Source organism: Lepidochelys olivacea, assembly GCF_965140295.1.
Source record: "Lepidochelys olivacea isolate rLepOli2 genome assembly, chromosome: 9".
NCBI lineage: Eukaryota > Metazoa > Chordata > Testudines > Cheloniidae > Lepidochelys > Lepidochelys olivacea.
The window spans coordinates 28,566,176-28,691,704 of NC_140419.1; the positions used below are offsets into that span (position 1 = coordinate 28,566,176).

At 42.3% G+C, this 125,529-nt stretch overlaps 5 protein-coding genes across 5 annotated transcripts in view; 2 read left to right on the plus strand and 3 right to left on the minus strand.

The window, feature by feature from the left end:
• TM4SF18 (transmembrane 4 L six family member 18) overlaps positions 1-1,175 on the plus strand; it is a 7,280-nt gene extending 6,105 nt beyond the window's left edge. Inside the window, exon 5 of the mRNA XM_084640193.1 lies at positions 792-1,175. Within this exon, the coding sequence (XP_084496319.1) occupies positions 792-806 (15 nt within the window). The 3' untranslated portion in view covers positions 807-1,175. The remainder of the gene's footprint in view (positions 1-791) is intronic.
• Positions 1,176-7,413: 6,238 nt separating this feature from the next.
• CP (ceruloplasmin) lies at positions 7,414-45,795 on the plus strand. The gene is made up of 19 exons (XM_084638463.1): positions 7,414-7,610; positions 14,725-14,969; positions 17,012-17,224; positions 17,803-17,976; positions 18,737-18,991; positions 20,991-21,156; positions 22,528-22,667; positions 23,563-23,703; positions 23,839-24,050; positions 24,708-24,858; positions 27,143-27,355; positions 29,099-29,306; positions 32,262-32,401; positions 38,892-39,020; positions 40,123-40,229; positions 40,999-41,215; positions 41,905-42,044; positions 42,721-42,883; positions 45,500-45,795. Exons 1-19 carry the CDS (start codon positions 7,456-7,458, stop codon positions 45,568-45,570), a joined length of 3,240 nt encoding a protein of 1,079 aa, XP_084494589.1. The 5' UTR covers positions 7,414-7,455; the 3' UTR covers positions 45,571-45,795.
• Positions 45,796-47,364: 1,569 nt separating this feature from the next.
• Positions 47,365-78,514, minus strand: HPS3 (HPS3 biogenesis of lysosomal organelles complex 2 subunit 1). The gene is made up of 17 exons (XM_084638462.1): positions 78,174-78,514; positions 75,540-76,034; positions 74,251-74,437; positions 70,040-70,128; positions 67,948-68,140; positions 67,625-67,706; positions 64,174-64,328; positions 62,710-62,818; positions 62,298-62,479; positions 61,808-61,988; positions 60,904-61,134; positions 58,677-58,862; positions 56,917-57,105; positions 55,798-55,902; positions 54,491-54,697; positions 51,550-51,640; positions 47,365-48,586 (listed from the first exon to the last, which is right to left on the minus strand). Exons 1-17 carry the CDS (start codon positions 78,394-78,396, stop codon positions 48,459-48,461), a joined length of 3,033 nt encoding a protein of 1,010 aa, XP_084494588.1. The 5' UTR covers positions 78,397-78,514; the 3' UTR covers positions 47,365-48,458.
• Positions 78,515-85,903: 7,389 nt separating this feature from the next.
• Positions 85,904-96,258, minus strand: LOC311526732 (tubulin alpha-3 chain). The gene is made up of 5 exons (XM_084640063.1): positions 96,120-96,258; positions 94,063-94,285; positions 90,126-90,274; positions 88,832-89,512; positions 85,904-86,294 (listed from the first exon to the last, which is right to left on the minus strand). Exons 1-5 carry the CDS (start codon positions 96,120-96,122, stop codon positions 85,998-86,000), a joined length of 1,353 nt encoding a protein of 450 aa, XP_084496189.1. The 5' UTR covers positions 96,123-96,258; the 3' UTR covers positions 85,904-85,997.
• An 8,372-nt stretch (positions 96,259-104,630) lies between these two features.
• Positions 104,631-105,524, minus strand: LOC311525782 (G-protein coupled receptor 55-like; the record flags this gene model as incomplete). Its single annotated transcript, XM_084638119.1, has 1 exon — positions 104,631-105,524. One exon carries the CDS (start codon positions 105,522-105,524, stop codon positions 104,631-104,633), a length of 894 nt encoding a protein of 297 aa, XP_084494245.1.
• Positions 105,525-125,529: the final 20,005 nt, after the last annotated feature.

Here is a 125,529-nt window from a genome sequence, read left to right on the forward strand (position 1 = left end):
GGGTAGAGCTGGAAGTGCTAGCTCAAGAATGGCCACATTCATTAGGCTTTCGAAGCCTTTTGTGTTCTTATGCAGACATTGTGGGCAGATCATTCAGCACAGCCTCCAGGTTGTTTTGCTTTTATTAAACAGCAAGTGATTGTCGTATCAAAATGCACTGGCAAGTGTTTCTAGAAGGGAAGGAAAACTCTAGCAAGTTTACATTGGCCTATAAAGCAAAAGCATCTGCTGACATAGACAAAAAACACATTGACTGAGCAGAAGTATAGAGAAACTACAAATCATTAGTTTGTACTTTATGAAATGTTGAAATCAACAGAATTTACATTACTCACTAGAAGTGAAACAAAGGACCATTCAATAAATAGAAGATGTCTGGAGTAAATGGAGATAAAAATCTCCTTTTAACAGCCTTTAATGGGAATGTCACTGTTTCAGGGATTTGAACTCCAACATAACACTCTGCTTGCCAGGGACTCAGGTAATAGACAGATTGATTTGCCTGGAGCCCCAGTACTGCTCCCACTGAAATCAATAGGAGCTTTGCTTCTGTCTTCACTGATGACACAGTTGGGCGCTATAGCTCACGATTTGTTAGTCTCTAAGGTGCCACAAGTACTCCTTTTCTTTTTGCGAATACAGACTAAAACAGCTGCTACTCTGAAACCTGTTTTATCTTGAGAAGCTCTGTTGATTTAATATCATGTGGATGTTTCCATTGTGCAAACTGTAAGTTATACTGAGAGTTAATGCTACAAGTCTCCTTGACTTCTTCCCATTTCCTTTGACAGCCGGGGATTATCTGAATGTAGCAGAGAACGCTTCATTGCCAGCCAGGCTTCGCTCCTCCAGTGTTTACTGTTCTACATAGCAGATCTGTGGGTGCCATTAAAACTAATTTTCCACGGATTTCTTTTTCACACCCACTTCTCTCATGAAATGTACTTTTAGATTCACTTAAATGGTTTTTGATAGCTAAAATATAAGCTCTCCCATGTTTTCTTAAATACGAGATCCATTTCTTAACCACAGCTAATCCTGAATGACAATGATAACGGTGTGTCTTTTGCTTTGCCATCCAGTTTGTGTTGTATGAGTGCTATGAAACTGCCTTCACACAGAAATCTCTAGTTTTCAATAAAGAAAGTGCTGTAAAGCTGCCATGCTTTCATAGATTCCACTGTTTCGTCTCCTTATTTAGGCTTTATAAATATTTCAGATGGTCTCCAAGGGCCTCAGTAAGTCAAGGGGAGTCTTTCCATTGACATCAGTGTATAGTGTAAGGCCTCAATTTCTTGATCAGTAGAAAATTACTTGATTTTAAGGCCAGAAGAGATCTTCTACTAGCCTGACCTCCTGCATAACACAGGCCACAAACCTCACCCAATATTCACCACTCCATCCAAACCTCACCCAATATTTCTGCATTGCATAACTTTTTTTTGAGCTATAGCATATATTTTAGAAAGATATTCAGTCGTGGTTTAAAGACCTGGGTCAACTGCTTGGAAGACAGCTATGCTCAACATAGTATCATCAAAATACCTAATAACAGGTTTTGGTTTCTTTATCTTTAGATACTCAAAGCCAAATAATCCCTTTAGAACATATTTTAGGAGAATTACTAAAAGGGCTTGCCTACGCAGCACAGCAAAGCACACCCGAGGGGTCTGATTTGTAAAGCACACTAGTGTGTTTTACTCTAACTGCCCCATATAGACCCTGCTGAATGCTGCTGCACTTTAAAAAGGAACCTACTTCACATTAACACAGTCCTGTTTGAAAAGCACACCTTTCTAGTCTATATGGAACAGTTAGAGCGAGACACATTAAAGTGCTTTATAAATCACTCCCCTCTCATATGCTTTGCTGGCACCAAGTAGACAAGCCCTTAGGACAACATTAAATCTCGTGAGAAAAAAAAACCTAGTTTACAAATACCTTTTTAAATACAGACCTCATTTGGGAGGAGATTTTTGAGCCTATAAAAGTCAGCAGGAAAGGCAAAAAGAATAAAGCAGTTCAAAGGGGATTTTCTATGACTCCATGGGTAGGCCATTAAAGTACCTGAGTTTACATTTGATAGATCAAATGTAAGTCTAGAACTCACAACCAGTTTGGGGTTTGTGCCTGCTTCTCAACAGTCTGCCCTGAGGTTGGTACTCATGCTCCTGAGACACTCCAGACAGCTTGACAGCTACTAGTTTAATTCCCATTATATTCTACAGGAATTTTCCATAAAAGGGGGAATTACAGCAGAATAAATGTAGGAATGGAGGTTGTTCGTAATTCTGAAATGTTCGTAACTCTGAACAAAACGTTAGGGTTGTTCTTTCAAAAATTTACAGCTGAACATTGACTTAATACAGCTTTGAAACTTTACTATGAAGATAAAAATGCTACTTTCCCTTTTTTTTAAAAAGTAATTTATGTTTAACACAGTACTATGCTTCCTTTGTGTGTGTGTGTGTGTGTGTGAGTGTGTGTCTCTCTGCTGCTGCCTGATTTGGAACTGGAAATACACAATGAGGTATGTGGTTGACTGATCAGTTCACAATGCTGGTGTTCATAGCTGAAGTCCTAGGGTAATTAGGGAGCAGAGGAATGGGGTATACTTGGATAAAAGAGGGCGATTAAAAGAGCACCAGATGGATGGCCATTCTTAATGAGGGAAGAGACTTTGCTTCACACCTGTAAGGGCTTGTCATCTTGTAGGGGTCTCAGTGCCTAATGTCACAAAGGGTTTAGTCCCCAAGATCACATTCCAAGGTGGAATGGGAGGTCAGAGGTGCATGGTGGAAAGGAATGTTGGCAAAATATAAAGCTGCCCACTTGGCATTCCTTAGATCAGAAAATTTTCCCAGACTGGAACATTTCCCCCTCGACTAGAATAACACTGGGACACTGTTTTAGCAATCAAATATGTGAAGTTACAGGTGTTTGATTTGGCCCCCCCCAAATATTTATATCCAATGTGCTGAAAATAAAAACCTTTTCCAACCGAATATGTTGTTTAATCTGGATTTCAACCCTAGATGCAATGGAATTGCTATATTTTGTAGATTTTTTTTAAAAAGTTCTTAATGATTTATCTTTGATTGTGAAATCACATGAGTGGTGTGTCTCAAGAACAGAAACCCCCAGCACTGCAAAGCCTTCATTAGGTAAAAGCCTCCTTTGTATTGGTGAAAGACAATAAACAAGGTATTCTGTTCAGGCTCTGGGTTGATTAATGAGATAAGCAAGCAGTGGCTATTGAGAGAGGTTTTATTGAATTGAATGAGACCAGAAACTTTAAAGGACATTTACAGCAAATGGTTTACTGATATCTTTTGAACACCGCCCTTATTCAAGCACTCCTGCAATTATTCTAAGTATGGAACAAAAAGACATGGGTTTGTCTGGGAAAAGCCATGAGCAAGAGACTAGAAGATCATGGAGCCAGATAGGAGACCCATAAGCCATAGGAAACAATGATGTTATTTGTAGGTATCATTATGGTTTGTTTTAGCACCACTGAGAACGGTTGACTGTTTCTCACAGTGTGCAGTGTTGTTGTAGCCCAGTGGGGCCCAGGATATTAGAGAGGCAAGTTTCAGAGTAGCAGCCGTGTTAGTATGTCTGTATCCGCAAAAAGAAAAGGAGTACTTGTGGCACCTTAGAGACTAACAAATTTATTTGAGCATAAGCTTTCGTGAGCTACAGCTCACGAAAGCTTATGCTCAAATAAATTTGTTAGTCTCTAAGGTGCCACAAGTACTCCTTTTTTTAGAGAGGCAAGGTGGGTGAGATAATATCCTTGATTGGACCCACTTCTGTCGGTGAGAGAGACAAGCTTTCAAGCTTATACAGGAGCCCTTGTCTCTGTTTCTCACTGTGTCCCTCCAGCATGGTAACATCTTGTTGGTCCATATTTACTCTGTCAGAAGTTTCCATTTCACATCTGTGTAGTTTCAGACAAAGACATGTGACTTTATATTGCTCATGAAAAGAGCTGGCTTGACAGCTCTGGAGAATGGAATCTTCTCTTTATCCACCGAATAGGCAGCAGTTATGCAAGCATCTCCATGCTCCGTTGGTAATGACCCTTACTTGTGTCAGGGTCCACTGAGATCTAGGCTAAAACAGGCCATCAGATGATAAACCAAGGCTGGATTTGGATTAATGACCTAGAGGTAGGGTGACCAGATGTCCCATTTTTATAGGGACAGTCCCGTTTTTTGGGACTTTTTCTTATATAGGCACCTGTTACCCCCCACCCCTGTCCTTTTTTTCACAGTTGCTATCTAGTCACCCTACCTAGAGGTGAAAACCTCTCTAACCAATTACCAACCCAAAACTAGATCTTTGTAACTAGCAGCACTGATAGATCTGCCTGGTAGCTAAAACCCAGCCTGCATTCTTCCTACTTTGTGCCTATTCCCCTATTCAATGCTAACAGCAATTCTGTACTCCGGACATAGCTGGCAACTTCATTGATGGTACAGGAGGCAAAGTAAACATCTGTTTCAGACATGCCAAACCCCTGGGGAAAAAACACACAGAAATTGGGCTTGGTTTTGGCTTAATTGGCTTGTGAGTTGCTTGTTGGCTAGTTTTTGGCTTGTTGCTTGTTGTAGCTTATTGCTTCTTTTTTTTTATTGGCTCCCGGCAAGCAGGGGCAAGGGGGGAGAGAGTCGGGGTGCACTGTGGGTCTACCATAGTCCCAGACTGCACGCCCGGGGGAATCTAGTCACATAGTGTTGGGGTTCTTAGAGAATGGCTTGTTTTGGCCTTGTTTTGAAATGGGATTAGCTTGATTGTTGGCTTATTGTGAAAGTCAGGGTGGTTATTTACCACCTGAAAGTTGGCAACAGTGATCTGTTTCCGCAGCTGCAGCATGTTGATTCGGCGGTGCTGACAGCAGAAAAAACTGGGTCTAGGCTGGGAGAATGGACCTTAGAGTCAGCAAACAAAATTGATATGCAAAAGAGGGAGAAGAGATTTGTTCCCTTGTGAAGAAAGACCACTGAACATAAAATGATACATGTGATACAGACGGCCCAAGTGTGTGAACAGACACAACAGGCCAAATTAATCCTGGTTGTAGCTCTAAAAAAGTTGCAAATTGCTCCCATATAAATGGAGCAGTAACTCTGAAACCTAATGGTAAAAAAGCCAGCACAATTATTTGCTACTGAGCCCTTTTGCAGGAATATCTGCCTCAGCTGCATAGGTACCAAAATTTCTCCTTGAAATCAATGGAAGTTGCACCTGAAGGTAGATGGGCTCAAATTGTCCAGTAATATACCTCTATTGCCCCAGAGAGTCACAGTAAAACAAACTGAGTCAATGGAGAATGCCTCACTAAGGACTAGATTGAAGGTGTTCAGCACAGGCCAGGCCTGCATTGGGAGTGAAGCAGAGCTCCACAGTGTCACACAGAGCACCAGAATCACTCTGCTTCCAGAGCAACCCAGTGGGGAAGTCTGCTGGGTCTCAGCAGTGTAGACGTTAGAGTCTAGGCTCCAGCCTGCGCCCAATTTCCAGCCCTACACCGTGTGCCCCATAAGCCCAAGTTAGTTGACTATGCTTTGAAATTCGCTGCTGCTCCTTTGCTGTGTACCATATAGAGAACTAGATAGTGAATCCTACATTTAATAGAGCTGTTATTTAAGGTATTTTGCAAAAAGCAAATTTGAGTATTTTATTTGTGTAAACGTGCTCTGAATTCCTGTATAGGAATGGTGATTAAAATTGCTACTTTGCTCTTTCTATGACCAGTTCACGTAAAGCAATGTTCAGATTGGCATGTAATGAAAAAGGAACCTGCTACCCAATATACTGGAAAATTAATTTTCCATCTGAAAGAGTATAAATCATTTTGGCCTTGCAATGTAGCAAAATAGCTGCTGATAAAATCTCATTTGAACTTTTTTGGCCTCTATGCAATGGGAAGTGCTGTTATTAAAGTGTGTCCTTGTGTCTGTTTCTGAATGTGAACGGAGATTTTCAAAAATGTCCAAGTGACATACAGGGGCGTACTCAGGGATTTAAATTTGACCACGCTTGGAGGGGTATGTTCTCCGCCTCCGCCACAGCCCTGGGGCCCATGCTCTTGCTTGCCTCCCCTTTTGCATACTCCTGGTGTCATAAAAGCACAAGAACCATGGGACTTTCACTTAAGTGCTTTTGGAAACCACACCTGGAGCTGCCACTTTTGTGGGATTTTCATACAACAGGTGTGTACAAATTTTGCAGGGCCAAAGCTTTGAAAATGTAGATTTAGACTAATCCATTAGGTCAGATAATCTTGACCATTCTGTACATACTTTGTATCTTGCAGTTACAAGCTATCCTGCACACGGGCTATGTGTTATGCTTTTTGTCATCGCAGAATTGTTTTTTTTCCTTACTTTTGAAAAGAATAAGAACAAAAGATATAGCCCTCCTCCTCCATGGAAAGCTCACAGGAGAAAGAATGGGCCCAGAAAACCCTGGGAAGTTCAGCCCATGGACTTCACAACTATATTTCTTCTGGGGCACAGTAGTTAAAGGTCCCACATCCCCAATCCCAAATATCCTGGGCAATCATGAGGAAGGGAAACTCTAGTTTTCCCCCACAGTGGAATAGCTTCTGCAGGGGCTGTTCTCCTGCTAGCTAGCTATTCTCAACCCTGCACAAACCCACATCTTTTGGGAATTGCAGTCATGAAATGTAGGTTAATGCTACTGTAGGTATTAGTCCCACATTAATGGAGGGGTAGTGCTGTGCTCAGATATCAGCTGCCACCTGGAGGGGACCAGGTCCTTCCCCCTAGCAATTCTTTCCCCCACTCTTTCCACAAGAGCCTGGGCTATAGAGTCCCAACCTTACAAAGGGGAGGAAGAGGAAGTTCCATTGGTTCAGAAGGGGTAGGGGGCCTACAGCAGAATCATTGCCCCCACATGACCAACCCACAGATTCTGGCTCTCTTCTGATTGCATTACTGAAGAAAAGCACAGGGTTGATGGTATCAAAATGAAAACAGATGCCAGTTTGGAGTTTCCCCCGATATTCTTAAAGTATTAGGAATAAAACTAAGAGGAAAAGCAAAGAGTTTACTTAGATGACATAGGAACTAAATGATTTCAGAGTCACTGTGATCATTGAGGACCCCCTTAAATCAGAAACACTTGAAAATTGATCCACAAAATTTATCATCTGGATTGCACATAAACTAATTTGCATGAATATCAGATTGGTAAAACAAAAAAAAGAAGAAGGAACTGTCTTGCTTGCTTTACATCACCTGAGCCAACTTAGTTACTGGAATCCAAACGTTTGTTTACTCTGACAACATAGGGGCATTGAGCAACCTTTTCTTTTGTTGATCAAAGCATACTGGGGAGTGGGAGGGGGACTGATCTTATAAAGAGACACAGTGTTGGTCTCATGTTTTACTCCATCATTCCAGCAAGGTTTATGACTGCAAAATGAAGCTGTTCTTAGTAAGCTGCTTGCTGGCTTGTTGTGGTTGCCAAGTCTGGGCAGCGAGCAGAGAGTATTACATTGGGATTACAGAGACCATTTGGAACTATGCACCTGGGAATAAAAATATAATATCTGGGCAGCTTTTTTCAGAAGAAGAGTAAGTAACATTCAGTTTGTGCTAACTACATATAAATGCTCTTGACTTTACAATAATGGTTGGTGTAGACACTGCTGGTTTAGAAACTGATCCAAAGCCCATTGAAGTCAATGAAAAGATTCCCATTGTTCTGAATGGCTTGTGAATCAGATCCTTATTCCTAGTCATTTTCTACAGGGCTTGTAAGGGGTCTTCTGTTTTTCCTAACATGTTAAAAATTCATTTGTATTTATGGAAGAAGAGCCTCTCAGACTAGGCGCCCATTCACGTCAGCAAAACTCCCATTGGAATACAGTACGATTACAACAGATGCCTTTGCTGATTAAGGATGGCAGGATCAGGCCCTGAATGTCTCATGATGTGTAATTTCGATCTCTCAATAAATAGATAAGATGCTGCATGTGCATATATTTACTTAAGGTAGGATTTTTTTTTTTAAATGGTGGCTGTGAAAACTCAGAATTTTACAGCACTGAAGCTGTGCTATTCAGCTGTCTCTGAGCTTTGACTATTTTAGTTAATCCCATTTGTACTGAGATATGCATCATTGGTTTAATTTCAGATTATTTTGTTCACAATTCCTTTTACACAGTAGATGTTTTTCTGTTGATTTATTTTTAACATTGAGACTCTCCTTTCTGTCTGCCAGTACAATGGAATCCTGCTCCTGTATGTGACATCAAAATGCTAAGAGACCAGGATCAATCACTGTATAAGTAGGAGAGAAACTAACTGCAGATCCTGAAGTGAGCTCTGTATTGGCAGACCCTTGCATTCCTCCAGAGAGGTGCTTCCTGTGGACACAGGGTTCCACACACACAGGGCTCACTGCAAGAGCAGGGCCTTAGTCTGTGCTAGTGAAAAAGATACAAGAGACAGGGTCTAGTCAAAAATAGATATAATTCATAAGGAGGGGAAACGGAAAAGCATCTCAGAAGGAGAGAAAATGGAAGTAGGACTATTAAGAAGTCTACTGTAAATAGATTTTGCAGACTGTTTGAAGAGTCTGGTATATTTTGTTGGCAATCCCCTGACATTTGCTGTATGTTTCTTCTGGATCACCTTGAATTCCTATGTTTAATGGTTTCACAATTTTGCTGGAGATTTTCTGCTAAGGTCATAAGAGTTTCTGCACTATTCAGTTTTAGAATTACACTGTAGTGTAGAAAAAAACATTTGTTTCTCACATGGCAGAGACACTTTGGTATTCCAACGTTATTCATGAAGTGATGAGTTGGATAAGAGTAGCACAAGACATGCAATAGTTGGTAAGATGATTACACACAGATGTGTAAATCAGCCACAAGTGTGAGAATACATCTCACTCACATAACTACATCTGGAACCTAAACAGAATCTGAAATAAAAGAACCCACCAGCTGCAGGTCAGCAACAAACTGCTTCTTTAGTGTTTTTGCCACAGAGACAAGGACTTAATATGGTTACTACCATCCCATATTTTGTAATGTACATAGACCATTATGATGGATTATTTGACACAGTTATTTAGAATCCTAGTATATAGGATTGTTACTTCAGTTGTAAACTCTATGAGGGAGTGACCATCATTTTGTTCAGAGCCTAACACAACGGGCAGTACTGCCATACAAATAATATTAGTATATAATACACATGCTTTAGATATTCAATCCTGTCTTAATGAGGGGAAGGGATATTGTCAGGGCATGAAAGCTTTCACCTACTTCTGCAGAGTATGGAAACTTTCACTACAGATCCTGAGACCACATCAAATTTGTGTGTTTTTACATTTTGCTGTAAACTTGAAACCTCACACTAAGTTCATGGAGAACTTTATGAATCTTCCAAATGCACCTGGGCATGTTTATGGTTTTAGTCTTAAAACTGAGTGCAACTCATCAGTTTTGGCAGAGTTTTGATTTATGTTTTTTGTTTGAACCCCAACAAATATCAGGGGTTGAGAGTGCCAGCTGAAGAAAAGGCTAGCATAAGTACAGCAATGCAGCACCAGCACTGGCTAGGAGCCCAAGTCCTCATGAGGGACTTAAACTGGCTATATACGATGCAATGAACTGAGCCATACTGACACAAGCATGTGGAATGATTTCATGCTTCTAACTGATAAAGAAAGATAAATCTCAAAAAGTCTGACATCCTAGAACTGTGGGGCTGTGAACTCATGCATATTTGAAGAGTGACATCCGCAATTTCATTGTCAGTCACCCTCTAAGACATTCACCACCTTCATTTGTCAGAAGAACAATAAGTACTGTTTCCTCTATCCCAAATGGGCTGAAGAGTGGGGGTGTTTGTACAGAGTGAAAGGAAGACCAAGGTAATGAGGAGGATGGACAATGGTGAGGTAACATTGGGACAGGTGGAGAAAGGAAAGAGAAAACACTGAATAGCATATAAATAGTCAGTGGGGAAGAATAAGAAATTAAGTGTTTTGAAGAAAGAAAATTTTAGAGAAAAAAATAAAAAGTGAAATATTTTAAAAGGGTGACAAATTAAGACTGAGCAAAAATATGGACAATTAAAAAGAGATGCATCAAATAAGATAGAAAAAAGATGAATCAAAAAAGAAAATAAGGGAAACTTTCTTTTGGGGTTTTTGGTGGAAGAGTTCGAATTTTTTCACTCTAAACAACATTCCTTCTTCAGACATAACCCACATGGGATACTATCGATTAGTCTCATTCTCTTTCCTAGAACTATAGGCATGAAGCATGAAGCCAGTGATCCAACAAACAGCTGGATGGGAAACGGAATGCGAGTAAATGGTCTGAAGTCTGAAGAGCAAAATGCTGAGCAATGCTGTCAGATGACACATTTGCACTCCTCTTATTTGCTTTGTGACAAACTACAGAGGACCAAATCCATCCCTGGTATAAATTTACTCAACTCAGCAGGGTTATATTTGTGATGAATTTGGCCCATCTCATTTTCAACTGCTCCTAAACTCTCACTCTTTTCCTGAACCCTCAGGCTATGAGAGTGTGTTTTTATGAATCCTATTATCTATTAGGGGAGAGAAAGAAAAGAACACAATGCAACTATCAACAGGAAGCCTTACAAGTAAACACTAATTATTTATACAGTCCAAGAAGAGCCATAACATGCTCCCTAATTTTAATTTGTGTCTGGCAAAGCTTCCTGAAATCTGACTTCCAGTAACTCACCCTCTTGCTCTGAGTCTGTGCTCTCCAATTACACAGAGCTCCTTATCAGTCCTTTGAAGCTGTGTGATTGACAGACTGAACAAATTGTGCCTACCCAGGGTTCAGCCCAACGATAAATGCTTTGGATTTTGTACAAACAAATTACACATAGGAGTAGAAATCAGAGGAATTTTGAATTTCAGAATGTCAAACGTTTTCCTAATTAGGGGATTGATTCCTCCCAGAATAATCCTTACTCCAGCAATTAGTCTTTTTGAAACAACTAGGGCAGGGACGGGCAAACTTTCTGGCCTGAGGGCCACATTGGGTTTCCAAAATTGTATGGAGGGCTGGTTAGGGGAGGCGGTGCCTCCCCCAAACAGCCAGGCATGGCCCGGCCCCTGACCCCATCCAACCCCCCCTGCTTCTCACCCTGGGACTCCTACCCCATCCAACCCCCCTGTTCCTTGTCCCCTGATGGCCCCTCCGGGACTCCTGCCCCATCCACCACCCCCTGTTCTCTGTCCCCTGACAGCCCCTGGACCCCCCTGTCCCTGACTGTCCCCTGCCGCCCCATCCAACCCCTCCTCTCATTCCTGACTGCCCCCCCGGGACTCCTGCCCCATCCAACCACCCATTCTCCCTGTCCCCTGACCGCCCCCAGAACCCCTGCCCCTGACTACCCCCTGCCACTCCATCCAATCCCTGCCCTTCCTGACTGCCCCCCCGAGACCCCTGCCCCCATTCAACCCCCCTGTTCCCCACCCTCTGACCGCCCCGACCCCTATCCACACCCCCGCCCCTGACCACCCCCTCAAACTCCCCCGCCCTCTATCCAACCCCCTCTTATTGCGCTGCCTGGAGCACCGGTGGCTGGCGGCACTACATCTGCGCTGCCTGGCTGGAGCCAGCCACGCACCGCGCAGCACAGAGCACCGGGTCAGGCCCAGCTCTGCAGCTGCGCTGCCCTAGGAACTTGCAGCCCCGCCGCCCAGGAGCATTGCGCCCGCGGTGCAGTGAGCTGAGGCTGAGCGGAGGGGGAACAGAAAGGGCTGGGACGGGGGCTGGCCTCCCAGGCCAGGAGCTCAGGGGCTGGGCACAGGGTCCCGCGGGCTGGATGTGGCCCACGGGCCGTAGTTTGCCCATCTCTGAACTAGGGCAATTGATGTGAGCAGTCATTACATGGGCTATAAGCGTTGCAGGATTTGGCCTAAATATCCTAGTTAACAGTATTAGCACCATGTTGACAATCATGTAATCAACCATGAGTCAGTGCTAGCAGTTTCCCTGGCCATTGTAGACAGAGGCTTTTTAAAAATACACTTGCTTGCTTCCCCTTCCACTGATGACATTGAAGTCTATGGCTAAACTCCTGCCAACTTCAGTGATGGTAGGATCAGGGGCTCACAGTTCGCTTTCAATTGTCACACCTTCAGTGTGTGTGCCAGGCTTACTCATTCTCAAGGCCAGTCTACACTGAAACAAGTTTAGGTTTTATACCATCTCTCCAGGCATACTAACTTGGATGATTTTGCAAAACAAAAAACTAGGGGCAGCTTGGATCTGGTTCCTATTTAATATAAGCTATCAAAGCTCAAGGAGAATTACAGAAAAAGTTTTGAATCATCTCTAATAAAATAGTGAACCTGCAAAAGGGCATCTTCCTTTTAAAACTCACAGATTCAAAGGACACAGTCCTGTTGTCCTTATTCAGTGGAGCCAACAGGAGTGAATTTAAGAGTACATAAATGCTAATACTTGCATCACATAAACAACATCCAACTGAGCCAAAATTTCCCCAACTATAGCCTGTAATCTCTTCCATAAATACCTGACCCAGGCCAGTACTTAGGGAGATACATCTATAGTTCTCCCTGACTGGCACAGCCTGTATCAGCCACCTCAATAAAGAATATCCTTAATGTTCTTTCTACACCTAAGTAATATCTCTTTTCCACTTCGAGGGACTCAAAAGCTACCGTAACCTAATAATGGAAGTAACAGTTTTATCATTTGTAATGAGATTTAAAGAAATTAAGGTATAAATGTAATATGTTATTTCAATAACGTGTATGCACTTTCCATGTAATTTGTGAGCAACATACACACTGTATTTATGGAAACATAAGAAGAGATGGAGCCAAACTCCCTTGTATTTATATTCCTGCATGGGACAAGGAGATTCAGGGTTTTTTTCTTAGCCAAGTTTTGCTTTAAGGTAAAATAACCCGTTTCAGTTTAAGATTCAGGATTAATTGAACCCCCAAGGAGATTACCTAGATTCCTGGGGCTCTGTCTGCTGGCAGCTCCTGGTAGGGAGGGGGAGTCAAAGCAAACGCAGAGTCTGCCCGGCAACCAGTAGGGAGCGAGATGCCCCTCCCAGGGATTCAGGAAAGGGGAGAAGCCATTTTTGAGTCAGTCTGGAGCCAGCCAGGGCAAGGGCAGGACTGGCTGTGTGGGGAGCTCGTGAGTCCCAGGCCTGCATACAGGGTTCCACCCTGAAAACTGGCCTCTAGGGACCTGAAAACAAGATCCCTCAGCTGGGCTTTTCCTTCTCTACTGACGATTCCCAGTTTGTAGAGTTTTCCTGGGAAACTTCCCCAGCCAGGCTGAGTTTGCCCTCCAGCTCCCTAGGTGAGACCAGTCACCACATGGTCAGCTCTGCTCTGGCTGCTAGTCCAGGGCTGCTGCCTGCTGTGAGTGTGTCTGGATGCTGGGCTAGGAGACGACAGTTTGGATTTTAGTACAGTTGTGTAACCTGCACCTTGAGCCCTGCACCCCTTTGTGGTGAGGGGAAATCCTGGGACCGAAGCAGCCTGACTCCTGCCTGAAGAGGATCCCTGCCAGCAGAGATCAGCCCCTCTGCAGTGACTGAGGAGTCCAGAGTCATCTCTGAACCTGCGGGTCATTCATGGAGTTTGTGAATGTACCACCTTTTAGTTGGTCAGTCAGGGAATTCATTTTGGGGACCCCCTACTCCCTGAACTGTCTTCTCAAGCCAGGGAGTAAGGGTTTGGGGATTTTATAACCTGCTGCATATTAAACCTGTAGAGGGATTTAACACCTTCTCCCACTTGTGAGTCCTTTGGGCTGTACTGAACCCAGTCAGCCACCCTGCTAAACCACTGCAGAGAAGAATTTTGTGGTCTTAGGTCATCAAGGGCCCCAACAAAGTACACATACCAATGGGATGCTAATCTTACATTTGCTACATCAAGTCACGTGACTGGGGAAAGTCACAGGTATTAGCAGCATGGGCACTGGTGACACTAAAAATAGTGTTTTACCCTGTTAAGTCATATTTGTCTCCTGTTTAATATAATTATTGTGTTGAATATATGGTATGTGTTTGTGTTATTTCTTGGAAGTCTCCAACTATCTGGCAAGTAAGTGGGGATTACCCTGTGGTTACAATTTTCCTCCCAAGCTGTCCTGGTGACCCTGCCAGGAAGGAGCAAAGGGGCGTGGAGGCGCACCGCCAAATAAATTCATGGGGAAAAAATAAAGAAGATACACCCTGCTGAGTGGGTGGCGGGATCCAGAAGAACCCAGACCTGTCCATCAAAACTTGTAAGCAGATTAGCATTAAAGAAGGTAACCGGTAAAGAGGGGGAGCTACAAAGATATATTCAAAAAAGTTGAAAACCGTCCCTCATTTTCTTTGAGCATGTATGAAGAACTCAGAATATACCAAAAGAACTCAGAAAATACTATCATCCCCCTATGAACAGTAGGTAGAAAAATCTGTATCCGTATCAAATGTTTAGTCTCTCCCTTATTTAGATTGCGAGCTCTTTGGTGCAGGAACTGTCTTTTCGGTATGTATTTGTACACTATCTAGCCAATGGAGCCCTGATTCATGATTGGGGCTCGGGGTGCTATCATGATACAAATAATAATATCCCTGGCGTTTTAACAGATTCATTTTCAAGAATCAGTGTATTCTGACAGGGCTGTGTTTGTTTTCTCTGCAGACAAGCCAGAGTTTTTCTCCAAAGAGGCCCGGACAGAATAGGAAGCACTTACAAAAAAGCTGTCTACACACAGTTCACTGATAACTCCTTTAACAAAACAGTTGAGAAGCCTTCCTGGTTGGGGTTCCTAGGCCCAATTATCAAGGCAGAAGTTGGAGATTTCATTATCGTCCACTTGAAAAACTTTGCTTCTAGATCCTATACTCTTCATCCACATGGTGTGAAATACACTAAAGAAAATGAAGGTAAATTCCAGCTGATTCTGTCCAGATTTTAATCAGTACTTCAAAAGTCCCATTGACTTCAGTGGGATTCCTTGTAGCAATGAAGACTGCTCAAGTAAGTAAAGATTATAGAATTAGGATTTAAGAGAGGACTTAATCAAAAGAAGATAAGATTCAATTAGGGACATTTCCGAGATCACAGGGAAGGTTTTACAAGGGCCAAAATATGAAATGAATAGGAACCCACTAAGGTCCTATCGAACTGCAAAGAGGACAATTTTTGATCAACACTTCAGCAAACAAGGTTGATAGGTGAGACACAGGGCCACTAAGGTAATTTGAATAAAATTGATGTTAACATGGAAAAAGAAATTAAGCAATGGACACTAAATGGAAACCCATTTAACTTCAAATAAAAATACAAAGTGAATTTTATCTCTTTAATATGTAATGATAAAGGTATAACTCAAGACATTTCTAGAAGCTACTGTACGTTACTTAGATTTATAGGGCAAAATCCTGGTGGAATACTATAGTGACTTTAATGCGACTAGTGCTTATTTAATAGAGCACCCATCACAAATGCCAGAGATAACTCAAGAGCTGGAACTGAGCCACAGGTGTAAATCCTCAGTTGGTGAAAATTGTCACCGTTCTATTGAAGTCAATGACTGTTGCCCCCATACTAACATTCGGTGTGGGTGTTTTGGTTGGCTAGCTCCCAGTACTAAAAGGGGAAGGGTCGATGGGAAATCAGGACCCTGAGACTGATAGTCCCCAGGAACAATGGGGAGGGGCCAATGCTCCAGATCAGCCTGAATGACAGGGCGGGCAGGCTAATCAGGGAGTCAGGAGGCCAGGGGGGTCCTGTCCTCTGTGTGAACTGGAATTGCCTAGGTCAGACAGAGTGGGGCCGAGCTAAGGAGAAAGCAGGGGCCCAAGCTGAGCTGGGGAGCAGAGCAGTACCAGATCCAGAGGGGCCAGAAAAGAAGGTCAGGAAGCAGGTCAGAGTTGGGAGCAGGGCTGCAGCCACAGAGCCAGAGACACAGTCCAGGGAGAGCAGATCCTGTGCTGGGAGCAGAGCTGCAGCCACAGAGCCAGGTGTGGTGAGCAACTGGAGCCAGCCAAGGTAATACCCTGGGCAAAGGGCCCAGCACAGAAAGACTCCCCCAGCCAAGGGTTCTTGCAGGCCAGACTGGGAGGGGGATCTTAACCTGACGGGGGGCTGATGCTGAGAAGAAGGGTACCACCACCCAAAGCCCTGAGATGTGTGGCCACCCCCAGAGCAAGTGTCCAACCCGCAGCATCCCTGCAGCAGAGCCAGGGCTTGAGAAGGAGGCCTGGGACCTACAAGGAACAGACTGTGAACTGCCCTGACATTCCAGAGACACTGTTTGTAACGTTCCCTACCACAGAGGGGGGTGATGTTTTCCTTTGACCTTTCCCATTTTTCCTTATTCTTTTTTAATTAATTGGTGGATTAAATAACTTTTAATAGCATTTGCTTTAAATTGTATGTAATGATCAGTGGGTCAGGGAAGTGCTCAGTGCAGAGAGAGTACCCCAGAGTGGGGACACCCTAGCCCCTGTGCTAGGTGACCGCAGCAGTGCTGGGGGGTTGAGCCCCCCAGAAATCCGGGGCCCAGCCGGGTTACGAGGACTCTGCCAGACAGGAGAGTGGAAGGGGAGCCCTCAAGGGCAGGGAGGCCTCTGGGTAAAGGAAGTGGGAGAGAGGACTCAGATCCTTTCACTATCCCACCTCACCGGAGTAGTGCAGAAGCCGGGAAAGTTTCCCACAATAGCAGGACCATTCCCCCACTTACATTTGGAAGTCTGGACTATGTTACTGCCACAATTAGTCAATGTCAAAGCATTACAGGTGCAGTGTTACTGACTTCTTTTAGATCATGCACAATCTTCATTTTACAGAGTATAAAATGTCCAAGAGACATCTTCAGTAGCTTTACCTAAAGCACTCACAATCTTGCTTGTAATCTGTCAATCTCATTCCAAACCATGAAGGAGATGTTACCATTGACTGCATTGAATGTTATGTACCCTAGGTGCTTTTTATCCTGACAATACCAAAGATTTGCTAAAGAAAGATGATGCTGTGAAGCCTGGAGAACTGTATACGTACAGATGGGATGTAACAGAAGATCATGGTCCTGCTGAGGGAGATAGTAATTGTATGACCAGGATTTATCACTCACACACAGATGCCCCAAAGGATGTTGCCTCTGGGCTTGTTGGACCTTTGATAACTTGCAGGAAAGGTAAGAGATATAAAATATGTAAACAGCAGGAAGCAGAAAAGTGAAACTTGGTTTCTATTTTCATAAGAGATAGATATTGATGCGTAATGTTGCTATATGCTTTTAAACAGCGTTTGTATTTCATCCCAGAGTCCGCTGCCTTTGAGTAGGAATCCCTGAGTATAGTATGAATTTGTGCATGTTGAATAATTGATATAGCTTGTGAAGTGATTTGGAGTAAGTTGAAATGAAAAGCATAATATGAATATAAGGTATTGATTGTGGGGGTTTGCACATATATAAAATGTAACGTGAAACCTACCAGTTACATGTACATTATTTTGATTTTATTTAAAGCAAAATCTGGTGAAAAGTCTTTCCTCTCATATTTGGCCTTAGAAATGAGCAATAACTTATTATCAAAACACTTTTTGTAGTGTCACTCTACATTATCTTTCTCTTAGAAAGATCTATAGGAGACAGACATACCAACTCTTATTTAAAGGCAACCGGTAAAAATCTACCTTAATGTTACTATAGCTAAGAATTGAGGAAAGGAGCATTTCACCAGCCAGTCAATGAAAATGACTATTTTTCAGGCACACTGGATGGGGGAAGCGATAAACACATTGATGCTGAATTTATCCTTATGTTCTCTGTGATGGATGAAAATTTAAGCTGGTATCTGGATGACAATATTGAGAAATATTGCTCCGAACCTGCCAGAGTTGATAAAGAGAATGAGGACTTCCAGGAGAGCAATAAAATGCACTGTAAGATTTTTTTTTTTTTTAAAGAACTGTTCATCATGTTGTATTCCATTAACATTCCTTTTCTAGTCTCTAAAAGGTAACCGATAGCTAGGTTGTATGTTTAATTAAGCGCTTTATTCTTTTTAGATCTTTTCATATAAAAAGTGAAGGTTTAGGTCCTGCTTCTGCTCCTGTTGAAGTCAATGGGAGTTTTGCCACTGATTTTAGTGTGATCAGGTTTGGGGCAATACTTATTCATACTAGAAACAAAAAGAGCAAGTATCTGGCAGGACCAGAGGTGTGGGAAAACCAAAACCATGTAATTGTGACAAAGGGTATATACAGTGGGTCTGAGTCACCTACCAAGCTGCTCAAATTGCTGTTGAATCTGTACTAGCATAGTTTCCCAGACCACTGTAAGCAGAGCTTTGTTTCCTTCCCCCAAGCATTATACTGTACTCCAAAACACAGTCGGTGCTGCTTAGTGTCACCACAGAAGCTAGCCTTAAATCTGTCCTGAACTAAACATTCATGAAAAGGACTGATGATCACACTGCAAATACTAGCCATGCAGATCAGATATGGATTCAGGTTTTGGAACCCCATGGCCTAATGTGAAAGATGCTCAGAATCAGTTTTGGTTAGAGTTCATCTCTACCTTAATAGTATAGTGGCAGTGATTTTAGTGTTACATAGTTGGCAAGATAACAAGTTTTTGCACAAAGGTCTGTGAGCCCTGTGATGGTGAGTATATAATAAATAGCATTTCTTATTTTTTAAGCAATCAATGGATACATGTATGGATATCTTCCCAATCTCACCATGTGTGAAGAAGACAAAGTGAAATGGCATCTTTTTGGCATGGGTAATGAAGCTGATGTCCACTCAGCCTATTTCCATGGACAGGTTTTTACAGAAAGGAATCACCGCGTTGACTCCATCAGTCTCTTCCCTGCTACGTTTGTTGACGCTCTTATGGTGCCGAAGAACCCTGGGGAATGGCTGCTTAGCTGCCAAGTCAATGATCACATAGAAGGTATGAAATAAATTACTGTCTGTTGTATCTTACAATCTACAAGTGAGCGAAGCATACTTGAGTGCTTTATTTGGCATGCCATAATCATGATACAAAAAACAGAAGAGCCACAGTAAACTTTATATAAGTTGATACAAGACCTGATCCAGAATTGGAATGATCTAACCATTTGAATTAAATGTGCCTGAGCTTACCCTTTACTGAGTCACTTTTGTGTGAACGTTGACATTCGGAAGAACACCATCTGATATATCACAGTCTAGTTAACAAAGCCATCTCACATTCTCAGCAGCTCATCTGGGAATGCATTTACGCTAAGGGCTGAACCAAAGCCCAATGAAGTCAATGAACATGTTGTCACTACTTGGATTCAGTAATATGTGGGCAGGAACTGATTCAGATTCCAAATGTAGATGAGTAAAGCCATGATTTACACTGGATAAGTTTACCTCTGCTTGCAAACGGGGCAAGCTCAGCCAGTGTGAATCGTAGCTTCTTTTATCTACATTGGTTGCTGGCCACCAGTGGCTGAATTGGGGCTCATTCCAAGTTCAGGCAAGGCCATAGTAATTTATTCCTAAAGGGTGGAGGGGAGGCAGGTAAATTCACATTTTAACCTAGATGTTCCTTGGAAAGTTCCTTAGTTTATCAGAGACAGGGTTAATATTTCCATTCTCTCTATATATTCCTATAGCTTCCATTATTTATTAACTATAGCATGACATGCTATTTATTTCAGCCCAGAGCTTTGCACGGCTCTCTCTCCTTCTCTGACTAGGAATTTCCAAAATAAATCCCTGATCAAAAAATCCCTGATTAGAATCTGAGTTAATCGTGTCCCCCACTAATAGTTTAGCCTGATATTGATACGCTATACTCAACTATGCTGAGGAATCAAGTTTCAGTATGGTTCTCCTGACGTGTTTTAATTATGACCAATTTTTTTTAAAAAAATAGGAGCCTAAAAGATAGGCTCCTATATTATTAACATTAGGCACCTAAATAAGTGGCCTGGTTTTCAAGAGTGTGAGCATCCAGCTGGTCAATGGGAGCCATTTGGGTGCTCAGCACTTTTGCAGTATGAACAGGACCTACTTGTAATTTGAAGAACCATTCTGATCTATCAATGCCACTGAACAAGGGGAGAAAAAAAAAAGAAAAAAGAAAAAGACTTCCATTAATGTCAGTGGGCTTTGGATCAGGACTTTATGTATACTCAATGCAAAGTATGGAAAAAATATCAGGTGATAAATATATTATGAAGATTTATACCGTACTTCACGGCCCATTGTGTGGCTTCTTCTCTCCCATCTAAGGCCTGGTCTACACTTAAATGTTTTGCTGACACAGCTATATCAGGCACCCCCAAAAAAACCCCACCCCTCAGACTCCTAACTGATGTAGCTATGCCAGTAAACGCTCTGGTGTAGATGCAGTTATAATGGCAAAAAAGTCCTTTTGTCAGTATAGCTTAGGTTTAAGTTCTTCAGGGAACTGGTTTAAGTTCTTTTGTTGGTATAAACTCCATCTCCCCTAGGAGGGTTTACTGGTACAGTTATACTTGCAAACTGTTTCTAGTTTAGACAAGGCCTAGGAATTTCACAAATGAGTCACTAATTAAGTTCTGAGTGAAAGCAGAGCCAATTTAATATGCTTCAGCCTAGGCAAAATGCTATCTGACAGTCTGTTTTCACTCAATCCTAATCTTATTTGTCACTAATATGAACTGTGCCTTCATAAAACAAAGACATCCTTTACCAGCACATAGCAGCCTGCATTGCATACTATGCACTAATTTGGCTTGGGTGTGGTGTTTCATGTAGCTTGCTTTTGTCTGTGATTTGTATAACTTGCAACAGTGAGTCCTAGGGGAAGGAAACAGACAAATTTTAAATGAGAGAAGAAAAAAAACAAACAAACTAGGGTTCACATAAAATCCCCTCCCACTCCGCTTAAGGTTTGTTGTATTTGTATCTCCCTTTTTTCCTCCCTTCCCCAGGTGGTATGCAGGCCATTTTTGAAGTAAAAGACTGTAAAAAACCTACAACAGATCACAGTGAATATACAAATGTAAGACATTACTATCTTGCAGCTGAGGAAATTATCTGGAACTATGGTCCATCTGCAATAAACCATTTTACAGGACAACAATTAGTTATTGACAGGTAAATACCTCCTATTAAGTAAGAGAGCAGCTATAGACTATTGCTACAAGCAAACAAGCTTTGTTTACAAAAACTGATTTGGTTTGAACATGCTAAATATACACCGTCATAAGGAGCCACTGATTTTTAAGGAAAACCCCATTGTTTTCAGTGCTTCTTAAACATTGATTGCAATATATAGCCCATAACAATTATGCCTGTTACTTCCCTTGAGACCTTGAAGCAAGTTTCATTGTAGCATTAATAACTACACTGGAATGAAGAAATGTTGTATCACCATATATAGACAATCAGGGTCCCTGAAAATTTCAGGACTGGTCATCCATCAGTCTAGGGTGGTAAGAGAATGGGAATCAGTGGCCAGATTCTCAGCTGGTGTAAATTGTCACAGGTCTATTGAAATCAGCAAACAACATATACCAGCTCAGAATCTACCCCTTGTTCTAGATATGATTCTGTTAGCTAAGACTAAGGCCTTCTCTACACTGCCACTTTACTGCGCTGCAACTTTCTTGCTCAGGGGTGTGGAAAAGCAGCCCCCTGAGTGCTGTAAAGTGGCGGTGTAAACAGTGCGGGGGGGGGGGGGCTTTTTACAGCGCTGGGAGAGCACTCTCCCAGAGTTGGTGCTGCGACTACACAGCCGTGTCAAAGTGCCGCCGCAACTAGTGAAGACATACCCTTAGTCAAGTCATTTAACACCTCTATTCTTCATCTGTCAAATGGGTTTAACAACACTTTGTTACCTTCCTGAGCTGAGGCTTAATTAATTAATCTCTGTGAAGTGCTGTGAGATCATTGAATGAACAGGGCAATAACAATTTAAAAAAAAAAATCCCAGAGTAAGCTTTCATGAAATCTGCAAACTGTTTAATTGTTTTTACAGTCTTATTTCTCTGTGTTCTTGTGTAACTCATAATAAAAATACCTTTTTTCCTAAAACCAGAATAAAAATTACAAAGCACTGGCCAGAAACTATTGTTTGTGGATCTTCTAATGCACTGTGTGCATTAGACTAACAAGACAGGATCTCAGAAAAGAAAGACAAGCTGTAGAGAATTTAATGTAGGGGTCTGGTAGGCTTTTTCTGCCTACTCATGATTCCTTTAATTGCTGTATCAAGCTATAATATGATCTAGAGGGTAGAGCTCTAAAGTGGGACTCAGAAGATCTGGGTTCTATTTTCAGCTCTGCTCCTGCTGGGTGACCTTCAGCAAGTCACCTCACCTCCCTGTACCTCATTTTCCCCAAATATAAAACGGGGAGGATACTGCCCTCCTTTGTACTTCGAGCACTTCGAGATCTACTGATGAAAGCACTAGCTAAGAGCACAGTATTATTAAAAGTTGTTTCTATCAAATTTCTTCTGAACAGTGAGTCTCAGACATTTTTTGAACAAAATGAAAAAAGAATTGGTGGCTCTTATAAAAAAGCGGTTTATAAGGAGTACACAGATGGCACCTTCACAAAGTGTAAGAAAAGGCTCCCCGAGGAAGAACATCTTGGACTCTTAGGTGAGACTGTGTAAAACAATTTAAGGCAAAGCTGGAGGAGTTTGTTACCTCTCCGAACCCACAGCATTTGTAAGGCCCTTGAACATGACTCGTTTGACTGGCAGAGCTTACAAATGCTACTAGCTTCATATGGGAGAAAGGGTGGAAATGACAAGTTATACTGGCACTGAGGGTTAAGTCAGCTCCATGAATGAGCAGGGAGGTGGTGCATGGCATCCGCTACAGAGTAAAAGAATGAATGGTAGGAGGGCAGGTGGTGCTTCCATTGACTGGGTTACTTCTGTTGAGGGGTGAGTGAAGAAGTACATGAACTGAATGGGGGGAGGTAGCGGTAGAGCTGGTGTCTGTGATGGGCAGGATACCAGGAGGAGATGGAGGATGTGCTGGGGCAGCAAAAATGATTATAGGGTTGGGGTTACATGTGCTGTTGCCTACGAAGAATTACGCCTGCTGGGAATTAAATGGAAAAGAGAGAGGGTTCAGACAGTACCTCTATCTTTCCCTGTACCCTCTGGGGCGACGGTTAGCTGAAGAGAACACTCACCACAACCCTTCTTGCCACTGTACCTATCTTCCCTTCAGTTTCCTCTGCCTTCCTTTCCTTCCTGTCTAGCCTCTCTCTGCCCCCACAATCATCCAGTCCCCATAGCTTCTCCCTTCATGAAAGCTGGAGCCCAGCTGCCTGTGCTGGACTCCAGTGAGTGCCCCCCTGCAGCTGTACATGCAGCAGTGTATTCTAGCACTTTACAATTGGCTAAGCTCGGGGTATATTTGTTAAAGGATTCAAGGAGGTAAAAGATTCTGCTGTCTTCCACAAGTCCTGTGTCAGTCCTTCAGCTTTATGTCCCACCTGGATCAAAACAGTCTGACCATTGAAATCTGTGCTCTTTACAAGGACCTGTAATCAAGGCAGAAGTGGGGGACATCGTCAGGGTGACCTTCAAGAACAATGGTAGCCACCCCTTCAGCATTCAGCCTCACGGTGTGAGCTACAGCAAGGGCAACGAGGGCACACTGTACCATACCATCTCTGGAGGTGAATATGGAAGCCAGGAGATTCCTGCAGAGAACAAGCAATTGTACATTTTGATGCATTTGTGATAAAAGTAATTGTGTTTATGACCGGGAGGTTAGCTATTAAGCTTGATTTTTAAAGCTGATTTTACAACAGGCACTGAAGCGCCGTCTTCACACGTGAGTCCTGGTGCTACATATACGTACGAGTGGAAGGTGTCAGAAGATGTGGGTCCCACCCAGGAAGATCCAGATTGCTTAACCTGGCTTTACTATTCAGCTGCAGATTCAGTCAAAGACACCAGCTCTGGCCTTGTGGGCCCTCTCTTAGTATGCAGGAAAGGAACTCTGCTTCCCTCTGGGAAACAGGTAACTCAAGGAGAAAGTGAAAGTGTTTACATCACTCCAACCCAATCTGCTTTCCCTTCCTGAACTGTGACTTCAAAAGCCTGCCAGGCTAAACATGCTTTCCTTTGGGGTGTTTTTTGTGGGGGTGAGTGGGAGGATGTTTGTCTTGTTTGTTTGGGGTGGTGGGATTATGCAGAAGAGAACTGGGAATGGGCTATTTCTAGATCATGGTAAGCAGTAACTAAAGATTGTCACTATTTAATGGGTGTATGTTGGACAGTATGAAATGTGGGGTCCAGTCCAGTTCCTGATGGGCTGACGTACACATCACAAAGCCACCACCACTGGCACCAAGTGGCATCCTGGCTGGCAAATCTCAGCAGGGAGTCCAGGGATTTGAATGATATAGATACTGAGGTTCCTCCTCATCTCTAGAGGTGGTCTCTGCAGGTCAGTAATGGGACCGTTTGACAGAAGCGTGTGGGTAGCTACAGACCAGGTAAGATGGCTAGAGAGTTTAGAGTTCCTCAGATGAAAGGTTCTATCCATCCATCCATATTTATGTTGCTCTCCCTTATGGTAAGTTATATTCACAAAGTAACTTACCAATAGAAGCCCTTTGCTGTCCTTTAGTTTACTCATTTGCATTTTTCTGTTTGCGCTGGTTCTTATCCCCAGAAAAATGTAGACAAGGAGTTTTTCCTACTTGCTACAGTGTTTGATGAGAATCTGAGCTGGTATTTGGATGATAACATTTTGATGTTTCTAATAAATCCTAATGACATTGACAAGGAAGATGAGGACTTCCAGGAGTCCAACAAGATGCACTGTAAGGACTTAACTTTATTATAACTAAATAGGCAAATATACCTCTACCCCGATATAACGTGCCCCGATATAACACGGGTTCGCATAGAATGCGGTAAAGCTCTGACATGCTGCTCTGAGCAGCGTATTAAGGGGGCCGGGCCGGGGCTGAGGGGTTCGATAAGGGGCAGAGGGTCTCGGGGGCGGTCAGGGGCTCCCGCCCCAGAGTTTGGAAGGCAGGAGCTGTGGGGGGGGCACTTTTGGGGGCCCCGCAGTCCCAGAGTGGCCCGGGAGATTAGCAGGGGGCCGGGAGAAGCCCGCTCCACTTCCCTCGTCCCAACCCCAGCTGTGTCGCTCGGGGGAGGGGGCTTGGGGGAAGGGATTCCCCCCCCCCCCGCACTCACCAGCAGCGGCGGAAGCGGAGCAGCCTGGCCCCAGCCCTCTCCACTCCGCCAGCTCCCAGCCACTGTGCTCTGCTTCCCGCCACAGGTGAGTACGGGGGGTGTCCTTTCCCCAGCATCCCCGCACTCACCGGCATCGGGAAGCGGAGCGCTGCGGCTGAGAGGTGGTGGAGTGGAGCGGGCTGGGGCCACGTTGCTTCGCTTCCTGCTGGTGAGTGCCTGACGGGGTGAGGAGTGTGGATAGGGGTCGGAGCAGTCAGGGGACAGGGGGGTTGCGTAGGGGGTGGGGTCCTGAGGATGATTAGGGACAGGGGGTCTCTGTAGGGGGCTGTCAGGGAACAAGGAACAGGGGGCGGAGGGGGCAAAGAAAGTTTGATATAACAGTCTCACCTATAATGCGGTGAGATTTATTTTATTTATTTATTTATTTTATTTTTTTGTCTCCTGAGGACCACATTATATCAGGATAGAGGTGTACTTTATACAGCATGTTGTCAGTATGTCTCTCCCACACACACTCATTCCTCCTTATCTCAGTTCAAGCAAATTATAGTGTGTGCAGAATTACACTTCTACATGTTTCTATATAGAAAGTTAGAGGCTTCATTGAGACTATTTTGAAAATGTGGTTCAATTATTTTTAAGGACTTATTTGTAAAAAGCTCTTTTGCAGTACAACAGTGTATAAATACAATTTAAAAATGTCTCACTAGCAGATTGCAGCAAGGGACAAGATCATACTTGGTACAATTTAACCAACTGGTGTAGATATAGGAAGAATATTATTGTATATTAATTAATGCAAACTGAATATTAAGCGTTCATTGAGGATTAACATCTTTATAGTGGATCCATTGTATGGTGGATAAAGGTCACTTAAGTAACAGTTTGAGGATGTGTTTGTACTCTGTTATAGTCTACAACTCCCCTAATGTACAGTAAAGTATCTTCAAACAGCTTATCTATCTGCCACTGCTTCCCAATTCAGCCCCAGCTGACAAACTGAGTCTTTAACAATGGCATGATGGAGTTTCATGCTTATTGTCCCTCAATAGCTTCTAGATCAAATACATTTAGATTTCAAGATGTGTTCCTCTCCCCCTCCCCAAATTACTAGCTCTGCATGCTCTAGGTGCGACTTGGGCATCAAGCATTTGTTTATTTTTTGTGCCTCATCACCAAATTCAGCAAGCCAATTTTGGTCTCATTGACACCTGTGCAACTCCCATTGCATTGAAATTAGGCCCTCCGTGACACTTGTGCAGCTCCATTGCCTTTGCTAGGTTTGCACAGGTGTAGCTAACTGACACATAGGCCTGGTCTATCCTGCCACTTTACAACTCTGAAACTTTCTCACTTATGGGTGTGTGAAAAAACACGCTCCCCCCCCCACCCGAGCGCTGCAAGTTTCAGCGCTGTAAAGTGGGAGTGTGGACAGCAGCGCTTTAACATTGCTAGTGAAGACATACCTTTAATTACATTTAATACCCAAGAAGGAATAGAATCCGTTGCGTTCTCTTAGCTGTATTAGCCCTGAAGTGATAGCTGAAGTATAAAGCAGTGAAACTGTATTTTAGTCAGTAGAGTCTGCAAATGTGTTCCTGAATACACAGCGGAAGCTGATCTGTTGAATAAAAAGGTTCCATTTTCCCAATGGCTTTTCATTATCAGACTCATACTTTCAAAGAAAATAAAGTATGTAATTCAAAGTTACTGAATATTTGATTTATAAGAACTAGAAAGTTTAGAAGTTGCTTTGTTCTGACAATGATAGAAGAGGACAATGATACATTTTGCCAGACTAGGAAATCACATTATCCCACATATGTTACTAAATATGGATGCAACAGAGAATGTGTTACATGCACTAATCAGAATACTTTTGGTTTTCACAACTTTCTGTAGCTATTAATGGATATATGTATGGAAACCAGCCTGGCCTTGAGATGTGTAAAGGAAACACTGTTTCTTGGCATTTGATTGGCTTGGGATCGGAGGTTGATATTCATGGGATCTACTTCTCAGAAAACACTTTCCTAACTAAAGGAACAAGAAGGGATACAACAAACCTGTTTCCACACACCACTCTTACGGCTATTATGGAGCCTGACTCTGAAGGTGAATAAATGACCATCCTTACCATCCTCTGATATAGTCATCTACCATAGCAAAAGTAATATTAGCAGCTTAGACCAGGAAATTCATTGTTTAATCATTTTATGGCAGTAGTTCTCTGACAATGAACCATGGACCACCAGTAGCCAGTGGAGTCCTCCCAGTGCTTTGCAAAATGACACATTTTAGCAGTAGATTGTGCTTGTACATTATGCCCTGTGAAAGGTGTGTGTAGTTTTGCTTCCCAGAAGCAGCACAGGGAAGGAATCATATCTCAGGCAGATACAAGTCTTTCCCTGTTCCCTATTTCCCATTACTAATAATAGATTGCTTCCCCCACTTCTCCCTGCACCAGCTAGGCTGTGCTGGCCAGCACACAGCTGGAATCAAAACTCTACCCATTCCTTGCCTTCTTGCTTGCAGTGGGGTAGTTGGTATGCAGGTCCTTCTGACCCCAAACCCAAGGTGCCTGGAGTTTATGCAGTGGCACAGAAGAGCGGGAAGTGGAATCTCCTTGCATCCTTGCCTGGCTGTGTAGGTCAGGCCAGAATCTAGTCAATTTGAACCAGACAATGAGTTGCTAGGCAAAGAGAAGGTGATTCTGTTCCAAAGTGGTCCCCAGAATGAAAGTGTGAGGACCGCCATTTTGTGGAGCATTGCTTACTACAGAACATGACGACTGAAAGAAGGTATAAAGCTGAGAACAGTTTTAGATGTTGGCCCGAATCCAAAGATACATAGGCACCTAACGCCCAGATTCAAACATTTAAATCTTGGGTTTAGATACCTAAATCCTAGTTTTGGCTCCAGCAGGGTTTTGTGGATCACAATGAACCCTGTAGGCTCTTAAACTCACTCAGTGACTTAAGTTTTCAGGATAGAAGTTCCCTCTACCTATGTTTCTGTCTCTGGGCAGGAACGTCTCCCACCTAAGTTCCAGAACAATCCACAAACCAAGGGAAGACAGGCATTCAGTTGCCTATGTTGTCCATGGGGCCAGATCTGGTAGGCAGCCTCTGACTACTAAGTATTTATTCACAATGGAACACTCAATGGGTCTCAAAGAGAGAGAAAAAATGACTTTATGGTTAGGAAATCCACCTCGGAAGTGGGAGACCCTGGCTCCAGTACCCCTGCTTCAAATCACTCTTTCATTATTTAGCTATAGAGAAAGAGCTTCACCAGGACAAACTGGGAGAGTCCCACATCAGAATGTCCCATAGCTCAGTGATTAGTGCACTTTCCTGAGAGGTCAGAGACCCCTGCTCAAATCCTTTCCCCCACCTCTGGCACAGAGGGAGTAAAAACTAAACTTACATCCTAGACAACCAGCTTAAACCAGTAAGCGGGGGGATCCCCCACCACTTACAACTGTTGTGTATGTAGTGGGAAGCTACTTAGGTGCCCAAATTGCTTGACTCCTCTCCTGGGAATTGCTAAACAGAGAGATTGGGACCTTCCTTCGGTACCTATTTCTGTGAGAGGGCTGGGGGCTAGCACAATCTAAGGCCTCAATTCTGCCAGTATTTACACGTGTTTAACTTTACTACTGAGTAGGACCATTGGACAAGCACCTTGCATGTTGCTAGAGCTTATAGTCTGTGCTTCAAGGAGTTTATAGTCTAAATCAACACAGGTGATACAGCACAGACATAGAGGACACATAGATTGAGGGTTCCTATCTGTGCAGGTTTTCTTTTAATCTCCTTGCTTGTTATGTGTGTGTCTCTGTCTGTCTCTCTCTAGGGGTTTTTGAAGTGGAGTGCTTGACAACAGATCACTACACCGGGGGCATGAAACAGAAATACAAAGTGAAAAAATGCGATTGGTGGAATCTGTTTCCATCGCTATATTTGCATGAAAAGACTTACTATATTGCAGCAGTGGAAGTTGAATGGGACTATTCTCCCAACAGAACATGGGAACATGAGAGGCATGAATTCCATGAGGAAAGGTAATAATGAATATCCAAAAACCCCATCACCAACATATTTGAGACTAAGGGCACGTCTTCACTAGCAACACTAAGGTGCTGTAGCATTGCTGGTGTAGTCACGGCATAGCACTGGGAGAGAGCTCTCCTAGCGCTCTTTTAAAAAACAAACACACACAAAAAAACCTCCACGAGGGGAGTAGCTACCCGTGCTGGGGCACTGTCACCTTACAGCCCTGAAACTTGCTGCGCTCCCCTTTTTTCACACCCCTGAGAGAGAAAGTTGCGGTGCTGTAAAGTGCCAGTGTAGACAAGGCCTAACTTGTTCTGGTTATGGATGGTGGGCGGGAGGAAACTAGCCCTGGAAAGAAACTAGCCCAGGCATGTCCTGGGGGGCCTTGTGTCACAGGGTTGAGCAATCCCAACTGTGTGGTGCTTCTTTTACAGAATTGTAAAAACCCTTGTTTACAACTCCCCTGCTGATTAATGGTCGTGTAACACCTGCCGGGGTGTGGCTTACCACCTTTGTTGTCACTAAAGAACTAGCAATGGAGACTCCCAAACTTACAACATATTTCAACAACCATACAGCAAAATCTGAATTTCATACCCACTAATGATATACATATTTTGACGGAACAGTAGGTTTCAGCAGATCATGACCTTTTCTATAACACCTCACATGACATACTTTGTACAAAACATATATCATAATTACATGACACTGGTGAATATCGGGGTGTTGAGGTACATAATGCCACAAACACTTATATGTAACATCTTACCTACTTGCTTGGAGAACCCCATGCAGGCTTTAGATGGTAAACATTTACCAAGGAGAATGACCCTTCTCTTCTTTACTTCCCACATATGTAAAAATTCCTTTATTTTAAGGAGAACTGTTACCCCATAACCAGACCTGCATCACTATGAAGCCTTAGCCTAGATGGATTACTACTCTGACTATTCTTATTGTCTCAGTCAGCTGGTTGTTTAGTTTGTCCCAGTTATGAGCTCATGTCAGTGAGAGCTAGGGTGTTTTGTGACTGAGTCCCCGCCGTGGTATTCACTGCCTACTAAACATTTGTCCGGCTTCCAATTCCAGGCAAGGCTATTGAAATATACCAAGTAATTGTTTATATTTACACCTGTTAGTTTGTTCATATTTTCATTCAGCTGTCCCCACACCCGCCATTTCATTGTTTTTTCAATTAACTACCCTGTTCTCCAGCAATTCTCAGTCTATGCAGAGCTCTGCAGGCTTCTTCCTATCCTTGGGGACACTTGGGTCTGGGCCCACAAAGGGATTTAGGTTTTGCAACACCTAATTTTTGGGCACCTTGAAAATTACTGTAATCCACAAAGACTGAGTTATAGCTGCCCAGGTTCCCTGTACAATGAACGGGAAGAGATAGATACCTAAATATGGGATCCACAAAAGCCAGTGTGGGGAGCCATCTAAGCTAGCCAATAGGAGATGCCACCAAGGGGGGTCCTAAGCCATGCTCCTCCCACAGGGTCAGTGCTGTGACACAGAGGCCCAGTGGTGCCAACTGCATTACTCTGTCAGCAACTCCTAATTGGCCTGACAAACTCACTACAACTAACACATTGCTTTCATGGCATTCATCCATAAATAGCATCTTTTAAAGTATCAAATGAAAGCTGGTATCACACTGCTACTGCTCACGAAAGCTTATGCTCAAATAAATTTGTTAGTCTCTAAGGTGCCACAAGTACTTCTTTTCATATTACCCTTTCTCACTCTTAAAATCTTAAACTTTTTGTTAACTTATACTTGCTTTCAGTATAAACAGATTACAGTGCTGAGGTGTTATAATGGAGCTGATACTCAGTTGAATCAAAGAAGCAGGTGTGTGTATACTAACAAACCTGATAATTACTGAGAGTGTCTGTGGAGGGGACTGGACACAACAGGGGGATAGACGCTTCTGAGGTGTCCGGGGCCTAGAATACACCAAGTATTAATCTCCAAGGCAAAGCAAGGGCTCGCAGAGCCCTGAGGATTTTGTTTTGGTGGCTAACGGACAGTGTCAGGGAGCTGACCCACGTATGAAGTTTAACATCAGCAAGACTCTCTCACTGAGGCGGGGGGTTGGGAATCACAGAATATCAGAGTTGGCAGGGACCTCAGGAGATCATCTAGTCCAACCCCCTGCTCAAAGCAGGACCAATCCCCAATTTTTGCCCCAGATCCCTCAATGGCCCCCTCAAGGATTGAACTCACAACCCTGGGTTTAGCAGGCCAGTGCTCAAATGGGGGGAACATGGTGACCCACAGTCTGGGGTACCCTGAGAAAGTGTCACAGGCACTGAATTGCAGGCTGCAGCGAGGCACCTCTCTCTGCTTGCAGGGATGCTGGAACAATTTGCATTGTGAGGGTGCTGAGAGCCATTTAACCAAACCGTAAACCCTGTATATAATAGAAACCGCTTCAAACCAGGGGTGTGGCAGCACCCATGTCTGCTTGTGATCCAAAGCTGGGAGCCCCCCTCCAAGAGTGAGGTGGTTTAGGTGCCAAAGCCGCTTCTGGCGAGAACAGCTTCTGTATCAGCCTAACCCCAAACAAAATGACCAGGGTCTCAGCTCAGCTGGGTACGTGGGCAGGGACCCACTGTTTAAATACACAAGTCGTTCAGGTCCATTGAAGTCAATGCTCACCTGCGTAAGTACCCTGCTGAATTTGAATCTTTGTAGTTGTAGGCCTCCTGATCTCTGCTGAGATTCTAGCTTTTTCCCAATGGCTGTTTTCTTTATGATCCAGAGGCACATCACAACAAAAAATATTTGTACAGTAGAAATAGCCAATTCAGTGGTACGTTTACTGTAGTATTTAGCTGTGTTTGCAATTTTATTATGGTTAACTGTACAGGGTCCTGACATACTGTTGTGAAGGATGCTGTAGGAACATAGAAGCTTTTATTGAATTCCTGAGTTTGTCTCCTTTCCTCTAGCCCTGGAAATCCATTTTTAAATAAAGAAGATAAGTTCATTGGTTCGAAGTACAAGAAAGTTGTTTATAGGGAATACACAGACAGCACGTTCAGCACTCCCAAGGAAAGAGCAGAGGAGCAGCAGCATCTGGAAATTTTAGGTATGGTCATAATAAATTTAGACCTGACAGAAATGCAGACTTTATGAATCCAAATACAGTGATTTCTACTCTACAAGACAAACTAGAGAGTAAGCAGAACAACACTGGGCCTGCTTCTACTCACACCAGTATACCTCCATCAGACTTGAATGTAATTAGTCCTGATTTACATAGATGTAAGTGAGACTGGACCTGTGTTTGCAGTAGAAGAGGAAATCCCAATTTATGAACGCATGCATTATATTTAAGGTACATACAGCACTGTTTTCAAATTTGGTCTAAGATTGGACAGCTAAATCCATACCGATTTCAATGAGAGCTATAGATGCTCAGCACCTTTGAAAGTTAGGCTACCTATTTAGGTGAGTCACGTCAGACACAGGTTTGAAAATATTGGTCAGAGTAATACATCAGCTGTGTCCATTAGTTGAAATCATCAATTGTTTTTAAGTTGCTGTCATACACCTTCAACTATCACATTGCATTATAATCTGTGCTTTTGGGTGCAGTTGTGGTGTGGGAGGGGGTACAGGCTCTGGGCTGGAGCCGGAGATGAGGGGTTCAGGATGCAGGAGGTAGATCCAGGCTGGGGCAGGAGTGCAGGGTCTGGCTGGGGGTGTGGGCTCTGGGGTGGGGCCAAGGATGAGGGATTTGGGGTCCAGGAGTGGGTTCTGGGCTGGGGCAGAAGAGTTTGGAGTGTGGGAGGGGGTTCCGACCTGAGGCAGGGGGTTGGGACACAGGAGGAGGTGAGGGGTGCAGGCTCCAGGCAGTGCTCACATCAGGCAGCTCCCCGCAAGTGGCAAAGTGTTCCTTGGCTCCTAAGCAGAGGCATGGCCAGGCGGCTCTGTGCACTACCTCCGCCCAGGTGGCCACCCCTCCACCTAGGAGCCAAGGGACATGTCGCCACTTGCAGGGAGCCGCACGCAGACAGGTAGGGAGCCTGCCAACGGGACTTTTAATGGCCTGGTCAGTACCATGTGTCGAAAACCAGACACCTGGTAACACTAACAGTGGGTCATACTGCAAGGTGAACTGTCAGGAGGGAGGTTACTAGTGGAGTTCCACAGGGGTAGGTTTGCTAAAATCTTTTTAACATTTTTATTAATGACCTTGACACAAAAAGACAGTGTGTGCTAATAAAATCTGCAGATGACAAAAGTTGGGAGGTATTGCCAATATGGAGAAGGACTGGAATATCATACAAGAAGATTTGGATGACCTTGAAAACTGGAGTAATAGGAGTGGGATAAGATTTAAATAGTGCAAGGTCATGCACTTAGGGATGAACAACAAGACTTTTTGCTATAAATTGGGGACTTAGTCAGACGTAACAGAGGAGGAGTGGAAGGACATGGGTATACTGGTCAGTCACAGGATGATAATGAGCTGCCAATGTGATGTGGCCATGAAAGGCTAATTCAATCCTAGTCTGTCTTAGGTGAGGTATTTCCAGTAGAGATAGGTAAGTGTTGTTACCGTTGTACAAGGCATTGGTGACCACCTCACCAGGAATACTGTGTGCAATTCTAGTCTCCCATGTTTAAGAAAGATGAATTCAAACTAGATCAGGTGCAGAGAAGTACTACTAGGATGATCAGAGTAACTGAGAACGTGCCTTACTGGAGGAGACTTAAAGATCTAAGGGTACATCTTCACTACCCGCTGGCTCAGCAGATCTATCGGGGATCGGTTTATCGTGTCTCGTCTAGACACGATAAATCGATCTCCGAATCGACGCCTGTACTCCACCTTGTCAGGAGGAGTAAGCGGAGTCAATGGGGGAGCCGCCGCGATCCACTCACCACCATGAGGACAGCCAGATAACTCAAACTAAGATACTTTGACTTCACCTACGCAAATAGTGTAGCGGAAGTTGCGTATCTTACTTTGAAACCCCCCAGCCATGTAGTCCAGGCCTTAGCTTTTGTTTTGTTAAGCTAAATAAGCCAAGAGGTGATGTGATGTGATTCTTCTCTGTAAACACATAATCATAGAATATCAGGGTTGGAAGGGACCTTAGGAGGTCATCTAGTCCAACCCCCTGCTCAAAGCAGGACCAATCCCCAATTAAATCATCCCAGCCAGGGCTTTGTCAAGCCTGACCTTAAAAACTTCTAAGGAAGGAGATTCTACCACCTCCCTAGGTAACGCATTCCAGTGTTTCACCACCCTCCTAGTGAAAAAGTTTTTCCTAATATCCAACCTAAACCTCCCCCACTGCAACTTGAGACCACTACTCCTTGTTCTGTCATCTTCTACCACTGAGAATAGTCTAGAACCATCCTCTCTGGAACCACCTCTCAGGTAGTTGAAAGCAGCTATCAAATCCCCCCTCATTCTTCTCTTCTGCAGACTAAACAATCCCAGTTCCCTCAGCCTCTCCTCATAAGTCATGTGTTCCAGACCCCTAATCATTTGTGTTGCCCTTCGCTAGACTCTTTCCAATTTATCCACATCCTTCTTATAGTGTGGGGCCCAAAACTGGACACAGTACTCCAGATGAGGCCTCACCAATGTCGAATAGAGGGGGACGATCACATCCCTCGATCTGCTCGCTATGCCCCTACTTATACATCCCAAAATGCCATTGGCCTTCTTGGCAACAAGGGCACACTGCTGACTCATATCCCGCTTCTCGTCCACTGTCACCCCTAGGTCCTTTTCCACAGAACTGCTGCCTAGCCATTCGGTCCCTAGTCTGTAGCTGTGCATTGGGTTCTTCCGTCCTAAGTGCAGGACCCTGCACTTATCCTTATTGAACCTCATCAGATTTCTTTTGGCCCAATCCTCCAATTTGTCTAGGTCCCTCTGTATCCTATTCCTGCCCTCCAGCGTATCTACCACTCCTCCCAGTTTAGTATCATCCGCAAATTTGCTGAGAGTGCAATCCACACCATCCTCCAGATCATTTATGAAGATATTGAACAAAACCGGCCCCAGGACCGACCCCGGGGCACTCCACTTGACACCGGCTGTCAACTAGACATGGAGCCATTGATCACTACCCGTTGAGCCCGACAATCTAGCCAACTTTCTACCCATCTTATAGTGCATTCATCCAGCCCATACTTCTTTAACTTGCTGACAAGAATACTGTGGGAGATCGTGTCAAAAGCTTTGCTAAAGTCAAGAAACAATACATCCACTGCTTTCCCTTCATCCACAGAACCAGTAATCTCATCATAGAAGGCGATTAGATTAGTCAGGCATGACCTTCCCTTGGTGAATCCATGCTGACTGTTCCTGATCACTTTCCTCTCATGTAAGTGCTTCAGGATTGATTCTTTGAGGACCTGCTCCATGATTTTTCCGGGGACTGAGGTGAGGCTGACTGGCCTGTAGTTCCCAGGATCCTCCTTCTTCCCTTTTTTAAAGATTGGCACTACATTAGCCTTTTTCCAGTCATCCGGGACTTCCCCCGTTCGCCACGAGTTTTCAAAGATAATGGCCAATGGCTCTGCAATCACAGCCGCCAATTCCTTTAGCACTCTCGGATGCAACTCGTCCAGCCCCATGGACTTGTGCACGTCCAGCTTTTCTAAATAGTCCCTAACTATCTCTGTCTCCACAGAGGGCTGGCCATCTATTCCCCATGTTGTGATGCCCAGTGCAGCAGTCTGGGAGCTGACCTTGTTAGTGAAGACAGAGGCAAAAAAAGCATTGAGTACATTAGCTTTTTCCACATCCTCTGTCACTAGGTTGCTTTCCTCATTCATTAAGGGGCCCACACTTTCCTTGGCTTTCTTCTTGTTGCCAACATACCTGAAGAAACCCTTCTTGTCACTCTTAACATCTCTCGCTAGCGGCAGCTCCAGGTGCGATTTGGCCCTCCTGATTTCATTCCTACATGCCCGAGCAATATTTTTATACTCTTCCCTGGTCATATGTCCAACCTTCCACTTCTTGAAAGCTTCTTTTTTATGTTTAAGATCCGCTAGGATTTCACCGTTAAGCCAAGCTGGTCGCCTGCCATACTTACTATTCTTTCGACACATCGGGATGTTTTATCCCTGTAACCTCAACAGGGATTCCTTGAAATACAGCCAGCTCTCCTGGACTCTTTTCCCCTTCATGTTAGTCCCCCAGGGGATCCTACCCATCCGTTCCCTGAGGGAGTCAAAGTCTGCTTTCCTGAAGTCCAGGGTCCATATCCTGCTGCTTACCTTTCTTCCCTGTGTCAGGATCCTGAACTCAACCAACTCATGGTCACTGCCTCCCAGATTCCCATCCACTTTTGCTTCCCCTACTAATCCTTCCCGGTTTGTGAGCAGCAGGTCAAGAAAAGCTCCCCCCCCTAGTCGGCTCCTCTAGCACTTGCACCAGGAAATTGTCCCCTACACTTTCCAAAAACTTCCTGGATTGTCCATGCACCGCTGTATTGCTCTCCCAGCAGATATCAGGAAAATTAAAGTCACCCATGAGAACCAGGGTGTGCGATCTAGTAGCTTCTGCGAGCTGCCGGAAGAAAGCCTCATCCACCTCATCCCCCTGGTCCGGTGGTCTATAGCAGACTCCCACCACTACATTACTCTTGTTGCTCACACTTCTAAACTTAATCCAGAGACACTCAGGTTTTTCTGCAGTTTTGTACCGGAGCTCTGAGCAGTCATACTGCTCCCTTACATACAGTGCTACTCCCCCACCTTTTCTGCCCTGCCTGTCCTTCCTGAACAGTTTATAACCATCCATGACAGTACTCCAGTCATGTGAGTTATCCCACCAAGTCTCTGTTATTCCAATCACGTCATAATTCCTTGACATCACCAGGACCTCCAGTTCTCCCTGCTTGTTTCCAAGGCTTTGTGCATTCGTATATAAGCACTTGAGATAAGCTGCTGATTGCCCCTCATTCTCAGTATGAGGCAGGAGCCCTCCCCTCACAGACATTCCTGCCTGTGCTTCCTCCCGGTATCCCGCTTTCCCACTTACCTCAGGGCTTTGGTCTCCTTCCCCCGGTGAACCTAGTTTAAAGCCCTCCTCACTAGGTTAGCCAGCCTGCTCGCAAAGATGCTCTTCCCTCTCTTCGTAAGGTGGAGCCCGTCTCTACCTAGCACTCCTCCTTCATGGAACACCATCCCATGGTCAAAGAATCCAAAGCCTGCTCTCCGACACCACCTGCGTAGCCATTCGTTGACTTCCACGATTCGACGGTCCCTACCCAGGCCTTTTCCTTCCACGGGGAGGATGGACGAGAACACCACTTGCGCCTCAAACTCCTTTATCCTTCTTCCCAGAGCCACGTAGTCCGCAGTGATCTGCTCAAGGTCATTCTTGGCAGTATCATTGGTGCCCACGTGGACATCTGCGGATATGTCTACACTGCCCGCCTGATTGGCGGGCAGCGATCGATCCAGCGGGGGGGGGTGTCAATTAGATGTGATAAATCGATCCCCGAGCACTTTCCCATCAACTCCTGTACTCCCCCGCCGCGAGACGCACAGGCAGAGTTGACGGGGGAGCGGCAGCAGTCGACTCACCATAGTGAGGACACCGCGGCGAGTAGATCTAAGTACGTCGACTTCAGCTATGTTATTCACGTAGCTGAAGTTAAGTAACTTAGATTGATTCCCCACCCCACCTCGCAGTGTAGACCAGGGGTTTGAGAAACACCAGGGAGGGAGAGGAGTTATTTAAATTAAGAGCCAATGTTGGCACAAGAACAAATGGATATAAACTGGCCATCAACAAGTTTAGGCTTGAAATGAGACTCAGGTTTCTAACCATTAGAGAAATGAAGTTCTGGAACAGCCTTCAAGGGGGTCAGTGGGTGCAAAAAGCCTTACGTGTTTCAAGACTGAGCTTGATGGAGGAGATAGTATAAGGTTCCCTACAATGGCATATACCATTTGTGTCTATTAGCAAATATCTCCAGTGGCTGGAGATGGGACACTAAATGGGGAGGGTCCAAGTTACTAGAGAGAATTCTTTTGGGGCTTTGAATGGTGGGTCTTGCCCACATGCTGAGGGTCTAAATGATCTTCATACTTTGGGTCAGGAAGGAATTTCCCCCCAGGTTAGACTGGCAGAGACCCGGGGGTTTTTTGTCTTCCCCTGAAGCATGGTCACTTGCTGGTTATAACTAGTGTAAATGATGGATTATCTGTAACTTGAAGGCTTTAAAATCAAGTTTTGAGGACTTCAGTGACTCAGCCAGAGATTATGGGCCTATTGCAGGAGTGGATGGGACAGGTTCTGTGGCCTGTGATGTGCAGGAGGTCAAACTAGATAATCAGGATTGTTCCTTCTGGCCTTAATCTGAGTCTAATAAACAATTTACAATTATTACACACTATTTGTGCTTACTGAATCTACTCTTTCCATAATGAATAATTCACCAGGTTTGGACTCAGTTTTCCTGGGCTAGGTATTAAAGTAGAGACCTCATGCCTACTTCTGCTGCATGTTCACACATAACACAAGAAGCGGCCTTTTTACTAGTGTGACCATCTTTCGAGCTGGGAAAGATTTGTCTCTCTTTTCAACCCAACAGGTCCATTGCTTCTCGCAAACGTTGGCGATAAAGTCACAATTGTTTTTAAGAATTTGGCCACGAGACCTTATTCTATACATGCCCACGGAGTGAAAACGGACAGTTCCATTGTTGCTGTAACTCAGCCAGGTAAACCATATCACTTACTCCACTGTGCTCACAGCAAACTTCAAGCTATTTAATAAAGGCTTGGGGGGGGACCCAAAAAACCCCTTCTTCCACTCAGCCACTGCAATTTTACTAAGGTGGTATTGCTTTCATGAAAATACAATCAGTTATAATATTTTCATAGAACTATTAGTTAATTAGCATTTAACGCTCCTCATTTACAATTACTGCGCTGTATCTTAAGCTATGCTACACTTACAATGCAACAGTGGGACAACTGCAGCTGTGCTGGTAAAGCACTTCAGTGCTGACACTCACTACAGTGATGGAAGGGGTTCTTCTGTTGCCATAATTAATCCACCTCCCAAGAAGCACTAGCTAAGTCAACAGAAGGCTTTGTCCATCAAACTAGCGCTATCTATACCGGGGGTTAGGACCGCTTAACTAAGGAGTTTGGATTTTTCACAACCTGAGCATCGCAGCTGGGTCAATGTAAATTTTTAGTGTAGACTTGGCCTTAGAAATACAGCGCCAGATCCTGCCGTCACATTTCACAGTCCTTAAACAGGCAAGTCTCCCATTGAAGAAAATAGATTTGGCAATTTAAGAACAGCATGATTTGGCCTATGCAATCTTTGTTATTTCAAAAGTTATTCTGGGTTCTCTGTCTTCATAGAATGCAGGGTTCCTTTGCTAAGAAGTGGCAGAACTGAATAGTGCCATCACACAAAGGGATTTGAGCAAGAGTTCAAGTATCTGCAGAAGGGAAATAACAACAAATGAGTCAGCCACAGCTGCACTCAAGAAGAGGAAGTTCATGGCAAAAATAAACTGTAAATTAAAATACCATCTGTTTCAGGACAACTTCTTAGATAACTTTTCCTGAAGGGCAATGAATTGTATCATGCACTGGGTTGTTTGTTAAAATATCCTGCAAAGCATGATTTCATTGTCAAGTGAGGATGGGGGAGAACCCCATCAACTTGGTCAATTTTTTAGACCTAAAATCCTTGACAACATCCTTTGAGTCAGTTGCCATCAGCTTCTTTGAATAAATAAAGTTGTGGACTGGATGAACAAAGTGAATACACCTTTAAAATACACTAATATGTACTTAATTCAGGTGAAACAAGAACCTACATCTGGAAAATCCCTGACCGATCTGGTTCTGGGAAAGGTGATCCCTCCTGTATTCCTTGGGCTTATTACTCAGTTGTGGATAAAGTTAAGGTACGTTTCTAATGACAGTTAAACAAAAATTCCTTTACAGTGAAAAGGAAAAGGAAAGGAGTTTGAACTCTTCCATTTGCTGTTTTCTCTGATGAAAGCAAAGCCCCTGCTACCGCTGCTATTTAGACAGACTTATTACTTTAAAGGGCATAATAATTCCATACTGAGTTACTGGTTTGTAATTTCACTGCATTCCTGCTATTAAGTACTGGTTAGCCTAAACTAATATTTAAAGCAACCATCCTAAAAATCCTTGAAAGTGAAAGAGCTGATTACATTAATGGAGCAAATATGTAATTGGTCATTTGCATGGAAAACTGTCACATGCAAATTGAGCACAATAGTGCAAAAAAAAATAAATCTGAAAACAGAGGGTTATTGCATGTGTGTTTAGTTGAAGTCACCCTTGAATGGAGACCAAGTACAAAAATATCTCTAATGAATTTTGGAAAGAGAGACAAGCAAGTTAAAACAGGATTAAAATTGAAGCTGTTTTGTAACATTAACTCTAGCACCAACTACAATAGATGGAGAGAAGAAACAGTTGCTGTTTATGCTGTATTGCACCTTGTGCTGCCCCAGGATTAAATGAATAACCCTCCTCTTTATCTGTGAGATTTCCTTGTTCAATTGTCAATTACCAAATGCCATCAGAAATGCATTCTCAGTCTCGGTAGTGATGTTGTTACTCATGAGTATTCCACTCCGCTATTAAAGCCCATTCTACTTAGATAAGACACCCATGAGAATTTTGTTTTTGTGTTTTCAGGATACGTACAGTGGATTAATAGGGACGCTTGTTGTCTGTCCCAAGCGGTATTTTCCCACATTTCTGTTGAAAAAGAGAGTTGAATTTGCTCTTCTTTTTATGGTTTTTGATGAAAACGAGTCTTGGTACTTAGATGAAAATATCAAAACTTATTCTGCCAATCCAGACAAAGTAAACAAAGAAGATGAGGAATTTATTGAAAGCAATAAAATGCATGGTACGTTTCCCAGTTTCATTTCACTGTATCTTTGAAATCTGTGGCTGTCAAATTTGTTTCTGAAATCTGTGATCTTTTGGTTCTGGGTGTATATGTGACTTTCCAAGCTTTAACGGATGTCCAGTTATCAGGCCCAAGCCTTACTCAGACAGGCAAGAACCCTTATTCGTCAGGACAGCACTTAAGCCTATGCTTAAGTTCCATTTAAATAAAAATACTGAAATACAAAATATGGTTTTGTCATATTCTATTTTTACCCATAAAGTTATCCACATTGAAATTCTAATCCCTAAAATCAGTTGTTAAATTTCAACATGTTGGGTTGAACAACAAGTGCTAATATAAGGCCTAATCCTGAAAGGTACTGAGCATCTCCTGAGAGCTTCGATTCTGCGTTCTACAGGAGCTGAAGATTCACAAGACCTCACAGTATCATCCTATGCTAGGGTAGAGCACTCTCTAGCCTCTTTTCCCACTGAGCAAATGTGGGATGTATCATATCATCAGATCCTATCCTCATAGGTTTTCTTATTTGATAGGGACAGTACATTCAGTCAGTGCCTTTATTTTTTTTAAGGGACATTCAAAGTAGTTCTGATTGCCTACCACTAGCATTAAACTCTCAAATTCCTCTGCCATTAAAACCTAGATAACAATACAAAATGTGTTTTGTATCCCCCTTTCCCCAGCCATTAATGGAAAACTGTTTGGAAACTTACATGGTCTTACAATGCATGTTGGAGATAAAGTAAGCTGGTACCTGATGGGAATGGGGAATGAAGTAGACATGCATACAGCACATTTCCATGGCCATAGCTTTGATTATAAGGTAAAATTCCTTTTATGTTCATTTCTTACTGTGTTCACTCTTTTCATGAGGATTATGAGGGAATGAGATGTTACAATCTTAAGCCACAGTCCTGTAACTTGAATTTACAGTATTTATATATAAAAAATATTTGCTCAGACCAAGATACTTTTATATAAGAGAAGACAAGATAACGTTTGATGATGGGATTTAGTATAGGTACGTGTCTCATGCTACCTCCACAATTTATCTCCAAGTTGCCACACTCATGATATGAAAATTGTGCTTCTCCCACCCCCTCACACGGTTGTCCTAGTTAAATTTTTTTAGTTAAAAATTCTGAAAGGAAGATCTATGAACGTATGAATTAATGGCTCTGTGAAGTGAGACTGCTTTGGAGTTGACATACTTGGAGAAAGAGCTCTGTGTAAGCTCAAAAGTTGTGTCTCACCAACAGAAGTTGGTCCAAGAAAAAAATATCACCTCACCCACCTTGTCTCTCTAACATACTGGGCCAAAACTTTATCTTAATCCCATTAGAAGTCCTGTTAAGAACACTGAATGACTTCTGTGAGAGTGTGAGCACCTGTGTAAGTTTGAGGAGAATGTAGCCCATTGTACAGCCATCTATCGATACAGCACTGTGTATTTATCCATTACATAGGTGTAATTGCTATTGTTGTTTTTCCCCTTGAAGCGCACTGGAATTTACCGGGCTGATGTCTTTGACCTTTTCCCTGGCACATTTCAAACTGTGGAAATGCTTCCAGAGTACCCTGGCACCTGGTTACTGCACTGTCATGTGACTGACCATATCCATGGTGGCATGGAAACTACCTACACAGTGCTCCCGAAAGAAGGTAAGACTGGCTAACCTAGATCAATCAGAGGGACATGTTTAAGGATGTATTACTGAATATAGGCCATATGCCAAGAGGTGCTCAGCAGCAGATTATCAGGCCCATGGGGAAGAAGAGAGATGAGAAGGCCTGAGTGTATTACAAAGGACCAAATTTAGCCCTGGGTGAAATTCTGTGCTCTTGTAGGTGCAGCACAGAATTCACAGCCAGAGAGATGGGCATGTTAAGGTAACTTTAAGCAACCCCTGCACTCCTGATTCTGGAGTGCTCCAGAAACCTGGGCCAGGGCAGCCCCCAGTGTAATTTAGACAGCCTAGGGGAGAAGGGGTCAGTTATCTAAGTAAGCTTTTTGGGATAATGATTGTCAGTTTTATTTTGTGTTTGTACAGTGTGTAGTTCAATAGGGACTCCTAGGCACTATCATACCACCAATAAGTTACAGCAGCCCCCTTTGGCTGCCCTGTGGGTAACACTGCCCAGAATCTCCACAGTGCTACATGCCAAGGCCCTGCCCCAACACAACCCCTACATTAAGGCTTACACAGGCAGCCTTGGAACACAGCCTGCAGATGTCATTCTCAGTTCCTGCATCCAGGGAGGAATTCCCTGATGCATGACAGGATTTTAAATCCTTTTTTTGCCTTTCTGACAGTCTTCTCAGGCATTAAAAGGCCCAGAGTAGGGGTGAGAATCTCATTCCATGTGTAAGCAGGGGCAACTAAAGCGGATAAAAGACTTGATCCCACAAGCAGCTGAATACATACAATTCCATTGGCAACAAACGTCTATTTCTGGCCCTGTACCAGAAACCTTTAATCAATCTGTAGCTTATATATTCCCAAGTGAGAGAGATATTACTATAGTTCTAAGCCAAAGGAAAAGAAAAAAAGTTATTGTAAACAGGAATGTCAAATATTTGGGTGGAGCATATAGAATTCATGAATTGTCTTATAAAATATGCCATTTTAAATGTATTTTCTAAGCACTGCTGGATTAGTTTTAGGGGACTTGGGCACCTAAATCCTCTTGACTTTCAATGAGATTTAGGCCCTTTTGAAAACATTACCCTGGTTTCTAATGATCTCTAACAAAAATCCAAACTCTTAAATGAAGTTTTTACAATTAAGGTTTAGCAAAAGCTTCCTGCTAACTCTTACGTATATCAAATACAAACAAACAAGGCACCCGTTATGATCTAAAGTGTAAAAATACACTTTAGATCGTCATTTCATTTACACTTGTGAATCTGGGCTAAGGCCACAAGGTTGCAATTACCAAGGCACATGCCCTTTCCATAAATGCATGCATAATTCCATTGAAGTCAATGGAACTGCTCACATGGAGAAGTGTTTAGAGAATTAGGCCCACAGGCAGTCAAATTACACCAGACTCACACCAGTGAAAGTATAATAAAAATATTATCCCTTCAGTGTTCACTCTTACTTAGTAGACAGAATGCTGCCACAGCTAAGTAATGCCATTTCTATAGTATTACAGGCCTTCTCATGCATTTTATATAAATATTTTCCCCATAGCTGTTATGTAAAATTGAAAAGCCCCTATAAAACTAATTTTTTTAAAATTAGTATGTTTTCATAAGGGAGTGTTAATCATATAGAAAAGGTTAGCTTGGGCCTGGAAGGTAAAGAATATAGAACTTTTAAAATAATTGTTTTACAAAAAGCCTGATTCCCCTTTCCACCCCACCCCCAAAACTAGAGAAAATGAATGTCTGGGAGGGGTCTGTAGGTACAGGATATGACAATGGGCAGAAGAACAGATCAAAGAAACAGGAAAAATCTCTTATGCTTGGAAGGGTATTTTAGTTAAGGAGAAGGCTGGCCATCAACATAATAAAAGGAAGATAGTAGTGAAGTTTTTTCCTATCCACCCTCCCCTCCCCAGATATGAGAGTTGAGATCTGATCCTTCAGACAAAAATCTGTCTCACATGCGATTGCTCACAAAAGACAAAGGGGTTTGCAGAATGGGCCCTTATTAAAAACAAGTTTTCCTATTTAAAACAAACACCATGAGCAGATATTTGAGGAATGATTAAATCTTATTTTGAATTCAAATGAGCACCATTTTTAAAACAACACTCCTAAAAACTTTCCTGTGCTAGAAAGGGGTAAAAGATGTTAAGTTTATAGTAAACACCACAATTAAAAATACCAGAAACTAGGTAATAAAGCATCTTTAACCCTTGATCTATATTTAAAAGTGTACATGATTTAGCATGAATACCAGAAAATGTATCTAACTTTTGTAAATAAATCTTGTTTAGAAAACAGAGTACAAGTATAGCTTATACCAGACTCGTACAGAAAGTAAAAGTCGATTTACACAATATACTGTGAAATATGTAAAACAGATTTTACCCTACACACCTACCTCTTAAAATGGATCCCTCATAATGATACAGAGATTGACTCAAGTCACAACATACAACCCAGTCTGAACTCCCAGCATTTTAAGGTGGGTTTTTGGATTTGGATCCTAAATTCTCCCGAAAATGGGTGCACTGACAAATCTTTGTGTGTTACTTCTCTTGCACGCGAAAAATAGCTTGTTGCATTGATATGAGGTTTTACAGAAACACTTTTCCCCTTTGCAGAGCAACAGTCTTTGTTCCCAAGGATGTTTGAGCAGTTCACACATAAAATCAAAACAGCCAGAACAGAATGAAGGAATTGGCTTATCACAAGGATTCTCTAAAGTCTTTACTTGATGAAACACTTCTTAAGAAAGGACATCTGGACCACTTGCCTTTTGTGAACCAAGTTGAGAAAGGATCATCTGTCCCACAAGAACAACCCTGGTAACACATGGATCATAGTTTGGAACAGCTCTGTGAATACATAGCCTATAAATTACTCTTTGCATAAATAAAAAACCCTCCTGTATAATTGACCACTGCTTCCTAAAATGCCTTTCGCAGACTCCTTCTTCAGGTATGCCCTTCCCTTGGAGCCAAACTCCCCTCTCTCCCTAGCCTCAGAGACTGCAGCCATCCTCCTTGCAGTCCTGTTTTCTTTCGGCTACCTGGCTTTATACAAGCCCTGGCTGTTCCTGTCCAGGTGGGCTTCACCTGGCTCCTCCTCCAGGTGTAGGTTAGACAATTAATTGGCCACACTAGCCACCTTAACCCCTTCAGGGCCTGGTGTGGGGTGAACACCCACCACACTATGTGACTACAAATTAAAACATAAAATCTGTTTCACAGAGTTCTGTCCCAGCTGCTTTCACCAGAGTTCAAGAGTCACAGGTGTCTCAGACATAACTGGAAATGAACCGATGAAGCAGGTGAGGTGGGATCCACAGAAGTACTTAACTCTCAGTTTTGGCTCCACTGTGACCCACAAAATGCCCATCCAGCACTGAAGGTGCCTAAACTCACTCAGCACCTAAGTTTTTCAAGGTAAAAGGCCTAACTTCCTGCCTCTGGGCATGAGCAAATGCTGCCTCCCTCTAGGCATCCATGTGCCTATCTCCTACCTAAGCCCCAGAGCTATCCACACATCCAGGGAAGAAAGGCATTCAGCTATCGAAATCATGGGCAGGACCCCATCTGTCAGGCATACTCGGAGGGCACCTACTGGATTGGGTCCCATTCAAAAAAGTTAGGTCGACCCAGCTATGTGACTGGAAAAAATCCACACATCCGACTGATGTAGTTAAATTGACCTAACCCTCTGTGAAGACTGCTAGGTTGATGGAAGAATTCTTCTGTCGACTTAGATACTGCCTCGTGGGGAGGTGGATTAGCTACGCCAGCTGGAGAGCCCCTCCCATTGCTGCAGTGAGTGTCTGCAGTGAAGTGTTTCATGCAGATAAGCCCTAAATTAAGTATTTAGAATCTGGAGGATACTTCCTAACGGTGGTTTGGGAGCGTAAGGGTACATACACCAGCACTTAAAACACTACAGTGGCACAGCTGCAGCTGTACCACCATAGTGCTTCAGTATAAACACTCACTCACTCCACTAACAGGAGAGGTTCGCCCGTTGCTGTAGTTGACCTAGCTACCACATTTTGGGGAGGTGGATTAACAGAAGAATTCTTCCATTGGCCTACCATTGTCTACACCAAGGATTAGGTCGCCATAGCTACATCTCTTAGGGTTGTGAAAAATCCACACTCCTGACAGATACATCTTTCACACCCAGGGCTGTCCCTAGCCATTCCGTCTAGTACACTGGCAAAAACTTTGCCAAGTTCATGTACTGGACAGTGGACTTGTAAGCATCTGCTTTAATATGTGGCCTGACTGGTTCACAGCTTCTGGATTAGGCCTCAAATCTTGCACCAGGCCCAGCACTCCAGGCTCTCTCTACTGCAATATGAAATCCAATTAGTCAGCTAATTAGATTCTCAGATGGTTGATCCCTATTGTGATAGTCTGACTGCAATTAGCTCACAGCTGTTTAGAATAGAGTTGTTAGTAACATTGTATAAAAGAACTCTTCTCTTACCATTGAATATTGGAAAACAGTTTAATACAATGAAAATGAAATACTCAACCTTAATTATCACTGTTCATACAATCATTATGACAGTAGTTTTTTTCCCAATTGTATTGCAGTTGAAATGCCTTCTTGGTCTTTCGACTCAGAACAGAGGGGAAAAAATGACTCTGTAATTGAGAGACCCCTTTTCAAAATACATGGTAAAAACAAAGACATAAGACAGCTAGTTTGGTGGGCCATCTAGAAAATAATGTAGCTGGAAAGAAGTGAACCAGAAGTGAAGATGCTTGTTGTCCATTAGAGACTGAATATAGTGATGGGAGAAGGGGAAATGAACAGCAGAAAACATCTGTGACCTACTTACAGAAAGATAGTTATTTCTCTTGGGAACCACTTTCTACACATTTGATGAATAAGACTTGATCCAGCAAAGTCTTGTCCATGTGCAGAACTCTAAGCATGCAAGCAGTCCCCTTAACTTGTTCTTCCAACCTGAATTCAATTGAACTACTCAAGCACGTGCATATCTATAAATCCATGACAAGTCTCCAGAAATTCCAGTTGGAAGAACAAGTCAATAAGACTACGCACATGCTTAAAGACACCCATGAGCTTACGTATTTTGTGGATTGGGGCCTAACTAGCTGAAGACATGGGATCCAGGAGTGACAGCTTCCATTCCCTGCTTCACCTTTTACATGAACACTATAGTGGGATAGAATTTTGTGCAACTTTAAGTAGTACAATATTCCTTCTGGCTATATTTTTCTCCATTAAGAATATACATTCTCACTCAGGAAATGTCTGAACTTCGTCAACTATTTTGCTGAATAACACAATATTCAGTTCCATAGGATAAACAGGGATTCTTTCCATTTGCCAGTATCAGTGACATTTTATCGCTGGGAACGCTTTTCTTTCATTTACAAAATTGATACTCTACCTCAAGTAGTGATTGTCTTCTTATTATACAATATAAGGCCAGTTTTTACAATATACCCAGGTAGTTTGCAAGTAGATGGACTCCCACAACACTTCATGTACAATTCCACCATTTAGTTTTGCCTATTTATTCCAGTGCTTTCAAGTCCACATTTTTCATTGTGTTTAAGTCACCAATTTCCTTTTGCTGCACTGAAGTAGATGTGGCAGGAAAAATGCTGCAGTCCCATCCTCTGGTAGAACATTAAGGAAATCCCTTAGATCCAGTTCCATGGCAACCACTGATAAAGTTTCTGCACAGGGAAAGAAATATAGATGATTTTAAACATAGTAGAAGTGCAACGCACTATAGAGCTGATCTTTAACATCACTAAATCAGCAAAATATTTAAATACTGTGATTACAGTAGATTTAAGATTTTACCCAAATAGCAGCAGATACATTTGGCAACTGGGGAATAGTTTGAGAAGTGAGGGTAGCAATTCAGGGTTGTTTATGGATGAAGTATTGAGACACACCCCATTATAACGTCTGTCTGACCTAATCACCTCAACGTACAACACCAAATCCTAGGTGGGTCTCATCTAGCACCTTCAGTGCTGTATAAAATTGAAAGGAAGCATTAAAATGGAGCTGACGGTGTAACACAGTAGTTGGTACTTTGGGAGCAGCCCATGAGACAAAGCTATCTGATTGTAGGCTCTCCTGGGCCAATTAATATCCATTACGATGAGAGGATAATGGTCACACAATGAGCATCTGACAACAGAAGTTTACCACTTGTATACCACTTCTAACAGTGATTGCTGCCATGCACTCTATGGCAACCCAGTGGTGACACTCCTCTAGTCACACATTGTGCAGATGTTGTAAAAGGTCTGGTCATAGAAAAAAAATGACTAATTTTATTCATCATTCTGAACTGGCTATGAAAGAGTCAAACCACTAGTCTAATTTTTATTTCCTCCATAACAATGAGTAAGGGGACCATGGCAGCTGCCATGGTTGGTCACTGCCCTTCAGCCAAGTTTCCAGAGGAAAAGGGAAAAAAAGTTCCAGTCTCAGGAAAAGAGGAAAATCAAACATTTAGACAAGTCACTTCCTTTGGCTAAGGATCCAAATCCCCCAGAACAAACACTTGACTGCTTCCTCTTGTGTAATCCCAGTGACCACAAGCAACACCATGGCTTCCCTCAGCCAAGAGTCCAGCTATGACATCCTTACTGTCGTTAGAGTCTCTGCACACCAGTACAGTTCTCAATACAAGCCAGGCAGTTATTTCCCCAAGCATTCCTTTCACCTGGTTTGGCTATGGAAATGAGTAATTACACATTACTTTCAACGGATAATTCTGTGATATCTTTACCTGTATTTATATCTGTAATAATCTTTAATTCCTGTCATGCATAATTAGTAGGACTGTCAAACGATTAAAAAAATTAATCATGATTAATCGCGCTGTTAAACAATAAAATACCATTTATTTAAATATTTTTGGATGTTTTCTACATTTTCCAATATATTGTTTTCAATTACGAAACAGAATACAAATACAGTGCTCACTTTATATTTACTTTTGATTACAAATATTTGCACTGTAAAAAAAAATAGTATTTTTCAATTCACCTAATATAAGTACTGTAGTGCAATCTCTTTATCATGAAAGTTGAACTTACAAATGTAGAATTATGTACAAAAAATAACTGCATAAAAAAAAAAAAGAGTAAAACTTTAGAGCCTACAAGTCCACTCAGTCCTACTTCTTGTTCAGCCAATTGCTCAGGCAAACAAGTTTGTTTACATTTGCAGGAGATAATGCTGCGCGCTTCTTGCTTACAATGTCACCTGAAAGTGAGAACAGGCACTTGCATGGCACCGTTGTAGCCGGCATTGCAAGATATTTACATGCCAGATGTGCTAAAGATTCATATGTCCCTTCACGCTTCAACCACCATTCCAGGGGACATGTGTCCATGCTGATGATGGGTTCTGCTTGATTACAATCCAAAGCAATGCAGACCGATATATGTTCATTTTCATTATCTGAGTCAGATGCCACCAACAGAAGGTTGATTTTCTTTTTTAGTGGTTTGGGTTCTGTAGTTTCCACATTGGAATGTTGCTCTTTTAGGACTTCTGAAAGCATGCTCCACACCCCATCCCTCTCAGATTTTGGAAGGCACTTCAGATTCTTAAACCTTGGGTTGAGTGCTGTGAGATTTCTAAAGATAGCTACATTGGTACCTTCTTTGCGTTTTGTCAAATCTACAGTGAAAAAGTGTTCTTAAAATGAATAACATGTACTGGGGTCATCATCTGAGACTGCTATAACATGAAATATATGGCAGAATGCGGGTAAAACAAAGCAGGGGACATACATTTCAAGGAGTTCAGTCAAAATTTAATTAACATTTTTTTTTAATGAGCGTCATCAGCATGGAAACATGTCCTCTGGAATGGTGGCTGAAGCATGAAGGGGCATATGAATGTTTAGCGCATCTGGCACACAAATACCTTGCAACACCAGCTACAAAAGTGCCATGCAAACGCCTGTTCTCACTTTCTGGTGACATTGTAAACAAGAAGGCAGCAGATTATCTCCTGTAAATGTAAACGTACATGTTTGTTTTAGCCATTGGCTGAACAAGAAGTAGGACTGAGTGGACTTGTAGGCTCTGAAGTTTTACATTGTTTTGTTTTTGAGTACAGCTATGTAACAAAAAACCCCTACATTTGTAAGTTGCACTTTCATGGCAAAGAGATTGCATTACAGTACATGTATGAGGTGAATTGAAAAATACTATTTCTTTTATTTATCATTTTTACAGTGCAAATATTTGTAATCAAAAATATACACCGATTTCAATTACAATACAGAATACAATATATATGAAAATGTAGAAAAACGTCAAAAATATTTAATAAATTGTTTAACAGTGTGATTAAAACCGATTAATCACGATTAATTTTTTTAATCGTAATTAATTTTAGTTAATTACGTGAGCTAACTGCAATTAATTGACAGCCCTAGTTAAAACAATAAGGATGTGTGCAAAAGCTTACTGCACATTTCACAGTACTGCTCTGCTACTCTCTGCTGAGTTACATTATATGTAGAGAAAGATCTTCCTCCCCAAACTGAACGATGGTAAAATACCATGCCGCAGCAGTTTCTGGAGGAAACGGCTTTCAAATACTTTAGATGCAGTTCAAAGGCTTTCGTGTATGGCCTTCAGTTGTAAATCAAGTTCTTTACCTTTCAGCGATGAGATGAGAATGGAGTAGTCATCTCCAACATATCTGGTTCGTTTACAAAGTTCAGGAAGCAGTTTGTTCCACCAGAGAGCCTAATTCGTCCAAAAATAAACCCACAGAAGAAAAATAAGTTAGTGGTGACTATGAATAGTAGGTGGTGAACACAAATTTATTTTTAATAAGTACTTTGAACTAACATCAAAGATGGTACAAAAAACAGTGGTGTAAGTTGAGATGGGCCTAGTAATTAATTCGTTTGCACAGTGCTTTGAAATGCAATGTTTTCAGACTTCAGTGTGATCCTTTTTAACCCAGCAAATTAGAGTGATGATAGCACCCCCTAGCCGCTGAAGATAAGGCTATGCCTGTTTCTGACAGGCTGTGCATGTGGTTCAGACAAACTACAAACATACATAATTAGTGCAGGGGAAAAAAGTTAATGCAGTATTATGGTTATGGATTTAACAAATAAGGTAAGTCTCTCTTTATAGCCCTGTGCAGTGTGGGTAAAAAAGTGTTCTAGGAGAACTTTGTGCTTTTATGTTTCTTGACATACCCCTTCCACCGCCAATAATCTTAATGTTGCATGAATACACAATTTAAATTTTAATAATGCAAAAAGCTATTAATTTTATGTTTACAAAGACTGAGAGGAGGAAAGAAAACACTATCCATCTCTCTTCAAACTTTGTGGTCTCTTTCTCTTCTCCCCTTAGTCTTTGCCTGCAGTATTGCAAGGCTACAATTACCCCAGATATTGGTTTTCTCCGTTTCACTTCTTGATCAAGGGCCAAAAGGGAGCACACATGAGCCCCAGCTGTACTGTAGTGACTGGGGTTCCGGCATTTCCACTTGCTGGAGTGTCTCCGCCTTAAGTTATGTCCACTATTAACTGAACTATTGCCTTAGTGAAGTGAGGCAAATAGACCCCCAAGGATCTGTACTGGGACAAGTGCTGCTCAACATATTCATAAATGATCTAGAAAAGGGGGTAAACAGCAAAGTGGCAAAGTTTGCAGATACAAAATTACTCAAGATAGTGAAGTCGAAAAGCTGACTGTGAAGAGTTACAAAGGCATCTCACAAAACTGGGGGACTGGGCAACAAAATGGCAGACGAAATTCAGTGTTGATAAGTACAAAGTAATGCACATTGGAAAACATAACCCAACTATACATACAAAATGATGGGGTCTCAATTAGCTGTTATCACTCAAGAAAGATCTTGGCGTCATTATGAATAGTTCTCTGAAAACATCTGTTCATGGTGTAGTGGCAGTTAAAGCTAACAGTGTTAGGACACATTAGGAAAGGGACAGATAATAAGACAGAAAATATCATAATGCCACTATATAACTTCATGCTACGCCCACACCTTGAATACTGCATGCAGTTCTGGTTATCCCATCTCAAAAAAAGTACATATTAGAATTGGAAAAAGTAACAAGAGGGGCAACAAAAGTTACTAGAGGTACAGAACAGCTTCCAGATGAGGAGATATTAAAAAGACTGGGATGGTTTAGCTTAGAAAAGACGACTAAGGAGGGATATGATCGATGTCTATAAAATCATGAATGGTGTAGAGAAAGTGAATGAGGAAGTATTATTTATCCTTTCACATAACACAAGAACCACAGGTCACCCAATGAAATTAATAGGCAGCAGATTTAATACAAACACAAGGAAGTACTTCCTCCTACAACACAGTTAACCTGTGGAACTCATAGAAAGGGGATGTTGTGAAGGCCAAAAAATATAACTGTGTTAAAAAAAGAATAGACAAGCTCAAGGAGGATAGGCGCATCAATGGCTGTTAGCCAAGATGGTCAGGGATGCAACCCTATCCTCTGGGTGTCCCCAAACCTCTGTGCTAGAACCTGGGACTGGACAACAAGGGATAGATCACTCGATAATGGCCCTCTTCTGTTCCCTCTGAAGCATCTGGTACCAGACACTGGTAGAAGACTGTATACTGGGCTAGATGGACCATTAGTCTTACCCAGTATGGCTAGTCTTATGTTAGCAGTTAATTGGCAGGGAGTTGGGGAAAACCATGGCAGTACTTCTGGAGCCTTGACCAGAATTGGAGAGATCAAGCTCTTCCTCAAATATTATGGGCCACAGGGGAATATTAGGCAATAAGTATACAGTTCAGATGTTATTAGGGAGCAGGGAACATACTTAATCATGGCATTTTCAGACATTAATAATAATTTTTTTCTTTTTATTGTGGCAAGTTTCACATGAAAAGTTCAGCTACTTCTGAGTTACTTGTAAGCTAAAATATACTCAGCTCTCTCTGTTTACAGCAGATCAGTGTATTATTCCCCTCTCTGCTAGCAAGTAACTCAGCCATCTGAACATTTTTTCCACAACCTTAATATAAAATAAAATATCACAACTTCAGGATGAAACCAGTCTGGAAAACCTCAGCCCAAAGAGTTTTTCAGAAAGAGGGCCTATAATAAAATGTCATATATAATCCATATTTCTAAGTAACTTTGACCAGGAGCATCTGCAGTAAGAACTACCCTCATAAAAACACAAAAGCAAAAATGGGATATTTATATGAATGTGTCTTGAACTCAGTCAATGAAATCTATGAATTTTAAGGGTAAGGATGAAACTCCTATCTTGTCTCATTAAACTTGTGCACTGCAAGTATCTAAGCAACAGGTATTTATGACCTTCGGTGCTGTAACACTTGGGAAAAGACGGTCCAACCCTGCTCCCATTAATGGGAATTTGGCCATAAAATTCAATGCAAGCAGTTTCAGGTTCAGAGTGAGTTGAGGATGGGAGTTTCAACTTTAATAGAAATCTGTGCCATTTGATTATCTCTGCAGTGTAGTTCAAGTTCTCCTATGCACAGCTAACAACTACTGAAAAGAAAGAGAAAGAAAGACTACAATAAATTACTAGATTAGCATTTTAAAAGCTCACCCGATTTTCATCTTTCAGCTCATGCTGGGCATAGGGTATGAGTGCTTCAGGACACTTCTCTAGGAGCTTGTCAATGGATTTCTCATAGTCTCCTACCCCCGTAGTGCAAAGAACATGGACACTGAGACCAGCATTACTGTCTTCTGATAATGGCTCCAAGAACGGCAGAACTGAAGCTATGTCGATTGATGGACCACATAAAAGAGACTGAGGAGAAGAGGAAAACTTGCCATTTGGATGTCAAAACAGACAAAATGCTCACACGCACACAAAATTAATTTAAAAAGAAATAGTTTTAAGTCTTTCTGATATTGCTTGGTTAAACAATTAGGCCAAAAATACTGAGTAGAATGTAAGTATACATGACCATTATTTACATAATTCTTTGATTATTTTCTCTCCCATCATTTGCACCATTCCTCTTTCATAGTTCAGTTTGACTGACAGAGGTATTGTTTTAACAACAGCTTTACATCTATATTCATCAGTAACACGCTGGACTGTTTAGCAAGAGGTTTAAACTGTCTTACTTCATGTAGACTCAATGCGAACTAAATTCTGCCCACCCTAAGAACCAGAATCACCTAAGAACTTATGCTGGATTGTTTGATTATTGTAAACAAGGCCTCCACTAAACCTGGTGTAGTTCCTGTACTCAGTCACCCGAGCTGCCATTGCTCTACAAGAAAGTACACAGCCTTGGTATTGACAGTTCACCCCAATCCCCCTTGATTTAAAACTAGTTTTCTCCCTACAGCGGAGATATTACTCAATTTATTATGTGGTCCTCTGTCACAGATCCTAGCGAGCACCATCCCCAGCAGCTACCCACTAGGACTGCTCTGAGGGGAATACAAACCCTTGCTACTCTGGATCCCCACAATGTTTCAAGCTCCTCAAGCTGGGGCGGGGGAGGCGCGCAAAAATTTTGGCCTGAGGGCCGCATCGGGTTTCGGAAATTGTACCGAGGGCTGGTTAGGGGAGGCTGTGCCTCCCCAAACAGCGAGGCATGGCCGATCCCCTGTCTGCCCCCCACCCCTGCTTCTCGCCCCCTGATGCGCCCCCCCTGGGACTCCTGCCCCATCCAACCCCCCCTGTTCCCTGATGGTCCCCCCGGGACCCCTGCCCCATCCAACCACCCCTTCTCCCTGTCCCCTGACTGCCCCCAGAACCCTTGCCCCTGACTGCCCCATCCAACCCCCCCACTTCCTCACTGCCCCCCCAGAACTCCTGCTCCATCCAACCACCCCTTCTCCCTGTCCCCTGACTGCCCCTGGAACCCCTGCCCCTGACTGCCCCCTTCATACCTGTAGTTTTGAAAGATCTTCAGGATACTTATCACATGCAGGTCCCAATGACATTATGAAGGTCACCCAAGGGAAAATTAACCCATAATGATTACAGGAGTTTATCTAGAAAAAAAATTTCAAATCAATATGGTCACATATGAAACCCATTCCAGTGAAGGAAATCTCTGAATAAAGGGTGCCATTTTAGAAAAGTAGCTAGTTTCTATCTTGGGTAAATATTCAAACTAGAGTAGGTGAATTAAGTATGCCTTGAAGCCTAATGCGGTCCAATGATTTATTTCACATTTGTTAGTTAGAAGCCTCTCCTACCACACATCAAACAATGCAAGGCTTTAACTGTTCACCCAATGCCTCTGTTACTCCATTATTAGCCAGTTAAAATTACTATGTGAGCAGTTCAGCTGGCACCTTCCCCTCTCGTTTTTCAGACAATGCATCTAAAACTATGTTCAATTTTCCACCCAAAAGGGCTGGGAAATCCAAGTTCTCCTGAAGTTAGGTCTCTCATTTAACTCCAGATGATCAAAATCCATGGGATTTTTTCAGAACTCAAAGTTCTAAATCTTCTAAAGTAATTTACATGTATCAATTCTCTGTGTTCTGGGTCAAGTTCATCCTTGAAAGACTGAAGTGTCAAACTACAGGTAATCTAGTTTCATGTCAGTGCCCCTTGATGTCAGGAACTGGAACTGTCTTGTGGAAAATGTATGCATATTTGTCATTTTGAAACCCCCACAACAGCAGCATTAAGGACCTGTTAATCAAAAGCCAGCAGTTCTTTGCAAGAATTAACATTTGGTAAGTTTATCAACATGTAAGTTTATCTGCTTACATTCTCACTACTTTTAAGGACAATTTGTCCAGAAATAAAGCATTGCAAGATGGTTTTGTGACTGAATATTCCCTTACATTCATTTGAGCAAAAGCTTTCGTGAGCTACAGCTCACAGTGAGCTGTAGCTCACGAAAGCTTATGCTCAAACAAATTGGTTAGTCTCTAAGGTTAGTCTCACAAGTACTCCTTTTCTTTTTGCGAATACAGACTAACACGGCTGTTACTCTGAAACCTTACATGCACTGTCTGTCTCGTGCGAATGTATATGCAGTGTATAATTACCAGATCCTCTGTTGTTTTCAGTGGTTTGGTATCAGGAAGCTGCTTCCTCGATAGTCTCCAAATGTACTGTGAAGTAAGCTTGAATAAGACCTCCTGGAGTATTTCTTTCTCAGAGCCTGCTACAAGGAGGGCTTCCCAGAAGTCTACTAAGAGCTGAGGGGTAGTATCTTCATTCTTCCCACAAAGCATCTGAGCACCACAGAAGATTCAAATATTAATGAAAATCAAGATGACTATTACATTGTCTCATTGTTTACCTGTACTCCCTTGTTGGTCATGTCTTATATTGTAAGCTCCTTGGGGCAGGGGGCCATCTTTGTTCTGTGTTTGTACCTACCCCAATGGGGTCCCGGTCCATAACTAGGGCTCCTAGGTGCTAAGGTAAGATAATAGCAACAGCAACAGAAGTCCGAATGAAAAAAAGTTTCAATGGACAAGATTAAGTTTCCCTCTACGTGTCATAGTTGAGTGTGCTCCTGCTTTTGTGTAATCCTGATGTATTTCTAGTACATGTGATCCCAGATACTGTGGCGATGCACAATGCAGAAGTGCATGCAACATATTTAAACTCTTGATTCCGTAATGAATAGGTTTGGTATGCAAGAAACACATTCCTTCATGAGTTTTTATTCTGCTATCAATGGTGGTCACACTGTAAAATGTTTAAAGAGCCAAAATGCTGGAGCCATCTAAAATATATCCACACCTAAGCAAGTCCCTTTTGAAGAGTCATTCTAATCAGAGAGTTGGGGCTAACTTAAAGGAAGCACTCCCCAGTTCACTTGGCAGTGGGAGCTAATCATAGGGCTCTGTGAGGAGTTTGGAGGACTGCACCAAGGGGGACCCCATCACCATTGAACCTTTCCGTGGGCTTTTAAATGCTGGCCGGACAGGTTGGGAACCTTGATTACTGCATTTACACTGAACCCCTAAACTTGAAACCAACTACATTAACCTTAACTACACTAGCTACATCTTTAATTTCATGAGTGACTACATATGATGAATATTTAGAATGATAGAAGTGAGATCATAAAAGGCCTGGAGGTGTGGTTGGGATGGAGGTAATTTGGCTCTAAAATGAGCGAAACCCCTTATAATGAAGAGTAGTCAAGATCTGTGGAGCAATAACTCCTTAATTCTAATTTCTGCTTTGACACAGTCTCTTTTGAGGCCAGGAATAAGCCACTTGTTCTAGTTTTTCCATCTGTAATGTGAGGATAGGCCAGCCTCCCTTAGGTTTACGAGGACTAATACTTCATTTGTAAAGTGGTTTTGAATACGTACATAGAAGATTATGTAGCGTCACATCTGATTTGATATCCTTTAGAAAAGGATTTGTATGCTATGTTATTAATCCTGGCTGCAATTTTCAGAAGGGGCCCAAGGGAGTTATTTACCCAATTCCTATTAAATTTTGATAGGCGCTGGATGCCTACCTCCCTTAGCTGCCTTTGAAAATCCCAGTCTCCAAGATCAATGTGTGCTTCGTTGAACTGATGGTTGCAGAACATAAAGACGAATTTAATGTATTTGTTTGGCTAAATTTAATGGCTGGGCAGTTCACAAAAAACCCAGTTTCTTACTCCAGTTAAAATTTCTGTCAAGCTTGGTCAAGCTGAGCTTTCATAACATTTTTCCTGTTGTAACTCTGAGGACCACTCTGATTGTTTTGGTCATCTCTAGTTGTTAACACCAGGCATGGGCTTTGTAGAAGCTAAAAAAAAAAAAAAAAGCAACAACCCTGCAAACAGACAAACCTCAAAGTAAGAGTCTGCTTCTTCCAATTCAACTTTACTGTTTTCATGTAAAGCCAACATCGAAGCCACCAGCAACCCAGGCCGCGTCTCCTTCAAGTAAACAGCAAGTTCGGTTGGAACAATCCGCCCTTCTCTCTGCTGCCTCAGAAGTCTTGGTTCCCCAATAAAGCCATATGCCAGTCTCATCTACAGACACAGCCATTTACAAGTTAGGCAAAGAATTCAATCCTTCCCAAACTGAGGGCTTACTCAAGCAGTCTGGCTTATGTAGGTGAAGTGCAGGGAGGATATGGGGAGTGGACTACATTCCTTCTCACTGGGCCAAACCATGGGGCTGTAGTGCAGCTCCCAAAAGCTGCTACTTGAAGCTATGCACAGGAGAAATGGCTGCAGATACTCTGCATCACTTGCGTGGACACTTAGGCCACTGGGTCTGTAGAATCTTGGATCTCAGCCATGTGTAGCCCACAGTGCTGCCCTATACATGGCTGACATCCAAGGTGTGCCGGGGTTGCAGGCCCATCATGTGCCTTATATGGCACAAGGACTTTGCACTGGTCCTCCATAATTTACCCTTAATGTTGTAAGACTTTATTCCCTTTGTTCTTGCTCCATCTTAGGGATCTTCCAGTTCCATGAGTCTGAACTTTACTCACCACACACACACACACACACACACACACACACACACACAGAGAGAGAAAACTAGATTTGACTGTAAACCAAAACCAATGCATTAGGCGCTTTTGAAAACCTCACCCAAATGGCCTTCAATGAGACTTGTGCTCCCAAATCAATAAGGTACTTTTGAAAATACTACCCATGAATAATAAAAATTAATTTGCAGCAGTATATATTGTAATACCCCTTGCTTCCAGGGGGCTTAAACGGGCTTGCACTTTCCAATAGAAGGCTTTCAGAGAGTCAAAGAGTAGGCATCTTTGCAACTCAGACAGATTCAGGAAAAGTACTTTTTATTCATCAGCTGCTGCTGTTTATGCAGCAAACATAAATTATCATAGATTAACCTAGGGTCTGAGGCTCTCTTTACTCTCTAGGACCTACCTTGTTCCTCATTTATATTACTTCATCTCTTTCTAACTGGATGCAAAAGTACTGATGATCATGCTTTGCTGCGGAAGAGACAGCAGGTGGTGCTGAACAACACTATAGCTGATGTTTAACATATCCTAACCTCCATACTCTGCAGTTCAGAAATCAAGGCTGAGCATGTACTTAGTGATGGTTCTGGCATCAACCCCAGGCTGTGATGCACCCATGGCCTTATTTTCTCCCCAAAATTAGACACTTTGACTTCCCTTCCAAAGCCATTTTTAAACCGGATTTAAAAAAACAAAAGGGATGAGCTCACTCAAGAGCCTGACACAGTCCAATCTCTCTTGCTCTCTTGCAATACTCGTCTTTAAGTGCCCTGACCAAACCTAACAACTACTAGTTTGTGGCATTTAACCTCACACATGGTGATTTGGACTGAAACATTGACATCAGGGTCAGATTTAGTCAGAGTATAATGACCTCCCTTCAAAGTGTCTGTAAATCCATACCGACGACGACTGATATCAAGCCGTGCTGCACTACATTTTCTTCCGTTAAACAGGATTCCTACTGTAACTGCACCAAAGCACATTCTCCTCCTCTCTTAATAAGGACAAAGTGCCTTGACTACAGTCAAACAGAGGAGAGCAGTGGACTGGATACAGGAAACTCTACAGCCATGACATGGAGATCCTGCCCACAGCTCTTCACACACAAACACCAAGGACTTTTGGTGTGCAAACCAAGGGTCAGGTGGAACTATGCAACCTCTGCTCCACGGAGGGCGGGTGGGTGGGGGGAGCACAGGGGCTGCAGAAGCTACTATGCTCCAACGAATATTTAATTTATTTACTGTACTTTGATTTAGAAACACTTACGTGTTTTGTGATTAAATATTTCAATTTTAATAATATTTAATATTAAAGTAATAGTTTAATTATATGCCCATGTGTATATTAATGGGAATTCTAGCTTCCCTGGAGCACAACCTAAACAAACCCAACACATAACCCCTCAACCCACATCCTCCCAGATGCCCAATAAAGACCATTAAGTGACTGGGGGAAGAGCAAGATTTCCCTCTGCCATGAGAGACCCAACTCAGCTGGTTTCGGTTAACAGAGAATCTGGTACTAAATGGGAAGCGGACTACATGAGCAGCATTCTGTACCTCTGTAAAACAGTCCATCTCATTTTTATATGCCTCTAGGTCTCCCTTTTTCAGAGCCATGGCAGCTTTGGTTAGCGTCAATACCACTGATGGCACAATCAGTTCCACTTTCTGCAAAAGCTCCATTGCCATCAAGGGACATACATTCTTCATGCAGGAACTGCAGAGCACATGGGGCAGCTGGTTTGGTTCAGCGAGATAGAATATTTGGAGCACTTTGGCTGCTGATTCCTATTAAAATAAAAGCCATTTAAAATAATCTTAGCCTCCTGAATATACATTGGAATTAATAAATAAAATCTAACTGCTGATGTGCAGAAATGGTACAGACTTGCTTTCAAACATAGGGGCATACTGTAGTTGGTAAGCCACAGCGGTAGGGGAAAGAAACTCTACCTGACAACATGTCCCCAGAGACATTCTGTCAACTTGACCAAAATTCCTCTGCAGGGCTGGGAGAGCAGGCATAGAGTTTCAGCACCCTTTAAAGGTGTCATTTGGAGATGTGGCTTGGGCTCGGTTCATTACATTGATGGGGTAGCAAAAAAAGTTTGGACCAAGACTTTCCTAGCATGTTAGTATCCCCAGCCTTGGTTGGAACCCTGTCTCGAGCAAATGTTTACGCATCATGACCACAAAAACTACAATACATTCTTCTGAGGAGAGTCCTGAACAGGAAATGTCATTGGTAATCTCTTTGTGTTTACAGAAATTATGTCTTGTTTATATTTGGTCGGCAAAACTAAGATGGATCCCCCTTGTGCCTCTCACACGCAAAGGAGAATAATCATGAACCAACAGATATGGAGATTTCAAAATTTAAGCAATGCTTCCTTTATAAATGTCCCAAGTTCCTCGGAATAGGAAATAAGCAGTAGATTAAAGAGAAAGTTCCTATTCTTACTTTGCTTAACTCTTCATTTAAATCTTCATAAAGAGAATGATTTAAGTAAAAGATAAATCCTTTTTCGTATTTCTGTGTTCCACCCTCTACCACTGAGTCTATTCTCTTCAAAACTTCAGTTATGGATAAGCCAGACATCTTGTAGTAAGGCAGGGCAAGATGGGAATCCTTTATGTCAAACCTGAAAGCAATGGGGGAAAAAAGAATTGGGGATCTTTGCAGCAATAATCTTACAGAAAAAAAAAGGATTTCACCCTGATCTGTAAAGTGTTTCAGGCTGCTACATATTTCTACTCCATACTTAAGCTAAGACTACAAGTCTAATGAATGAGAAACCAAACTGAGATGAAAATCTTTACCGTCAGCCCAGAGATTGTATATGCAGTGCAAGTGTAAAATGGTGAAGAAAACAAGCGATCCCAAAATTCTTAAAATTGACCTAGGAGGCCATCCTGGGAAACCCAAAATTAACACCTTTCAAAATACAAACCTGCTGTAACAGTCTCCTAGGTGAGCACAACTTTCTCTGAATGCTGCCAGGAGCTTCTCTTTCTCTTCTGAGTCTATCAGACTGGGGTCCATTAGAGCTGCTCTGACTAACAAGTGAGCCTCACTTAGAAGATGGATGCAACTCTCTGTTCTTACATTTTCATATGTCTTACTGTAGTCTACCTAAAACAAATTAAATAAATACTTAGGTCTTTAGCCCACAAGGCAGAATGTTTATAAACAGTTTTAAAGTTGGCAGAAGCAATTTTAAATCATGATAGATTACATGCTTCATGAATACATGTATATGCATGAATACATGATAGGATATCTTGAGCAAAGAAGTATTTCAGATATCTAATCCACAACATGATGCTTTTATCACCAATAATCAAACAGGAATTGAGCAATACCATTTCTTTATAAAGCTGAATGGTTGAAATAGTGTTCACAATATATAAATTCCAGCCAGGTTCAGACTCGGGTGGAGTCTTGAGTTTGACACTGTCAGCCTTTCTGGAACTGAAATGAGAGAAGGAAAAGAATGGAGCCATTGCTGTCCAAATAAAAATTATGTGACTGAACATAAAAGCTTTATATCACTGACTCACTAAACTAATATCTGCATGAAGCGAACAGAATCAGAAACAACTCACACACATGCATAGATATCTTTTAGATCTTGTCTACATCTGAAAGTTAATTTGGATAAAGGTAGGGAGTACAATAGCTATCCCTAAATAACTCCATGTGTAGACAAGTCCATAGGCTATAAGGTCTTGTGGGCAGGAACTGCTGGACAGATCCTTAGCTGTACAATTTACATCACTGACTTCAGCGGAGCTAAAGATTTATATAAGCTGAGGATCTGTACCTGTGATTTTACATGCATCTCACACAGCATTCAGCACTCTTCTACCACTTTAGTAACTTTTACAGGGGTCAAAAAAACCCTTGAAAATTAATTTTTTCATCTCAGGTATTGGCAAGGTCCCTAATATTTTGAAGTTCTAGTATTCTGGGAGGTCACAACTTAGTTCGCTATTTTTGGATAGTTGTACTTATGCCATTTTCTTATGTGATATGATGTGAAGTCATTTAGACACCTTTCTTTTCAACTGACTATAGCTGCTGAAATACAGAGTTACATGTCTGAGTCAATTTGATTGATAAATGTGTAGTTCAGATAGCTGTGGCAGAGAACTCTAGTAAGAGCCCCTGCAATATAGAAAGTAGTATATCATATTGCGCTTTCAGTTAGAACCTTGCAACCCTAATGACTTCATATGTGCAACCGAGCATATTTTGGCCCAATGACTTCTGCTATTTTTGCTATACCTCACTACAATGATGCATTAGACTTTGTTCTCTGGGACAGAAATACACGGTCCTCCTCAGAATACATCCCAATCTTTGGCAATATATGCCCCCAAAACCTGTATGAGAACTACACCTTGTTCTGTGCTGTGATACATCTATCTCAGCATTCTAGCATTTGTCATGCAGAAACACAAATATATCTATAATGTGTATTTAAGATAAAGAAAGTAGGGATAAAAAGCATATTTATTTCTCATATCGTAACACACTGCCTCTTTGGAGGGTACTAAATTTTTCAGCATCTTGAGTAATTTATACACTAGGCTACAGACATTTGTAAGCCTTCCTCTACCCTTTCCACAATTTTACAAGACAATCCATTAGAATAAGGACCATTTCATCTGGTGTGTTAAGGCTCAATAAAAATTTATAATCTTGATTACTATTCTCATCCTGAGACTAATTATATTTTCAACCGCCCTTTCATATACACTCCTTACCCTAACAAGCCAAAATTGCCTCTTTCATGAAATGGAACACTGAAATACGGCACTTACAGGACCCTTCTTGGAGGCTTTCTTCTTTCAGTAATATCTTCACTATCTGCCTTAGTCAGAAGAATTACATGGTTGTTGAAGTGACAAATAGCTTTCAGCCCTATAAAAAGCTGCATTCTTAATGCACAGACATCTAGAGACACAGGTGGGCAAGCCTGTAAAGGAAAGAATTACTTCAGGGTTAAAGAACCCAAGGGTCAATAATTAACAAGATAGAAACAAAAATCTGAATTCATAGGTAGGGTTACACTTTAAACAGTTTAACAGTTTATGTATTTAAAATTAGATAAAAAACTAAATTAAAAGAACATTATTGTTACAAAGCCAAGAACTCAAAAGTTAGGAAATGCCAGAATTATGGTTGCTAATAGAGTGAGGGTTGTAAAAACAAACAAACCAACCCTTTTTAAAAACATTGGGAAAACATTTATTTCCCTAACCTTATTCTTAGAATTAGCTGAACAGGTTTAGCTGAAGCGTCCCAAAAAAAGTCAGCCTGAGGCACCCCACATAGAAAATTGCAGCCTGAATGGGGCTTAAATTTGGCAAAGATACAAGGCACTGAAAGCAACAGGGTGTATACAACATTAAAATATGACTTTTAAAGAGGTTTATTATTTCAAAATAAACCTAAATAAAAAATACATTTGAAATTTAGGACAGCCTATGTTAAGGACTAAGCTCACTATAAAACTATTTATCATTCAAATTAAAAAAGTTAATATCAATGAGACTGCCTCAATTTTTTTAATTAGTTAAAGGGTACTGCCTTTTTAATCATATATCGAATCAGGGGAAGACATCTAACTTTTGAAGTCAACTGAAGCTTCATGAATATGTCACAATGGCATGTACTGAAGAAAGTATTTATGTTATGTTCGGTCTTTACAGTGGAGCAAATACTGGTATTACAATTTTCCAAATGTAAATATTTTCAGTTTTTGTTGAGGAAAGATTTTGATTTTAATTATTTTTGGTTTCAGTTTATTTACCAGACAGAATATTTTCTTCATTTAGACTAGCTGAAAAAAAGCAGGAAAACTTGTTTTCCTCTTTCAGTTTGAATAAAATCCGTGAAGAAAAAGGGCAGATCTACTAAATCTTAGAATTTGAAGGACAGGAGGCCAGATTTTCAGAGATATTTAGGCACCTAGTAGTATTTTCAAAAAGGCCTAAGTTACACCGCTTCCAATGACAGTTAGGTGTGTAATCTGCTTAGACATTTTTGAAAAACACTACTATGTGCCCAAAATAGCTTGAAAATCTGGCCCATGGCAACCAGAAACAGTCCATTAACTAATTACAAAGAAAATTATTAACTGTTTACTAAATCAGTTTTTTAAATGCAAAAACATTTTTTGATAAACATACTTTTTCTTGTGTACCCTGCACATTTAAGGTAGCTTGATGTAACTAGCACATTTTAAAATATTGGTTTTGTGAAACTTTAATGCAATTCCAATTCTCATCCAATTGTAGATTAACACAAGTCCTGAAGGGGGAAATCATCATGTAGTAAATAAGTGCATCATTCGCTATTTTCTAACATAATAAAAATGCAAACATTAAGATTTAACATGCATTTATTCAGCTATATAAACTGCTTAAAGAAATATGTATAGATACTGTGCATCTGCCTGATTAGCAAAAAGTACCAAATTTAGTGTAAAGGCTGTATTAGCTTCAAATCAACATGCTTTCATGGTTGTACCCATCAATGAGAACAAATGCAAAACAAGATTAAAACTGATTACATAAATAAGTTTCCTGCTTGCTGATTTAAATTGTGATTAAAATCAGTGATTTAAAAAAAACAAAACAAACAAAAACCCACCACAAATACAACAATCCACCCTGGACAACAGGGTCTTATAACAGAAAGTGTCAGGCAACCTTAACTATAGGAACCCAACATGAGATGCCTATAGTGTATAAACTAACAAAAACACTTACATTACACACAATATTCTGTAATATAAACACTTAATTCCTGATTCGCTAAACTCTTAAACTGGTTTGTACCTATCATTTAAGCACCATTTTATCCTATATATTGGGCCTAAGGCAAAATGACTCTGCCTGAACAGCATTTTGGATGAACAGTTTCAGGAGAATGAGAAGATGGCGTATTCCCAAAGGATTAAATAGGCATAAAGTGAATCCACTTAGTCAAGCAACTATATCTGGTTATATTGACTATCAATCAAGTAGATTATGTGCTTCTTGGAGAAATTGCCAAGATTTTTACTAGGTTATTTTAGTCACACACACACACACACAGTTCAGACTCGCATACACCATTTATATGAAAGACACTCTCATATTGAAAGACACCTTCTATTTCACGGGATAGTGCAGGGATCAGCAACCTTTGGCCCGCAGCCCACCAGGGTAAGCCCCCTGGTGGGCCGGGCCAGTTTGTTTACTTGCCGCATCCGCAGGTTCGGCCAATCGCAGCTCCCACTGGTCGTGGTTCGCCGCTCTGGGCCAATGGGGGCTGCAAGAAACGGCACAGGCTGAGGGATGTGCTGTCCACTACTTCCCGCAGTCCCCATTGGCCTGGAGTGGCGAACTGCGGCCAGCGGAAGCCGCAATTGGCCGAACCTGCTGATGCAGCAAGTAAACAAACTGGCCCAGCCCGCCAGGGGACTTACCCTGGAGGGCCGCGTGCCAAAGGTTGCCGATCCCTAGTATAGTGCCTGTTCAGAGCTCTACAACTTCCCTCTCTCAGCAACCTACATGCCAACCAATATATGTTAACAGCATATAGGAAAGTCCCCAAAAATATGCTTAAAACATGCTTCAACCTTTCTGCCCTAATAATAAACATATAGATATTAATTCAGTCCTGCATAATTCAACAATTTATAACTGAAACAATTTGAAGAATGGGAAGTCTAAGCCTCTAATGGATTGAAAACCTTACTTGCAAAGACTCAAACTCAGAGGCCTATGTTTCTCCTACAACAGCTGAGGACACCTCAAAAAAACAGCTGAGAAGAGAGGGCTTCCGGGTATATTTTCTACATCACTTTAGGCTTCAGAAAAGTAATCAGCTGCCACAAGGTGAACTTTGAACCGGAATTCAGGTCTTGGCAGGAAAGTAGGCACTTACATTCCATTATTATTATTAGTTAAAAGTTACAATAAATAAATACACATTTGTAAAGCCTTCATAAATATTCTGTTAATGATTTAGGATTTTAAGGAGCAATAGTAGATCATGTTTCAGCTACAACTTCCACACCCAGTAGAACAGAGGAATGTACCACTGTGAAATATTAAAGTCAAACCATTAATGCTTTCTTGTGTTACTAGGCTCTATAAGGTGAAGCAATTAAGTAAGATGTAAAGAGAAGGCATACAGCAGTGTGAGGAAGATAAATGCCCTTTTGGTACCCACATTTGCTTTTTAAGTTTTGCATCTGTCATGAGACTATTAGGAGCGCACCTTCATGGTTGTATCAATGTATGGATCCTCCTCACGAGCTGCTGCTGCACTGCATCGTACTGTGAAACACTGCAAGCTGTTACTAAGGCAGAGAAATGACAATATTGATTAAAAAGAAGATTTGGTTGCTTAGTTATTGCCAGAGTACACATGTTTTCAAAAGTTTCCCTTGTGTGGTTTGAGCCATAGAGTGGAAGCAGAAGCACTGTCATATAAGCAAGCCTAGGAAGTTGCATTTAAAGGTGTGAAGACGACTTACTTAGGGAGATGATGAAAAGCAGATAAGATCAGGGAACATAAGAATCAAAGTTATAACATAGTACCTTGTAATAACATGTAGGAATTGTGAGGTAAGAACTGCCTGCTGAGATTTTTCCGAGTACTGATAGGTAGAAAGCAGCTCTACTAAGCTCCCAACGGCATAGAGATACCCAGCATGTGGCAAGGAGAAAAAACAGAAGACACTCAGCAATTCTTTCTTGGCTGCAGTTTTTCCATCGACTGCCATGGAACTTCCTGCACATAACAAAAAACACAACTATTGCTAATGTTTGATTTACCATGTACTTTACATTCATATCTAGCGGTCTTTGGAACGTTTACTCCATTACAACTACATACATGAAGTTTCTACGGTTTGTTATAGGTAGCCTAGCATCTTATCATAACATTAACAGTAATTTAAACAACCTTTGTGAGCATCGCTCTTGTGCCACAAAATGTCAGTTTGCCACACAGAAAGATTAAGTTTAAATCAATGGTTTTATTAATACTCTACAGCAGGGGTCGGCAACCTTTCAGAAGTGGTGTGCCGAGTCTTCCTTTATTCACTTTAATTTAAGGGTTCATGTGCCGGTAATACATTTTAACGTTTTTTAGAAGGTCTCTCTCTCTCTCTCTCTATGAGTCTATATAATATATACCTAAACTATTGTTGTATTGTAAAATAAACAAGGTTTTCAAAATGTTTAAGAAGCTTCATTTAAAATTAAATTAAAATGTTGATCTTACACTGCCAGCCCGCTGCTGATCTGGGGTTCCCTTCACCTAGGCCGGCAGTGGGCTGAGTGGGGCCTGCGGCCGGGACCCTGGTTGGCAAGGGGCCGGCAGCCAGAACCCCAGACTGGCAGCAGGCTGAGCGGCTCAGCCCGCTGCCGCTCAGGGGTTCCGTTCGCCGGCTCCTGCCAGCTGGGATCCCGGCTGCCGGACCCGCGGTCCTGGCCCTGCCCACATAGAGCGGGTACCTACCTTCTCCCTGGTTCTGGCCATTCTCTTCCTCTCTCTCTGCACTGAGCTGAGGGTGGGAGTGCACTGAGCACAGGGCTGGGGGTAAAGGAGCAGGCTGGGGGTTGGGGTGTAGGGTCTGGCCAGAAGCTAGAATGAGGGAGGGGGCTCAGGGTTGGGGCAGGAGGTTTGGGTGTGGAGCGCTTACCTGGGCAGCTCCCATTTGGTGGGAGGGGTGCAGGTGGGAATGTGGCGGGGGTGGAGGTGCAGGAGCTCCCATTTGGTGCTCAGGGTGGGAATGTGAGGGGTGCAAGAGTCAGGATGTGGGAGGTGCATGGAGTGGGGGGGTTCGGTATGTGGGGGGGGGTGCAAGAGTCAGGGCAGAGGGCTGGGGGCATGTGAGGGGGGTGCAGGTGTCAGGGCATGCGGTGTGGGGGGCCTGGGTATGTGTGGGGGTGCCAGAGTCAGGGCTGGGATTGTGGAGGGAGGTGAAGGAGTCAAGCAGAGGGCTGGGTGTGTTTGAGGGGGGTACAGGGCTCAGGGCAGGGGCTTTGGGGGCGTGCGGGGCTGCAGGGCTCAGGGCAGAGGGCTGGGTGTGTGTGAGGGGGGCTCAGGGCAGAGGGCTGGAGGGGATATGCCCCGCTTCCCCAAGGCCCTGCCCCCGCTTTTTCTCTGCCTCTGCTGGGAGCAACGAGCAGGCTGGCAGGGAGGGGCAGGAACCCAGCACACTGCAGGAAGAGGCAGGGGAGCCGGCAGGACCAAGCTTCTGCCCCCTGCCCCCGTGGGAGGGGGCGGGGAGCGGAGAAGAGCAGGCCAGGCCAGGCCAGGCCGGATTATTAATGACATGCTGCTGCCTGCCGGAACCCCGGCAGGAACCCCGGCAGGCAGCAGTGTGCCATTAAAAATGGGCTCGTGTGCCGTCTTTGGCACACGTGCCATAAATTGCCGACCCCTGCTCTACAGATTAAATTTTGCATAAACTTTGGGAGGACAACATTAAAGAGAGTATGGGGCTCCACTTTTGTTATTGGAAGCTCAGCACAAGTCATTGAAAAGGAGGAAGTAATTTTTTCATGAAAGTTTGTAACTGCTAAAATAGAACGTGTATAAGAAGGAGAATACAAAGCACGTTTTCTCCTAGACCTTCTGTGGCAAAAAAATCATGCAGTCTGTGTATATGCAGATACTTACCTGTCTGATACATAGGCAGTAGCTGAAGAGAGTGCAACTTGGACTCTTCAATAGAGAAGACGAAAGATGACAGATCTGGAGTAAAACGTCTAGAGAAAAAACATAGGATATCAATGAGAAACCACTGCAAGACATTTAATTAGGACAAGTAAACATCAATAACTGTAGAAAATATAGTTGTTGTTCTAAGACTTCATTAGTTATTAAAAACACTATGTTCTTAGACGTCCAACTACTAACATTTCTAATATAGCTAAGTGTGATGGAGTGTTTCCCCACACAGGTGGTGAAATGGTTGATGGGGGTCTGTGAGCCCAGTTAACACATCTGATTGTCCTTGGAGGATAGGCAGGTGCAGTCAAAGAGGAGTCACAGCTAGGAGAGGAGCTGGGTGGGTTCCATAAAGGGAAGATGCTCAGAATAGACGGTGACTGCCATGAGAGGGGAAGAATGCTGTAGTCTCTCTCAGAGTACTAGAGAGCAGAGGAGCTGCAGGAGGGAGTTTGCACCCCAGCCCTGATGGGAGAGGGCAGCAAGTGGGCCTGAGAGAAGGCCAACCCATAGGCAGGTGGCCTTGGGGGGGTAGAGTGGAGTGGAGTTTGGGATCCAGCCTCGGGCCAAGACTTCAGGAAGTATTGCTGACTCTCAGGGGCTTTCTGCAAAAGAATGAAGAGCTAGGGATGAGCCAGGATGGATTAAAAGTTCAAGCTTTGGGAAAGGGGCATAAAAGTTTCTATGTCTTTTGGTTTGGGTTTTGAGTTTGTGTGACCCTGGGAGCCACTCAGTGCCAACTCACAGAGGGCTCACCGTACTGAGAGTCATATCAGGCCTGACACTCTGCTACCCACACCACATTGTTATCATAACTTGTATCTAAAAGAAAAGAAGTACTTGTGGCACCTTAGAGACTAACCAAATTTATTTGAGCATAAGCTTTCGTGAGCTACAGCTCACTTCATCGGATGCATACTGTGGAAACTGCAGAAGACATTATTGTTTCATGGTCTCTGTGTATATAATGTCTTCTGCAGTTTCCACAGTATGCATCCGATGAAGTGAGCTGTAGCTCACGAAAGCTTATGCTCAAATAAATTTGGTTAGTCTCTAAGGTGCCACAAGTACTCCTTTTCTTTTTGCGAATACAGACTAACACGGCTGTTACTCTAAAACCTATATCTAAAGGGGATCATGTAAGGTATCATATGTAAACTGGTGACACAGTGGTCCCTAAAAATAAATAATAAGAAGAAAAATCACTGCGTGTTGTGTACAGGTGTGTGTGTGTGTCTGTATACTGGAAACAGATTTTAAAAATGTGTTTGAGAGGCAGTGAATACACCAAACCGGACAAAGGCTAGGCAAACAAGTGTGGATTGCCTGTCCGACTGGCTTTACTATAGGTAGTGGACAATGAAAGTACATTTACATACAGTGACGGGGCAAGGCCAGATGGCTATAATAAAGTAATGGGAGACAGATATATTATCCACAGGCTAAACAAATCCCTGTTACCAGGATAAGCAAATGGCAGCTCCAGGTCAATTAAGACACCTGGGGCCAATTAAGATCTTTCCAGAAGGCAGGGAGGACAGCTAAGCTGATTGGGACACCTGAAGCCAATCAGGGGCTGGATGAAACTAGTTAAAAGTCTCCCAGGTGGGTGCGTGTGTCAGGAGCTGTAGGAGGAAGTTGTACTGTTGGAGAGACTGAGCAGTACAAACCATATCAGGCACAAGGAAGGAGGCCCTGAAGTAAGGGTGAAGTGGATCTTGAGGAAGTGGCCCAGGGAATTGTACGCATCCTGTTTCTAAAAAGTCAGCTACCATAGCTGATATTATTAGGGTCCCTGGGCTAGAGCCCGGAGTAGAGGGCGGGCACACGCTCCCTCCCTTTGCCCCCCCCGATTAATCACTGAGACTGGGAGACAACAGAGACTGTGCAAGGGAGGGTAGCTTCTCCTCACCTCCCTTGCTGGCTTAGGAGAAATGAAAATGGCTCAGTAGGCTGTGACCCTTGCTTCTAGAGAGAGAAGGGCTATGTGGAAGGTCACAGTGAGCCTCGGAGGCTAGCAAAATCTGTCAGGAAACGTGGGACCCAAGGAGACAATGACAGAGCTTTGTCACAATATAAAAGGTAAACAAAGCTAATGAGCAGAGGAGACAACTTAGTGATCTTATCAGGGGACAGAATCTGCACCTCAGGACACCTTTATGGCTCTTAAGGCAGAGACAGTGGACTTTGGGTAATATAAATGGAGCAACATTTACCATGTAATTTTCCTTCACTTAGGAGACAGAGGAATCTGCACACTCTGATCCTGTGAAAGTTGGATCCTCTTGGCCTTAGTCACTGATAACTTGCTGTGAGAAACTGTTGTAGGCAAATATATAACTGCTAGAATTAAGTTTTAGTCACTAGAGAGCATGTTTGTTTTGTTTGTAACCATACCTGTCTTTTTCTCTTGCTTAGTACCACTCAAACCTCTGTTCTTATAAATAAACTTATTCTTGTTTTATTACAAAACCAGCTCAATGCTGTGTATTAAAGTGAAGTGTGACTCTTCAGCTAACCTATCTACCTGATGTGTACATTGTCTCTCTAGAGACAGCAAACTCACTAATTTCTATGTCACAGTGACAGGGACTGTGACACTGCAGAGAGATGCCTCTGGGAGAACACAGAAACTGGGGTTCACTGTATGTTACCTGCCCAGCAGGTAGACTGATCAAGTCTTGAAAGGCAGACAAGCTGGTATGTCAGGGAGCTGACACACAGCTTAGCATCAGCAAAGCTCTCACCTGCTGAGACAGACGGGGTAGAAAAATGGCTTATAGTTCTGGGTGTCTTCAGCAGAACAACTCAGTCTGGTAAAGATTCCCAGGAGAAGCCCTGGAGCCATTACTCTGACAGAAAAGTGGAATGGAAGAGAAACCTGAAGGGGAAGAAGATGTTGTATTGATGACTGGTGTCAAGTTGGATACTGTCCATTTGGGACGTTGATATCCCAGGAGGGAGGACACTTTAAAGTGACCTGGATGGAGGGCTAGTTTGAGGAAAAAAGAGACCACTCCAGAGCCTTAGCAACTGTCAGCAGGGGGGACACAATAATGGAAACTATATGACACACACAGGTTCCACCACTATATGCACAGCAGCCTCAAGAGACCTCTAAACAGGATAATTTCTATCTGCTTGTTTACAACAAAACCTCTGGGTACCAGAGATGGGAAATAAGTAAGCAAGACATAGCAATGGATTTGCACCCCATTTTAACTATACTAGTCCCCTGTTTTCTTTATTCATCTGAACTACAGCCAGTACTTTCCATCTCAGATTCTAGTCTTCTCTTTCTCCTCTCCAGCTTGCCAATCACTTTCTTCAATGTCTTACTTTGGAATTTACTGTTGAGCAGGAACTCTTGTCATAATTCAGCTTGCCCAATAGCTTTGATAGCTAATAAAATGAAATAGCAGCCCTTTTACTTAGGGCTTTTAATCCCATGAGTTCAGAACGTTCTGCAGGGTTAATTGTCTCTTTTTTCTGGTTGGAAACAGAGGGACTGAGCACATACAAATCCAGCTGCAGTTGATGAAAGCTGAACATAGTCCACACCTTTGAAAGTCAGGCCCCAAGTGTCTTGACTGAGGTCACACAGCAAGTCAACAGCAGTGCCCTGTTGATTGGAATATGTAGCCTCAACCAAGAAAGGGCCAAAACTAGAATAAGGTTCCAACACTGTGGACAGAATGCATTTCTAGGATCAGTGAGACAATGCAAAGCCAATGCAGGGAGGGTCTCAGTACCCTTCTCCATAACACAAGAGAAGCTACTGTGGAAGCTCTGTACACTGCCCACAGAGACGGGATGTGAAGTAGGGATATTTGAAACACAACCAGAAGATTTATATACACAGCAATTCCATTGTGGAATGGAACAGCAGGCCACATTCCCTGCAGAAACTGACTATAGGCTAGCTAGGTGGATTTGAAAGCCCTGAGGAATGAGACAGGGATGGGTTTGAGGATACCTTCCCTCAGTGTTTCAGAGCAATTTCCTTAAACCTAAACCCATTTATTCAGGCTTTGCTCTATTTAAAAGGATTCTGCCGTACAGGAAATGAACTATGGCTTATTTCATGCCCCCCAAAGGCAAAATATCAACACGATATAGGCACACACATGCCATATAGTGTCAAGTGCAATTTTTATTACCTGTATAGGAGGTACCGCACTTGGAAATATTCTGTGTCTTCCTTAGCTAACCCTGTTGATTCCAGTGTTACCAGTACTCCACATAGTCTGCTTTCCTCCCCAAGTAGTTCCATGGGCTTCTGACAGATGACAAAGTCATCCGACTCAAGCTGGGAAGAAAAGGCTGAAGGAACTTCATCTTTTACACCTTAAACAATTAAAATATTGTATCAGTTTTCCAAACCGGTATCATGCAAATCTCAGCAACAGAAGAATAAGATGAGAGAGTGTTCAGTTAAATACTTCAAGGGCAGAGACGTAATTCGTATCAGCCTCAAACTGTAGGGATTTTGGTTTGGTAATAAAACTGTTGGTTCTTTTCAATCTTTAAATGTTAGAGAACCTAAAAGTCCAGGGTAATGACAGAGAACAACTATATTTCCCAATATAGAGAAAGAGCAGTGTGATTTTTGGAGAAAGTGGTAGATTTTTATATAAACACTGTGTGAGCATTCAGAAGTGTGTCTGCCCTAACACAAGTAACACTGAGCTGAGAGAAGCAACTAGAATGGAATGCTGAATGTGGTCTTAGCATCACTTTTGCTCAAGCAAGTAGTGCTCAAAAGACCCAGAAAGAGGTCTGAAATTGCCAATTAATTGTAAGTAACAGAAGAACTACAGGCATCCTTCCTGTCATCTGAGGAAGTTCAAACCCACCCTTGCAAGCTATGAGAAATTTAAATGGGAAACCTGTCAACTTGCCTTTTTGCCCCCCACACTATGATTTAATTTTTAAAAATTCTAGTTTCTGATAATTTTATGCAATACAGCCTGAATTATTTGTATTTTAAAATTCCTTTTAAAATAAAAGATTTTAGGGCATCCTGTTGATGTTTATAGGATCTTTTCAGCAACTGACTAAACAGGAAAGCATTGAAGCTGACTATGCACAAAGTGCTGACAAATATGAAAATATTAGTTCAGTCTTTTGCTTTGACTCCTTTCCGTTATAGGCCCTGATCCTGCAAGCATGTATGCAAGTGCATACCTTTATGCATATCAGTAGTCTCAACGAAGAACAGCTAAGCATGTGTGCAAGTGTTTGCAGGACTGAGGCATAATCATTTTGGTGTTCCGTGTAAATACAGAAGGTATAAAATTTTCAGACAAATGCAATATTAAACTGATGGTGTCCCTCTAAGATGTTCTGAAAAAGTTTTTTAGAGCAACCAACTTCCTTGAGCACACTTTGAAACTAATACAAGTCAATCTCAAGATTTATGAAAAGGAAAATTAAATTCCGTATTTACCTTCATCTACAAGCTTTTCTGGTGCTTTGACTTTATCTGCACATAGATCAGTATTATCTGCACCTTTATGAACAGGTTCCAGCTTCAGGATTAAAACATCCAACTCTGTTGTTAGAGCTATGTACCCCGCACAAAATGCTACTTCTGTAGGGGTGACATTATCGATGTGCAAAATTAAGGAGAGTTCAAAATCCAGTACAGTCAGATCCTGATTTATGACATGATATTTCAAGCAGAACATGACCAGTTTATTTTTGCAGCCAACAAGAAGATCTCCATTTACAGGACAACACGAAATGCACAATGGTGGATCTGAAAGAGGCATTTCCACAATTGACATCTGGACTTTAGAAGATTCACTGTATGACTCTTCCATCTTGTGACCCATCATCCGGACACAAACTCGAGTGTTCCCTGTTGACATGCATCTCCAATTCAAATAAGCTCGTAGGAAGGTGGCCTTGTTTTTCTCCTCTATTGTCACCAAATAATCTCCTGAAAAGAGAGCAACAATACTGTGGTAATACTAACCCATAGATGAGAAATAATTTATGCTGTTTGCATCCTATTGCTGCTAAATCCAATGCACTTTGACTAAAAGAATTATGGAATTAAGCAAATTTGTAAAATCTGTCTGAAATGTTATTCCTGTTACCAGATAATTGTCATTAATAAAAAGGGTTAAAACTATAAGCACAGTTAATTTTATAAACTCCTACGTCATCATAAAAACAATGTAGTGGTAAAGGATTCCTACCCCAAAGAAATACAATTTGTTTGCCAGAGTTCTGTGCTATTGTCAGCAGTACTTAATAATAAATGTACAATACTTTTAATGTGAATTATCTAGGCCAGCATGCACTTGAGAAGTTTATATAAATCTGGAGTATCTCAGTTAACTTTAGAGAAAGTGTACTAGTACATATGTTATGAAAATTTTTAAAAATTACCATTGAATCTAGACTTCAGTAGGTGCACAAGGAATGTAGGATCAAGTGCTTTTATTCCCTAATCTAGTATTACTTTTTCTTGCTAACCAGAAGTAAAGTTTCCAAAGACCTCTTTTGAAACAGAATTCAAGGCTACAATAAAGAACAGTGTAGTCAACACCTCTGCCCTTTTCCAGGCAGATGATCATCTTACCACTCTGTAGTTCAATCTTTAGTTTTAATCATGGGAAAAACTCAGCTAGGAGGAAAGAGTTCAGTCTGGAGAGAGGGGGGGGGGGGGAAGGGTGTGTGTGTCCTCTTACTAAAAATAAATTCAGCAGACTATGCAAAGGCAGCATACACTTTAAAAAAAAAAAAAAGAAGTCTCCTGTTTAGGTTCACACTTAACAGACAATATGTTTACCCTACAAACAAAGATTTATAATGATCAAGGTGTTCATGGCAGTGGTGTATGTTTTAGGCTGAATGGTGAACTGCAAGAAGTTTTCCGAGGAGTCAAAAACTTGTTTGAAAGATTCCAAAAGAGGTAATAGTGTGAAAATATGGCGCTTAAAATCCTGAGAAATCTGAGCTGAACATTTCTTAGCCAGAGTGAAGCACATCCCAAGTACCATAAGAATAAAGGGAATGAAGACAAAGTTTTAGGGCTCGACACAAAAACCTAATAGTTGGTTCCCTTTCCATCCCCCAGCACTCTCATTAGGAGTCAGCCAGCCAATGCTTCGCTAGGTGAAGACAATAGGAAATCAGGAAGAGAAGTCAGCAGGAGTTAATACCTCAAAGATGGCTGGGAAAGTTGGGATCTGGCTAAGGACACTTCCACTATATGTGATATAATGCTCAGAAAGCTAGGGAAAGTACACACACTTCACCTCTTAAAAAAAAGAGAGGCGTAAGAACACTAAGCATACTTCCTCCAGCACTCCTGCCTCCTTCCACACACTCTGCAGGCAAAATCATCCACTGCTCACTCAGTTCTGTATCCCATGGCTCCATTGGTCCCATAGCTCTAGCTCATAGAGCAAAAGTAGAGTCCTTAGAATTCAATGGTCCTTTCTAACCTTTCTTTCTATGGCACTTGAGAGCTCATCCAGTCCCTGATCCTGCCATCAGATCTGTGCCATGAGTCCCCTGAAATCCCCTCCCATCCATCCCCATCATTTTCAACAAAGGAGGAATCAGATGCAACCATACAATATCCTTTTGCAGGGGGGGGGGGCTTGTTCAATGAACAGGGGAAGCAACTGAAAAACCAAGAGAGTGGAAGGTGGAACAAACAGAAGAAACAACGCCTGAAGAAGAGGCCTGTGTAACTTGTCTCTCTCACCAACAGCAGTTGGTCCAATAAAAGACACTAGCTACCTCAGCCTCCTTGTCTCAAAAGAACCAAGTCATTTTCAGTGGCATAGAGCTGAGGAAGGGCTGTACTTCCCCATCGGCCCCACCAGGTTGCCACTGGCCCAGTCGTTTCCAGCACCACCCTGAGTTTTGCAAGATGAAACTGCATTCACAGGACCCAGAACCTGGGACCACATCGCTTTGGGCATATCACCTTGTGCCCCCTGCGCAGAGCCACCCCACCTTCCCGCCGCGTCCCCACAGGGCGACAGCCGGACACGACGGCCCTGTGGGGACACCGGAGTTTGCCCCACGGAGCCGGTGCCGCCCCAGTCCCGGCTCTTACCCGCCTCGCTGTAAGCCATGTGCAGCACCCGGCCCAGCGTGTTGAAACAGCCGAGCGGCTCGCAGAGCTCCTGGTCGCCCACAGCAAACGCCTCCACCTTGCAGCCGGCCGCCGCGCAGGCCGCCAGCAGCGCACCCCGGCCGCAGCAGAACAGCGCCGGCTCCTGCTTGCTGGGCACCACCTGCTGCGAGCCGAACGGGTGCAGGTTGTAGAGCTGCACCATGGCGCCCTCCTGAGCGGGGCACCGGAACCAACCCGCATTCCACGGCCCAGGGCAGGCTGCAGCCCGGGGACCCCCAGACACCAACTCCACCCGCACAGCCTGAGAGAGCAGGGGAGACTGCCCCTTCCGCAACATGCGCCGCCCTGTCCCGGTCAGGTGGGGAGAGACGTCAGCGCCTGCAGCGCCGGCCGGGGCTTCCCAAAGGGGCAGCATCTGCGTTGGAGCACAGACCTAGGGAGGGTAGATATGTGCGTCCCGATGTGCTCAGCTAGGGGCTGCACGCTTTTGTGGGTGTATCAGTTACACGTGCATGTGTGTTCGCAATGCGCGTCCGTGTGAGCGTTTGCGCACAGCTGCTAGTACACACATCGTGTGTGGATCTACATCTGCGGGTGCTAGTGTGCATATCAGTGCCCTCGCTTGTGTCAACGTGCCTGTCAGTGTTTGTGTATCTGTGTGCGCACCAGTGTGCTTGCACAGCTCTTAGTGTCCGCATTTGTGTGGGTGTTATAGTGTGCCTATCACAGCATGGGCCGCGGGTGTATATCTCTGTGTTAGCACAGCTGTCAGTGTGTGCTTATCTGTGCCTTGACAGGTACACATCAATCTGGCCCCTGGCTGAGGCAGATGTAGAGAGACATACTTCTGAGTGATAGGCCAAACACAAAAGGACTTTTGATATGTCTGAGGCAGGGTTGGAAATAGTGTTTTTGAAACAAACAGAGATAAAGCTGCTGAAGGGGGAGAAGGGATAGCTCAGTGGTTTGAGCATTGGCCTGCTAAACCCAGGGTTGTGAGTTCAATCCTTGAGGGGGCCATTGAGGGATCTGGGGCAAAAACTGGGGCTTGGTCCTGCTTTGAGCAGGGGGGTTGGACTAGATGATCTCCTGAGGTCCCTTCCAACACTGATATTCTATGATTCTATGAATGAAGGTGTGGAGACACAGGTCTTTAGCTGGAGTTCAAAAAGTGGAATCACGTGTGAAACTTGCTGTTTATTTGATCTTTACTGAAAGGCAAAAATATTTTTTAAAAAAATAGAGTAGAAAGAAAGTATTCTGTATCTGCTCATTGACGAATTAAACACTCCAGAAGCCCAACTTTTCTTTAGACTCAGAGGTCTGGACAATGAGGAGCACAGATGAGAATTTTAGAACTTAAAAGCAAAGAAATGGCAAGTTTTTCAGTGCAGTCATTCTTTTCTTTGTTAGGCATGTTCTAGCTCTTGTGTACTCAGCAAATAAATATTTACAAGTACCTCTAAAATACATTTAATTTACCTTTGGATGGCTTTATAATTGCTTTACTGACACTTATAGAACCTAAAACATCTTCATATGTCCATAATATGTTTTCTCTCCTCTGGCTTTTAAAGCTTTTCCTTTTGTGCCAGAAATCTGGTTATAGAAACAAAAGATTAGATTGTTTTCTCCAATGCCTCAGGCATACAGAATCAGTTACAGCCAAGATAGTCACTAGGATCTTCAGCTGAGAGTCATATGATTATATATCCTTGCATTCTCTATAAATCAACATGAATTGCACTTGCTCTCACATGACATTTCAAAAGTTTTCTCTAATCCCTTAATGGGATATGATCTGAAAAGCCTATTATAACTGAATGAAGCCCCTTTGCAAAGCAAACTTCAGTATAATGAAAAAATACTGAGTTTAATTTGTCTAATGATGTATTTCCAGCCACTTTAAAAAAGAAAACAGTTAAAGGAGGCAAGGATAAATATTAGGGCTGTCAAACGATTAAAAAACCCCTCATTTGTGAGATTAAAAAATAGTCGCTATTAATAGCAGTTTTAATCCTACTGTTAATAATAGAATGCCAAATTAAATTCAGCATGGAAGCATGTCCTCTGGAATGGTGGTCGAAGCATGAAGGGGTATATGAACGTTTAGCATATCTGGTATGTAAATACCTTGCAATGCCTGCTACAACAGTGCCATGTGAATGCCTGTTTACACTTTCAGATGACATTGTAAATAAGCGGGCAGCATTATCTCCTGTAAATGTAAACAAACTTGTTTGTCTTAGTGATTGGCTGAACAAGAAGTAGGACTGACTGGACTTATAGGTTCTAAAGTTTTGCATTGTTTTGTTTTTGAGTGCAGTTATGTGAAAAAAATGTACATTTGTAAATTGTACTTTCACAATAAAGACATTGCACTATAGTACTTGCATGAGGTGAGTTGAAAAATACTGTTTCTTTTATCTTTTTTACAGTGCAAATATTTATAATAAAATAATATAAATTGAGCACTGTACACTTCGTATTTTGTGTTGTAATTGAAATCAATATATTTGAAAATGTAGAAAAACATCCACAAATATTTATAATAAATGTAAATTGGTATTCTATTTTTTAACAGTGTGATTACTCAGTGTAGCAACTCATGGTATCAGATGCCATCAGATGGTCGAGGGATATCTATTTAGAACACATCAGTGGACATCAGCAATACCAGGAGTGATGAGCTGAAGTACTGTTGAGAAGCGAAGTCAAGAAAATAACTGGAATATTTCTCTGATGGATTGTAGCTACCGAAGGACAACCTATCCTAAATGTTAGACTCAATCACTAACGGACAAACTGCACTCATTGCTATATTTGTTTTCCACAAGCAACTCTCTCTATAACCTTTCATGAGTGATGTACCCAAATATTTGGATGCTAATATCTAAACTGTATAGTTAAGTTTATTAACCTAAATTTAGGTTATTGCAAGTTATGTAGTATATGTATTGTATGACTTTTAAATCAAACTTTGTACTTTTGGACAATTTAAGCCCTATACCCAGATGTACAGACACTCTTTCCTTAACCTGTGAATTATATAATTTTAACATTAGCTTTAATAAAAAAAAAAAATAAATTACCATGTGAAAAGTTAGTGTCTATAACAGGGTTGGCAACCTTCGGCACACGGCCCACCAGGGTAATCCGCTTGTGGGCCGCGAGACATTTTGTTTACATTGACCATCCACAGGCATGGCCCCCCGCAGCTCCAAGTGGCTGCGGTTCTCCATTCCCAGAGATCCATTTGGTGAGGGAAAAGAATTATTGTCCTGAACCTGAGGCTTTAGAAGTAAAAAGAAAACCCTTCCATTTACTCAGTGGGCTTTAGTAGAAATGCATCGAGAGAACCACTGGCTCACTACTTTTATTTTTTTGGGAAAATAATAAAAATTAATATGGAATTTTAAAAACTGGGACATCTTAAACCTAGCAATCTTTCAGTGGCCTGTCATCGAAGGAAAATCAGATCAATAGGGACATCTGCTGGTCAGAAAGCAGTACTCCAAGAACATTTCCATTACACACTTTTGTCCTATTTTTTCCTTTTGAAAGTTATAATCTTTATTTGAATAGTTCACTGATAAATAATTTGGTAATGGCTAATTTAGTTAATGACTGTAACTTCTAGGGCTGTCAATTAATCTCAGTTAACTCACACTATTAACTAAAAAAATTAATCGCGATTAATCACAGTTTTAATCACACTGTTAAACAATAGAATATCAATTAAAATTTATTAAATATTTTGGATTTTTTCTACTTGTAACTGAAATCAAAGTGTATATTATTTTTGATTACAAAATATTTGCACTGTAAAAATGATAAACAAAAGAAATAGTATTTTTCAATTCACCTCATACAAGTACTGTAGTTCAGTCTCTTTGTTGTGAAAGTGCAATTTACAAATGTAGATTATTTTTGTTACATAACTGCACTCAAAAACAAAACAATGCAAAACTTTAGAGACTACAAGTCCACTCAGTCCTACTTCTTGTTCAGCCAATCACTAAGACAAACAAGTTTGTTTACATTTACAGGAGATAATGCTGGCCTCTTCTTATTTACAATGTCACCAGAAAGTGAGAACAGGTATTTGCATGGCACTTTTGTAGCTGGCATTGCAAGGTATTTATGTTCCAGATATGCTAAACATTCGTATGTCCCTTCATGCTTCAGCCACCATTCCAGAGGACATGCTTCCATGCTGATGATGCTCGTTAAAAAAATAATGTGTTAATTAAATTTGTGACTGAACTCCTGGGGGGAGAATTGTATGCCTCCTCCTCTGTTTTACCCGCATTCTGCCATATTTCATGTTATAGCAGTCTCAGATGATGACCCAGTACATGATCATTTTAAGAACACTTTCCCTGCAGATTTGACAAAACGCAAAGAGGGTGCCAATGTGATATTTCTAAAGATAGCTACATCATTCAACCCAAGGTTTAAGAATTTGAAGTGCCGTCCAAAATCTGAGAGGGACAAGGTATGGAGCATGTTTTCAGAAGTCTTAAAAGAGCAACACTCCGATGCGGAAACTACAGAACCCGAACCACCAAAAAAGAAAAATCCACCTTTTGCTGGTGGCATCTGACTCAGATAATGAAAATGAACGTGTGTCAATCCACACCGCTTTGGATTGTTATCAAGCAGAACCTGTCATCAGCATGGACACATGTCCCCTGGAATGGTGGTTGAAGCATGATGGGACATATGAATCTTTAATACAGGGGTGCTAACCTATGGCTCTTCAGAAGTTAATATGCGGTTCCTTGTATGGGCACCAACTCTGGGGCTGGAGCTACAGTTGCCAACTTTCCAATGTGCCTGGGGGTGCTCACTGCTCAACCCCTGGCTCTGCCACAGGCCCTGCCCCCACTCCACCCCTTCCCACCCCCTCCCCTGAGCATACCATGCCCTTGCTCCTCCCCCACTCCTCCCCCCAGAGCCTCCTGCGCACCACAAAACAGCTGATTGGGAGGTGCTGATTGGCAGGGCTGCCGGTGGGCAGGAGGCGCTGGGAATGGGAGAGAGGGGGAATGATGGGGGACTGTTGACGTATTACTGTGGCTCTTTGGCAATGTATATTGGTAAATTCTGGCTCTTTCTCAGGCTAAGGTTGGACACCCCTGCTTTAATGCATCTGGCACGTAAATATCTTGCAATGCTGGCTACAAAAGTGTCATGTGAACGCCTGTTCTCACTTTCAGATGACATTGTAAACAAGAAGCGGGCAGCATTATCTCCTGCAAACAAACAAACTTCTTTGTCTGAGCGATTGGCTGAACAAGAAGTAGGATTGAGTGGACGTGTAAGCTCTAAAGTTTTACATTGTTTTATTTTTAATGCAATTTTTTGTACACTGAATGCATCCGATGAAGTGAGCTGTAGCTCACGAAAGCTTATGCTCAAATAAATTTGTTAGTCTCTAAGGTACCACAAGTATTCCGTTAGTTTTTGGTACATAATTCTACATTTGTAAGTTCAACTTTCATGATAAAGAGATTTTACTACAGTACTTGTATTAGGTGAATTGAAAAATGCAATTTCTTTTGTTTTTTACAAGGCAAATACTTGTAATCAAAAATAAATATAAAGTGAGTACTGTACTTAGTATTCAATATATTTGAAAATGTAGAAATCATCCAAAATATTTAAATAAATGGTATTCTATTGTTTAACAGTGCAATTAATCACAATTTATTTTTTTAATCGCTCAAAAGCCCTAGTAACAACATCTACAGTAACTGCAGAAACGTAAAATGGAATACTTATTTACTTGTATACAGTACTATTCAGTGGTCTTTTAACCAACTATGTACATTTCTGATTCTTCTGTGAATTCCCATTACACAGGAAAAATGCGGTTTCAAATTATGCCAATTTGTGCAGGTCAGGGGCATGTGGAGTGGATCAGAGGATGTAATGCTCTGAAATGTGCAGACAATGCCTGTTGATCTCAGTGAAGTGCCACTGTAGTTCTGATCACAGAACACCTATAGAGGCCTTTCCCAGGCTTTTGGGGAACCAAAACTAGGGTAGTATATTACACAGGAGAGAGTTTATAATGGCATTGGAGTTCCAAACTCTGGTAATGCAAGTACTGAGATTCTTCCTGTCCCCAGCAAATGCAAGTGAGGGAATGCCTCTTGCATCCTTTTTCCCAATGCACATCTATGCAGCTCATCACAATCCAGACCGTAATGTTCTATATGTAACCAAAGTAACAAACACCTACTCAATGTTCTTACCAGGGTGTTCATGCATAACAGGACAACGTTCCATACTTGTATCCCTGAACATATTACCCACTAAATACCTAGCTATGTAATTACTGTGTTTATATCCACAAATAGAAATGAAATTCTGTAATTTGGGCCTTGGGAGGAATATGTGAGAAGTGACTCCATGTACACATTTCTGTGCACACATATGGATTTACTTTTAGAATACCCCTTTCGAGACAACTGTATTGATGACTTCTGGCTTTGAATGATTCCCTCCCATTTCCAACATCAGGTGCAGGGTTCAGTGAGTTAAGAGAAGGATTTAAGAGGAAAAAAGGAAAATATACCATGGCTGAAGGAGGATGGTCTGATCATAAGCCACTAGTCTATGTTTCCTTAGTTGAGAGAGGAAGGCCATCTCCCATTTATTTGAAACAGTAAGAATCCTATGCCACCTCAGGCCAGAGAGATTCTGCCTTATTGTTCACCATTCTCAACTTCCAAGTTTTTAATAGCTAAGCCTTTAACTTGCACAATAGCTCAGTTCTTAGCTGTTGCGGCTATTGTGCCTCAGGGTGACAAACTGCCTACTGGAGTGCCCAGATATTAGGCTCAAGGGAAATGAACCTTTAAAAAAAAAAAAAATCCTTGAGGTAGCATACATTCCCCTCTGCAACTGGCAAGGTGTGCAGACAGGAAGTAGGACACTGACCCTCCTTCCTGTTCCCTTGGAATAACCAGCAGAGACTGCATCTACAGCTGGCTTCTGCTCAAGGAGAACGAGGGAGCTGGGGGCAGAAGTTCTTGCACACCCATGGATAGGGCACCCATAGTCTGGCCCACACTTCTCTTTTTATGACATTTCCATGTCTTCCTCTGTCAAGATATTTGGTGCTTGTGAAAGATGAGTAAACTGGTTCAGACAAACCTAGGGACATCTTGAACTCTTGTCCCAACCTGAATGAAGGCAGCAGAAGGAAATGAGGATAGTAGTGGTGATCCACAATATGGTCTCTGCCCCCGATTCCTTTCTACATGAAACAATATGGTCTCTGCCCCCCATCCTCTTCCTGTTAAAAAAATTAATAAATAAAATAAAAATCTATCTATCACCCTCTCCACTTCGCCCCCTCAGATGTTTGAAATGTGATCGCCAGGGCCTGCAGCTCTAGCTGTCACTTTGCTGGGTCTTCGCTGTTGCTAAACTGCATCTTTTGAGGTTTGTAAATGCACAGCTTTTTACTTCAGAAGCAGCAAAGGGCATGCTAAACCACCATTTCAATGTACCTTATAGGTTATTTCCATTTTAGTTGGCACAAAACTCCACGTTACCATCAGGCCACATCCTTTTCTTGTTGCTTGACAAGTACTTCTGAAGTACACTTTTTATTACTTAACTGTTTAGCCTAAAAATACTCCTGCTTTGTAATTTTTTTGGTAAATAATCACTGAACCAAAAATACTGTTATAACATTTAAACTTTTATTTGAAAACTAAACAAGTGAACTGAGTTAAAAAAAACAAACCCTCTTGACATAAACATTTTCTGACTTTAGACTCTCTTTTAATATTCCTCCCCTTCTTCAGCTTCTGCTTCCACAGAATCTACACCCACTTCTTCATAATCTTTCTCAAGCGCAGCCAAATCTTCCCGGGCTTCAGAAAATTCTCCTTCCTCCATCCCTTCTCCAACATACCAGTGTACAAAGGCACGCTTAGCATACATCAAATCAAATTTATGGTCAAGACGTGCCCAGGCTTCTGCAATAGCAGTTGTATTACTCAACATACACACAGCACGCTGCACCTTGGCCAAGTCGCCTCCTGGCACTACAGTGGGAGGTTGGTAGTTAATGCCCACCTTTGAGGAAACAAAAACAGCAACCTTAAATTAGTATTTCAAAGTGTCCATTTCTTCTATTTTTCTCATAGTTTATTCAGCAAACTAAGACACGCGGACAATACTGACAATACTGTGCAAGTATTGCCAACTCTAAATGTTCAAAAATCCTAAATCCAGCTTCTGAAAATCATGAGATTGGCTTAAAAAAAATCAAATTGTAACTGTTGAGTTATTTTTATCTGCCTCCTATTTTGAGACTTTAGTGTGCACTTGCTTCATATTTTTGAGCTAGTCTCTGAAACCACAAAGGCTAGACATTTTTTTAAATGAAAGTTGAAATTCTCATTCAATATCATTTCAGCAGCTGGAGCTTTAAGAAAAACACTAAACACAACCTCATTTTGAGTTGGCCACAATATGTCATCACAAGTAACTTCTCAGCTTCTGAGAACCAGTATGTGTATTTTTATCATAATACCTAATTTTGTCCACAGCCCTGACTCTGCCCCCTTGCTCATGCTGAGTAAGGGTCACATCATTTGACTCTTATTTGATGTTGAGTAAATGAATTTCACCAGCAGGGTTCTTTTGTGAACTCAGTCTATCTTTTTACTCTGTGATAACGATGTCACTATTGTTTACTCATTAGCCTGCAGTGTTAGCACAGCTATGAGTGAAAAAGCTAGTTTATGCTGTTTTGTGCTTCATCAATGGAATCAACTAAATCCCGATTACAGGGCCAAATTCTATTACGTGTGTAACACCACTGAAGAAAACGGGGTTGGGTCAAGGACAAGTAAGGGTAGTTTGGTCAGCAGACTCTTTGCTATAGGTGATGCTGCATAAGCCAGAAAGAATACCTTCCTTTTCAAATACCAGGTTCAGTTTGCAGGGTTTTGGAGAGGACACCAGGACAGACCCTGTGGGGAAGACAACTAACAGGCTGGGGAGGACCAAGGAGACTTCTGAAGCTAGATGGACTGAAAGACTATTGAATCCTGAAAAAGGCTGAAGGCTCTTTTTGTATTTGGTCTTCCATGCCCTGCAATGAATGGACACTTGATTTGGCTTGACAGCTAAATATTCATCCACCAGGTGCTGGGTTGGAACCACTAGCGAGCTGACATGGGTGAGGAAGTAAACCAAGACATGGCTTGAGAACCTGATGCTGACCTGGGTAAGGAACCATGTTACAATTTCATAATCTGCTTCCCCTAAAGACATGGTTTTAAAAAAATCTCTTTGATAGCTGAAATGTTAAAGTAGATAAATTCTCAGGGCAAGATTTTTTAATAGTATCCTATCTTTTATTAGGCTAAGTCACCACCCAGGCACCTGAATAAATAAGTGACCTGATTTTCAAAAATCCTGAGTACCAAGCAGTCCTTAATTAATTTAATGAGAGTTGTTCTGATTTTTCAGAATGCTCACTCTACGTGTATTTAGGAACCAAAAATATAGATTTAGAAGCCCAATTTTTTTGGGGGGGACGGGGACGGGGGGGTGTTAGGAAATCTTGGCCTAATAGCAATAGCCAGCCCACAGTGTATTTCTTAAGTAATTTATGCACTATCAGGAGGATTAAGTCAGCCACCATAATCATCCAGAGGTGTGTACCAATCATCCACTAAAAAGACACTTGTGGTTTATGGCAATAGACAAAGTGATTCTGAAGCATTATTTAGAGTAAGTAGTATGTGAGGGGCAGGCAACGTTACTTGTTTGGCTGGTAGAGGGTCTGTGGTTAATTTACATTTCTCAATACATTGAATGGCGAAGTTTTTAAAACCCTGTGAAAAAGAAAAGTGGATCAAAATCCTGTATTTGCATTCACTGAGTGTTGTGTATTTTGTACCATTCTCCTATTGCAGTGGTTCTCAATCAGGGGCCTGGGGCCCACCCTAGGGGGCCTCGAGCAGGTTTCAGGGGGACCGCCAAGCAGGGCCAAAATTAGACTTGCTGGGGCCCAGGGCAGAAAGCAGAAGTCCCACTGCCTGGGGCTGAAGCCAAAGCCTAAGCAATGTAATAGCTTTGTGGGGGTTCCTGTGTCATGGGGCCCTGGCTTTTGTATGCAGAAAAGCAGCTGTTGTGGCACAGGTGGGCCGGGGAGTTTTTATTGCATGGGGGGAGTGAGAGCTCAGAACAAAAAAGTTTGAGAACCCCTGTCCTATTGTATATTCCTTTAACAACTTGGATCTAAGAATGTTAATCCCTCCAATTAGCTTAATTACACAATTGGCATTTGTTTTGAAAATGAACTTGAGTGCATCAGTTAATTACCTAGGAATAGCCACATTCCTAGGTAATTCCACTTAGATAAGTACCGTATTAGTAGGTTATGACTTAAAAAACCTGTAAAAATATAGTTCTGATCACAAATTTAAATTACAGAAGCAGCTACTCATTTTTACAGGCTTTACTCGTGCATATTTAAAATGTGACCTGACATATGAATAGTACAACAATGTGCACATTACTGCACTGTAGTATGAAAACTACCTTCAAATGTTTTACTGACAATTTCTAAACTAAGCAATGTGACAAGTTTCTATTACCTTGAATCCAGTTGGACACCAATCCACAAACTGAATTGTTCGCTTAGTCTTGATAGTGGCAATGGCTGCATTAACATCTTTGGGAACAACATCACCCCTGTATAACATACAGCAGGCCATATACTTGCCATGGCGAGGGTCACATTTTACCATCTGGTTGGCTGGCTCAAAACAAGCATTGGTAATTTCAGCCACAGACAACTGCTCATGGTATGCTTTTTCAGCAGAGATGACAGGTGCATATGTTGCCAGTGGGAAATGGATTCGTGGGTATGGGACAAGATTGGTCTGGAACTCGGTCAGATCTACATTGAGAGCTCCATCAAAACGCAGTGAAGCTGTGATGGATGAGACAATTTGCCCAATGAGTCGATTTAGGTTGGTGTAAGTAGGACGCTCAATGTCTAGATTGCGACGACATATATCATAAATGGCTTCATTGTCTACCATGAAGGCACAGTCAGAATGCTCCAATGTTGTGTGCGTAGTTAGGATGGAGTTGTAGGGTTCCACTACAGCAGTAGAAACCTGTGGTGCTGGGTAAATTGCAAACTCTAGTTTGGACTTTTTGCCATAATCAACAGAAAGCCTTTCCATGAGTAGAGATGCAAATCCAGAGCCAGTGCCTCCTCCAAAACTATGGAAGATGAGGAATCCCTGCAGCCCTGTGCACAGATCAGCCTAGAAGAGAAAAAAAAGCCACACAAAAATGGGAAGGAACGGTCACTGAGGTCCAAGGATTTGATTCAGAGTAGCACCAATGTAAATGAAAGCAAATTATGGCCCACAGCTATGAGAGTGTAAATGGATTCTATTCTATCTTGCATATATCAACACAATTAAGCCAATCCCAAATGCAAGGCCAAATTCTGCCCTTAGTTACATTTGTGCAGCTTTACTGAAAACAAAAGGATTTTACAGCTATAAATGGGGAAAAAGATAGCCAGTATAGACTTTTTTTGTGATGGTGTACGGATGTACAGTAACTCCTCACTTAACATATAGTTATGATCCTGAAAAATGCAACTTCAAGCAAAACCATGTTAAGCGAATCCAATTTCCCCATAAGAATTAATGTAAATGGGGGGGGGGAGGTGTTAGCTTCCAGGGAAATTTTTTTCACCAGACTGTACACACACACACTCTGTAACTAGAAAGGATTGGGTGTACAAGAAACACACCAGAACCTTCAGTTTTACGTATTTCCATAACCTTCAGTTTCACAATTATGTACTGCAAGAAATAGATTTGATGCAAATATTTTAAATACTGATCTTGCTCTTTGAACTCCTACCAGCTTGCGAATGCGATCTAGCACTAGATCAACAATCTCTTTTCCAATGGTGTAATGGCCTCTGGCATAATTATTAGCCGCATCCTCTTTCCCAGTAATGAGCTGTTCAGGATGGAATAGTTGCCTGTAAGTGCCTGTACGTACTTCATCTACAAAAATACAAAATATTCAGATGTAAATTTGGTCTATTCCATTCTCTGTGGATAATTTTGGTGTGCTACCTCAGCACTACGTCTTACTTGACATTTATGTAGGTGCACAGGCGTGGGGAAGGGGAAGAGGACATAAAGAGCCTCCCCTGCTATAAACACACATACATATATACATACACACCTCTTGTAAAGACCTGACAATTTCAGTACCTTTGCTCAGGAGACACGATGTACATACAAAGAGGTGGTTGTGGCAGATGTGCCCTGTGACCACCGGGAACTCTGGGACCTACCCTGGGAGCCATCCCAAGTCTTTAGATTGCTGGTAGAGACTGAGCTGATAGAGACCGAGTTGAACTTTGCCTGCAGCTCAGCATAGATGTCAAATGGACAAAAAAAGATGCTATTAACATGAATAGGAGATGCAAAGCCCAATTTTTCTCAACTGCAAACTCTGGTACACCTACTTTGTACTTCCCCTCACACACACAGCTCCATATTCTAATGAGAGAAAAATCTCACATTTTACTTCAATTTGTTTGAAGGGTTTTAAGAATAGTTTTTTTTTTTTATTATTTTGTAAGTGGCTCAAACAGTATGTAATCGTTTTAGAGAGCATGGAGGACAATAGTTACGCTAAGTGATGGAGTCGGTAGATATACATTAAACCATGGAAATTCAATGCTGTGACAACAGTAAAATTTTTTTTTAAAAAATCACATTGTTTTAAAGGATGGAAGTAATTTGGATAAGGGGAAAAGAAGATTTTTATATTTATTTTTAAGTGATAATCTTAGAAGATTTATATAAGCAAGGGGATCCAAAACTGGTCATTATATTTGCCTCTATATTTGTCTTACTACTTCTGCATCTGCCTCTCATCCAGGCCACTGTACTTAATCTTCATAACTGAGGAAGGCAAACTGGGATTCCTAGAACAGCTCCCAATGCTATATTTCAGTCTGATTTTAAAAGCGATATATTACTACTGCGTTGATGCTGGGTAGGGCACCAGGGAGGAGCTAAGAAGTAGTGATTTCCATCTTGTGGCAAGGAGAAACAGCAGCAGTGACATTTCAAAAGGAAATCAATGCTTCCTGTATCAGTCAAGCTCTAAGGAGCTGCTTTTTCAAAGGATGTGTTCCATAAAGATCCTTAAAAATATTTTTTTATTGAAAAAAAAAATAAAAATAAAAAAATTAGGAAGCCAAGCTCAAGAGAAATAACCCAGATGAGGGTGTGCTTCCCAGGAGGCTGAAGGCACTGGGTCATAACATTCCTGTAACACACAAGTTCTACCTATTTAGCCATTAACCTTGTCTGACCCTAGTCTAGTCACTTCTCCTTTCTATGCCTTGGATCGGGGTGGGAAAACTATGGCCTGGGGGCCAGATCCAGCCCGACAGCCATTTTAATCTGGCCCTCCAGATCCTGCTGGGGAGCGGGATCTGGGGTTTGCCCTGCTCCGGTGCTCCAGCCGGGCAGCAGGGTCGGGGGCAGCTCCCGGAAGCGGCAGCATGGCCCTCCTCCAGCTCCTACATGTAGGGGCAGCTGGAGGCTCCGCTCTGCACACTGCCCCCTCCCCCAGTGTCACTCCCATTGGCCAGGAAGTGCAGCCAATGGGAGCTGCAGCGGTGGCACTTGGGGAGGCGGTAGTGTGGAAAGCTGAGTCTCCTGGCTGCCCCTATGCATAGGAGCTGGAGCGGGGCTATACTGCTGCTTCTGGGAGCTGCTTGAGGTAAGCGCTGCCCGCAGCCTGCACCCCTGAGCCTTTCCCCAAGCCCGTGCCCCAGCCCTGATCCCCCTCCCACCCTCCAAACCCCTCAATCTCAGCCTACAGCATCCTACTCCTCATCCTCAGCCCCACCCCAGAGCCCACATCCCCAGTCAGAGCCTGCACCCCTTCCCATACCCCAACCCTCTGCCCCAGCCCCGATCCCCCTCCCGCACCCCAACCCCAATTTTGTGAGCATTCATGACCCGCCATACAAATTCTATTCCCAGATGTGGCCCTCAGGCCAAAAAGTTTGCCCATCCCTGCCTTAGATGGAAAGCCTTCTATAAATGGAGATTCCACTACTTACCCACTTTTGTAAAGTAACCTGAAATCCTCAAATGAAAGATGCATTAAAAATACAAACTGTTTTTATTTCAAGTTACAATCTGGTCTGATAATTGGTCTATTAGCCACTATAGCAGGGGTCACCCACCAGTCAATCGCGATCAGCTGGTGGATGCTAGAGGATTTCCCTGTCAATCACAATCTCCAGCAGCACAGCTGGACTGCTGCTAGGAAAGGCTCCCTGCCTGCCCCGGCCCCATGCCACTCTCCGAAGTGGCCAGCATGGCCCCGCCGGGGGGGGGGGGGAGGGGTCTCCCTCAGCACGTTGCTCCTGCCTGCAGCTCCCATTGGCCAGCAACAGGGAGCAGTGGCCAATGGGAGCTGCGGGCATGGTGAGTGCAGAGAGGGGCAGCATGCAAGGAGCCTCGTTCCACCCACTCCCCCTGCCTCCACGGGCACTTTGGCCCCTTCCAAGAGTGACATGGGGCCAAGGGTAGGCAATGAGCCTGTCTTAGTGGAAGCCACGAAGGCAAGTGCTGTCCGGCAGGAGGCCGCACCCCAACCCCCAGCCCTGTTTCCTCTCCCAGAGCCTGTACCCCAACTGCCAGCCCCCATATCCCCTCATGCACCCCAAACCCCAGCCCTGACCCCCCTCCCAGAGCCAGCACCGCCACCCACTCCTGCACCCCAACACTCTGCCCCAGCCCTGACCCCCCTCCCAGAGCAAACACCCTGTACCCCCTCCTGCAACCCAACCCCTTGTACTCCCTCCTGCACCCCAACACTCTGCCCCAGCCCAGAGCCCCCTCCCGCACCCAAACTCCCTCCAAGAGCTCACACCTCTCACCCCCTCCTGCACCCCAAGCCCCTACCCCAGGCTCAGCCCAGAGTCCCCTCCCACACTGCAAACCCCTTGGCCCCAGCCCAGAGCCTGCACCCCCTCCCAAACCCCAAAACCCTACCCCAGCCCAGTGAAAGTGAGTGAGAGTAGGGGAGAGTGAGAGTGATGCAGAGAGGGGGGATGGAGTGAGTGGGGCAGGGCTTTGGAGAAAGGGCAGGGCAGATCCTGGGTTGCCCTGAAATTCAAAAAGTGATCTTGGGTGTAAAAAGTTTGGAGACTACTGCATTGTAGTAATCACCTTCAGATAAACAAGGTATCATTTACATGCTCCTCAGATGCCACCAGTGCACTTCAAATGACCTTATTCATGAAAGGTCTTTACAACTGTGTATCTTCCCAGCTATGTCTGAGACAAAATAAACTGCAAACACTCACTGCAGCAAAAGCATTTTCAGACATATGGTTTCTTAAAAGTACATAAGAACAGCATTTCAAACATGATTTTTTTTACTACATGAGTTGAAAGTACTTTAGTGGACAGTCAATATAATTTCCAGTACAATACCTGCCTCTTAACCCCCAACCAATATTTTGTGGATTTTCATATTTTCCTAATTTTTTTTTAAAAAGTGTGTTTTCTCATCTTTGCTATCCACACAAATTAAAAGGGAAAACATTTCAGCCTCTTTTAAATACAATAGTCTTATTAACTTAACAGTAAAAATATGCAGACAGAAATGTATTTTTAAGTTTACAGTGTCCATTTAAGACTATCACAATCTAAAAGGTGGACTGTTCTCATTTCATTTGAAAAACTAAATGGAAAAACAAATTATAGCGAAGTACTCTTAAGTAAGAGATCTCTTAACTTCATATACATACCAACCACAGTTGGTTCAAGGTCCACAAATACAGCTCTGGGCACATGTTTACCAGCCCCTGTCTCACTGAAGAAAGTATTGAATGAATCATCTCCACCTCCAATGGTTTTGTCACTGGGCATCTGACCATCAGGCTGGATTCCATGTTCAAGACAATATAATTCCCAGCATGCATTGCCAATCTGAACACCAGCTTGACCAACATGGATAGAGATACATTCACGCTGTAAAAGAGGACAAAACGGGGAACAAACGGATTCATTTCACAGACTCTAGGCCCAGAAGGAACCACTGTGATCACCTAATCTGACCTCCAGCACAGCACAAGCTAAAGACCTTCCCCAAAATAATTCCCAAAACATGTATTTTAGACAAAACATCCAATCTTGATTTAAAAATTGTCAGTGATGGAGAATCCACCATAAACCTTGGTAAGTTGGTCCAATGGTTAAATAATAAAGTATTGCGCAAAATTTCCTCCATCTTCCAGTTTTAACCCTTATGAATGAAATTAGCTGTACAAATACTAAATTCTCTCATCTTTCCCCTCCAGCATGCTGCATACATATTATCATTGATAAGTGTTCCTGTTAGCTTCCTTTACACCTTTCTTTAATTTTCATGTTTTTTTCATTGAATAATATTATATTCTCAGGGCAGAAATGTCTATATTAATGATCCCCAAAACCTTGAATCTCTTGTCTAATGATGCATTAGATAAAGGATATCAGAATCTACCCAACAAGTTACCCTTTCTTAGCTTAATCAAAATTACTATGAACACTAAATCTCCTTCTGGTCATCTGCCTGGCAATTCTTTATTCTGTGGCTCCACTACTGGATCCTTTGAGGGTCCTGAACCAAATCGCCTAATCTCCCATTAACTTTCCGTGCTGTATCTAAACAAATCTCATGTATGCTTACCACTACTTGCTCAGAAATATTCTCCCCTCCCCAAAGGGCATCAAATCTCCTTCTCTTACTCTATCTAGAAATGTTATCCTTCAGCTCCCTGAATGTCACTTTACCTGCTCAGGAGCACCCTTTAATCCTACAACTATCACCTCATAACTCACTTCTGTGCCACACACCCATACACCTTTAAATCAGCCTCCTCCAACAGCTAAATGGCCCCAGGGCCCTTTATCACGGAGTACATAGGTTTTGGGAGGGAGAAAAGCAGGCTCCACTGTGCCTGTGCCCCTCTTCTCCACCTGGCCCCACCATAGCTTCATTGTCTCTTCAAATTCTCCTTGATTTCACCCCAGTTGCCACCTCATTCACTCCAGATTCCTGAACTCCCCAAAGAGCTTTCATGCTCAAGTGCTCCCCTCACTACTCTATTCCAAGCCCCTTTTCAACACCACTGGCCCAGCTTCAAGTCCTCGCGACCTCTGCCCTAATGGCTCCCCACCATGAGGTGAAAACCTCTGTCTCAAAATACTGAATCTGCCCCAGGACCGTGCTCATCCAGCGCCTCAGGAGGCGTCAAGTTGCCAACCGCCACTAGGCCCCACGTAGAATAACCCCATTGGCTGTCGGGCAGACTCCCACTCCCACGACTGGCTGCGCGCGCGGTCCTCCCCATGTAGGGAAAAGGGGCACTTTCCCGAAGCGCAGAATACAGGCGTTTGGTTGGCGCGCGCAGATATCCGTACACGCGCACTTTCCCCTCATTCTGCCCTCGTGGCCCCCTCACGTGCTCCGCTCCGGCCTCAGTCCTCCCATACCATGCTGCAGCGCGCCACACAACCCAGACTCCCCGTTTGCCTCGCGCGAGGCGCCAACCACCAAAGGCCAACAGCCTCCTCTCGCGGCTGCGTACTCTGCTACCGTCCCACTGACTGCCCATACTTCCCCAATTTCCTCTCAAGCGCTTCACGCCCGCGGAAGCTGCTCCCCTCCCCATTCTCGCTGTACCTGACGGCCGCCGCGACTCCCTAAACGCAGCGCATCCCCTCAACCCCGCCTGCAGCTCCCTCCAGCTGACTGCCTGGTTTCCGCCCCCGCGGCACCCTGCGGTCCAAACCCCGCTTCCCTGAGGCTCCCGCTCCCCACCATGGTGCCTCGTGAACGGGGGACGCCTCAAAACCGCGAGCCTGCCTACGTCCGCCTCTGCTTGCTAGACGCGCCAACTGTGAACAGCTAACCGCCGCTTCCCCTCGCCTCGCGCTTTCTGGCTCCACGCGGTATCACCCCATTGGTTGGCGGCCAGCCTCTCGCGCCCCGCCCCCTTCCCATTCATTGGCTGGGCGCATTCCTCTGCCACGTGGGTCTGAGGCAGTTGATAGCATGTCTCAGAATGACCGTTGGCCCAAATATGATGTGATTTTTGAAAAAAAACCGAAGAGTCCTGTGTTGTGTTTTTGGTCTTTCCATTTTGATTCTTGAAGTGCCCTTGCCCGCACTAATTACAGCTGCGCAGTCTCCCACGTGTGCTGGTTAGGTGTATTAATCCTGCCCCCCATCTGTTCAGCTGCCCCCCCTTCCCACTCCACTCAATTCAGCCTCTCTGTGCTCCCATCACTTCACCCCCTCTCAGTTCTGACCACTCTGCTCCCCCCCCTCAATTCAGCCTCCCCCCAGCCTCACCTCTGGAGTGCTTCAGCCCCCTCTTCCAGACCTGGGGGCTGCAGCAGGGCCCTATCTCCACTTTCCCAGACTGGGAGGGGCATCTCCAGAAGAAGCTCTTCACCCCCTCTGCTTCTCACTAGGCTGGGTGTTGCAGGGGTGACAGCCTCTCCGTTTTTCTCATAGGAAGGGAGGAAGGGGTGAAATTGTGCTGAGCTGCAGGTCCTTTACTTGCACCTCTCCCCAACCCTCCTGTGAGACTGGCCAGTGGAGGGGAGAGACTGCACCAGCTTCTAGCACGGCTGAACTTTGCCAGAAGTGCTCTGAGACCCTCTGAAATCCAACCACTCCCCCCAAAGTGGCAAGAGTTGGCAATAGTGTGACCTTGCAGGCCTTGGGCTCTAGGAGGCATCATCAACAAACTGTAATGGCCACTTTCCCTTTCTGTGTAACAATAGCTACTCTTCACCTCACTCTATAATAGCCACTTTCAAGTTTTCTGTAATGGTGACATTTCCCTTCTTCATAAGGGAGGCTTCCCACAGTTCTCACTCTAATGGCTGTAGGCTGTAGGAACAGGGTAGTATACCTTTAAATAGTTGTGAGCCCTCTACTGGCACTAACTGGACTCTGTATTTTAAAAAAAGAAAAGGAGTACTTGTGGCACCTTAGAGACTAACCAATTTATTAGAGCATAAGCTTTCGTGAGCTACAGCTCACTTCATCAGATGCATATCGTGGAAACTGCAGCAGACTTTATATATACACAGAGAATATGAACCAATACCTCCTCCCACCCCACTGTCCTGCTGGTAATAGCTTATCTAAAGTGATCATCAGGTGGGCCATTTCCAGCGCAAATCCAGGTTTTCTCACCTGGAAAGGATGGGCTATCACCAGCAGGAGAGTGAATTTGTGTGGGGGGGTGGAGGGTGAGAAAACCTGGATTTGTGCTGGAAATGGCCCACCTGATGATCACTTTAGATAAGCTATTACCAGCAGGACAGTGGGGTGGGAGGAGGTATTGGTTCATATTCTCTGTGTATATATAAAGTCTGCTGCAGTTTCCACGATATGCATCTGATGAAGTGAGCTGTAGCTCACGAAAGCTTATGCTCTAATAAATTGGTTAGTCTCTAAGGTGCCACAAGTACTCCTTTTCTTTTTGCGAATACAGACTAACACGGCTGTTACTCTGAAACCTGTATTTTAAAAGTTGCTGGAAGGTTGCCAAGGTGCATATTACTTAAACACATAACTAGGCCTTGCATGTTTGTATAGAGTTAATAAACACGGTTCTTTGGAACCAATCTGTGTGCCTGTGGTTTCCTCATATTGTTGTGTAAAGAGCAAAGACAACAGAAATAGCACCTCTCTTTGTAATAGCACCTTTCAGCTTGAAGGATGCTGTGATGCTAGGTAGGGAAAAGATATCCATCTTTTGACACACACTTAGATCCTCCCTTAAAACACTGTTTCACCACATGAGTTGCATAGTGGAATTAAGTCACTTACATGGTCATAAAATGAAGAGTCAGGCAGGGAGTTTAAGAATTAAGCATTAATAAAACAAGAATTAATGTAACTTGTATGCCTAAGGAACAGAAGAGAGTGTTGGGAACACTGGGGCATGGCCACTAGGTAACTCGAGGGGATGGAAGACCACGAGTGTCGATGAAGCCCCCTCGCACTAGGCCCCGGTGTCCTTGCCCCCCCCCCCCCCCGCCTGGAGGCACTCGCAGCAGCTCTGCGTGCTAGGCCCAAGTGTCCTTGCCCCCCCGGCCTGGAGGCACACACAGCAGTTATGCTGAGAATCTGCAACAGTATGCTGCAGAGTCAGACTGCCTGAAACTAAGCAAGGCCAAACAGGGGAGATATGGAAGAACAATGCTGAATAAAGCAGCTTTATGTATAGTTTAACAAATGATACAGAGAATCAGGGAACTAGCTGGGAACTGGATTGGCTGGCTATATGGATACTTGGAGCAGCTTGCTATTGGATAAGTATGCTGGGAAAAAGGATATATAAAAGCCTGTGTAACTTCCTGCTCTGTTGTACAGGATTTGAGATTCAAATCTCCCTGTACCTTTTTGAAGCTTCAAATAAACTTTTCTGCTTCTCCACCCCGTTGTGATTATTGGGTGTAGCACAAGAGGAATGTAGCAATATAAATACATTATATATAAAATATACACTTGTTTGGGCCTAAAGTACTCGACAGTGCCCCTTTTCATTATACATATTTATTTACCTTGTAAAAGCACCCATCACAAAAATACTTGTTAACTAGTGTCAATATTGGAAGTCATCCACCATTAACAATACACTCTCAACACAATAACCAACCTCAGATAGAAATACCTGAGAAAATAGATGGTCCTTTCACTGTGTTCTGAACATCAATACTCTTTGGCTCTTTTGACCAGTTGATGAAGTGAGTTCTAGAGTCAGGGAACCTCCACTAAGAACACCTTGCCCCCAGATTATCAAATCTAGCAGTAGTCAGCAAAAGTGTCTCAGCTGAATGGCACATGGGTGGAGAGGAGGTCAGGTAGTCAGGATCACAAGTTTGGTTAAGAAGGGTAACTGTGCTGATATAATAGACTTATGTAAGGCATTTGACTTATTCCCACATGACATTCTAATATAAAAAATTAGCACTATACAAAATCAATATAGCCCATCTTAAATGGATTAAAAACTGATAGATCACAAAAAGTCATTGTAAATGGGGAATCATCATCCATTCGGGGGGCTTCCAGTAGGGTCCCACAGGGATCTGTTCTTGATCTTATGCTATTAAATATCTTTATCAATGACTTGGAAAAAATATAAAATCATTGCTGGTAAAATGTAAAAGATGAAACAAACTGGTGAAGTGGTAAATAATGCTGGGAACAGGTCAGTGAGACGGACCAATCCGGATTACAGAGAAAGGTGGGCTCATTTGTACAACATACGTTTTACAGCCAAATGCTACAGTAATACATCTGGGAACAAAGAATGTAGGTCACACTTACAAGATGCGGGGACTGTATCTTGGAATGCAGTGAAGTGACACTGAAAAGGACTTGTGGGGAGGGGGGTCGGGTCATGACAGATAACCAACTGAACACAAGCACCTAGTATCAGACTGTAGCTATGAGGGTGAACATGACCCTTAGTTGCATAAATTGACCTTTAGTTGCATAAGTAAGTAGGAGTAGGGAGGTGGTAATACCTGTGTATATGGCATTATTGAGACTATTAGTGGAATACTATGTTCATCTCTTGTATCCACACTGCAATAGGGATTGTGAAAAATTGGAAAGGGCTCAGAAAAGAGCTTAAAAATTATTCAGTCTCTGGAAAACATGCCTCATTATGAGAGAAGAAGCTCAGTTTATTTAATTTATCCAAGACAAGGTTAAGTATAACAACTACTAATAAGGGGAAGAGATTTCTGATAGCAGATGGCTCTCAAATTTACCAGAACTAGGTATAATGAAATGCAGGATTGGAAGCTAAAGCTAGACAGATTCAAACTAAAAATAAGACACATTTTTAACAGTAAAAAGAAAAGGAGGACTTGTGGCACCTTAGAGACTAACAAATTTATTTGAGCATAAGCTTTCATGAGCTACAGCTCACTTCATCAATGAAGTGAGCTGTAGCTGAAGTGAGCTGTAGCTCATGAAAGCTTATGCTCAAATAAATTTGTTAGTCTCTAAGGTGCCACAAGTACTCCTTTTCTTTTTGCGAATTCAGACTAACATGGCTGCTACTCTGAAACCATTTTTAAGAGTGTGGGTAATTAACCATTGGAACAACTAACCAAGGGACATGTTGGAGTCTCCATCTCCTGAAGTCTTTAAATCTTCCTAAAAGATATACTATAGCTCAAACAAAGGTTTGATATAGAAATTAAGGGGTGAGATTCTTTGGCCTGTCATGCAGGCGGTCAGACTAAACAATCATTATGGTCCCTTCTCGCCTTAAAATCTGTAAATGAATCTATTAAGCACACTACTAGGTACAAATAAAATTGCTTTTCATCAGCATTATCACAGCGAGTCCAGAAGTAATCTTATCCAAAAGAATTCAGATCAAATACAGACTGTTATTAAAGTGTTTAGTTATTTGAATCAACTTTTATTCAAGATTGCAGGGGAAAGCAGAGTTGAAATGTGAAATTTTAAATGGGTCCTTACTTTTTTTCTGTCATCACCTGATTTTTTCATCTGGATTATACCTCATTAACATCTTAATATACCTGGCACGGACCCTAGTGGGAGTTTCTGTTGTCCAAGAATTTTAGGCTCCTAGTGTGACTATATATGGCAGAATGTGTTAGGAATAAACATTAGAAGAAAAAGCTCTTCTCGTTTTGCTCAGAGCAACCTGAAAGTTCAAATGGGAAAAAGCATTGACTCAGAAAGACCAGTGTGTTTTTTTGTTTTTAATGTCAAAGTTTATTCAAAAGTGTTTCTTACGAATTTTCAGACTGCTGAGCTGAGCAAAAGAGGTATTCTTGTACTTTAGAAGTCTGCCTCTGTGAGTCTTGATCTCAGCCGGTTACTGTGGGCAGCCAGTTCCGTTTGTCTCTGTCTGCAAAATGGGAAATGGTGTGTCTGGGGTTCAAGCAGAAAAAAAAAATTCACACACAACTACAAAACCCTGAAACTTTACAGAGCTGTAAACGTCTTATAAAATATGTTCTATTAAAATGACATGCTTAAAATAGTTGTAGATTTCAGGGGTTGGAGCTTCTCTATTTTATTTTTTTATAAGTTTTTCAACAATTAACAACAATTTACATTAAAAGAAGCTATACTCAAAATAATAACTAAAAAAATTGAAAGTTTAGCTACAAAGACTGATCTTGATTTTATTTTTCTAAAAGTGCAGTTCATCTCTGAAAAGTGATGATGCAAAAATGGCATCTCCTTGCTGAATAGTACTACCAGATCTGCTTAAGTTAGTGATGAAAAGATTTGACTATTCTAAACTCCTATTGGTCATAAATACTCAGCACTACTATGGATTTTGAAATAAATCGGGGCCACATTCTGCTTTCATCTACATGTGTGATTGAAGACATAATTTGAAGACAAGGGAGTTATATAAAAGTACTGTTGGTCAGCAAAATCTTTCTTATTGGTGATGATCATGAATAACAAAGAAATAACTCTGCCTGACTTTCAGATCATGCCCTGAAATTGTAGAGTTAGCAATTAGGAAAACTATATTTTTATTCATAAATGAAGCAAATCTGATCAGCAAAACATTCAGACACAATAAACATAGAATTCCATAATTTTTTTAATTTTAAAAATTAAATTGAATTCTCACTACAGATAGGACCACAATCCTTGCAGATCCTTGTACATAGAGTTCTCTTAATCTCCCCAAGAGGCTCCTCTGATTATGGACTTCTGCAACCTGCAAACTTCCATCTGCATTTGGGGGACCGAGTGCAACCTGGACTCTCTGGCCAGTGGTATGAATATATGGATGTCCAGCCTGTCCTCTTTCTGGTGATGGCAAGCTCCGGAAGTTAAGATTCTCCCTGTAACTGTGAGAGCAACCAAATATTTCCTTCCTTTGCCTGCTGAATCTGTACACCTACCCCACTTAAGCCTAACAGGTATTGCTGCTCTGGTGATAAGTAAAAAAATCATCTACAAACCAGAACCCTTCTGCTGTGGCTCTGACACCAGATGCAGTAGCTCTGATCATTGGCTTCGCGTCAGAGATTGTCCTTCCTGGCTGCCAGAGGATTTTATTTATTTATTTATCCTGAGAAACACCGGCTTTCTTCAGTTTTGCTGTTCCTGCTTACAAAGAGCCTCCAGTATCTTTGCTACTTACACCAGCAACACTTAGGAAAGATCTTCTTGAAGCAAAATAAGAAAAGAATTTTCAAACAGATGGTTCTCAATTTAATTTTCAAAATAAACAAAACTTTTAAAAGAAGGATCAATATTGTTCTATGACTGTAACTTTTAAAATGTTATGTTTTATTTAAAAAGAGTGCTAAATTATTTAAATTGTAATATAAGTTGTCAGATAATTACACAGTCTGAAAGAGGAGTGATGGAACTCATGGGATTTCTCAGGGAATAAAGTGGATAGGGTGAAGGAGATTATAGTTAGAAATTATTTTTTAGTTGTCTGAAATTTGTGGAGTTGGTGGCCTCTTCTTCCCTTCTTGTGAGTTTATTTCTGGCAATTCAATTGTGTTCTACCATCACAATTGTAAGTCCCCATTTTCATCCTGGAGAATGCAATCTGACTAATTTTTATAACTGTTTTCAAAAGAAAATGTCCAGTACAGGCATTGAAAGCAGTAATTCAGTCTGAAGGATGCAAATGAGCCCACAAGTGTTATGACATTGGAGAGTCATCCCAAGAAATTCAAAGAAGATATGGTTTTCTAATGCTATAATTAAAATAAAAATAGGCATTAATTTTTTAAAAGTAAGAATACCCTATTGCCCACAAAAATCTTTAGCTGACAATTTGCTAAGTGACATGGCTGATGCAGACAGAAATGACTCATAATATCCTCAAGAATAGGAGTTTCTGAAACTGCAGCACTAAGAAAGCCACATTTTGTTTCTGGGATCTGCCAATGCAGAGAAGCTCTCCCGTCTGCCCCAATTACAAGTTACAATAGAGCCCTTTGTGTGCAATAGAGCTCTTTGTATGTATTAGTTATAGTCATTCTCCTATTATTGGCTAACACATCTTAGGTCAAACATATATGCATCCAATACAGGCATAAATATACACAGCAGCATCACATATGCATTAGTCAATACAACTGATCAACTGCCTATACAATTTTCTTTTAAAAACAGCACAGTTGTGCCCTTTTAGGGAAATCAATTTCTTTTCAAATTTGAAAAAAACTGATTTACTCCAAGGACTAGAAACTTCTTATGTGAATAGTCAGGAAGAGCAAATTGTTATGATGCGGTTAAAAGGTCATGAAAAATAGATTCCATCACTGAAAGTCCCTTTGATTTTAGCAGCATGAGTCATATGCCTTTATAATACTCTTATCAAAGTTAAACAATGCGAAGGCAGGCAGCAAATTTCTTGTATGTATTGTTCTATATCTTTGCCTTAGGCCCTTAAGGATAAATACATTAGATTACACCACAATTCCTTTTATATGGTGTTTCATTAAGAGCACTAGTCTCATTTTTTCACATGGACAATTCATGCCAAAATTGCAGAAACATCCCACTCTGGTTTGAAAAGTTCTGATAATGATACATTCACAAATCCCAAACTAATGTTGCTCCTGTTGGATATTCTGAAAACCGTCACTATATGAAGCCAGGACCAGATAACTTATACTGGTCATGATGACTACTTTTTGACAGGACTCTTAAGTTTTTTTTTTTAATAAGCCAAGTGCAAAACTGCACACTCAAAATGCATGCCTAATTTGTGCTCACAGTTACCTCCAAAGATGGAGAAGAGCTTCAGATAAATAGTTCTGCTCTTGATCCATCCCTAACAGTTTCTGTTTATTTCAGTAAAGGTCGATTTGGGATGAATGAGAGATTTCAATGGACACTTGTACTACAAGGGTTCTTCTACTTTAGCAAGTTTATTTCAGATTTTTAACAGACATCTTACAGTTTGAGATGATAAAATTCTTTCCTATTATGCCTCTGAGCCATCTTGTTTTTGTTCTTTATTTTTACATTTTCTTTTTGTTTTGTTTCAAAGAAAAGAAAGATGTTCGGTTTTACAAGGCTTACAATATTATTCTATGTGCATATGTGCTCTCAGACACATTTGCATGCATGCCCACATTCTGTCACTCCCCCCAAATACAGGCGTGCACACACACAAGATTACTTGGGTAATCTTATTTAAAAGCAATAAACTTCAGTTTTGCGAGAAATCTATTTGACAAGCTTTAGCTGAGAAAATGACATTATTCTCTAGCATGAAGTTCAATCATCCAGTACTGGCCTGAGAGACAGAAAAAGGTTTTGCTAAGTCCTGAAGTAAGTTTTCTTGCGAAATTCTTTTGCAGTAAAGTAGTAACAGATAGCATCCAGACAGCAGTTGACATTGGCTAAACACATTGCCACCTGAATGAAGAGGCTAATGCTTTGTTTCACACGGCAGTCCACAATGATGTGCTGCCTTACCAGGAACTGCAGAAAGATCCCCAGATGGACTGGTGTGAAGCAAACCATGAACACGGTGAGATTGGCTGCAATGATCCATACACTGGTAACTTGCTCAGCCCTCTTTTTTTGTTGGTTTTTATCTTTTAGAAGAGTCTGGATGATCTTAACAGAACAATAAACCATCACAGTAAATGGGATGAGAAATCCAAAGATTTCAACAGAAAGGATGACTGGCATGCTCCATGTCTGATCTGACATATTGTGGAAGCATCTGAAATTGTCAGTGTTTTTTAAGTTATACATGGGGATGCTGCCAAGCCAAACTACAACCCAAATGCAGCAGCATGTCATGCCTGCCCTCTTAGGGGATCGGAAAATCCTAGCTTGGAAAGGGTGCCTGATAGCAATATATCTGTCCAAGCTAATGCAGGCAATGAGGAAAATACTTCCATACATAGTGACAAAATAGACTGATTCCATAAATGTGCACAAGAACCAGTGCCTCTTTTGTATGGAGTAGTACATCTTGAAAGGAAGAGAGAAAAGAAGAAGAAGATCCATAAGAGCAAGGTTTATCATGTAGATTGATGATTCTGTCCATTTCTTCCAGAAGCAGCAGAAAACCCATAGGGCTAGCAAATTGAGAATCAAACCAAGAATGAAAGTAGGTATGTAGATCACCATCTGGAAATATTTCATTATGGTATCAGCATGCTCAAAGTCGCATTCCTTGCTGAAGTTGCTGGCATTCATTTCTCTTCTAAAATATACAGAGAAGATTAAACAACACTATATTTCTATATTCCAGATAGATAACATATTAAAGGGTGTCATAAATATAAAGGGAAGGGTAACCACCTTTCTGTATACAGTGCTATAAAATCCCTCCTGGCCAGAGGCAACATCCTGCTACCTGTAAAGGGTTAAGAAGCTCAGCTAACCTGGCTGGCACCTGACCCAAAGGACCAATAAGGGAACAAGATACTTTCAAATCTTGGCCGGGGTGGGGGGGAAAGGCTTTTGTTTGTACTCTTTGTTTATGTGTTTATTCTCTCTTGGGACTGAGAGAAGCCAGACAGAAATCCATCTTCTCCAACGCATCCTAATCCAAGTCTCCAATATTGCAATCAGCATAGGTAAGCCAGGCAAGGCGGATTAATTAATCTTTTGTTTTATGTGAATTTTCCCTATGTTAAGAGGGAGGTTTATTCCTATTTTCTGTAACTTTAAGGTTTTGCCCAGAGGGGGATCCTCTGTGTTTTGAATCTGAATGCCCTGTAAAGTATTTTCCATCCTGATTTTACAGAGGTGATTCTTTTACCTTTTCTTTAATTAAAATTCTTCTTTTAAGAACCTGATTGATTTTTCATTGTTCTTAAGATCCAAGGGTTTGGGTCTGTGTTCACCTGTACAAATTGGTGAGGATTATTATCAAGCCTTCCCCAGGAAAGGGGATGTAGGGCTTGGGGGGATATTTTGGGGGAAGACGTCTCCAAGTGGTCTCTTTCCCTGTTCTTTGTTTACAACGCTTGGTGGTGGCAGCTTACTGTTCAAAGACAAGGCAAAATTTGTACCTTGGGGAAGTTTTTAACCTAAGCTGGTAAGAATAAGCTTAGGAGGTCTTTCATGCGGGTCTCCACATCTGTACCCTAGAGTTCAGAGTGGGGAGGGAACCTTGACAAAGGGTAAACATTTTCAAAAGTGGCTAAGTGTCAAAAATCAAAAAAGGTGCCTAAGGGCTGGTCTGCACTGAAAACGTACATCAGCATAGCTACATCTATGAAGGGTATGAAAAATTCACACCCCTGAGAGATGTAGCTATGCTGCCCTAACCCCGGTGTAGACAGCACTAGGTTGACAAAAAAATTCTTATGTCAACGTAGCTACTGCCTCTCAGGTAGGTGGATTAACTACAGTGACGGGAAAACCTCTCCCATCGCTGTAGTGTATATCTACACTGAAGGCCTATAGTGGTACAGTTGCAGCACTGTAATGTACTGCTGTAGCGTATTACATGCCTAAAAGTCTCATTAATGTTTGAAAATGGGACTTAGGGCCAGATTTTTAAATGTAGTTAGGTGCTTAAATGTAGTTAGATGCCTCATGGGATTTTCAAAGAGCGTAGGCACCTAACTTCCTTATTGTAGATATTAAGCGCTCTTCATTTAAAGGTAAACTAGAGCTGAGTGAATACCTCAGAAAACTGAGTGAAAAATCACAAAAACAGAATTAATTTAAGTTCTGTTCATAACCTCCACTGTGTACATTTCCTTTTGAATATTTTAGTGAATGTATTCACTAGTAGAATAATTGATGGAAATAACCAATTTCAAGAAAATATCAGCAAATATTCATAGAGAGGAAATTTCTAACTTGAAATTTCAAGTATTCACACTGGAAACCAGATTCTCAGTTATGCTTGTTGATATCATGCAATAGTAGTATCTTTCCCCTAATTAATGACATAAATGAGACTGATGCGGAGAGACGATAAGGATGACATCCTCACTAGAAGTGATGTAATTGGCTATGATTTCACAGGAAATGACGATGTCTTGGAAATAGCGTTAAACTATTGCTCTTTCAGTGTCTGGGCTAACCCCTGCCACTTGAACCCCAACCCAAAGGCCCACTTTACTTAGGGAGAGAAACCAATAGACTAATAAGCAGCACCACCAATAGAAATGATGAAGAAATACAGCTAAAATCATGAAAAAGTTAACATGTAAAAAAAGAAAAAAGGTGTTTTAAAATATTTGTAAAACGATCTGTAAATGAAAAAATGGATGTTTTTAGAAAAGGAATGTTCCAATCTAAGTGTTAACCAAACACACCCTGCTTACCTGCAAAGGGAAACCAAAGGATTTGGTGCAACTGTTTTTAAATTAATTTGTGTAAATTTATTATTTTTCTGAAGTCATTGTTATAAAACCATGTATATCTACAAGTGGCATTTTTGTACTCATGTGGATGTTTATGTCTAACTTAACTTCCTGTGTTTCTATTTGGGTGTACTTGTACTGTTTTGCTCTTGATGTTCATATGGGCCCTGTATGTATTTGCAAAATTGGTAAAGCCTCTCTGTTAGGTAAAATCTGTATGTGCATTAACTTTTGCACAAAAACTGGTGTGCAGTTTCTCCCCATGTTTCTGAAATGTTAATCCAATGAGACCTTTGTATAAAGAGAGGGGGTGAGCAGAGGAAGATGGTCTGTAAACCTGTGTGCATTGCTCAGAGTTTATGGACCCAAAACGTAATCCCACACTGACTCAGTGTCTGTAGACAAAAAGTATTAGGCTAGATGTAGCCTTGCAATGAGGTCTTTTGACAACCTTGAAGAAGTCAGAAAGAAAGCCAGCTTTTTCTTGTGAGCAGTCTGGCCTCCTGGTATTCACAGTTTTCCTTTTAAAAGAATTATCTGTCCAGTATGTATTTTTATGTGAGATATGTGTTTGTGAGAAGTTTGTACCTCTGGGGCTCATGTTTTATATTTTTAATATGTATTTTGCTAAATGAGCCAAAGACATTAATAATGCAAAATATGTGCTGCTAAAGCATTTAAGATACATTGAGAATGTTTTGATTGTATTTACTGCTACACAACTACTAAAAGAAGCTTTCTATAGTGCTCTTAACACTATTTATATTTTACTTATTAAATCCAAGTTTAATCATTTTTATAAAAGTACATTCTATTATTTGAAAACACAATAAAATAAGATGCTTGCTTGTATTTCTGTCTATGGGTAACTTAAATTATGGTAGAGTTACAGGTTTAATTTACAAAATGGGGACTGTGTGTGGTAAGAACAGTCAAAAATTTTATCACTTCTTTTACAGAGAAAAATTTAAACAAAGCCTGCATTTTGCATCATTACTCAGCTTTAGTCTAAAGTTAGATAATGTGTAGCTCTGACAGCAAATCAGAAAATAAGCAAAAATGTGTATTTCTCACATACAGTTCTTTTAAGATAGCACATGTTTTTTTCTCAAAAACAATGCTGAAAAACAAATATGCCTGTCTCTGTACTTTGAGGTATGTCTTGCGCATGTCCTGTATATATGCAGGACAGTGTATATAGGCTTTGCATGTATGTATGGGGATATGATAACATTTCTTTTTATTTCTCTGAAATTGCTGTAACATCCCATCTGAATGTGTGCAGGTAGTACAGATGGGTGTTTCTTTTCATATATTTTAAACCTCTCCCTTTTTATGTTAGCTTTCTCACTGTTTTAGCTGTTCGTTTTTTATTTCTATGGGTGGTGCAACATATCAGACAATGGTTTAGGGATTGGGGCCATAAACCAAATCCTATTGTTTTCCCTCACTTGGTAAGGTGGGCCTTTGGGTTTGGGTAAGGTGATGTAAGAGGTTAGGCCAGACCCTAGAAATACAAAAGTTTAGGTCATAACATCATTTCTAAGACATCATCACAGCAGGTGACATGTCTGGTGACATGTCTCTTCATCAATCTCTTATCTCACCCATGTATCTCATTTTGACAAAAGCTCTGGACAAGATACTACTTGTGACTTATTCATCCAATCAAAAATGATCAGCACCTCTCAGACTTTGAATATCATAATTGAATATTTACAGCAGCTTCCTAACAGAGCACACATTATTTACCACAGGCATTTGGAAACTAATTTTTGATTTATGAATAAATTTGCAAAAATCATAGACAATTCACAAAGAGAAAAAAGGCAAAAATGTGTGACATTTACTGTTTTACCATAATTAATATTACCATGGTCATTATATTCTCCATTCAGTGCTAGATCGTATGCAAGTAAGGAATTCCAGTGGCCCAGTCCCCTCTGCATCGCTCACAATACCCAAGAGGGCTAATCTGCGCCATCAGGGCCAGCTCTACAGTTTTGCCACCCCAAGCAGTGAAAAGAACTGCCACCGCAGACGGCAAAAGGAAGAAGCTGCCGCCACAGCAGCAAAGGGAATAAGCTGCCGCCAAATTGCCGCCGCGGCCGGAGAAAATGCTGCCCCTTTCGAACTGCCGCCCCAAGCACCTACTTGGAACGCTGGTGCCTGGAGCCGGCCCTGTGCACCATCCACCAATCCTTTCCAATGCTCCTTTGGGGCATTTTGGCTCTGCACAGCTCTGTAAGCAGAGATGTGGCTTAAAAGCCACAGTCTAGCCCTTCAAATATAGAGAATACCACAAATGCTGTTAATAAAGTCAATTACAGTAAACCAGGAAACATCATGTTTTTGATGGTTACTAGTGTGAAATATAGACTGTGTGCATGTCTTCCTTTATGATGCTAACATCTGAGCTGATCTGGTGGTACTGAGGACCCCCTAAAAATCTGAGCACTAATAATAAATGGAAACTACTGATTCAGAATCAGTTTGCGCATATTAAACTTTCTTACCATATAATCTAGATCTTGATGCAAAGTGTAGGTGCATTTTAAATAGAAAGGAAACTAAAGGTTAACAGATGACAACTAAAACACAAGTGCCAAGACATATTAATTTAATTTTAATAATTATATAGCAATTTTTGCAATACAGTAATGGGGCAAATTCTGCTCACAACTAACACCAGCATTACATCAGTATAATGGAGATCAGAATTTGGCTTTTTATGATAGATTCCCCTTATAGTCAATAACATGACATTAAGTACTGTTAATTTCTGCTATTAAGTAGAATTTATTTATTTCTGTTTTCTGGATCATTATCCATGATACAGGGACACTATTTTTGGATGTACTATGGGCAGTCAACAGGAGAATGGAGTTATTCAGTACAATAATTAACAAAAGTCCCATGTAGTTTTCATGTAATTAAACAATATTTACATATTTTTTCTTTTCTACTAAGGTGTTAATAATTTGATCATATTTATTTATATTCATCACTAAATCCCAGAAGTATGTCTTCTGCTATAAGAAGACAGAATATTGCATTTGAACTTTTCTATTTATTTTTAGCAGAAATACTCATCAGACTAGGTTAAAATTAGTGCTCTGCTAATTTTAATGTTCTTGTTAAACTCTTTAAAAAGAAACATGAATTAAAATATTAATTACTTTACCTTAATTTTCAGCTAGCAAATTTGAAGGGACTGCTTCAGATGAGCTTAGTTTATAGAATAAATCTATCGCAAATACCCTTACATCAGAATCATCGCCTAAAGGCATTGGTCCACCACATCCTTTTGCTGTTCGGAAAAAACAACATCAGTAACACATAATATTTGCTATATTTCAGTTTACCTCTCATGTTGCTTTACTAAACAAGTGAAGATGAATCCTTAGCTGTTTCCAGTAAGCACTGACCACAACTGAAGTGAATAAATTGCAATAATCCCACTGAAGTCACTAGAAAATTCCACTGAAGTCCATAGAGGCTGCTATGCTGATTAACGCTAACTCAGAATCTGGCCCATGTGTTTCTGATTAAGGCACTATGTGGATGCAGGGCATGTAAAGACAAAGTGTTACCTTGTTATTGTTCTATATTGTTAATATAGAACTTGCTTATTAACCTGCTTGCTTTTCAGTCTTCTAATGTGGATGTTTTTAAAATTGGGGGTGCACAAATATAAATCACATATATATTGGGTCCAGCTCACCAATACACTACAGCTACTTTGTGCTGCTTAGATGGCCAGTCAATTTATCTGGGTTTTTGGCTACCTTGCATCACTATAGTGGCTCAAAAGTATCCAGAGTGTAGTGATGATTCAGGCCCATAGCATACTTATCCATACCAAGACTGGTACAGTTTTTGTAGTTCACATTGCAAAGTAAATAGGATGGGTCTGACCTCCATTCACAAATCCCAAACTAATATTGCTCCATTTAAATCAATGGTATAAAATTGGTATAACAGAGTGGATGATCAGGTCCAATATGTGCTAAATGTTCTACAACATGCCTATATCAGAAAGGCCTATAGTATCTCAAAATTAACTGATAAGTTATGCCTGAAGAACATTTCCTTGAGTATAGTGTCATTTTGATAGGCCATTATCATCTTCATACATTGCAAATTCTGATTAAAGTATACTAGATTTTTTTCTTCTATTTCCATTATTCCATCAAAATTAACAACGGAACACTAGGGCCAGATCCTCGTCTGGTATAAATCAACGTAGCGCCTTTGAAATCAGTGAAGCTACCTTGATCTAGATCAGCTGAAGATCAGGCCCTATGTCATTTGATATTTGTACTGTTAATTTTTCTTTGGCTCTTTATTTCTTTTGTGGCTGGATTCTACTCTCAATTACACCAGTGAAAAGACCCCTTTCAGTATAACTGAGAGCAGAATTGGGTCCTGATATTTTACCAGCTCTCTCTCTCTCTCTGGCAATATACAAAAGGTCTTTCCATCTTTGAGATAAGAGAATAAAGAAATAAATGAGAAAGAAAAGTTTGTGAGCTTCCTTTCCTTTTTATTTACTGATATGATCAGCTTCGTCCACTGGGTCCAGTTCTGCTACCACATAACATGCAAGGGTTTGGTCACAACCTTCAAAGCTATGTGTGGCTCTGCATCTCCCTATTTATCCTCCCTTGTCAGGCTTTGAATTGTCCATGTCTCATCCACTCTGCCAGTTTTCCAGCCTTGTATTCTTGGTTCTCAGTTTTTTGCAAAATCACCTGTATGGGGGTATGTGATATTACTGACATGAACTGTGACCGTATAGATCATTGTTGCAACCACTGTTAAATATTTGCAGCAAATATTGTACAAAGGTTGTCGTGTGAGATGTCTATGACAAGGTTATGATCTGCTGGTTGTTGTGGTTCAATGACAAGACAGGACAAAGCTTTAGGCAAGCAAGCAGGCTGGTCTGCCGACGGGCTTCTGCCTGTCAGCTTTTCCACCCTCTCTTTTATTTCTCTCCCCCCTGCGCATTACATACTTCAACCGCAAAAGCAAACAACAAAGGAAATAATATGACTTTGATTAATATTCTTATTTACCAGCCTCTATCTACTACAGTCCTTGCTCTCAGGCCTTGAGCCCAGTCCAAGGAAGCTTCCCACGGTTCATGTCCTCTGGGCGACTTCCCATGGTCCATGTCCTTGGATGGAGCAGTGTGGGCACTGCTCCTACACAACACTCAGGGTGTGCCCTGAATGTTTCCAGGTGCATGAACTCTACATGAACCCTTCAGCTGGTTATAATTATGCTATCTGTATGCATGCATCAATTTTGTAGTTGAAATTACAAATAGTGGCTATGTACTTGTATCTCAATGTGTTTGATTCTAAGTAGCATTAGTGAAGCATTTGGTCAGCTTCTTGAGAAGAATTGGCAGATTATGTGCCCAATCAAGAAACACTTAACTGACAATGGACCTTGGGAGATTCCAATCCACATGAGAAATCTTCCTGGGAACATTCAAGGTAGCATGTGAGCAATGGCTGCTCTCCCTGTAAAAGAACTGAGTCATGCATGGACATGTGACTTGCCCATGTGACTCAAAACTCCATCTTGCTGCTGTGATTTTTTTCCATAGTAAGAACAAAGGGGTGTCCTTCCACATGGCAGAAGATATAAAAGGTCCTGGAAACCCCTCCATTTTTGTCTTCAGTCCTGTGTCTTACCTCTTGAGGAACTTTGCTACAAACTGAAACTCTGAATAAAGGACTGAATGACCCATCCAAGCTGTGGATGTACTCCAGAGACTTGATTTGAGCCTGCAGTTTATTCCATCACTGCTACAAGTCTGAACCAAGAACGTTGCCATTACTGTATGTAATTGATTCTATTTAACCAAGTCTAGCTCTCATCTATATTTCTTTTTATGAATAAACCTTTTTAGATTTTTAGATTCTAAAGGATTGGCAACAGCATGATTTGTGGGTAAGATCTGACTTGTCTATTGACTGGTCTGGGGCTTGGTCGTTTGGGATCGGGAGAACCTTTTTTCCTTTACTGGGGTATTGGTTTTCATAACCATTCATCCCCATAAGAAGTGGCTAATGGTGGTGATACTGGGGAACTGGAGTATCTAAAGGGAATTGCTTGTGTGACTTATGGTTAGCCAGTGGGTTAAAAACCAAAGTCCTCCATTTGCCTGGTTTGGTGTGCAAAGGACCCGAGCCTTGGATTGTGACTGTCCTACTCTAAGCAATTTGTCCTGAATTGATACTCAGTTGTGTCCTGCCAGAGGCCGCATCGTTACAGGGTAGTCAGCTCGTTAAGGGCAATACTGCTTACTGGTCAGTCCCCTCAGTCACAAGTCATGGCTCTTAAGAGTTTGGAGTTGTCTGATACACAAAACCTAGGGAGATATGGGGAGGATGGAAAGGGGTCCCCAAAGAAGTAGCATTTAGAAGGAATCCTGTTACTGTATCTTTAAGGACCTGAGACCTAGAGTCCTGCAGAGAGGGTATGGCAAGGCTCCCTCTCACCCAGCCAAAAAGGAATGAGAAAGGGCAAGTATAAATCCTGCTTCTTCTTTTGCAGCAGTTTGTAAGCACAGTAGGGAGTGGGGAGAAGACAGTAGCAGGGGAAGATCTGCTGCTGAACCCTCCCAGCCTGAGGATGGAGAGACAGCTTGTCCTCCAGTTGGCCCTTTTCCCAATCAGTCTGAGGCTTTACAGCTGGCCTAAAGTGCAACTCTAGCTCCATAGAGGAGAGGTGGGAGGCTCCTGTCTTAATAAGGGGGACAGAGGGATTGTCTGAAATACAGCTCAGCTCTATCACGAGGGTTGGGACCTCCTGAACAGAGGTGCAAAGTGACCAGGATTCCTACATGGACTCAGTGAGTATGAACTTGAGCTGCTAAATAAGTGGAGTTACCCTCTGAAGAATGAGTGAATAAACCAGCCCCCAGAAAGAGGGGTTGAACTGATCTGGGTAATTGTCTGAAAAGGCCCAAGTGGGGCTGAGTGCAATGCACCTGCAGAGCCATAAGAGGACATAAACGGGTGTGCTGAAGACACACCTTCTATGACACACCTCCATAACGTCATCCATGCAGAAGTGTGATGCTATCCAATGTGTGGTACAACCTTCTGATACTCAGCCACAAGGCCATTATCCTGCTTAAAGACCCACTTCTGATCTGTGGCCTTCAGTGAACAGAACTGAATTATACATGAACTGCCTATTGCTCCTTTTCCTCTAATCTGTCTCCTTGTCAATCTGTTTTTAGATTATGTGATCTTTGGAACCCTCCTTCATGAGTATTTGGAAGGCATCTAGCACATCATGAGACCTACTGTTAATAATTAATAAAAATTGGTCAAAATACCCAATACACTGTTATTTAAATTCCAGTGCTAAATTCAACATTTTTGAACATATTTCCACCATGGATTAATATAGTAAAAGCTAATATCCTTATTTTACTCTTCTCAGCTTTCCCATGCATTTTTCCAGTCCACTGCATTGAGAGGGGATATGCACTTGGGATGGTACTTTGCTCTCTTGATATCTAAACTGTGCCACTGCGTAAGGCCATCTAAGTGGAATTTAGGACAAATGATCTATTTCACTTTCAAAATTGTGTCAGCAGTCAGTTTTCACCTAATTAAAGGAAAGTCATATGCACATCTTTATTCAGGTGCAAAGACAAGCTAGAATGCTTCCTCAGGATTCTGTCACACAAGAGGAGAACTCTCATGGAAACTGTCCAAAACTCTATTTTTGTGGCAGTAAATAACTCTTCTGCTGATTTGGAGGTTTCTGGGATTTACGTGTCTTCTGAGGCTGGCCCTAGAATCTAGAGAAATTCCAGGAGCAAATACAACTTCTAAACTAATCTTCCTAAGAGGAGGAGGAAGTCTAATTTTCTTCAACAGGAACTAGAACTGCTGGTGCAGCAGGTCACCAGCTACCATGCCGTTCTATATGCAAGTGGAACAGGATCTTGATGAAACCCATACAGTAACCTCTCTTAGTTTATACCTTTCGAGAGGAAACTCTCAGTGTAATAGAGCAGAGGAGCATGGACAAAGTTATCAACCAGATTTGATATCTTTGACATGATGTTAGCCTTAATCCATCCCTCTCAACTCCATTCCAGATTTGATATCTTTGACATGATGTTAGCCTTAATCCATCCCTCTCAACTCCATTCCAGATTTGATATCTTTGACATGATGTTAGCCTTAATCCATCCCTCTCAACTCCATTCCAGGGCAACACATATTGCATACTGTCACAGGATGTTGAAATGGCCATGCTACATGTTACTCTAGTAGGCATTATGCTTGTTCCCTGCACATTGCCTCTCGGAGTTCCCTGTGTGCCTCCATGTGATCCCCATAACTTCAAATAAGGAAGAAGTAGTGAATTCCTAAACTATAAGATTCCGAGTTCCTTTGCATTATTTATTTGTTTGACAATCGAAGTGTAAACATAATTCTCACAAAAATACCAGTGAGTTTTAAAGGAAAATTGTCTTGGCATCCTAGTTGTGTTGGCAATACATTATTATTGTTTCAAACTGTAATATAATTCATCTGAGTGTTAGTAACAGCAATTAAAAGGCAGCCTGGTCCTATGGATTCAGTGTGGGGCTCGAAGTTGATATTCCTGAGTTCTAATCCAGCTGTTGGCACTACTGTATTGAATGACCAGGGACCAGTCAGAGAGGCCAGCATTTTCAAACTGGGGTGCTGAAACTTGGCCTCACCTGCAGATGTACTAAGCAGCCTCCAGAGAGCTTGGACGGAGGTACGGAGCAACACACCGCCTCTCAACTCTTCTAATCGATCCTGGTTTGTTGTAGAAAGAGGACTTTTATACAAGGAAACTTTTTCTGGTGGGCACCAGGAAAACTGGCATCCTCAGAGACAGTTGGTAGTTCCAACTAAGTACCAGGAAAAGCTCTTGAGCTTAGCCCACGATCATCCTAGTGGCCATGCTGGGGTGAACAGGGCCAAAGACCATTTGGGGAGGTCATTCCACTGGGAGGGAATGGGCAAGGATGTTTCTGCCTATGTCCGATCTTGTGAGGTATGCCAAAGAGTGGGAAAACCCCAAGACCAGGTCAAAGCCCCTCTCCAGCCACTCCCCATCACTGAGGTTCCATTTCAGTGAGTAGCTGTGGATATTCTGGGTCCTTTTCCGAAAAAGACACCCAGAGGAAAGCAGTACATACTGACTTTCATGGATTTTGCCACCCAATGGCCGGAAGCAGTAGCTCTAAGCAACACCAGGGCTAAAAGTGTGTGCCAGGCACTAACAGACATCTTTGCCAGGGTAGGTTGGCCCTCCGACATCCTTACAGATGCAGGAACTAATTTCCTGGCAGGGACCATGAGAAGCCTGTGGGAAGCTCATGGCTTAGGGGGTCTTTTATGCGGGTCCCCACATCTGTACCCTAGAGTTCAGAGTGGGGAAGGAACCCTGACAGTTGGATTCCTACTTTTTAATTACTACAAGGCACAGATTAGCATGGAAACGTAGTCACTGATCAAATAGAAATAAGACAGTGTATGCTACTGATAAAATAAGAAAAGAAATCTGGTTTAAGGAAATACTTAGAGGTATTTCTCCACTGGCATCAAAGACAGATTTTAGGCAATAAATGTATTGGTAGAGGGAAAAAGTACACAGCAGTGCCATCTTGTGGGAATTATGTGTATGAAATGGACTAGATTAACGAAGGGAGAGATGAGATATTTTTTATTTATTAAAACTTGAAAGTAAATTTACCTAAGTCCTGATTTTTCTTCCCCCTCTCACTGCACACTCAATAATATAAATTCTTTGGCCTAAATAATGATAATTTGGTCCTTGTCCACCATTATTTTACTTCCATTTTTTGTAAATGAGTCTGACTAAGAGAGTTTTCACCATGCCAGTTATAGCTGGGAGCAACCTTGCAACTGATGCTTCAGCTGCTCTCATGTATTTTCCGAAGAAAGTGTCAATAACACTTTACTAAAAATAATAGAGCTGAAAATGACTCTGGATCCCTGCATCCTGCAGTTTTATTTTTATATGGAGCTATAGATGTGCTACAGTTAATTCATTGCACAATGACAAGTACAATGCCTCAGAGCACTGAAAGGATCTAAACAGCTGTGAAATCTACTACACCCCTTTATAGGGTGCAGTGGGCACTCCTGTGTGTTGCATCCAATTACACTGGTCATTCCAGACAGGGGGGCTTGGCCTTACAGTCCTACTATCCATAAGTGCTGACTCCGTGGGTGGTCCGGGTCTCAAGCACTCACTGGGAAAAAATAGCAGATGCTCAGCACCCACCAGCCACAGCTGTTTGGGCAGGCCCCTGGTAGGGTTGTCAACTTTCTAATCACACAAAACCGAACACCCCTGCCCTGCCCCATCCCTTCTCCAAGGCCCCATCCCTACTCGCTTCATCCCCCCTCTCTCCGTTGCTTGCTCTCTTCCACCCTCATTCACTTTCACTGGGCTGGGGCAGGGGGTTAGGGTGCACGATGGGAATGAGGGCTCCGGGTGGGGTGTGGGCTCTGGGGTGGGGCTGGGGATGAGGGGTTTGGGGTGTGGGAGAGAGCTCCAGGCTGGGGCAGGGGGTTCACCCAAATCCTGGTCTGCTCTGGGGCTGATAACAGCAGGCTGTGTGTGTGTGGGGGAGACGGACTGCCACTCTGATGGACAGCCCAGAGTGATGGGTGCACCCACCCATAAGTAGTCTGCAGTTGCTGGGCAGACTTAGGCTGTCACATGACCCTACCTTTCCCACTCTTTGGAAAAAGGCACCAAATGCTCCATGAAGGAGGGTTCCCAATATGGAGGACTACTTGTTCTCAATTTTGTATTTGTGACTTTCTCCTAGCTAGCAGGAAGATTTATCAGTGACAGTTACATTATAGATCCCCCTTCCAAAAGACCCATTGTTTCACTAAATAGCATGATTTCCTTAATGACCTCAGAAATCATCCTTTGAGTTTCTTTATTGAAATCTCATGTATCCTTGAATGGTGGGGGTATTATACAGTATGCAGCCAAAAAAGCTTTTGAAAAGTCCACTCTCCCTCCTCTCTCTTCTTTTTTTTTATTTTGCATTAGTCTTGTGTTGTGAAACAAAAAACTGGTTGTGTCTGTATTCTCCTCAACATTAATCAATTACAGTGATAGCTTTTAGATTCAAATTACAGCTCATTCAGTTACAGTTGTGTCAGCAGTGGTAGCCAGCTTCAGTTCAGTGTCACTTCTTGGTGCACCCATAACGAAACTATTGTCAACAGGCCCAATCCTGCAAGAGACAAGTACTTTAAAACATAAAAATGGCCATACTGGATCAGACCAATGTTCCATCTAGTCCAGTATCCTGTCTTCTAACAGAGGCTGGTGTATAGGTGCCGACTTCCCCTCTGCCCCGTGGGTGCTTGACCCCTTCCCCCTGCCCTTGCCCCACCCCTGGCCACCCCTGCACCACCCTCGCCCCGCCCCAGTTCCACCACTTCCCTCAAGTCCCTGTCCTGCCTCTTTACCCCTTCCTCTCCCAAGCGTGCCGTGTCTCCACTCCCCCCGCCCCCTTTCAGAAAGTCCTAAGCGCCACCAAACAGCTGTTAGGCAGCGGGTGGGAAATGCTGGGAGGGGAAGGAGCGGGGACGTGATGCGCTCAGGGAAGGAGGAGGCGAGGAGGGGGTGGGGGGAGCTTGGCTGCCAGTGGGTGCGGAACGCCCACTGATTTTTCCTAGTGGGTGCTCCAGCTCCGCAGCACCCACGGAGTCAGTGCTTATGGGCTGGTGCCAGATGCTTCAGAGGGAATGAACAGAACAGGGCAATTACGAATGATTCATTTTCTATCATCCACGCCCAGCTTCTGGCACAGAGGTTTAGGGATACCCAGAGTATGGGGTTGCATCCCTGACCATCTTGATAAATAACCATCGATGGCCCTATTCTCCATTAACTTATGTAATTCATTTTTGGACCCAGTTATACTTTTGGCCTTCATAACACCCCCTGGCAACAAGTTCCACAAGTTGACTATGTGTTGTGTGAAGAAGTACTTTCTTATGTTAGTTTTAAAACTCCTGCCTTGATTTCACTGGGTAACCCTATGTTATGGGAAGGGGGAAATAATACTTGTCTATTCATTTTCTTGACACCATTTATTATTTTATAGACCTCTATCATGTTCCCCCTCATTCGTTTCTTTTCTAAGATAAACAGCCCCAGTCTTTGTGATTGCTCCTCATATGAAAGCTGTTCCATACACATAATCATTTTTGTTGCCCTTCTCTGTATCTTTTTCCAATTCTAATATACTTTTATTGAGATGGGGCAACCCAAAGTGTATGCAGTATTCAAGGTGTGGGTGTAGCATGGATTTATATAATGGCATTATATTTTCAGTATTATCTGTCCCATTCCTAATGCTCCCTAACATTCTGCTTAGCTTTTTTGACTGTTGCTGCACATTGAGCAGATGTTTTCAAAGAACGAATGGTAACAGCTAATTTAGACCTCATCATTTTGTATGTATAGGTGGGATTATGTTTTCCAATGTGCATTACTTTGCACTTATCAATGTTGAATTTCATCTGCCATTTTGTCGCCCGTTCTCACAGTTTTGTGAGGTCCCTTTGTAACTGTCAGGGTTCCCTCCCCACTCTGAACTCTGGGGTACAGACGTGGGGACCTGCATGAAAGACCCCCTAAGCTTATTTCTACCAGCTTAGGTTAAAAACTTCCCCAAGGCACAAATCCTTTCCTTGTCCTTGGATGGTATTGCTACCACCACCAAGTGATTTAGACAAAGATTCAGGAAAAGGATCACTTGGAGTTCCTATTTCCCCAAAATATCCCCCCAACTCCCTTCACCCCCTTTCCTGGGGAGGCTTGAGAATAATATACCAACCAATTGCCTTTAATAAAAGTACAGATCAGACCCTTTATTTTTAGGGCACTAAAATCAATCAAGTTTTTAAAAGAAGAACTTTATTTTAAAGAAAAAAGTTAAAGAAACACCTTTGTACAATCAGGATGGAAGGTAATTTTACAGGGTGATAAAAAAATTCAAAACACAGAGGATTCCCCTTGTTACGAATTACACCTGATAGGACACGCACACAACTGCTGCGAATTATAAACCTGGTAGGACACGCACACAAATGCTACGAATTACACCTGGTAGGACACGCACACAAATGCTACGAATTACACCTGGTAGGACACGCACACAAATGCTGCGAATTATACCTGATAGGTCACGCACAGTTCAAATCTAGGCTGAGGCACATAAACAAAGTCCACAACTGCAGAGTTCCCAAAAAACACCAAGTTTATTACGCTCGAGCGTGGTGCCCCCCTGCTAGCCAGGAGGGGTCCCTGAATACAGATTATACAAAGGTTATATACTTTTTAGCAAAGCATGTTGCCCTCGTGCATCGGAAACCTTAGCCAATAAACAAACCCTTGTCTTATCTACCACCTGTCCCTGCTTGGTGCATTCCTCGTGCTATACCAGTATGTTAATTACACAGCATGGTCCTAAAGCCACGCATTAGTAACCTTTATTATCAGGATGGGAGGCCTCACATCAAGGCCAAGAGACTGGGAGTTAGAGACTGACAAAAACCAGATACTGGGAGTCAAGGCAGGCTGGAAACAAGGAGGAGGATTTTCACAGGGATTCAGTATCTAAGGATCACTCCTCCTGGTGTATGATGTGCTGGCATTTAAACAATGGTGGGCCCCAAACCAAAATGGAGTCACATGTGCTAACTTTTCCTTAACACTCTCTAGGCTCACCTTCAAAGTTACAAAAACAGGAATAAACCTCCCTTAGCATAGGGAAAATTTACAAGATAAAACAAAAGATAATCTAATGCATTTCCTTGGTTTACTTACAACTTTTGTAATCTTAGATGCTCATTTCAGGTATGTATTTAGGATATGTTTTTTCCTGCCCTGGTCTCTCTCTGTCCGAAAGAGAACAAAGAGAGCACAAACAAAACCTCTCCGCCCCCCCCTCCCCGATTTGAAAGTATCTTCTTTCCTTATTGGTCCTTTTGGTCAGGTGCCAACCAGGTTATTTGAGCTTCTTAACCCCTTACAGGTAAAATGATTCTGTACCTCTGTCTGTACCTCTGGCCAGGAGAGATTTTATGTTACTGCATACATAAAAGTTGTTACCCTTCCCTTTATATTTATGACAGTAACTCTTTGCAGTCAGCTTTGAATAATTTTGTATTGTTTGCAAATGTTGGCATCTCACTGTTCATCCCCTTTTCCAGATCACTTATGAATATTCTGTACAGTACAGGTCCCAGTACAGATCTGTGAGGGACCCAGCTATTCACTTCTCTCCATGTGAAAACTGATCATTTAGTCCTAACCTTTATTTCCTGTCTTTTATCTAGTTACTGATCCATGAGAGGACTCTCCCCTCTTATTCCATGAGTATTTACTTTGCTTAAGAGGCTTTGGTGTGGACCTAATCAAAGGCTTTCTGAAAGTCTAAGTACACAGTATCAACTGGATCACCTTTGTCCACTTGTTGATCCCCTCAAAAAAGTCTAATAGATTGGTGAGGCATGATTTCCCTTTATAAAAGCCATGTTGTCTCTTCCCCAACAAATCGTGTTTATCTCTGTTTCTGATATTTCTGTTCTTTACTACAGTTTCAACCAATTTGCCTGGTGTTGAACTTAGGCTTACTGGCCTGTAATATCTAGGATTGCCTTTCGAGCCTTTTTAAAAAATTGGTATTACTTTAGCTATCCTCCAGTCATCTGGTATAGAGTCTGATTTTAAGCATAGGTTACATACCATAGTTATTACTTCTGCAATTTCATATTTGAGTTCCTTCAGAACTTGTAGGTGAATACCATCTGGTCCTGGTGACTTATTATTGTTTATCAATTTGTTCCAAAGCCTCCGCTACTGACATGTCAATCTGGGACATTTCCTCAGATTTGTCACCTAAAAAGAATGCTTAGGGGTGGGAATCTCCCTCATATACTCTGCAGTGAAGACCAATGCAAAGAACTCATTTAGCTTCTCTGCAATGGCCTCGTCTTCACTGATATTCCTTTAGTACCTTTATTGTCTAGGGTATGTCTACACAGCAAAGTAAAACCCACAACTGGCCGGTGCCAGCTGACTCGGGTTCATGGGGTTCAGGCTGCCATGCTGTTTCTTTGCTCTGTAGACTTCCTGGCTCTGGCTGGAGCCCAGGCTCTGGGACCCTCACACCTCACAGGGTCATTGAGTAATTGGCCTACCCTGTCATTGGTCTTCCTCTTGCTTCTAATGTATTTGTAGAATGTTTTCTTTTTGCTCTTGATGTCTCTAGCCAGTTTAAACTCATTTTGTGCCTTAGCTTTTCTAATTTTTTTCCTACATTGTTACCTATCAACTCTGTATTCTTGGGGAACCAGGGTGCAGTACCAGCCTGTCTGACTCACGAAAGACCTTCCCCCCTACAGCCTCTGCTTGAATCAAAACTGATCAGAAGAAAGACTTACAAAAAGCAATGAAAAGGCAGTGGGAGACACAACTAAATCTCTGGGACAAGGGTGACAGGATTAAGGAAACTCCCCTAGCCTCATTTGCATAGAAGATGGGACAGGGAGGCATCTCTAGTAGCATACAGAATGGAGAACAGAGATTCCAAGGCAAGAACCACATGGAACTCTGGGACCAGAAAAGCAGGGAAGCACTGCATGATGGGGGATCTCTGGCTCCAGATGTTAATGAACCCATGCCTGTATACACCCAGCTCAGTAGTTATCAGACCAATTCTAGTAATAAATCCTTTATTGGTATCCAAAATAGTGAAGCTCCCTAAATGCATTGTGAGCTCCCTCCAAGGAACACTGTCCATAGCCAGGAATGATCAGTTCCTATTGTCTAGCCTGAACAAAACAACTTTGGTATACTCCCTTAAGCCACCAGTTTACCCATAAACAAATCTAGTTTTCTCCCTTGAACCACTGTTGTTTCCCTACAAAAAACCCTACCCATGCTCAAGTAAGTGTTCTGATGCCTGGATCCAAAATCTGCATCAGTTCCATTGGGACTTCATCTTCTCCTAACTGATCATGCTGGGGGTTCTGCCTGTCTCCAGCACTCCGGACTCTCAGCTACCACCATCACCTGGGACCCCCAACTGATTCAAGCTTCACGGAGTGGTGAGAACCCATCTCTCTCTCTCTCTCTTTCTCTCTCTCTCTCTGGCCCTGACTTGTGTGATCAGTTATAGTTTTCTAAACCTGACTTTTATAATCAAATGTAAGTTAGATTTAATATTGTAACTGTTTTGTTTGTTTGGCTCCCCTATGGTTATTACCTGGCAAAAAATAACTTTCATGGTTAAACTGGTTGCTTCTCTCTCTGAGCCCCTCGTGGGTGTTTTTTGGCTTCCTCATTCGCTCTGCAGCAATGCTCCTTGTACTTAAGCTAAAGATCCCTGCAGCGCCCCAAAATCCTGTGGGTTACTACCCAAACAATTGTAACGTGAAAGTCACGATAGAGACGTGCTGAACCTGGGCCATATGAGGGTGGCAGCTTGGAAGTGCTGCTCGACCCACTCTGCTGAGTTTAGGGGCACGTAAAGGTGGCAGATTGGAAGTGCTGCTCGACCCAGCCTGCTCAGGCGTACTCTATGCCGGTTTTGTGCCCCTGGCATATGAGGGTGACAGCTTGGAGGTGCTGTTCCACCCAGCCTGCTGAATCCAAGGGCCTATGAGGGGGCAGCTTGAGAGTGCTGATTAACTTGGTTCTCTCAGAAGTGCTCTGTGTGTGTGTGTGTGTTCGTCTGATGCTGGGGCTGGAAGAACCCAGCCCTGGGGAACCTAGGTCCTGCAGGATAGCTCCATTGGGAGGGAACTTGCAGCAGGGAGAAGTAGAGTTCCGTGTCATTCCTATATGTTTTGTACCCTGGTATTACTGTGTCTCATTGATTATCATTCCACCAAGTTTCTCTGATGCCTATTATATCAATATCCTCATTTAATACCAGGCATTCAAGTTTACTCATCTTAGCATTTAGACTTCTTGAATTTATATACAAGCACTTCAATATTTAGTTGTCTGCCTTCACGTCATGTAATAAAATAGTACTCTTTTTTGTTTATTTCTCTTCAATGCTACCTGTACTTTATCAACTTCCATCCTCTTCTCTTTACTAGGATATTGACTCCTGTTGACACCAATGGGAGCTGAGAATAGTAAACACCTCTGTGGAAGCACTCAGCATTTCAGAAGATTCTAATTGCATGCTGTAGACAGAATATGCATTTGTCTTGTATGTTTAAAAAAATATACTTTCTAATTTAGGCTCAATCTTTTGAGCTCGATCATCAGAAGATTGGGTCCTGAAAGTCTAATGCTTTGTTCCTTAACATTATGTCTATGATTCTATGTTTTATTGACTTGGTGTCTTTGCACCCTATGATTGTAGCCTGTAATTGTTGTGATTTGTTTCATTTATTCTACATCCTTGTAATTTGATTTTTTTAAAAATACTGTACCCTGATGTTACCAACCATCTGCCAAATTTACATAGTCTCCAATAAATTATTAAATTGGACAGTCCATTAAATAAAAAATGTTATCTTGTAACAAATATTTGCCCTCTCTCATCCGTGTTATCATCTAATCTTAATCTTATTTTAATAAGATATCCTCTCCAACCCCAGCCCTGAAAAATATGTCGTCTTTATTCTTTCCCCTTCTTCCTTGCATCATCAGCAGCAGTGGGTGGTTGTGACACAGAGACCCATTGGTGGTTCACAACTCTGTCAGCATCTCTTGTCAGGCCTGGCATACTCACTACATCTAGCACGCTGTTGTCATAATCTCTAGCTAAAAGT

What these genes read in the sequence shown, in the direction of transcription:
- CP (XM_084638463.1), top strand. Translation starts at nt 7,456, where the DNA reads ATGAAGCTGTTCTTAGTAAGCTGCTTGCTGGCTTGTTGTGGTTGCCAA. An exon ending in AGTCAATGATCACATAGAAG is followed by an intron (nt 18,992 to 20,990) that starts GTATGAAATAAA and finishes TCCCTTCCCCAG; the next exon opens with GTGGTATGCAGGCCATTTTT. An exon ending in TGAAAGCAATAAAATGCATG is followed by an intron (nt 41,216 to 41,904) that starts GTACGTTTCCCA and finishes CCCTTTCCCCAG; the next exon opens with CCATTAATGGAAAACTGTTT.
- HPS3 (XM_084638462.1), bottom strand. Translation starts at nt 78,396, where the DNA reads ATGGTGCAGCTCTACAACCTGCACCCGTTCGGCTCGCAGCAGGTGGTG. An exon ending in AGAAAAGCTTGTAGATGAAG is followed by an intron (nt 74,438 to 75,539) that starts GTAAATACGGAA and finishes TAATTGTTTAAG; the next exon opens with GTGTAAAAGATGAAGTTCCT. An exon ending in TTCCTACATGTTATTACAAG is followed by an intron (nt 67,707 to 67,947) that starts GTACTATGTTAT and finishes TCTCTGCCTTAG; the next exon opens with TAACAGCTTGCAGTGTTTCA.
- LOC311526732 (XM_084640063.1), bottom strand. An exon ending in CCTTGAACCAACTGTGGTTG is followed by an intron (nt 90,275 to 94,062) that starts GTATGTATATGA and finishes GTATTTTTGTAG; the next exon opens with ATGAAGTACGTACAGGCACT. An exon ending in TAGATCGCATTCGCAAGCTG is followed by an intron (nt 89,513 to 90,125) that starts GTAGGAGTTCAA and finishes TTTCTCTTCTAG; the next exon opens with GCTGATCTGTGCACAGGGCT.